The sequence below is a fragment of the Micromys minutus genome (genome assembly GCF_963924665.1).
Source record: "Micromys minutus genome assembly, chromosome: 30".
NCBI classification, from domain to species: Eukaryota; Metazoa; Chordata; class Mammalia; order Rodentia; family Muridae; genus Micromys; species Micromys minutus.
In genome coordinates, this window is record NC_137965.1 from 24,198,394 (window position 1) to 24,320,289 (window position 121,896).

At 41.4% G+C, this 121,896-nt stretch overlaps 2 protein-coding genes across 2 annotated transcripts; both read right to left on the reverse strand.

The window, feature by feature from the left end:
- Window positions 1-43,522: 43,522 nt before the first annotated feature.
- Window positions 43,523-115,231, reverse strand: LOC308439829 (sperm motility kinase Y-like; the record flags this gene model as incomplete). The annotated part of the gene is made up of 4 exons (XM_080941742.1): window positions 43,523-45,075; window positions 109,859-109,980; window positions 113,703-113,824; window positions 115,070-115,231. The coding sequence occupies 4 exons, from the start codon at window positions 115,229-115,231 to the stop codon at window positions 43,523-43,525; spliced, it is 1,959 nt and encodes a 652-aa protein (XP_080797868.1).
- Window positions 115,232-117,837: 2,606 nt separating this feature from the next.
- LOC308439831 (sperm motility kinase Y-like) lies at window positions 117,838-119,370 on the reverse strand (the record flags this gene model as incomplete). The annotated part of the gene is made up of 1 exon (XM_080941744.1): window positions 117,838-119,370. The coding sequence occupies one exon, from the start codon at window positions 119,368-119,370 to the stop codon at window positions 117,838-117,840; it is 1,533 nt and encodes a 510-aa protein (XP_080797870.1).
- Between the last annotated feature and the right edge of the window lie 2,526 nt (window positions 119,371-121,896).

Consider the following 121,896-nt stretch of genomic DNA (forward strand, 5'->3'; position numbering starts at 1 on the left):
TCTCTTTCTTTAGATTGGGTAAAATTTCCTCTTTGAGTGTGTTAAAAATAGTTTTCGGTCCTTGGAATTATGATTCTTTATCTTTTTCTATTCATATTATTCTCATGTTTGGTCTTTTAAAACATCATATCTTAGATTAGCTAGGTGTTTTTTGCCAGGAAGTTTTCAGCTTTAACATTTTCTTTGACTAATGTAGCAATTTCCTTTATGATATCTTTCATGCCTGAGATTCTCTCTTCCATTTCTTGCCTTCTGTTGGTGACCTGTAGATTCCTCTTCTTTTCCTTGTTTTTTCTGTCCATGATTCACCCAGGCTTTTTTTTTAAGTGCTTAGATGACCACTTTCAGATGTCGAGCAATTTTTTTTTCCTTTTCCAGTTAATTGTATTATCCTTAATTTCATAAAGAATGTATGTTTTTCCTCTTGAAAGGCCTATATCATTTTTATAAGATTGGATTTAAGGCCATTTTACTCTGATTTGTTTGTGTTAAGGTACATAGTCCTTGCTGTAGTAGACAGCTGTGCTCTGGAATTGATGTGTTTCCCTGGTTTATATGGATCATGTATGTAAAACTGGCTTTTAGTCGTCTTTTTTCCCCTGGCTTTACCTGATGTAGCAGATACTGGGAGCACTCAGGGAAAACCTCATTTTTCATGGTGAATCTGGTCTCTTCTGGGAAGCCTTGGGCTGGACAATGATACTTAGGAGGAAGTGCAATTTTCCCAGCAGTGGGGTGAGTCCCGAGCACAGGGCTGGTCATGTATTTGGAGTGTGGTCATGGTAGATGGAGAGGTTGCAGGACAATAGAGGAGGGGCAGGGCTATAGATACCCCTAGTTTCAGAGGACTTGGGGGGTTCAGGGGAATGTGGGCTTAGAGTGTGTATAAACTGCATGCTTCCAGATCAGCTGGTCTGATGAACATGGGCAGATGGATGGGCATAATTTCTTCCTCTATATATTCTTCCAAACATTTCATTACTCATTTAATTGTAGAGGGGACGTGGATTTGCATCCCTCTTGAGAATAACAAACAGATTTAAGACCTCTGATGGTGAACTTAAGGTGAGTTCTTAGGCAATTAATATCCCCTGACAGCTTTTGAAAATCATATTAAGTAAGTAAATTATCTATAAATTTCCTTTGCCACAATCTGACTAGGATATAACTAATAAACCAATTAAGTTGATCTTCTTTTCTTTTTTGAGCAAACATCATTACCTCAGATTACAAAGCTCATTTTAAAAGCAAAAACTCCTAGTAAATCTCAGTCAGAGGCATCACCTAACAATGTATCCACAAAAATAAACACTGAGAGATGCAAAGTCCCAACTTCCTGCACTGAAGTAAAAGCAAATAAATTTCTGACACAATCCAGGACCATCAGCCATTCCCTGAGCAAAACTTTCCCAACACATCCATTGCCTCAAGGGCTCTTCCAAATCACACAGACACACCAAATGCAAACCCATTACAATCACAAACATGCAAAAAAATAGTATAAAAACAATCTTTTAAATCTATGGTAATTCAATGGAATGGCAGCTGAATCAGGTGACCAGGCTGCAATGTCCTCATAAGTTCCACAGCCTCATCAACCCTTTGCAAAGCTGCAGCAATCTACATCTGCTTGATTTTTTATAATTACAAATATGTGAGTTAAAATCCTGAGCCTGTGATCAAACTGCAAACTGTAGCCAATAAAATACCAGCAGTTTAACCACAATCTTCAAGTTTCCCTTGCAATGCCAGAGCACAACCACAACTTTAGAAAGCAAAATTTAACCTCCAAGCAACAATACAGTCTTTTCAAAACAACACCAAGTGCATCGTCTTCATGCTATGAAGTTTCGCTGCAAATTCTTCTATTTGAATGCATGATGAGGCAGCTTTTAATAACTCATTATTTTATATTGTATCTCTTAAGTATGTTTTCTAGAACAAGAATTAAATAAGATATTTTAATTTTGAGGTATCTATAAAAACCAGTTTCCATAGATTGCCTCATAACACATGTTGTCCAGAATCATTCCACACAGTTACTAGTTTTCAACAAGCTTTTTGTTACCAGTGTTATAAATTTTAAATCATACCTAATTGCTTATAAACCAATAATCTGCAACCAAGACATTCAGAGCATATTTATACAATTCAAAACAGTCAAACACAAACATGAAGGGACCACACGTCTTATATATTTTAACCAGATAAAATTCTTACCTTTTCTAGCTATAATTTCAAGAGAGAAGCACCTTGTCACCTGCTGAGCTCAATAAACAAAGTCAGAGATTTTTCTGGGAGAAACATTGAACAGCTCTAAGCTGAGCAGCTTTGGCACATATACAGACCATAGCAAGTCTCCAGGTGAGTTAGACTCCTAACTTCAAGTACTTTTAAATTTTTTTAAAAATTTTTATCCTTTTCTATATGAGTTAAACTAAATCAAGGGGTGGATGGCAAACATATAAACAAACTGACACACATGGACAGATTGGCCCACCAATTGACAAACAATACACAAGAGAAAGAAGAGAGTTTGACATGTCAAAGGGACCGTATATCCTTCCTAAGAGACTCAGAACCAGAACTAGATATGTCTCCAGTGGGAACCAGAGAGTCAGGACATCTCCTGACCATCTCCTGCCCCTAGGAGATCTTTGGAACAGTTTTGGTTCATTTTCTTCTCTGTGGCCATACCATTACCCAGATAGACCAATATAGACAGCGAGAAATGCTTGCCTCAAAACCATTCTCTCTCTCTCTCTCTCTCTCTCTCTCTCTCTCTCTCTCTCTCTCTCTCACATCTAGGGACTAAACTATCTATAATTTGGGAACACAGACTTAAAAACCCCTATGAGAATTGTCTTTGCTTCTCTAAATTCTTGGCACAACACATGCACACAAACATTTTACCTCTTTTTACCCTTTTTGCTTAAGCACAATCACTAGTTGATCCACCGGTTATGGCTCCCCTTTCTAATACACCCTATTTTCCTTATGTCCTGGCTAGCCTCTTCTGAGGGGTGACGCTTCAGGATGTACCTTCTTTCCTCAATCTTTGTGGGACCTACACTTGACAGTGCCTGCACCATCACCAGTATTCCAAATTGGGTGAAGGCCTGAGAGTTTGAAAAGAATGACATGACTCAGGTCATCCATGTTAACAGGATGCCATTTTACTCTCTGAATCCAGATCTCACGATATCAGCTACAATGGCAGTAGGCAAATTCTCTACCTGCTCTGTGGAAGAGACACCCCCTGGGTTGAAACTGTAAACTCCAGCAGTGTAAACAGGAACAGAAGTGTGAATCATCAGCATGAGATAGGGACCATCTAAACTTCAAAAGAGGACATGTTGTTTTTCCAATGTCTAGGCATGTAAGCAGGCAGTTTGGCTAACCCTTGTGGGGAGGGTGGGCATTGCTCCCAACACCTAGGGAATCAGGATCAGATTGAGATGAGCTTTGTTATGGCTTCCTTATTATCCTTATTCATGAGTGTGGTCACTAGGACCATTATTCACAATTTGGGGTCTTCCCTGGAATCTACCTTTTATAGAGTAGTTGGCTTTGTTAACACATCCACTGTGTAGATTCCAGGAAAGGAAGATGTTCCCTTGGGTCCTTAAATGCAGGACCTCTGTCCTCATTTTTCACTGTTCACATCCCCATCTCGGTGACCCATCCCTGCCTTCATTCCACCAGTGTTGGGTCAAGCCTGCCCAGGATCACTCACATGACACCTTCCTGTGCATTGTCCTGTGGTATGAGCATATTACTGCCTTCACTTTCACCAACCCTGCTCTTCTGTAGGAGGAAGATGTTTCAAAGGAATAAAGGAACCAAATGGAGATCATGAAGAGTTTCCTCTTGGTCATGAAACACAATCACTTGTGCAGGAGAGGGAGTGTCAGGTTGAAGCAAGTCTGTCTTTTTTAAGTTTCTTTGAAGAAAAGAGATTTTGAGCTAATTGAATCCTCTGAAACTAAGTTATCATTTATAGGAATAAGGAACTGAGCACATAGGTCAATCATGCCTGGCTTTGTGACAAAGTTCCTGAAAATGTTGCCCAGGTTTCCTCAGATCCTTTTGGTGACAGCATACTTCCTGTGTGTTTGCACCTTTATGTTCAGGGAATGCATGATCGGCATTAGAGAGTGAAGGGCTTCAATGTTCTCTCTTTATCTCTTCTCTCTTAGGATGTGGCACAGTGGATCTGGATAGAGTTCCCATTGTTCATGGAAACTGGCATTTACCACACAAAGAGACCTGTGCTTCCTAACTGAAGAAATGTGAGCTCTTTTTTCTGCCTATGTGACAATATCCCAGGAGGCAATCAGGTATACTGTGTTTCACCATTTCTTGTAGTGAAGTTGTCACACCAAAGGAACTGAGAAAAAGCTGGGAAGCAGTATGCCCCCAAAAAGACTGTACAAGAATGGTGAGGTTGGGGTTCTTTCAGGAAGGTGTGGGTAATCAAACTGAACAAAGAACAAGCTGGGGGCGTCCTATGCCCATGCTGCTGTGTTTGAACTGAATGTTTGCTGGTGTTTCTCATACAAGGAAATGAGAATTCTAGGCAGAGGGAAAGTAAGGCCAAAAGTTCTAGGCTACCACATAGGTAGGCAGAGTGTTCTAAAAATCTATGTAGAGTGTAGCTTGTGGCACTGACAGGGAGTATGCAGGCTTCAGCTGAAGGGTCTGGTCAGAACACCAGGCTCAGATGTTTGTTGAACCTCTTATTCAGATGTTCAAGCTATCGTTGGGATTATATGGCTATGACCATATGTCTTAGAATTTAAAGTAGAATTTTTATATCATATTAACTTGAGATCTACAGGAAAAACAGGAAATGAAAGGCTAGGGTTGAATAGTGACTGAATAGTGACTTGTCAGTGTGTCAAAGTGACAAGGGAGCAACTCTGCTGACTGAAGACCATGAAGGTGCTATGATGAGTTTTGTCACAAACAGAAGATGAACTCATGCTTGAATATCGTTTTAGCATTTAATTCCCAAATAAATCAGGTAAGGCATGAAACCATTATTTTTTATGTTTAACATTTTATGTGAACAAATCTAATTAGAGTGGGGCTAAATTTAGATCAAACAACTTTTGCAGAAGGTTAATGTGCTGATGAACATTGTTCCTTCACCCTAAACAGGTGGCAGCTCTGTATTTTCTTGAAGAATCCTTTTAGCTGAGGGTCAGTGTCTTTAATTCTGTTTGTGATTTGTGAAATGTGCATTTAATGATTAAGGGTAGATACTGGAACTGCATTGCTAGAAATGGGACCTGGGGATTTGTGTCTTAGGGAGCAGGTGTGGTGACCCAGTATTTATAGCTTCCATGGTGTGTGGAGTAAGGGGGTAGCACCCACCCACATCCAGGTTAATCAGAATCTTCATTGCCTTTGTGGAAAAGCCTCTGGTCTCCAATGATGGAGTCTCCATTTTAATTTAACCAGTTTATGGATACTTTTGTAAACTTTTATCTGTCAGTAAAAACATGGATTGGACCACCCAGTCACAAAGTCACTAAACTCTTTTTAAAAAACCTTCCTGCAGATTAGGTTCATGGGGATTTTCTAGAGAAACTGAATTAATCTCAGGCATATGAAGTTCTTGTCAGTTTTCCCTCAAGTAGTACAAATTGGGGATTCTATTCACTGGAGAAATTAGCACTTTATTTTGGGAGTTATAGTTCAGAATAACCTGAGGGCAAATGTGTATCAACTGCTCATGTCTGGATCTAGTGGAACATGTCTAATGGGACACTTATCACTGGTAAGGTGCCATTACATAGTGAGGCATACGTTTCTACTGGGACATGTTAAAGTAAACACTTCTATCTAGTAGGATACATATCTGATCAATCACACTCATGTAGAGGACCAGATATACCCAAGGGCACATCTTTAATTAATGGGTATGCTTTTTTTATCATCTATGTATGTGTCTAAAAGATAACCCTTTTCCACTGGGATAATTGTTATTAGTGAATAGATATCCAGAACGTGGCAGGCCTTCACTCTGTTTTCCAGTCTATTCCAGAATATACCTCGTAGATCAGATGGCCTTGATCGTTTGGTAATAGTAATTTTTCAGTCAACTAGGTGCTTATGTAAAAGGTATGAACCATTACAGACATGTTTGGACATTTGCTTAATATATTTTTTGTTTCCTAATAAATACTACCCATTCCTTAGTTTTCAGTTTCTTTCTAGAATTTTTTTGTTGAATGCCATAATTCTAGTGAACATCATGCAAATGTGTGTCCCCCTCTTAGTAGTAGACCCAACATTGCCGGAATCCTCTGGACCCAGAGAAGGTAGTAGTCAAGTGCAGAGAATAGGACTGTGACGTTGGCTTTAAATCTGAGGATCTCAGGCGTGTGTAGTTCTCTAACTGTACTGAAATGCGAAGACAACTTCCAAAGTGTCCTGAAAGGTAAAGGGTCTCTGAGGGTAAAAGGCTTCTTTCTAGCTTAGGCTATTGACACCTGTAACATAACAGCAGGGGATGAAGTGCTGTGGCTTTTCGTGTGCTGGAATTTCTGGGCTGATTTTCAGCATGCTAGTTGGAAGTCAAAGCAAAAAGGAGACTCATAGAAAAGTGATTATAATGTTTATTAGTATGTTGTTAAAAGTTTCCTATGAAAGCTATCTAAGGAAAAGAGCAGAAAGATCATAAGGAGTCAGGGGAAGAGGCAAAAAAGTTCTAGCAAGAAAAAATTATGCTCTTTTTTCTTTGTCTTCAGTACTTACACATCATTTAGAACACAGGACCAGATGTTAGAAAGCTCATCACAAACTTACAGAAAAATTAAATCATAAATTGCAATAGAAAAGTAAGAATTTGGTCTGCAGCTCTTGTGATTGATGGTCACTTGTACTAGGACTTGTAACCCATAAAGAATTTATGAATCCATAGTCCTCTAGTCTCGGCCTGAGGGAGCTCTTGTTTTTATGGTGTGATACAGTCTAAGAGAAGGTATGGGGACAGCAAGACTACTCTGTAGAGTGGGGTATACATCAGTCATAATGAGTCCATTCTGGGAAAAACATAATTCAGAAGATGGAGAAGACTTGGGGTAGATGAGAAATTATTATGAACTTAGAGAAGGTAGAAAAAAATATGGACAGAATGGAATGGAGATACAAGGGCAACCTGCACAAAAAATTCTTCTTATTACAAAGTACTAAGGTACCTGAAGTGTTTCTGCTGCTTATTCTATAGAGATTCTTTGTACTACATTTCTGTAAGAGACAGTTCTCCCACAGACCCCATTTCATTCTTCATGGAAAGCAGCAAACAGCTTCATGTAGGTATTTCTAAATATCTTGTTCCATCTGTTATGGCTTCTGCCCCTACTTGACCAGTATTGGCCTCACCTTACACAGAGCAAGAGTAGGTTGTCTTCTGTGTTCTCAGTTCTGCTGCTCTTCTCTGTTAGGGTGCCTGTTGAGTAACTGCAGGAGACACTCCTGGAAAGTATGTATGCTTTGTCCAGTGTGAGCCATCTGGAGTGGAATGAAGATAAGGCCAGTCCCTGTAGCTCTTCTTCCTCCTCTACAACTAGCATAATGAACATAGTCAGAGAGTAGATTATTGGAGTATGACAATTTGCATTTCCTTTGGTGGGCTGGCTTCCTCTCTTCCTCAGTCATAGAGAAAATGGAGCAGTAGCTGCTGAAGTAGCAGCAGCAGCAGCAGCAGCAGAAACAACAGCAAAGATATAGAATTGAGCCATAACTGGACTCAGTGGCTTAGCCTGGGTTGTGCAGCCATGTGCCTGGAGAACCTGCCATTGCAGAAAGAAGTAGATTGCCATGCTCCGTTAAATTTTATAAGATGTTAAGAATATTTTGAATCTTGTCTTGGAACACAATATACTGCATTTCATCCATTATTCCAGGGTCTGACTTGAAAGGAATCACTGTGAAGCCTTTCCATCCTTCCTTGAACCAGTCTGTATTAACACATCTGTGAGTTTGGCCTATATCTGAGGTTGACTGTCATTAAGACACTAAGAAGACCTCCTGTTCTTCTGGCATCTCACCATGGGCAGAACACACAAAACAGAACCTGTCTTCTCAGCTCTTGAATGACAACAGTGTCAAGTATGATATTTATGAATATCATGAAACATAAGACAACTCCTGTTGTCTATTTGTGGTTCTGTGGACAACCAGAAGTTTTGCCAAGGAAAAGTTCAGGGGCAAATAACCGTAAACAGCACAGTTCAGATTGAGCATTTGCCCTGGTTTGAAGTGGCTCCTAAACCAAAATTTATGATTTTGACTTTTACAGTCTTATCAACCAAAGTATTTTCTGTTTTCAGGTTCTAAGACTATTATGTCCTCATAACAGTAGATTATAACTGCTATTATTTACATAAATGTTTCTTAGGTTTTTTCCTAGTCTAGGGAGCCATACTTTCAGATGTATTTGTAAAGCTGTTGTTTCTCAACCAATGTTCCAAACCTATGCTCTTGTTATGGTCTCAATTACTTGGAAGAACAAGATGATGTTTTGGTGGTCAACCATCATCATTATCCCTGCCATGGTCATTACTGTCTGGCAATATTCCTTCTCCATTAAAAGTACTTTAATGGTCATTTAAGAAGGACCTTTTCTGCCCCAGCACCTGCAGTGTCCCAACTCCACTCAGTAAGAATCTCTGCTGTTAAGCCACCTCCTCTTTCTCAGGACCACCAATTGTTGCACCTCTACTGGTATATCATGTCCATTTATGCTGGACTTCCACTGAGGAAAAGGAGAGTAGGTTGTCTTTTCAGTGCTGATTGCTGCTGCTCTTCTCTCTTAGGCTGCTTTTTGACTAAATGCAAGAGACACTTCTCACAAGTATGTATGTTTTAGCTTGTGTGGGTGATACCTGGAATGTCCTGAAAAGGAGACCACTTACAGTGGATCTTTTGCCTTCTCTGTGACTAGTTTTATGGACATAGACAGACACAAGACAATTAGATGTTGGCCAGTCCAATGTCCTACAATGATCTGTCTCTCAATACTCTTCTGTTATAGAGGGAAAAGTATCATCATTATCAAGGGTAAAGAATGAAACCATAACTGGTCTTTGTTGCCAATTATGGCCTGAGTAGCTCTTCACCTAGATAGCATGGTAGCCTGCTTTTACAGTAAGCTCCTGTGGGCAATGATATGGTTATATTTTCTTTGAAGTAATGAATCTTTTCTTTTGTTTTATATTCAGTTGTATAGAATCTTTTCCATCTTTGTTTATGTACTCAATCTATTGCACCACTTCTTAAATTTTAGGGTGTTGCCTGAGAGGTATCAGTTCTAAACAAACTTGGGAACTCCTTTCAATCTTTCCTGAACTAGGTTTGCATTCTCATATCTGTGACTCTCAACCTATACATGGGGTTGATTCTCATTCAGATGTTACGCAGGTACTGCAGCTTTTGTGAAACACAATAGGGGGCAGAATGCACACTTGCCACAACCTGTATTCACAGCTCATGTGTGACAAAAGGAGACACATGGGACCTTTCAAATTACCATAAAATATCAGACTGCTGAGGACTCTAAGTGTTGGCTCTGACGAGTTCTTGGACACCATGAGTGTAAGCACTACAATGCAGTTCAGCAGTAGCCCTGGTTCAAGTTTTGTTCTAAGGCCAAGTTGATGATTTTGACTTGTCCATTCTAATCCAATACAATGTTGTCATTTATTAGGTTTTATGACTATTGTGTGCCTGTGACAGTAACTCATGGCTGCTATTATTTGTATAAAGTTTTCTAGAGCTTGTCCTAGTATAGGAGGCTATTTTTTCAAATTTATTTGTAAAGCATTTGATCAAGCCAGCTTTTTGTGTTATCTGCTTGATTTGGTCTCAGTTACTTTGTGAAGGAACATGATGCTGGGTGGTCAACCATCATCATTATTACTGCCATGGTCATTATGGCTGACACCATTCCTTCTCCATTACAAGTTTATTGATGTCCTTTGTAGCAGGACTTCCACTATCACAGCACCTACATTGGACTCTCGAACTGAGCCTGTGGTACGCAGTTATGTCCCTGGAGAGACTGCCATTGCAGTAAAAATTAGGATGTCTATGTATATATATATATATATATATATATATATATATATATAAATTAAACTGTTTTTAAAAAGCAGGTCTTGGAACCCTTATATTTCATCACTTTTATTGTTGCATGGTCTGGCTTGAATGAATTCAGGTTCTCATAGTGATTTGGTAACCCAGTCCCATGTTTCATGTAACAGGGTAGCATCTTCATATCTGTGACTATCAGTCTATATCTTGGGTTGACTCTCATTAACAGGCTAAGCAGGTACTGCAGCTCTCCTGAAACCACACAGTTGGCAGGATACACACCTGCCAAAATCTATATTCTCTGCTCCTGTATGACAAAAAGAGACACATGGGACCTTTCCTAATACCATAAAAGATCAGACTACTAAAGACTTTAAGTACTGCCTAGAATGAGTTTAAAAACACCATGAGTGTATGCACTACAGTGCAGTTCACCATTAGCCCTGGTTAAAGTTTTGTTCTAAGGCCAAAGTTGATGATTTTGACTTTCCCATTATAACCCAATATAATAATATTGGTTTTAATGTCCTGTGAGTATTGTGTGCCCATGACAGTAGCTCATGGCTGCTATTATTTGCTAAAAGTTTCCCAGGCCTTGTCCTACTAGAGGAGGCCATGCTTTCACATGTATTTGTAAAGCAGTTGATCCCCAACCAGGCCCTTGAGCTATCCTCTTGTTTATATCTCAGTTACTTGCAGAAGGAACATGATGTTGGGTTTGTCAACCATTATCATTATTACTGTCATGGTCATATGGCTGACACCTTTCCTCCTCCATTACAAGTATTTTGATGGCCATGGTAGCAGGACATCCACTGTCCCAGAACCTGCATTGGACTCTCAAGACGAGCCAGGGGTATGCGGATATGCTCTTCAAGAGACTACCATTGAAATAAGAATTAAGATGCCAGGGTCTAATATATTTTCATTTATTAAAGTGTATTTAATAACTAGGTCTTGGAACTCATATATTGCATAAATTCCACAATTGCAGGGTCTGGGCTGAGGGAGATTAGTTTCTCATAGTGATTTGGGAACCCTGTCCAGTCTTCCTTTATTCAGGGTGGCTCCATCACTTCTGTCACTGTCGTCTTATATTGGGGTTGATTCACATGAAAAGGCTAATCAGGACTTTCAGCTCTTCTGACACACCGCAGTTGACCAAATACACCTGCCACAACCTGTCTTCTCAGCTCTTGTATGACGGCAGCGTTAAACCTTAACTGTCTGTCTAACTTCAGATAAATGAGTATTCCTAAGGCACATATGTGGTTCTATGGACCAACATAAGTTTGCTAAGAAGAGTTCAGGGGCAGCAGGACGATAAACAGTACAGTGCAGGTTCAGCATTCGCTCTGATTCAACTCAGTTACTAAGGCCAAAGTTGATGATTTTTACTTTTCCATTGTTAGCAACATAATATTACCTTGTTTTCTTTCTGTGTACTGTGTGTGCCCATGGTAGGAGCTCATGGCTGCTGTTATTGGCAAGATGTTACTTTAAAAAAATCATACTCTAAGTAACCATAGTCTCACTGTAGTTGTACACTTGTTGCACTCAACCACCTCCATGACAAGGTAGCCTCTTGTTGGCACTAAATACTTGGAGAAGCTAAACAGTGTTGGCTTTGTTGACCATAATCATGATCCCTATCTTAGTCTTTATTTGATGACCAATCGCTGCTGCTTTTCAAGCCCAAGGAAGGCCAATATAGCATTACCTCTGCTGTCCTAGCGCCTGTACTGTCCCACCATCTTCACTGTCACAGGACTTTCACTGTGGTAAGATATTCAGTGTCAGTCAACTTCACTGTCTCAAATCCCCAAACTGCAAGAACTCTGCTAGCACTGGAAGTTCTCTGTCCTTGGGTTTTCACAGTTGAAACACTTCAGTGGTTACAAGGACCTCTACTGTCCTAGGTTCTTCCTTGTCTCAGCAACTTTACAGTTAAATGACTCCCTTTTGAAGGACTGCCATTGTCTCATTACCTCCACTGTTTCAGGACCACCAGTCTTTCAGGTCTTCCAGTCTCTTAGCAATTGCAACTTTCAGGACCTCTCCTAGTATAGGATGTTCACTGTGGTGGATTTTTACAACAATAGCACTATAACTGTTGGAAGAAACTCTATTGGGCCAGGACTCCAGAGTCTGAACATCTCCACTATCAGAGGACCTCCAGTATTAAAAGACCTCTACTGTCTCAGAAACTCCATTGGGCTGGACTCATGATATCCATTGTAGCTGAACTTACTTTCTTGCAGCACTTCAAGTTTTTCAGGACCTTTAATGTTTCAGGACATCCTCTCTCTCAGCAACTAGCTTTTGCAAAACCTTCACTGACACTGAATGTTCACAGTCCCTTGACCTACACTGTCAGTGCAAAAGCACTGTCTGGGGACCTCTACTGTTTCAGGACCTCAACTGTTGAAGCATTTCATTGTTATAAGACATTTACTGTCACAGGACTCCAATGTCTCATGACCTTCTCTCTCAGAGGACCTTCACTGTAGAAGCACAGCCACTATCACCAATCTCCAGAGTTTCTGGACATTCACTTCTGAAGGACCTGTAGTGTTGAAGCACCTCCAGTTTTGCAGGACCTCAAATATCCCAGGACCATAACTGACGCATGATCTCCACTGTCCCATATCATTTACTCTCCCAGCATGCCCATCTACAGAAACTGCATTGTTGGAGTTCAGTGTTAGAGCAGGTACACTCTTTCATAACATCAACTCTTACAAACCTCCAATATCACAGAACCCCCCCTGTCATAAGCCCTCCATTTTCAAAGGACATGTACTTTGTCAACATGTGGACTTTTGTCAGACCTCTGCATGTACAAGACCTCCATTGTTTCATCCCTTCCATTGTCTCATCACATCCACTATCACAGAAATGCCAGTTTTGCAGAACCTCAACTGTTGCAGGAATTCCACTGTCCAATATAGCCAGTAATCAGGACCTCAGCTGTCCAAGTTGTCCACTGTTGAACTCATTTCCACTCTTCAGATTTTCTAAAGTTTTAAGATCTACCCATTTCCAGTAGCTGTACTATAACATTTTCAAAGGCATTTCTGGTTTTTGGATTTGATGAATAATGGAATGTTATGTTACTTTTAAAACAAAAATTGTCTACAACTCTAATGAACGATTGCTAGCATCATCAGATCAGCGACTGTTGTCCTATATCTGGGGTTGACTGTCATTAAGATGATAGCCATGACATCCAGCTGTTCTGACACCTCTCAGGGAACAGGATATGTACCTGCCACAACCTGTCTTCTATGCTCTTTTTGAAGACACAGTCAAAACAAAAAGTTCTGACTACCATAAAATATAAGTCTAATCTAAGTTCCTTATGTGGTTCTTTGAACCATTATATGTTTTACCTGGAATAGTGGAGGGGCAACAAGAGGATAGGCTGCACAGTTCTGGTTCGGTATTGTTTGGTTCATCTTGGATAATAAGGTCAAAGTTGATTTTGTCTCTTCTGAGGTTATAGAGTTCAGGTAAAAAGAAGAGGTCAGCAAGGCAAATTTGTATAGTGGAGTACACATTAGTCATCTTGAATTTCTGCTGGGTAGATTAGTAATCCAGAATGAAGAGAAGTATTGTGATGAAGAAAGATCAAAGTATATTTACAGAAAGGAAGATGGTAACAATTTTGGGGAAATGGAAACCAAAAACAGAGGAGTAAGCACCGCAGTGCTGGTATTTCATTTCCACTAGTTCAGGTTGAGTGAAAGTCACAGTCCATGATTTTGACTTTTTCATTCTTGTCGAACCAGATATTAGCTGCTTTCAGGTTTCTGTAAACTATTCTTTTCCCATGACATCAGCTGACTATTTGCTATTATTTTCTTAAATATTTCTCTGTGTTTGTTCTCCACAAGTTATCCACACTTTCTGATGTATTTGTATAACTGTTGACTACTACCTGATCTGGAACAAGGCTTAATCTTGCCTCAGACTCAGTTACTTGGAGAAGTGAGATGATGGGAAGGGGGTCAACCATCACCATTATACCTGCCCCGTTCATTTCTGATGGCGCCATTGCTTCTTCCTTACAAGCAGTGTGATGACCTGTTAGCAGGACATCCCCTGTTGAAGAAGGCTACTGTCCATGCACCTCCACTGACACAGACCTCCACTGTTGTAGAACATCCTGTGTTGCAGCAAGTACTCAGATCCTCCAATTTGCATGAGTTCTTGTCACAGCATGTCTATTGTTGCTGGACTTTCACTGTCACAGTAATTAACTGTCACGAGGACTTCTTGTGTCAGAGGACTTCTTGTGTCAGGACCTCCAGAGTCACAGGACCTCACCTGTAGCAGGACCTTTAAATTCCAGGATCTCAAATGGCACTGGCTGTTCACTGTTTCAGAACCTTAAATGTCATAAAGACTTCGACATTTACAGTACCTCCATGGCTGCAGGACATCCACTGCCTCAGAAACTAGACTTTGCCAGATCTCTACTGGCCCAGTATGTCTACTGTGTAAAGACCTCCAATGTCTCAGACCCTTAATAGTTGCAGGAATGTCTCTGTTATCTCAACTTCACTGTTGCGGCATCTCCTCTGATGAAGGATCTCTATTGTCGAAGGATCACAAATGTTGGAGCAACTAAACTTCCTCAGGACATCAATTGCTGCAGGACCACCAGTGTTTCAGTACCCCCACTGTCCCATCACCTTCACAGTTCCAGTGTGTCTTTTGTCGCAGGACCTCCAAAGATTTGCAGGATCACCAAAGTTGGAGCAACTTAAATTCCATAGGCTGTTAATATTTGCAGGAACTCCAACATAAAAGGAACTACACAGTCATAGGACCTACTTTTTCATAGTACCTCTTTTTGAAAGACCATTACTGCGTAAGCACCTCCATTATCGCAGGACCTTCAGTGTCTCTGGACATCCAGTATTGTGGATTTATAGTTACAGGACTTACACTGTTGCAGCACCTCCACAGTTGTGGGACGTCCACTGTCATAGGAACTTCTGTGTCCCAGGACCTCTATTTTTCCATTATCCAGCACCTCCCTTGTTTAAGGACCTCCAGTGTTGCAGCATCTCCACTTTGCAGAATGTCTATCATTGCCGAATGTCCAGTGTCACAGGACCTCCACACTGGCAGGACCTCAAATTCCCAGCACCTATGCTTTCAGAGGACATCCATTGTTACAGAACATGGTCTTTTGCCACAACACTAATGTTTCAGGACCTCCACAATCATACCACTTAGAATGTTATAGAACCACCATTGTTGCAGATCCTCTACTGTCTCAGCAACCCTACTTTCACCAGAATGTCACTGTTGCAGAACCTTTTCACTGTCATAGAACCTCCACTGTCTTAGGACCTCCACTGTCACAGGAACTCCACTGTCACAGTACTTTCCTTGTCATAGGAACTCCACTGTCACAGGACCTCCACTGTCACAGGACCTCCACTGTCACAGGTTTTCCACTGTAACAGGACCGCCACTGTCATAGGACCTCCACTGTCATAGGACCTCCACTATCATAGGACCTTCACTGCAACAAGACCTCAACTGTCATACGACCTTTACTGCCACAGGACCTCCACTGTTTCCTGACATTCATTTGCTCAGCAACTAGAATTTTGCAAAACCTCAACCGGCACAGAGTTTGCTATTGCATATTTTCTACTGTTGCAGGACCTCCACTGTTCAAGCCCCTCTAGAATCGAAGGACCTACACTGTCTGGAGAAAATCACTGTTTCAAGACATCCATTGTTGCAGCATCTTCATTTTCACTGGGCCTGCACACCCAGACTTACTTCTACTGTCTCAGGTTCTCCACTATTGCAGAATCTCCACTGTATTACAACCTCAAATGACACAAGAGTTCAACCTTCTTAGTCTTTAACTGTCCCAGGACTTTCATTGTCACAGGACCTACACTATTGCAGAAACTCAAATGTCTGAGCAACATTTTTGTCTCAGGACCTCAACTGTTGCAGGACCTTCAATGTTGCAGGATTGCATCTGTACCTACAGAGTCCCAAATCCTTCACAATCCCAGCACCTCTACTGTTGCAGTACTTACACAGCTATGGGAACTCTCATGTTGCAGAACCTTAACTGTCACAGTACCTACAGAACCCAATACTTTCTCTGTCCCAACACCTTCAGTGTCACAGGACCTTATGCATGAACTTCAATGTTGGTGCAATTGCACTACCTCAGGACATCACCTGTTTCAGGACAACCAATGCTGCAGGACATTCAATATGGCAGGTGTTACAGTGACTCAGCACCTCCAATTTCATAGGATTGTCACTCTTGCAGAGTACCCACTGTCCCGGGACTTCCACAATGGCAGAATTTCCACATTCCAAGCACCTCCAATATCACATAACCTCTATATTCAAGACCCTCAATACTTGCAGGACATCCACTCTTCCATTGTTGCTGGAAATGTACTGTCCCAGCCTTATCTCCACTGTCTCAGGACATCCACAAATGCAGGATCTCTAATGTTGCTGGACCTCCAATGTCGCTGGACCTCTGCTATCTCAGTGCCTACACTGTGGAAGAATATCCCCCGTGGCAGCAATGTCAGTTTCTCAAGGGCATTGATGGTTATGAATTTTGAGGCATAATGCAAAGTGGTGATACTTTTGAAAAGAAGAATTTGTTCTAAAGCTCATGGGATTGATGGCCGCATGTTTTAGGACAGGTAAACCCTGGAAAATTGAATGACCCTATAGCACTTTCGACCTGAATTGCTTGAGCTGTTGTTTTTTGGGGTTATAAGTCATTGTGAATCAATGGGGCCAGCAAGCAACTCTGCAGAGTGGGATACACATCAACCACATTGAGTAATTGCTGGGAAGTGGACAAAGAAAGTAAGGCTATAACAATTGTAAGGAAAAATAAATCAGCAACAAAGGAGGAACCAGAACAGTGAACTGGGTTGGACAAAACACAAATGTGCCTGGGCTGTGCCTCCTGCTTGTTCTCCTGACACTCTACCTATGCCTCATTTCTGCAGAGAGACTGCACTCTGCCCCAAGCAATGTTGCTTTCTGGATGGAAAGCAGCAACACAGGTTCATTAAGGCATTTCCTAACTTCTTGGACCATTCCTTATAAGCTCTGGGCTGACTGCTGCTGGAAACACTCTTGTCCTCTCTGAGGAATAAAGGATAGTAGGTTGTCTCCTGTGTTCTCAAGCTGCTTCCCTTCTCCCTGAATTTACTTGTCAGTGGGTGCAAGAGACACTGATGGGAAGTATGTATGTGTGTCATGTGTAGGTGTCACATGGTTGGCCGGAAAAGAAGGCATTTCCCCATAGCTCTTGTGCCTCCTTTATGATGAACATTGTGGACATGGGCAGAAATTAGATCAATGGAGGATGACAAGTCAATGTGTCCAGGGTGGGCTGGCTTCTGCTTATCTTCAGCTCTAGATGCAAAGCTTCAGCATCATGTAGGGTAGGGAATTGACCTATGTCTGGACTCAATGGGAGAGCCTTGGTTCTTCAGCCATGCACCTGGAGAGCCTGCCCTTGCAGTACACAGTGGGATGCCATGGTCTGGTTATACTTTTTCTGAAGTAAAGAATCTTATGTAGTAAAGAATCTTTCATATCTGGTATTGAAATACAGTATATTGCATTGCTTCCACAACTGCCTGATTTGACGTGGGATGTATATGTTCTTTATTGGAAGATGGAAAAAATTTTATGAATTTTAATTCAGGGTTGTATCATCATATCTATGACTCTTGGCCTTTTTCTAGAGGGTGACTGTCATTATGAGTCTATGCACGTCCTCCAGTGTTTTAGACATCCCACAAGTGCAGGATACTCTCCTGACACAATCTGTTTCCTCAGCTCTTTTATGACTATTGAGTCAAATGAGGAATTCTGACTATCATCCAATATAAGACTACTCCTACAGTCTAGATGACATTTTTTGGACTATCATAAAGTTTGCCTAGGTAGACTTGAAGGACACAAAATAGTAAGCACCGCAGTGCCACTTTAGCATTTGCCCTAGTGTAATAACTGTACTAAGACCAAAGTCCAGGACTTTGACTTTTCCATTCTTGGGAAACAAAATACTAACTGGTTTCAGGTTTCTATGACCTATTCTTACTCATGGCAGTAGCTCATGGCTACTATTATTTACATAAATCTTTCCCAGGCCTAGTCCTACTCTAGCGAGCCATACATTCAGATGTATGTCTAAAGCTGTTGACCTTCCACTAGCTCCTTGATGGGGTATATGTTGGCTCGGTCTCAATTACATGGATAAGTGAGATGATATTGGGGTGGTCAACTTTATCATTATCTCTACCATGGTTATTATGGGCTGTTACCAATTCTTCTGTAATACACAGGCTTTGATGGTCACTAGAGCAGGTCATTTATTGTCTATTCAATTTCACTATTCAGAAACCTCTACTTTTGCAGAATCTCAATTGTAGTACCTTGTCTGTCATGTTAACTCTATATTTTAAGGACTTCCAAATTTCAGGACATATACTGGCAAACCACATTGACTTTCATCAAACTTCCCTGTTGTAGCAACTCAAAAGTTAAAGGAACTCCTCTGGCACTGGTTATCTAGAGTCTCAAAACAGCAACTCTCGCGACTTTCAATGATGGAGGACCACAACTTTTGCAGGACATCAATTCTATCAGCAAGTAGAATTGGACAGGACCTCAAGTTGCACAGAAAGTCCACTGTTTCAGGGCCTCCACTGTCTCACGAACTCCACTGTGTCAAGACATCCACTATTGCAGCCACAGGACCTCTTACCTTGAAAAACCTACACTGTTGAAACACCACTAGTATTTCTGGAACTCCAGGGTTTCAGGACCTCCAAGGTCACAAGGCCTCAACTGACATCAGACTAGCATCATCCAGTTACCTTCATGGACCTAGCACTTCAACTGTCATAGGACCTACACTTTTGTATTAACTTCAATGTTGGATCAAATGCACTGTTTCAGAATCTAAACTGTTGATAGACCTACATACAGTGTTAGGACCACAACTTTCACAGTACCTACACAACCCCTTCAGTGTCCAAGGTTTTCCAGTGTCATAGAACCTACACCGTTGTAGGAACTCCAAAGTTGGAGCAACTTTACTGCCTCCTGAAATCAGCTGTTGAGAACATCAGTTGTTGCAGGACATCCACTATGACAAGTTTTCCAATGTCTCAGTACCTCCACTTTCACAGAAATTCTACTGTTACAGAACCTCCACTTGCTCAGGACATCTACAGACACTGGACCTCCTCTTTGTAAGGATATCCACTGTTGTAAGACATTCAAGTGTTTGGTAGCAGAATTGTTGCAGGCATTTCCTAATATCTTGGTCCATCCCTTTAACTTCTTGACTTGCCCATAGTGGGGACAGTTTTCTCCTCTCCTTAGGAATAGAGGGATTGTAGGTTGTCTTCTGTGTTCTCATTACTGTTGCACCTCTTCCTGAAGGTGCTTCTCAGTAATTGCAGGAGACACACCCAGGAAGTTTGTGTGTTTTTCCTGTGTAAGTGTCACATGAAGTTGCCTGAAAAGAATGCCATTCCACAAGGCCCTTGTGCCTTCTCTATGATGAGCATTATGGATATAGGCAGAAACTAGACTATTGGAGGATGACAAGTCCAACCTCCTTGGGGTGGGCTTGCTTCCATTCTTCTTTTTTTCTTGATGAAATGCTCCAGCATCATATATGGCAGAAAATGTAGCCATAACTGGACTCAGTGGCCAGGCCTGGGTTGTGCAGCCTTATATCTGAAGAACCTTCCCTTGAAATAAGCACTTGGATGCCTTGGTCTGATTATATTTTCTTTGATGTAATGAATATTTCCTATGCTGTGCTTCGAACCCAATATATTGCATTGCTTCCACAATTGCAGGGTCTCTCCTGAGATGGATCATTTTCTCATAGGCATGAGGGAACACCTTTCTTGAATCAAGGGTGTATCATTTTATCTTTGACACTCAGCTTATATTTGGTGGTTGGCTGTCAATCAGAGTCTATGCTGGTTCTCCAGTTATTCAGAAACCACAAAGGATGCAGGATACTCACCTGTCACAATGTGTCCTCTCAGCTCTTGTATAAGTATTGAATCAAATGAGAAATTCTGACTAGAACTAAATATATCACTACTCTTGAAGTCAAAATATCATTTTTTACATTATCATAAAGTTTGTTTAGGTAGAGTTTAAGGTACCAAAAGTGTAAGCACCACAGTGACTGCTGTACATTTGCCTCTTTTAACTTGGGGACTAAGGCCAAAGTCCAGGACTTTGCCTTTTCCATTCTTTTTAAACAATGTACTACCCAAGTTCAATTTTACTCTGAACTATTTTATGCTTATGGCAGTAACTAGTGACTGCTATTATTTGCACATATGTATATTGCCCATTCTAGTCCAAGCCTAGGTAGCCACACTTTCAGATGTATTTGTTTAGATGTTTACCTCCCTCCAGTTCCCTGAAGAGGTATACTGCTGTTTAGGTCTCAAATACTGTAAAAGTGAAATGATGTTGGAGCAGTCACCCATAATCATTTTCTCTGTTGTGGTCATCACTAGGTGGTTTCTTGCTTCTCTATTACAAGGACTTTGATGGCCACTGTAGCAGAACATCTACTTTCCCAGCACCTGCACTTTCCCTACACCTCCACTGTTCTAGGACATCGACTGTGGTAGGAAGTTTAGTGTCAGGGTAACTGCACTGTCTCAGGTCCTCCAAATGTCAGGACCTCTATTCGTATAAGATGTCTCCTTTTGCTGGACTTCCAATGTTGCTGCAACCAAAAGTTAAAGGACCTCCACTGTTGTAGGATATACAATGTCTCAACACAGCCACTTTCATGGGACATTCAGTGATGTAGGTCTTCCACTGTAACAGGACATCGATTCTATCAGCCAGTAGAATTGGGTAGGACCTCAATTTTCTCAGAAAGTTCACTGTTTCAGGATGTCCAATGTCACTGTAAACCCACTGTCTCAGGACTTCCACAGTTGCAGCACATCCAATTTTCAAGAATGTTCTTTTTTAAGGACTTCCCTTGTCAAAGAGCTTCCTGTATTACAGGACTTCGACTCTCCTTAAACCTATGATCCCACAGGATTTCCATTGTCTCAGGACCACCACTCTCAAAACAATCTACCCTGTCGAAGCACCGTCACCAGCTCAGGACCTCCAGTGTCTCAAGAAAATCACTGAAGAAGGACCACAAATTTTCAGCACCTTCATTTTCACAGGGTCTCCACCCTCCCAGGCTCATCTCCACTGTCTCTGGAGCTCCTCTATAATTTTAAGGCCTCCATCATCACAGGACCTTCATTAACACAGGACCTGAACGATCTAAGAACCTCTAGTTTCTCAGGTTGCACAGTTCTCAGTGTTGCACATCTCCAATATTATGCACCTCTGTTTTTGCCTCTATGCTCTGCTCATTTCCTATATCTCAGGCCCTCTATAATTTAGGTCCTCTATTTCTACAGGACCTCAAATGATGTAAGATCTCAACTGGCCAATAACCTTCACTGTTTCAACAACTCCAGCGTTGCAGGACACACACTGTTGCAGCAACTCCAATCTTTGAGCAACTGCCCTGTTTCAGAATTGCAACTGTCAAAGTTCCAATATAATCTTATAAATTTCACTGTCACAGCCTCTCCACAGTCACAGATCCTACATTGTGGCAGGACATACAATTTTTCATCAACGGTATTGATTCAGGATGGCAACTGTTTCAGGACTTCCAATGTTATAGGATCACAATAGTCATTGCAAATACACTGTCCCATAACCTTCACTCTTTCAGCAACTTCAATGTCACATGACCTACAGTGTTGCAGGATCTCCAATGTCTGCATTTCTGCACTGTCTCAGGCCCAGCTGTTGCAAGACCTCCAGTGTTGCAGGTCTTCCACTGGCACAGTACCTCCAGTGTCACAGGATATGCACTCTCTCTGCAACTAGGTTTGGAAGGACCTCTACTGGGACAGGATCTACATTGTTGCAAATCCTCCTTTGTCTCAGAACCTCCACTATCTCAGGGATGGCACTGTTGCAGAACCTCCACTGTCATAGGACCTCAACTGATGCAGGACCTCTTCAGTCAAAGCACCTTCACTACAGCAGGATCTCCACAGTCTGAGGCCATCCACTGTTGCAGGACATCTACTATTGCAGCACCTACATTATTGCAGGACATCAATGTCCCAGCCTCATTTCCAGTGTCTCAGTACATCCACTATCACAAGATTCCCAATATTGCTGCGCCTCTAATGTCCTTGTACCTCAACCGTCTCAGTGCATCAGCTGTTGCAGGATCTGCACTGATGCAGCAACTCCAGTGTTACTTTTTGAAAGCATTGCTTGTTATTTGTTTTGAGTGTGAATTGAATGTGACGTGACTTTGCAAACATAAGAATTATTTCTGCAACTCTCATAACTGATGACCACAGGTTTTAGGACAGGTTGCCACTGAAAGATTCCATAAGCCTGTAGCGGTCTATGCCTTACCTTGTGAGAATTGATTTTTGGGGGAAGATACAATCTATATGAAGAGATGTGGTCAGCAACTCAACAATACAGAGTGGGGTACACATCAGTCATTTTATTCACTTCTGGGAAGAGGAAAGAATGCCAAAGTAGGAGAAAATTTGGGGCAGATTAATTATATTTATAAATAATTTACAGAAAGTAAGACTGTAACATTTTGGGAACATGGAGACTAGAAACAGAAGTGGGACCAGCACAATGGAATCAGGGTTGGACAAAGCACTAAAGAACCCTGGCTGTGTCTGCTGCTTTTTCATATGGAAGGTGACCCTATGACCCATTTCTGGGAGGAGTCTCTATTTTGCTTCAGAAATGTTAATTTAGGTACAAAGCATGACCGCAGCTTTATCAGGGCACTTCATAATTTTTTATTGCATCCTTTCAAACCTCTGGGCTACTTGCTGCTGAGGACAGTCTTGTCCTCTCCTGAGGAACTGAGCGATAGTAGGTTATCTTCTGTGTTCTCATTGCAGTTACATGTCTTCCTGAAGCTGCTTGTCAGTGAATTCAGGAGAACGTACTTGCAAATAAGAGCATTTTTCCTGTGTAGGTGTCACAAGAGTGGCCTGAAGAGGAGTCCAGTCGCCCTGGCTCTGTTCCTTCTCTATGACAAGCGTTATGAACATAGGCAGAAAGTAGACCATTGAAGGATGTTGAGTCAATGGATCCTAGGGTGGGCTTGCTTCCATTTTTTTTCAATTCTAGGTGGAATGCACCAGTATCATATAGGTAGGAATGTAGCTTAACTGGACTCAGTATCTGAGCCTGTGTTGTTCATCTATGCCTCTGTAGACCCCGCCCCTGTAGTAAGCAATAGGATGCCATGACTGGCTATACTTTCTTTGATGTAATGAAACTATAATATATTGAGCTCAGAACCCAATATTTTCCATTGCTTTAACAATTGCACGGTCTTGCCTGAATGGTATCATTCCCTCATAGGGATTTGCATAATCTTCCAGTCTTCTTTTAACCATGGGTGCATCTTCACCTCTGTGACTGTCATCCTTTATCTTGGATTGACTCTTGTTATGAGTCTAAGCAGGTCTTCCAGGTTTCCTGACACTCCATGGGGTGCAGAATGTTCATCTGTCACAATCTGTCTTCTCAGGTCTTGTATGACTATCGAGTCAAATGAGAAATTCTGATTATTATCAAAAATAAATCTACTCCTAAGGTCCAGATGTCCTTCTTTGGACTATCATAAAGTTTGCCTAGGTAGACTTCAAGGGCACCAAATACTAAGCACCACATTGCCACTTAAGCATTTGTCCTAGTGTAACATGGGTACTAAGGCCAAAGTCCAGAACTTTGACTTTTCCATTTTTGTCAAACAAAGTATTATCTGGTTTCAGGTTTCTGTGACCTACTCTTTCTCATGACAGTACTTGATTGTCGCTATTATTTGCATAAATCTTTCCCAGGCCTAGTCCTACTTACTCGAAGTAGCCACCATTTTTGATGTATTTGTAAAGCTGTTGACTTTTCACCAGTACCATGATAAAGAATAGTGTTGTTTTACGCTCAGTTACTTGGCAAGTGAGATGATGTTGTTGTGGTCACTGCTCATCATTATTACTGTCCTGGTCATTAGTGGTTTGTATTGTTGTTTCTCCATTACAAAGACTTTAATATCCACTCTAGTGGGACATTCACTATCTCAGCACCTGCACTGTCCCCACACCTCCACTGCTGTAAGACCTCAACTGCTGCAGGACATTCACTGTCATGGTAACTCCACTCTCTCTGGACCTTCAAATATCTTGATTTCTAGTGTCACAAAATGTCCACTTTTGCTGGACTTCTGCTGTTGCAGCAACTTAAATGTTAAAGGACCTCCACTGTCATAGGATATCCAGTGTTTTAACACAGTCAGTCTTTTAGAACCTACATTGTTGTAGGACTTCCATGCTTGCAGGACATCCATTCTATCAGCAACTAGCCTTTTTCAGGACCTCAAGTTGCACAGAATCCACTGTTGGAGGACCCCCACTGTCACTGTAACTATACTGTTTCATGACATGCACTCTTGCAGGTCTTCTAGTGTGAAAGTATGTTCACTTCTTCTGGACCACCATTATCATAGGACCTTCTGTGTCACAGGACCTCTGTTTTCCCAGCAGCCATGCAGACACAGGTCCTCTATTGTCACAGTACATCCACTCTCAAAAAGTATACATTTTCCAAGTACTTTCTCTATCTAAGGACCTCCACTGTCTCAGAACATTCACTTATGCCAGACCTCCAATGGTGTAGCCCCTTCGCTTTTGCAGGACATTCACTTTTCCAGGACCTTTTAACTTCTCCACTGTCTCAGGACCTCCAGTATAATTGTAGGACCTCAAATGTCATAGGACCTGAACTGCTGCAGGACCTCCAATGTCAGAGCAAATTCACTGTGTCAGGACCTCAACTCTTGCAGGGTCTCCAATGTTCCAGGATAATAATGGGATCAGTACCAACACAATCCCATAAACTTTAGTGTCCCAGCCCCTCCCGGACTTACACTGTTGCAGTAACTCCAGTGTCAGAGCAACTGCACTGCCTCAGCACATCAACTGCTTCAGGACATTTAATGGTTGAGCAACTGCACTACCTTAGGACCACAAGTTTGCAGGATATTCACAGTCTCAGGGCATCCACTCCTTCAGTAACTAGATTTTCACAGGGCCTCTACATGTACAGGACCTCCACTGTTGCAGGACCTCCACTGTTGCAGGACTTCCACTGTTGCAGGACCTCCACTGTTGCAGGTCCTTCACTAATGCAGGACCTCCACTGTTGCAGGAACTTTACTATTGCATAGCCTCCACTGTCTAACCACCTCCACAATTGCAGGGCCTCTACTGCTGTAGGATTTCCACTTTGTCAGTGTCTCCCCTGTTCCAGAACCTACAGTATCATAGAAATTGCACTCTTTCAGCAACTCTATTCTCACTTTTTCAATGATATTGTTGGTTATTAGTTTTATGGTTTAATTAAACTTAATGTTACATTTGAAAATGTAAAAATTTGTTCTGCAGCACTTGTAATTAATGGCCACATATCCTAAGACTGGTAACCCCTGGATGATTCCATGAGACCATAGCCCTCAATTGCTTATACATTGGAAAATATTGGTTTTTGGTGGCGATACAATACATGTGAATGATTGGGGTCACCAAGAAAATTCTTTAGAGTGTGGTACACATAACTATATTGAGTCTCTGCTGGATTGAGAGGTTGAAAACAAAGAGAAGTCTGGGGGTGGAGGAAGAATAATTATGCTTTTAAAGAAGGTACAAAGGTATCAACTTTGGGAAATAGATACTAGAGACAGAACAGAAACCAGCACAGAAAAACCTGGGTACACCAAGCACAAATATACCTGGGATGTGTCTCCTTCTTATCTGGATGCTGTTTCTTTTCCTCATTTCTGTGATGGGACTCTGTTCTGCCACAGGCCACTTTTCTTTCTTGATGGAAAGTAGCAACAGAGCTTCATCATGACATTTATTTATTTATTTATTTATTTATTTTTGGAAGAAAATTTTAATTTTTTTAAACAACTTTATTTTACAAAACAAAGATAAATGTACAGATTTTAAACATTTTTTGCTTAAAATTATACATTTTTTGTCAGTACTTTTTTAGATTTTAACATAATTTTTATATAAAACTCTATGAATATATTTTTTAGTCAGTACTTGATTTTTTTCAAGGTTTGGTTGTATGCCTTGAAAACTTAATAGTTACAATGAGCTAAAGTACATGTAAAACAAAATGTAACATGGAAATTGTTAAAGTTTTCTTGTTTTGTAAATATTTTTTTTTGTTTTGTTTTGTTTTCTTTATTTCTTGGACTTCATACAGTCTGTGAGTTGTTTCTGGGGGAGTGCAAGCCTCTGGGGTTAGCATCCCACTATCAGTGACTGCATATTATGTCTGTTCTTTTGTGACTGGGTTATCTCACTCAGGATGATATTCTCTAGATGCAGCCATTTTCTTAAGAATTTGGTTAAGTCATTGTTTCTGGTGGCTGAGTAGTATTCCATTGTGTATATGTACCACAATTTTTGTATCCATTCATCTTCTGAAGGACATCTGGGTTCCTTCCAGCTTCTGGCTGTTATAAATAGAGCCGCTATGAACATTGTGGTGCATATATCTTTGTTGTGTATTAAAGTGTCTCTGGGGTATATGCCCAGAAGTGGAATAGCTGGGTCTTCAGGTAGTATTATGTCCAATTTTCTGAGGTATCACCAGTCTAATTTCCAGAGTGGTTGTATTAGTTTGCAACCCCACCAACAGTGGAGAAGTGTTCCTCTTTCTCCGCAGCCTCGCCAGCATCTGCTGTCATCTGAGTTTTGGATCTTGGCCAATCTGACTGGTGTGAGGTGGAATCTCAGGGTTGTTTTGATTTGCATTTCCCTGATGGCTAAGGATGTCGAGCACTTCCTCAGATGTTTCTCGGCGATTCGGTGTTCCTCAACTGAAAATGTTTTGTTTAGCTCTGTACCCCATTTTTTAATAGGGTTATTTGATTCTCTGGTGTCTAGCTTTTTGAGTTCCTTGTACACCTTGGATATTAGGCCTCTATCTGATGTGGTGTTGGTAAAGATCTTTTCCCATTCTGTTGGTTGCCGTTTTGTTTTCTTGACGATGTCCTTAGCCTTACAGAAACTTTGCAATCTCATTAAGTCCCATTTGTTAATCTTTGACCTTAGAGCTTGAGCCATTGGTGTTTTGTTCAGGAAATTTTCTCCTGTGCCTATGTGTTCTAAGGTTTTCCCTACTTTCTCATCTAATAGTTTCAGTGTATCTGGTTTAATGTGGAGATCTTTGATCCACTTACACTTGAGCTTTCTACAAGGAGATAAGAACAGGTCTATTTTCATTCTTTTGCATGCTGAGTGCCAGTTGGACCAGCACCATTTGTTGAATAGGCTGTCCTTTTTCCATTGAATGTTTACTGCTCCTTTGTCAAAAATCAGGTGACCATATACATGAGGGCTCATTTCTGGATCTTCTATTCTATTCCATTGATCCACATGCCTATTTCTGTACCAGTACCATGCAGTTTTCAGCACAATTGCCTTGTAATATAGCTTGAGGTCAGGGATAGTGATTCCCGCAGATGTTTTTTTGTTGTTGAGGATGGATTTTGCTATTCTAGGTCTTTTGTTGTTCCATATGAAATTGCACATTGATCTTTCCAATTCCATGAAGAACTGGGTTGGAATTTTGATGGGGATTGCATTGAATCTGTTGATTGCTTTTGGTAGGATGGCCATTTTTAAGATGTTGATTTTTTTCCAATCCATGAGCATGGGAGATCTTTCCATTTTCTGAGATCCTCCTCAATTTCTTTCTTTAGAGGTTTGAAGTTCTTGTCATACAGGTCCTTCACTTGCTTAGTTAGAGTCACACCAAGGTATTTCATAGTTTTTGTGACAATTGTGAAGGGTACCTTTTCCCTAATTTCTTTCTCCACATGTTTGTCCTTTGAGTATAGGAAGGCTACTGATTTGTTTGAGTTAATTTTGTATCCAGCTACTTGGCTGAACTTGTTTATCAGCTGTAGGAGTTCTCTGGTGGAATTTTTGGGGTCACTCAAGTACAGCACCTGACTCATTGTGAGGGTGTTCATAGGCTGCTGATTTCATAAAGAAGCCTATTGGACCAAGATTGAGAGTAGTAAGACTCTGGGTACAAACAAGAGCTTAGAAAAAACATTGAGATCATTTCCATTTAGTGAAGTAACGGTAGGTTCCCAACTAGGGTCTCTATGATCTGCAAGTGATAAGATTTCGACTAGTCACTAAATTTTTTCTTGTGGAGCAGATTGAAATATATTCATAATACAATTTATTCTTTCACTCACAGGAGTGTCTCTGCTGTTTCATTTGATAAATCTTTCTTGGCAGGTTTGTATTCTAGGAAGCCAGAGTCCAACACTATATATGAACACAGGCATGTTTTTTCCCCCAGCACTCTGTAATGTACCCTCTCCCTCTATTAACAGGGAAGAAATTTGTTCTTGTGGTTAGAATTTGATTTTTATCCTATAAGCAAAATATGGTACTTGTATCATTTGGATCTAACTGTGTAGAGTACTGATGACTAAGACAAAGGCCAATAGCCTGTGTCATTCTGGAGACTTCTGGACCCTCTTTGTCCAACTGCTGTGAGATTATCCCCCATGCCTGCCCTGCACTTTCATTTACACAGGTCGTCTAGGGAGGGCATCATAAATCATGAAGAGATCCTGTGTTCTGACTCCTTTACTTTCATCATCCCTGTTACAGGTAGAACTTACCATTCTAACCTGCAGGTTTACATAAGTTGTTTCTTAATCCTGACATTTGATTATCCCATATATTTCTCTTTCCCATGTCCTCACCCTGCCCCTGCTTAACCCTTTAACACATTCATAGCAGATAAGTCCTACAATCCACTGCAGTTACCTTTTACACTGCATTGCAGTTTAGTAAGTTTCGGAGTGGCTTTTTCCTACCATCTTCCTTTGGGTTGATTCCTCCCTGTCCCCATTGCCTACAGACGTCCAGTCCTCTACTTTATTTGCCTGTGATTTTTGATGGCACTGCCAGATATCCAAGTTGTGGTTTTGTGGCTGCCATTAAGTGTTTACAATACCAAGTGGCCTCACAGTTGAGAGCCCAGGGCTGGTAAGATACTTGTGTATGTTACCCAGGAGACGGCTGTGGAGACAAACTGGAAAACCTCCATCCTTCATCTTAGGGTCAAAGAGCTTCCGATCCCAGCTCGGCAATGTCTGAAGATATGCAGACAAATGCCACAGCCACATATTTTTCTCTACAGTTAACGTATCCTAATACAATATTATTCTGTTTTCAAATTTATATGTGTGTATAGTATATGTATAATATATGATGTGCACTCTTTTAATTTTTGTTTTTATAAATATGTATTTATATATAACATAACCATTTATTTTATAACATATATACTTTTATTATACATTCCTATACTTTATATATACATAAAAGACAGGTTGTATGTCAATGAACTGTATCATGCTGCATACCTGATCACTGTCTAACTGTCTCTACTTCCTACAGAAGGAGAGAAATAGAGCCAGTTTCAACACTGAACACCATAAACTGAAATGTTAAGTAATGGATGGAAATATGGATAGTTTGCATATAAAATTACTTCTTCCTGATTATTTCTTTAAATAATTTTCCTCAAAATTATGATGCTAACATTATTATATGATGCAGTATTTCATAATTATTAAAATAACTAATTTAATTGTTGATACAAAAGTATATATCCTCAGTTTTGCTACCTTTAGTAATATCAAAGTAAGGCTTTATGCACACGAAAGTATAGTTTAACATGGCCCCAGGTGATCTAAGGCTGTTGGGTTGTTATGTTATAAACTCTAAGAAGAATATTGATGATCCTGAAAGTATATATGACACCTAAGTTTTTTTCAAATATTAGATTTCCATCATACACTAATGTAATTGTGTTGGGATCTTCATTTAGAAAGTATAAATGGCAGTACAGTACTGCTTGATACAGAAGTTATTTTTTGTTTTTAAATTTGACCATTTCATTTAAAAAGAGCATAGAGAAGGCAGATGCTGTGTTCTGCAGTACCACAGCTGATTTTCTGTCTTTTTTCTCTAACACTTGCATCCCTCTGGTGGTTCAAACTGGAGGACAAGCTGCTGGTGAGCAACTCCTCAGTGTGGATGGATGAAGACTGGCTGGATTTTCTCAGGAAAGGTATGACTAATCGGTTATTTTAAAGCTTAAAGTACTTGGTTAGTCTTATTGCATTGAACGGATACTTTCCATTTACTTTTGAAGTTTGGATTAAAAATGGAATTGTGTTAAAGCTCTTTGTGCTCACTCAGCTTTACCTACAATCCTTGTTCTTAGACACATGAGTTTCATTTTCTGATTACTCTTAAGTATGTGTTTTAGCACAGAGAAATTCTTTATGTAATTATACAAACATGTGCACATTAACTTAGAGATGTAGAATCTTTAAATATATTTTAATATTGATCATATAATAGAGAATATATTCACATGATTTTACAATAGATTTTCCAAGAGAATGTAGACAGGACATAATCTTTGTAAAATCCAGGCTTATTTCTCCAAACTGCTACCAGAATAAGGAGCCCAAACACAAGTGATCTGAAGACAGACTGTCCTGGGCCAGTGAGTTTTCAGATTATTTTTTTCAACAACTTTATTTTAAAAGACAAAGATAAAAGAACAAATTTTAAGCATTTTTGCATAAAAGTATACGAGTACATTTTTGTCAGTGCTTGGCTTTTTTTTCCCCAAAGGTTGGATAGTGTGCAGTAAGGTCTTAGAGTTATGAGCAAAAAGTACATGTAAAACAGGATATAACCCGGAACTAGTCAAAATTTTTTGGTGTGTAAGGATTGAGGATAATCCCCCTTTTTTTTTCTTGAACTTCACACAGTCTGTGAGTTGTTTCTGGGGTGTTCAGAGCTTTCTGAAATTAGTATCCCATTATCAGTGACTGCATATTATGTCTGTTCTTTTGTGACTGGGTTAACTCAGTCAGGATGATATTGTCTAGATGCGACTATTTTCTTAAGAATTTCATTAGGTCATTGTTTCTGATAGCTGAGTAGTACTCCATTGTGTAAATGTACCACAATTTTTGTATCAATTCATCTTCTGAAGGGCATCTGGGTTCTTTCCAGCTTCTGGCTATTATAAATAGAGCTGCTATAAACCTTGTGGTGCATGCGTCTTTGTTGTATATTGGAGTGTCTCTGAGGGTATATGCCCAGAAGTGGAATAGCTTGATCTTCAGGTAGTACTATGTCCAATTTTCTGAGGAATCGCCAGACTGAATTTCAGAGTGGTTGTACCAGTTTATAACCCCACCAACAGTGGAGAAGTGTTCCTCTTTCTCCGCAGCCTCGCCAGCATCTGCTGTCATCTGAGTTTTGGATCTTGGCCATTCTGACTGATGTGAGGTGGAATCTCAGGGTTACTTTGATTTGCATTTCCCTGATGTCTAATGATGTTGAACACTTCCTTTATGTTTCTCAGTCATTTGATATTCCTCAATTGAGAATGTTTTATCTCTGTACCCCATTTTTTAATAGGGTTGTTTGATTCTCTGATGTCTAGCTTTTTGAGTTATTTGTATACCTTGGATATTATGCCTCTATCTGATGTGGGGTTATTAAAGACCTTTTCCCACTCTGTTGGCTGCCGTTTTATTTTCTTGACATTGTCCTTAGCCTTACAGAAAATTTGAAATATCATTAAGTCCCATTTGTCAATCTTTGACCTTAGAGTACGAGCCATTGTTGTGTTCAGGAAATTTTCTTCTGTGCCTATGTGTTCTAAGGTTTTCCCTAGTTTTAATCAAATTTTTCAGTTTACCTGGTTTAATGTGGAGATCTTTGATCCACTTGCACTTGAGCTTTGTACAAGGAGATAAGAAAGTGTCTATTTTCATTCTTCTGCATCCTGAGTGCCATTTGGCCTAACACCTTTTGTTGAATAGGCTGTCCTTTTTCCATTGAATGTTTACAGCTCCTTTGTCAAAAATCAGGTGACCATATATGTGGGGGCTCATTTCTGGATCTTCTATCCTATTCCATTGATTCATGTGCCTATTTCTGTACCAGTACCATGTTTTTTTTTTTATCATAATTGCCTTGTAATACAGTTTGAGGTCAGGGATGGTGATTCCCCAAAAAGTTTTCTTGTTGTTGAGTATGAATTTCGCTATTCTAGGTCTTTTATTATTCCACATGAAATTGCACATTGCTATTTCCAACTCAATGAAGAATTAGGTTGGAATTTGGATGGGGATTGCATTGAATCTGTAGATTGCTTTTGGTAAGATGGTCATTTTTAAAATGTTGATCCTTCTAATCAATGAGCATGGGAGTTCTTCCCATTTTTCTGAGATCTTTCTCAATTTCTTTTTATAAAGGTTTGGAGTTGTTGTCATACAGGTCATTCCCTTGCTTAGTTAGAGTCACACCAAAGTATTTCATAGTTTTTGTGGCTATTGTGAAGGTATCTTTTCCCTAATTTCTTTCTTTACATGTATGTTTTTTGAATATAGGAAGTCTACTGATTTGTTTGAGTTAATTATATACACAGCCACTTCGCAGAACTTGTTTATCAGCTGTAGAAGTTCTCTGGTTGAATTTGTGGGGTCCTTAAATACAGTATCATGTCATCTGCAAATAGTGATGTTTTAATTGCTTCCTTTCCAATTTGTATCCGTTTGATTACCTTTTGCTGTCTTATTGCTCCAGCCAGGACTTTCAGTACTATTTTGAATAGGTAGGGGGAGAGTGGGCAGCTTTGTCGAGTCCCTAATTTTAGTGGAATTGCTTCAAGTTTTTCACTATTAAGTTTGAATTTGGCTGTTGGTTTGCTGTATATTGCTTTTATGATGTTTAGGTATGAGCCTAGGTTCCTGTTCTTTCAAAGACTTTTAACATGAAGGGGTGTTGAATTTTGTCAAATGCTTTCTCAGCATCTAGTCAGATGACCATGTGGTTTTGTTCAGTTTGTTTATATGGTGGATAACATGGATGGATTTCCGTATATTAAACCATCCCTGCATCCCAGGGTTGAACCCTACTTGATCATGCTGATTGATCATTTTAATGTGTTCTTGGATTTTCTTTGCAAGGATTTTGATGAGTATTTTTGCATCAATTTTCATAAGTGAGATTGGTCTGAAGGTCTCTTTCCTTGTGGGGTCTTTGCGTGGTTCAGGAATGAGGGTTATTGTAGCCTCAAAAAATAATATAAGTCGTATTCTGATTCTATCTTGTGGATAGTTTAGAGAGTATTGGTATTATGTCATCAATAAATGTCTGTTAAAATTCTACACTGAACCCATCTGGCCCTGGGCTTTTTTTGGTTGGGAGTCTTTTGATGACTGCTTCTATTTCTTTAGGTGTTATGGGATTATTAAGATGGTTTACCTCATCCTGGTTTAACTTTAGTATCTTGTATCTGTCTTGGAATGTATTTATTTCCTCCAGATTTTCCAGCTTTGTTGAGTATAGGCTTTTGTAGTAGGATCTGATGATTTCTTGAATTTCCTCAGTTTCAGTCGTTATTTTTTCACTTTCCTTTCTGATTTTGTTAATTTGGATACTCTCTCTTTGCCCTCTAGTTAGTCTGGCTAAGGGTTTATCAATCTTGTTAATTTTCTCAAAGAACCAGCTCTTCGTTTTGTTGACTCTTTGGATGGTTCTTTTTGTTCCTATTTGGTCTATTTCTGCCCTAAGTTTGATTATTTCTACCAATCTACTCCTCTTGGGTGTATCTGCTTCCTTTTGTTCTAGAGCTTTTAATTGTGCTGTCAGGTTGCTAGTGTATGCTCTCTCCAGTTTCTTTTTGGAAGCACTCAGAGCTATGAGTTTTCCTCTCAGTACTGCTTTCATTGCGTCCCATAGGTTTAGGTTTGTCATGTTTTTATTTTCATTGAGTTGTAGAAAGTAGGTAATGAATGAGTTTCAGGTGAGGAGAGAGGAAGACTAAACTGTGGAAAGGCCTGGCTAATGAGATCATTACAGCCTGGGATGCTGACAGCCTGGGATGCTGACAGCCTGGTGGATGTTAATACAATTTTATTAGTGAGAGAAGTGCTTTGTATAAATTACTTTAAAAATAGTTAATTTATTCTTTACTTTGAGAGACCAATTGATCCAGTTGCATATGTAGCATAAAATAGCAGTGTCTGGCATCAATGTGAGAAGAGGCTTTTGTGCCAGTGAGGGCATGTTGTCCCAATGCAGGGGAATGACAAAGCAATGAGAATGAAGAGAGGGGGTTGACAGAAGGGTGTGCACCTTTGTAAAGGCAACTGGAAAGGAGAGGAGTGATGAGAACTGGTCGGGGTAAATGGATAACATCACAAAAGTAAATAGAGTATCTAGTAAAAATAAAAGAAATGTTGATATAAAACTTTTTTTGTGGTGGCATGTACCCTTAATGCCAGTACTAAAAATGCAGAAGAATGCAGATTTCTATGAGATTGAGTCATTCTGGCCTATGTAGCTGTGAGTATCTATTGTTATCCTTGATTTTACTTTGTTTAGCTTGCTTGCTTGTCTTATCCAGTACTAACCTGGTTTTCTTTTGTTCTGATTGCTTGTTTTTTGATTTTTAACCTTGTCAAAGAATGTACATGAAAATTTCTCTATTATAGTAAAATAATTATGAAATATAAGAATTTTAGTTGCATTTTTTTCAAGCCCATCAACTCTTAGAACCAATGAAGGCGAGGGAACAAATGAATGTTTTGGTTTCAGAACCAGGTTATTGTGGCTCAGGTAAACACAGACCAAAGAGGAAATGTTTTGAGAGTTATAACAATTCAGCTCAAAATGGCTCTACACAGAGTCTTTAGATGCCTTTTACAGAGTATAGTGAGCCAAAAAAGCCACCTGGTGAGGAGAGGCTGATGAAAGACAGAGAAGTCCACTACTCTAGTCACAATAAGGCAAGAAAGTGTCATTTTTTAAGTTACCCTTACAGTACCCGGAGCCATGAGGCACGTTGTACATTGATCTCTTGGCTAGCTACAATTTTCATAGATGCATCATCATAGTCTGAAATTTAAATTTTATTTGTAACACCCTTGACTCTGTGGACATTATAGTTAAAAATGCATTGTTAATGACTCGGAAAAGGTTGTCAAGTTGCCAACTTAATGGAATCAATTTGACACTTAAAGGAGTTACTAACAAAACAGTGAGGGTGGAGAGGTTTGAATAGAGATCTAAAATTCCAAAAGGCTTCACGTATTTACTCTCATGTCCCTACCACAGAAGTCAGCTTGGTCCTGTTTTGGAGAAAGTACTCATCTGGGCTATGGTAGCAGGAGACTTGTAGTAGTGCAGAAATCTGGCTTCTGGTGCATCTTTGCCTCTGGCTTTAACTTGATATTCTGCCAGCAGTGTGATGATGGATATGATGTAGCTCCTGTTTTAAAGGAGTGTTGTCATGTGTAATTTACTCCTTATTTAATGTGAAAGGTTTTTTTTTTGATTGTTCCCAAGAGATAAATCACCTAGGGCCTTGGGCAATAGTCCATAGCTCTCCCTTGAGAGGATCTGCAAGGTCATAACAAATACAGAGGCAGATGCTCACAGCCAACCATTGAACTGAGAACCTGCTCCACAATGGAGGAATTAGAGAAAGAAATACAGGAGCTAAAGAGGTTTGCAACCCCCAAAATAACAGTACCAACACTAGAGTTCCCAGGGACTAAACCACTATCCAATGAGTAGAAAAGGACAGATCCATGGCTCCACCTGCACATGTAGCACAGGATGGCCTTGTTGAGCTTCAGTGGAAAGAGAAGTGGTTTGTCTGCCAAAGCTTGATGCCCCAGTGTAGGGAAATGTAAGTCCGAGAGGAATGAGGAGGGAGAATGAGATAAAGGTTTTATGAAGGAACAAACTGGAAACGGAATTGGGGATAAGATTTGAAATGTAAGTTAAATGTACCCAATAAAAATAAAATAAAATAAAAAAATAGAAAGACTGGAGACAGGGTGAATTTCTGCTCCTCTGTTTCTCTAGGTCCAGATAGGCCATGACTATAGCCACGAGGAAGTAGCCAGTACAGGATCTGTGTAAAGATTCATGTGTTAACTTAGGACTGTCACCATCAATTTATCCTCACTGAATGTCAGTCACTGACCAAAGGGTAACTAAGGCAGAGCTTGGGTCTCTAACATGTTTCCTTATGTGCAGAGATCTGCTATGTGCACAATGCAACACATTTCAGATTATGGCTGTCTTCCAGTTCTTCTCTCAGTGTATGGCAGAAGTGTGACCTCCACATCAGCAGGAAAACAAACAGCATTCAAAGGTTGGTCTGCGAACAGATTGGTACATGTTCCTGATCCTTGACTAGGTGACAGGAGCTTACATAACCAACAACTAGCCCTAATGTGCTCTAAACCAGACAGAGCATAAAGCTAAACGAGTAAGCCTGTCAGGTGTCTTCCTGCATGGATGTGAAAAGTCATGGCAGTTCACAAAGCCCTCTGGCTAGAGCTGGGCCACCTGGGGGCTCCATACTTCCAATCTGTGCCTTCCCTGTCCCTGGAGCTACATCACAGGAATCGAAGATTGAGGTCTTCAGAAAAGCAGTCATTCTGGGAATTTGAGAGAGGGGAACAGATTTCAGAGAGGAGTCACAGATGCTGGTTTTGGGGGACATTTGCTTTAATGGCAAAATAGCTCTGATTTAAAATCCTGGTCCAGAGAGTGGAGAAGTGTGTTTTGAAAGTAATACAACCTGTGTCTCCTATGTAGACAAGGGAGGTGTGGGACAATGTGACATGAGAATTTCCCCCTCCTGATGCCTGTAGGAGTGAGGATGAATGTGGCAGTTGGTAGATGTTGATTAACAACTAGTTAGTAAGTGATGAGCAGCCAGATTATGGAAAGATGACAAATGACAGGCCCGTTGTTCTGTAGTTTACACATTTCAGTTATTACACAGCTAATAAGCTGTTCATTAAGTGTATCTGATATGATCTCAATAATCAAAACAGTTTCAACAGGCAGTCAAAATATAACAAGAACAGTTAGACAGTTGGAGCTCCTTCTGTGGGGACTTCTGCATCAGTGTGTCCTCACGCTAGAACCCTCACACCTACAGGGCTGGTGCTCAACAGCCTGAGGGGAGGGAGGAGGGGGAGGTAGATTGTATGTATGCTGCTCTACATCCCTCCACACCTCCATGTGCAGTGGGCTGTCACCTTGTAAACCAGCATGCCCAGGACCTAGAAGTCAAATTCTAGGCTCAGTGTCTTTAACACTGGACTCATCTTCTCTCTTCTCATCCCCTCCCCCTAACATTACATGGAGTTCCTAAAGGCTCGGCTTTTCAGAGTGGTCATGTGCCTCCAGTGGCCCCCAGGTTGGGTCCTCTTGTAAAAGATAGAGGTTTTACTATTGAGCATCTGGCCCCTCTGCCCACTGACATTCACAGCCTACTCAAGGAGGGCCCTTTTACTCTGTCTTAGTGCCCAAGACCATGGCACGCACCCTGCTACAGGCCGGGTGTTGGAAACCCAGAGACCTGGATGATAATGGTCTCAACCTCAGAGAATACCATTGCAACAAAATGCAGTCAGCAGCCCTTGGGTATTGTGTATTTCTGCATTCTGGTTTCTGTGTAAAGGTCTGAATCTTTGGCCTACCCTATCCTGAGCATCTGTTGACTACAGGAATAGATCCATGTGGTGGAGCTGTGCAGAGATTAGCAGGAAGGAGAATCTGTAGTTCTGCAGGTGTAGACACTAAGTGTAGCTCAGGACAGAGACTTGGAGGCTAGGCAAAGAGTGTAGGTGGAGAACACATGGAGGGTGAGGAAGTGAGGAGCAAAAAGAGCCAATAGCCCACAGCCTTCTTCCTGGTGGCCAGATTCAGCATCACTATGCTGCTTGTGGCTTTCAGTAGACAAAACTTGCCAGGGACTTGGTGACATAATTGAGAAAGTCACCCGTTGATGGCACCAAAGACCCACAGATTAGTGTTCCATCTTCAACCTTATTTTGAGACTTGGAATCTTCATGAATGGTCTTAAGGTGGTACACATTTAGAATGAAAGAAGTAGCAGGACAGATGCTGGCTGAGGACTTTCTTAGAATAAACAAAGAAAAGATTAAATACCACCAAGCCCCAGCTTGTTATGTGGGCCACCGATAATCTCTTAGATTTTGAAACTGATATGTAAGATATGGAGACTTTATTGTGTGTGTGTGTGTGTGTGTGTGTGTGTGTGTGTGTGTGTGTGTGTGTGTGTGTGTGTGTTGTGTCATGATCCTGTGTGTCCCCAATACCCTATGTTCTGGCTTAGGGGGACTGACACATTGACCTAATATCATGATGGATACAGGTAGTTATCCAGTCCAGAATGGAGTGAGGGTTGTCATGTTGGTGGAAGCTTGCTACCCTAAGTGAGCCATAACACATTCAGCTGGTGATCATCTCTCACATCCCTGAGCTAAGGACACACCCATCACAGGTGCTGGGATGGATCCCATCAGCCCTGAGCCCCAAGTGCCACTGATCTCCACAGTGTTGCTTGTATTGAATTAAAAGTGAGAAGATGCATGTGACACATGACACTCAGCATGTTTTCAAGACTTCAACAATGTCAGCATACAATAGGAGGCCCGAAGCTTCATTTCCATTGGTGCTGCAATGGGGTTCCTGTCTGTATTGTGCCTCATGGCCTTTGGGCAGCCACCTGTATGAGGCTCCACGTCAGAGACATTCATAAAGCTAAGGCACTCCTATCAGAAATGGAATGTGGAGCAGGGTTTTGGCTTCAAATAACCAAGTACAGAAGTCAAACATTCTTTGTAATCACAATTCTCTTATGGCATGTCATACAAATACCCATGAGTGCCTGCACACCCCATCCAGTGGTTCTCATTTCCTAGTGAGCACCAGGGCCTAACAGCAGGCTTTTGGGCACTAGTTACAATGAGAGGCAAGAACTGACTTATACAATGCTGGACAAAGGCTGTTGGTGCTGAAATGCTATAAAGCAAATGTCAAGCCTGGCTGGCACAGTAAGATATGCTGTATAGTTCCTTCCTACACCAGAGCATCCTGCAGGATTGCATGTTCCCCAGGCCATAACAGGAAGAGCTATTCTCCTATGGAAAGAAGGAGCTAACTCATTGAGCAACCAGTAGCTTCCACCAGTGTTTGGTCTCAGGTCTTGCTGGGTGAGCAGACAAACATTGTCCAGGCAGAAGACATGCTGGTCATCTCTGTGGTCGTTCTCTGCCTCCCCAACCTGCAGAGAAACACAGAAGTTTGGAGGTAGTTGTCAACCTGTCTTTAATGCTTTTTGTGCTCTTACAGTCCCAGAACTTTCACCTCTACCCAGACCATTCCAATTTTGACATAGGAGATCTGCCATGGCCCTGATGAGCCATCCTGTTGGTATGCTCTGTCTTAGCTCTCAATCTCCTCTTCCTGCAAGGTTGCCTAATGGTTTTTCTTCCAACCATCCCAGCATGAATCAGTAGTTTCTCTCCCTACCTTAGGCTGTCTGATAATCATGATATTTTAGTTCTTTTCCTGGCTGGGCTGTGGACTTCTAGCGGATGAGATTTATTTTACTTCTTGGAAGCCTCCTGTCCATGGCAAAGGAACTCTTTGTGCCCCCAGCGTCGTGAGGGATTCCAGGCAGTCCAGAAACTTTACCCATTTTTGTCTTTGGCACTTTTGTCTTTGAATGTGGTCCCTACACACAAAGTTGGAAACACCTGAGAGTTTAATGACATCCACCTTTCATATCAGGAAACTTGGCTACAGACCATGTGGTTCCCTTCAGCTGAGAGGAGCCTCCAAATTGATGTGGAAACTAAGGCTTTTCAGCCATGAGGGACTTTATTATTCACACTGAGAACCCTACACATCAGGTAGGAGACTCCACACAGGGAATGTTTTTTGATAAATTCTTCAGAGAAGTACCTTTAGATGAGAACATTAAGGGTAGGCATTTTCTCCTCTATTAAATGAGGTGAGTGAACTATGGTCCTGGACTAGTCTGTGACAGCCTCTAATGCTCTGTCCTCCCAATTTCTAAATGATCTCAGTGAGTCCAGCATCATTCTTACTGGTCAATCAGCCTTCAGGTTTGGTATGAGGATGTTCAGGAACATATTCCATACTGTCCTCTGTATAGGTTTCACAGGGCCACTTTGGTGCCTTTAGTGGTGGGAACTCAAGTTTCTTAGGTGTCCAGGGGCTCTAGTAGCAGCCCTTTAGAACAAGATAGAGGAAAAGAAAGGTGGAAATAATGTACTGCAGTTCTGCACGATTACCACTGGAGGGCTCTACACTGCTCAGAACCTGTTGTGCCTCTTAGTGACCATTGAATATACCAGAGAATTACTGCTGAACCCAGTGTTCCCCAGACCTGGCTGTACCTTCAGGGCTACCTGTAGAGGATTATAAGGGGACTTAAGGACCCAATTTGGAAAACTTAGGTGGGCAGCGTGTAGGAGCCACAAGGATTCAATTGAGAACTTACCTGGGATGAGACCCATGGCCCAGCATCCTGATAAGCGTGACCCACAATCCTGTGCAGGTTCCTGGGTGGCTGCTGAAAAGAGGTGGAGGAGAATGTGTAGGATGTGAGAGGCGAGGAATCAGGTAAACAGGAGTACTGTGTAAACTCACTTCTGTGGGCCATCCTGTTCTAGGGTCTTTCCTGCAGTGAATCTGAAATAGGAACCGAAGCCCCCTCCTCATAGGACTGTCTGAGCTGAAGTCATCTTGGGGTCTGAACTGTCAGCATGAAAGACTGGAACTGTCTGTGACATACACCAGAGCACAGTGGCCCAGATAAGCCCATCTCACTAGTGATGCCACCTTATCCCATGATTGGCTCCAGTCAGGGTTAGCAGAGGATTGTAAATGCTGAGCTCTCCCCTACTCCTGCACACCTAGAATGGTGCCTTCTCTGTGCACATCTATACTGAGTGTAAGGTGCAGCCAGAGGTCACACTCGTGTGATTGCACATCTGACTATCTGCTGTACTGTGCACTCCATAGAGTCTGGACTCAACTTCAGTTGCCCAAGGCAGCTGCTTTTTACCTGGACAAGAGTATGAGAATGAGGCCACACACAGTGTTAGGGACACATTGCTTGCCCTTGAGTGTCCTTCAGTGTATCGAGAGTGAGCATTCCAGCCTGCACCCAGGAACTCAGATTAGCCTTGGCCAGGTCAGGCTCTTCAGTCCCTCCTATAGCTCACCTGCACTGTAGTTCCATGTGTCCTGGCTGCTGCAGCTGCTCCTGGAACTACTGGATGTCTTCCCACAGAACCTCACAGGGCCCATCCACAGCCATCTCCCAATCTGTCTGCTGGGAGTGAGGCTAGATGCTCACTGTGTGGGGGCTGCCTTGGCTTTTGGAGCAGAGTGAGAAGCAGTGGAGGTGTTTTCTGCTGGTCTTATTGTCCTCTTTGCCTACAGCATTTCTGCTGGGGGGATCCAGGTCCAGCTCTTGTGATCCCTGATATAAACAAAGACAGTAGATGCTCCAAACACCATGAGTACAGGGAAGCCCATGACTAAGGGGTAACCTAGCAACACAGGATCCTCTGGAAACCAGGGAAGTCAGTATTTAAGGTCTCCACACTCATGCAGTATGAAAGTCATGGAATATTTCATGCCCTGGCAAAGGAGATGAGACCCTGAATCCCATGAAATGGTCCTTCAGACCCATTACATCATCAGCTTTGAGAAGGTGTTCCTCATTAAGAACATGCCATACTGCTTGCCTCTGTCATGTAGCTTTAACTTCCAGGCATGAACTCCCTCAGGAACACTGATGTGTCTTCTCTGAGTGTTAATATTCCATTAAATCATTTCACAGTCAGTTTTCAGCATGGTATCTGGCTGCAAAAGTAGTCATTCAGCCATTCTTAAAGGCGGAGGGAAGTCAGGGCATTAGGTGCCTCTTGTTCTCCTTCTTCTCCTCCTACTTCTTCTCTTCTTCTTCCTCCTCCCCCTTCTTTTTCCTCATCCTCTTCTTCCTCCTCTTCTCTTCCTCCTTCTTTTTCTCTTCTTCTTCCTCCTCCTCCTGCTCCTCCTCTTGTTCCTTCTCCTCCCCCTTTTTCTCTTCTTTCTCCTCTTCCTTATCTTCCTCATCCTTATCTTCCTCTTCCTCTGTTTTTTCCTTCTCATTCTCTTCCTCCTCTTCCTCATTCTCCTCCTTTTCCTGATCCTTCTCCTCCTCCTCCTCCCCTTCTTCTTCCTCCTCCTCCTTCTCTTATTCCTCTTCCTCCTCCTTTTGTTCCTTTTCTTCTCCTTTTCCTTCTCTACTCCATCTTCCTCCTCCTCTTCCTCTTCTTTCTCCTCTTCAACCTCCTTTCCTTCTCCTGTTTCAGCTCCTCCTCTTCCCTCTTCTCATCCTGCTGATGCTGGTGGTGTTAGTGGTGCTGGTACTACTGCTACTGTTTCTCTTGTAGCTTCTATTGTCTTTTCCAGCAACATTTGTCTGAAATCACCTGATGGTTATACTCAGGAATGACAGAATTTCCAGATGACACTGTGAAGGAGACAAGACAATTTATTCTAGGCAAAAGAAATAATGAGGTAGGATTCTTCAAAAAACATGTGTGGCTTTGAGTTCCTTACTATATTTTGACTTTTTTTTTTTTTTTTTTTTACTTTCCAGTTGAGATCTTGGAAAGGAATTATTTAGAAAAGCATTCTATCTAAATCTATGCATTAGTAGGTCTTAGAACAAAAGCATAATATGATGCAAAAAAAAAACCCTATGCATGAATACAGGAGCCTGGACATCATCAAAAAGCTGCAAACTATTCAATGGCAATCCTGGTTATTAGCTTTGGGGCATACTAGAATGTGATACTACATTTGAAACTTTTAAGAATCTGTTCTGCAGCCCTTCTGATTGATAGACACATGTGCTTGGGCCAGTAATGCCTGGAAGAATCCATGAGCCCATGGCCCTCTAGTCCTCATTCTGTGGGAGCTATTAGCCTTAGTGGGAGATGGAGGAAGAGGGTCCGCAAGACAGTTTTATAGAGTGGGTTACAAATTTCTCATCTTGTGTCCCTCTTGGGAAGAGGAGAAATTCAGTAGAGAGAGAATACTTGGGGTGTGGAAGAATAGTAAATTTCTTTGAGAAGATAGAAAGGTAGGAATTGTGGGGATAATGGAAATCAGAGACAGAGGAGGGAATGGCACAGAGCAAAGTAGGAAGGATAAAGCTCAAAGGTACCTGGGCTCTGCCTGCTGCCCATTCTCTCCACTCCCTCTGTAGCTCATTCCTGGGAGGAGACTCTGCTCTGTCCCAGGCGAGGTTCCCTTCGTTTTGGTAAACAGCAGAACAACTTCCTGATGGCCTTTCCTATCTGTTTGGCCCTGGCCTTAAAGCCTCTGGGGCGGCCCCTGCTGGGGATGGGCTTATCCTCTGCTGAGTTAGTGTGGGTGAGATTTTCCTCAGGGTTTTTACTGCCACAGCTCTTGTCACTGAGCCTGCTTTTGGAGTTGATACAAGGAACACTCAGGGCACGTTCCTGGCCTTGGTCCTGTGTGGTTGTCTTTTTGAGTGGCCCGTGGAGAAGATGACCATGCACGGAGGATATTCTGCCCCCTCTTGTACTTGTCTTCTGGCCATAGGCACACAGTTGAGCTTGGGTGGATGAGAAGAGCCGTGTGTTAAGGACTGGCAAGCTTTCGGACCTTTTCAGTCCTAATTTGAAATTAGCATTGTCCTCAAGGGAAGGGAATGGTGCTGTAACAGGATTTACTTGCTGAGCCCGGGTTGGACAGCCATAGCCCTGGAGAGCCTGTGCTTGCAGAAAATAATAGGCTGCCATGGTTTCATTGTATTTGCGATTTATTATGGAGTTGTTAATATCTTGGGCCTGGAAGCCTATACATTTCATCACCTGTAATATTTCTGGCTGTGGACAGAGGGAAGGCAGTTCCACAGATGGTTGTGGGAAGGCTTTCCAGTTCTCTGTCAGCCAGGGGTGTTTCATCACCTCTGTGATGGTTGGCCTGTACCTAGGGTTCGGTGTCAACAACAGGCTGATTAGGTCATCAAGTTCTATTGAAACCCCCCAGGGGGCAGGATAGACACCAGACACCACCTGTCTTTGCAACTCATGGGTATCAATTGAGTCAAATGGCAACCTCCCAACAACCATTAAAAATAAATCCACACCTAGAGTCCATATGTCACTTTTTGCCCCATCATAACGATGGCCAAGGAATATTTCAGGGGAGATAAAGGCATAAGCACCACAGTGCTTGTCGAGCATTTGGCCAGGTTGTATAACTGTACTCAGGCCAAAGTCTATTATTTTCACTTTGCCGTTCTTATCGATCATGATGTTGTCTGGCTTCAGGTCCCTATGGACTATACCATGTTCATGGCAGTAACTCACTGCTGCTACTATCTGTTTAAATATATCACGGGCCTCGTCCTCCTCTATGTGGCCACGCTCTTTGATGTACTGATATAGCTCTTCCCCTTCTGCCAATTCCATGACCAGGTATAATCTTTGTTTTGTTTCGATCACTTGTATGAGGGAAATGATGTTGGGGTGATCTATCTTCCTCATGATATTGGCCTCTGTCATGGCTGGCTGGAACCACTGTAGGTTCTTCACAATAACTTTGATGGCTACGGGGGTGCCTGTTAGCCGGTGGTGGGCCAGGACGACCTTGCCGCAGCTCCCTTTCCCGATGGTCCTCAAGACTTTGTATTGGGAGTGAAAATGTTCCTCCTCAGCGATAATGGGCTCGGGGTTTGGGGCTGGGAACTCCTCCTCACTAGGTGTAGGCATTGTATCACACCTAATGCTCCCTAAAAATAACATAAAAAGAACAGCATCAAAATCATGAAAAAGATGTAGGAAAACAGAAGCTAAAGGTACTACAGTGCTACCTAAAAATATGTGCTTGAAATAAAAGTAAGTGAAAGCTAGAAAAATACAACAAAATGATGAAAAACATATGGCAGAAAAAGAAAGTTAAAAATCTTAACTAAAACCCTACTAAATATACAAACCAAAGTAGAAATTCACGACCATATAAATACTAAATATAGATGATGTATCTAAAACTATAGTTGCAAACTGTGTGATTGGGAGGGCCACAGCTGCTCAGTTCTGTGTGTGGTTGGATGCTGACTGAAGAAAAAGCCATATGAAAGAAATGAGAGGGGAAAGAATTAGCATAAGACAAAACAAACAGAAAATTCTACCCCTTTAGGAAAAATGCTATTTACTTGTCATCCCCAGAGCAAAATATTGAAAATTAAAATTAAACAACCATAAACAGTACTATACTTAAATATCATGACTATTAAACAGTACACCACGGACAAAAAGACAAAGTGTCACAAAGAGCAAACGTGTATAAATATATATGATAACTTACAGTCAATAAATGTAGAAAGCAGGACAATGTCAAAGAGGAACCAAAATACATTGGAAATGGAGATAGACCGAAACAGCCCAATATGCAAAAGCAAATCATCAAAACAATAAAATACTACCGGAGAAAATAAAAATAAGCACAACAAAAAGACCAAATAAAGCTTAAGGTAAAACAGCACCAACAAGAAAACGAGCAACCAGTGGCCTGGAAAACATATAGTTCTTTTTCTTGATCTCATGGCAAAATCAATCAAAGAATTAATAGCCAGCCATCAAACAGGCCTTTAATCTGAGATTATGGGGTTGGTGTATTACTTTTCTGGAAGCCACTGGAGGCCAGCTGCAGGCCAATGTGAGAACCTGTCTTGAAATAAGGATGATGCCTACCTTAGGAAGAGCAGCCAGGAGTTTCTGGATCCTAAGATCACTTGCACTGAGGTGCCGCTGATACAGATAAATAGGGCAAAGGGGATGGGCCAGCGCCTTTAGGCACCCAGGCACACACACACACAAAGGCAAGTACACACACACACACAAGCACACACACACACACACACACACACACACACACTTACACACAAAGGCAAGCACACACACACACAAGCACACACACACACAAACTCTTACACACACCCAGATTCACACTACACACAATTACATAGGAACTGGCACACACAAACAAATCTTCAAACACACACTGCACTCACACACAGGAACAGGTATACACACACACACTAACAAACACACACACAGAAACTGGAATACACACACTCACACTCAAGAAAATCTGTAAACACACACACTTCTACACACAATGATTCATACACATTTACACAGCACAAGTAGAAAGCAATAAGACCACAAACAGCTCAATAGATACAACAAAACCGCAGAGAGCACCACTCCTCACCACCTCTCAACGCACTCAAAGAAATCCAGGCCTGGCCACAGCTTAACACCTGTAGGCTGGGCCGCCTCACAATCCCTCCTCATGAGGTCACAATGGACCTGTTCTGACATCACTGGGAAGGACTCCAAGGCTCTGGCTCTGCTGGGCTATGGAGACTAACATTAGGCTTGTACAGATCAAAGCCTGTGGGATGTTTTGCTGTACTCAGTTCTTCAGTTTGAGTGTTTGCTGTGCCCCCTGATTTAAAGTCCTCATGTCTACACTCAGTGTGACAGCATTCCTCTGAATTCTCACTCATTGGCCTCAAATTGATGCTACCACTTAACTTTAAGACAAAGCTGTGTTTCTAAGCTGACACATCAAGGAAGACACTGTTCTTATAATTCCTCAGAAAGGCTCTAGGTTCTCATGAAACCCCTGAGACAGGGCTGCAGGAATGTGCAGAGCACTTGTCTCCCAAGGGTGAGGCTTGAATTTGAAGCCCCAGAATCTATATCCAAGTTGGATGCAGCAGCAAAGTCCATCAGCTCAGACTTCCTAAGGTGGAGGTTGAATGTGAGGTGAAATTTCATGGTTTCATCGATTTGCATTTCCCTGATGACTAGGGAGGTTGAGCATTTCTTTAGGTGCTTCTCTGCCATTCCTTATTCCTCAGTTGAGAATTCTTTGTTTAGCTCTGTACCCCATTTTAAAAATAGGATTATTTAATTCTCTAGAGTTTAACATCTTGAGTTCTTTGTATATATTGGATACTAGCCCTTAGTAAAGTTCTTTTCCCAATCTGTTGGTTGTTGTTTTGTCCTTTTGACAATGCCCTTTGCTTTAACAGAATTTTGGAATTTCATGAGGTCCCATTTGTTCATTCTTGATCTTAGAGCATTTCAGGAAAATTTCCCCTGTGCCTATATGTTCTAAGTTCTTCCTGGCTTTCTCTTCTGATTGTTTCATTGTAACTGGTTTTATATGGAGATCTTTGATCCACTTGCACTTGAGCTTTGTACAAGGAGATAAGAATGGATCTAATTGCATTCTTCTGCATGCTGACTGCCAGTTGAACCAGCACCATTTTTTTTTTTTTTTTTTGAAAATGGTATCTTTATTCCACTGGCTGGTTTTAGCTCCTTTGTCAAAGATGAAGTAACCATAGGTGTGTGGGTTCATGGATTTTTTTTCTCCATCTTCAGTTCTATTTCATAGATCTACCTTTCTATCTCTGAACCAATACCGTACAGTTTTTCATTTTTTTTGACTATTTCTTTGTAATACAGCTTGAGGTCAGGGGTCAGGATTCCCCTTAACGTTCTTTTATGTTGAGAATAGTTTTTGGTATTCTAGGTATTTTGTTATTTCAAATAAATTTGCAAATTGTTCTTTCTAACTCAATGAAGAATTGAGTTGGAATTTTGATGGGGTTTGCATTGAATCTGTACATTGCTTTTTGTAAGATCGCCATTTTTACAATGTTGTTCCTTCCATTCATAAGCATGGAAGATATTACCATCTTCTGAGGTCTTCAATTTCTTTCTTCAGAGACTTGAAGTTCTTGTTTTAGAGATCCTTCACTTGCTTGGTTGGGGTCACCCCAAGACGTGTTATATTATTAGCATCAATTTAAAAAGTGATGTTACTCTAGTTTATTTGTCAGTCCATTTATTCTTTGCGTGAAAGACAACTACTTATTTTATTAGTTAATTTTTGTATTCATCCACTTTTCTGAAGGGGTTTTTCAAATGTAGGTGTTCTCAGGTAGAATTTTTTTTTGGGGTCAATTTGGTATACCATCATATCAAGCTCAGATAGTGATATCTTTACTTCCCCCTTCCTAATTTGAATCCCTTTGATCTGCTTATGTTGTCTAATTTCTGTGTCTAGAATTTCCAGTACTATATTGAATAGGCAGGGTGAGAGTGAGCAGCCTTTTCCTGTCCGTGATTTTAGTGAGATTCCTTCAAGCTTCTCTTTATTTAGCGTGTGTGTGTGTTCACAGTTACAGATTTAGTCATTTTACATTCCACTGCTCTTGTAACACTGAGTTACATTAATCAGTGCTGGTCTGACTTTTAGTATTAGATTAGACAAGGTTTATGGAAATACCTTATTTTTAAACAACCTCCATAGTTAAACTAGCTTAGTTGGAGTTGCCTGTTTACTGAAATTGAAATCACTGGCTTTGTTATTTTCTTTCTCCCTTTTTAGTGTGGGTAGGTACCACTAGGCATATAAACACATCTGTGTACATAGGTTTCTACAGAGGCCTGAGATTGACAGGAATTATGCTAAATTACTCAACCTCACTCATTGAATGAGGGTCTCTGGATGACTATGCTGGCTTCCTTGTCTTCCTAGTGTTTATGTCATATCTGGTTAAGCACTGAGCCATCTCTTGTTCCCTTATTCATTTCTGAAACTCAACGTCAAGGAAATAGTTGGTCCCTTTTGTACATGAAATTATTTGTTGGATTATTACTTTTTTAATGTTTTTTAAGTTGTAATCATAACTCTTTGTCCCAGGTTGTTTTTAGGCCTATGCCACTGTCTCTGCTTTTTTGTTTTAACTTATTTCTAGTTGTCTGAGCTCAGATTGGATGTTAAAGGTGTGGTCAGACCACAACTTAGCTGTAGTTTTCTAGGCCACAGTACATAAATTGACTCAATAATGCACAACAATGAACAAGTCCCACTGAATCCTTACAATCCTAATTAAAGTTTACTTAGACTACTTACTTGTATTTTGATGCATAATCTTTTGTCTTATCATTTTGTGGAGCCAACATGCAGACTTAACTAGAAATTCTGGATCACCTGAAAACCTGAGATTTATAGAGTGTCAGCTCTTTTTTTCCAAGGAAATGATGTGTCTGACAAAGTGAAAGCTTCTGGTAACTTGACTGAGCTTGAGAATGAACTGAACAACAATGGAGGAGAAAGAGGAAACCTGTACTCAGGCATGTCTGCCATTGGCAGTGGATTTGTGTGTGTGTGTGTGTGTGTGTGTGTGTGTGTGTGTATGTGTGTGTGTATGTGTGTGTGTGTGTGTGTGTATGTGTGTGTGTGTGTGTGTGTGTGTATGTGTGTGTGTGTGTGTGTGTGTTTCTGTGTGTGTGTGTGTGTTTGTTTGTGTAGGTGCCTGAAGAGGAAGGAACAATTCTATGTCTAAGGGACATTTAATTTTTGTTTCTGAATGGTTACAAATTAGAGACATTCCATTTTAAGAAAATTTGTTTTACTTTACCAAGAAATATCCTGTCAAGTCCTTAGTGATCTGACTCATGTGAAGTTACCCCTTTTTGTTAGCCTTTTTGGGGGAGTCTTGGATCCATAGGGTAAAATGAAGGGCTGTAAAGATGGCAGGGTGGTTCCTCTATGCCATCTTCTCCCATTGTCATTCCAAGGCTAATAGGCCAAGAAATTATCTTTCCCTTCTTTTTCTGAACTCCATTTGGCTACCAGACAGTGACAGCTGAGCAGTTCAAAGCAGTACTGAGTCATAGTGGACCCTGTCTGCAGGAGACAGGGCTCTCAGCGCAGGCCAAATGCTGCCTTTTCATTCTATCATATTTGCATGAGGTGGTTAGATGGCATTTCTCATGTAATGTGCACAACACATCATTCTTGACAAATAAATGTGAGCCTCCTGATCAATTCTAAATGCTTGACATTGAATATCAAATTAATAAATCAAATTTGAAAATTCTCATGAAGGTTCTGAGGATTTAATCCTAGGTATTTTATTTTTATAAAAAGCAAATTATCATTAGAATAATCACTGGTGGAAATTAAAGATGACAGTTTGCTAGAAATTTACCTAGTATTTCAGAGGCTCCAATGGTCTGGAGCTCTCTAATTACACAGCATTCATGTAGGTATGAGCAAAGACATCTGAGAAAATTGAGGACTTATGGGTGGCAGACAATCATAGCTGTCTCAGAAACTGTAAGTTTAGTAAAGAGAGTTTAGATACACTGTCAGAAAAGAAAGGAATGCTTTCCTGTGCCTACTGTAACTTAAATCCTATAAGATCACTTCTGGCAGTGGAGTCTGCATCTCTTTCCCAGAATAGTAGAGTTATTTAATTTTAATTCCTGAATTTTGTACTGCTCTTCCTCAGCTGAGTTGTGCGAGACAGACCTCAGTTTACTTATTTATTGTGAAAGCTGACTTTATGATTTCAAGCACATTTTCTTTTTGAGAATCCCCTAATTTGGGTCCAGATGATCTTTCTGTATATGTTTGTGCATCAGGAAAATATGCACACTTCCTAATAAACAGAGTCATTCCCAACCCCAGTAACACATTTTAATATGAGCTATATGCTAAATTGTTGAGATGCAAGCATAAATATTTTTATGTTTATCCAGTTTCCTAAGTGAAAGTGAGTCTTTGCCGTTTCTTTTGTAAGAGAATAGAAGGGCCCTGAGAGTTGAAGGATGTGCACACTTGTCTTGCCTAGGAAGTACATTCTCCTTGTGTGTGGAGCACACTGGCAGCCTTTGGGCGACATGATCATACCTCCCAAAGAAGAGCAGGTTCCTGCTGTGGCTAGTACAGTGTCCAGAGACACTGGAGGTCCTGTGATAATGGAGGTGCTTAGGTAGTAAAGGTCTTTCAAGAGTGAAGGACCTGTGACAGGGGTGGTCCTAAAGCAGTAGAGGTTCTGCAACATAGGAGATGCTTTAACAATGACGATGATGGGACAGTGGAGGTCCTGCAACTATTGAGGTGCTGAGACATTGGAGGTCCTTAGACAGTGGACATACACAGTAGGAATCTGGCAAAATCTAGTTTCTGAGACAGTTGATTTTCTGCAGCTGTGAAGGTAGTGTAAGTATGGAAGTCTTTCTGACTTTTGAGGATCTAAAACAGTGAAGGACCAGCAACTGTGGACCACCAGTGCTATTTGAGATCCTGGAATTTAAAGTTCCAGATACAGGGGAGGTCTTGTGACTCTGGAGGTCCTAAGACACAGGAAGTGCTGAGATACTCAATGTCCTCTGACAGAGGAGGTCCTTATGAAAGTTAATTACTGTGACAGTGGAAGTCCAGCAACAATAGTCAAACTGTGACTAGAGATCATGAAAATTGGAGAATCTGAGACAGGGAAGTTGCTGCAACACAGGAGGTTCTACAACAGTGGAGGTCCTGTGTCAGTGTAAGAGAATGAACAGTAGCCTTCTTCAACAGGAGATGTCCTGCTAAAAGGTCCTCACACTGCTTGTAAAGAAGAAGCAATGGTGCCATCAGAAATGAAGGGGCAGGCATAATGTTGATGGTCGACCTCCCTTTCATCATCTCACTTTTGCAAGTAACTGAGTCTGAGACAAGATTATGCCTTGTTACAGAGCTGGTAGGAGTCAACAGTTATACAAATACATCTGAAAGTGTGCATAACTTGTGGAGAACAAACACAGAGAGATATTTAGGAAAATAATAGCAAATAATCAGCTGCTGTCATGGGAACAGAATAGTTTACTGAAACTTGAAAGCAGATAATATGGGTTGGACAAGAGGGTAAAAGTACAAGTCATAGACTTTGACCTTTGAACTCAAATGAAACTTGATCAAATGAGGAACCAGCACTGTGGTGCTTACTTTTTAGGTGCCCTTGTATTCTACCTAGACAAATTTTATGATAGTTCAGAGAATGACTTAGAAATAGTCTGATATTTCATGGTAGTCGGAAAGGTCTCATTTCATTCTACAGTCATACAAAACTGAGAAGACAGGTTTTGGCAGGTTTGTATCCTGCTCTTGAGGGGTGTCAGAAGAGTTAGAACACCTGATTACCCATTAGAAGTCAACCACATATATACAGTGACAGTCACAGTTTTGATAATGAAACCGAAGTTCAAGGAAGACAGGATGGTGTTCCAAAATCCCTATGAGGAACTGATACTGCTCATGCTAAACTCTGGAATTGTGTAAGGAATGTAATGTATTGAGTTTCAAGAGCAGAATATGAAAGATTCTATACATAAAAGAAAATATAGTCAGACCATGGCATCCAACTTTTCCATCAGGCAGAGTATAGACTGAGCTGCACACAATAGGTTCAATCAGTGAGGCCAGTAATGCATCCATTCCACAGTCTTGATGGTTCTGCTGCATTTCTAGAATTGAGAAGCAGTAGAAGGCAGCCCACCTTAGGTACATTGGAGTCATCCTCCCCCAATGGCCTAGTTTTTTCCTATGTCCATAATAGTAGTCATAGAGAAGACAGAAAAGCCACTGGGCACAGCCTTTGTTTCAGGCCACTCTAGATGACACCTACACAGGACAAAGCATACATACATGCAAGGAGTGTCTTCCTACATTCACTCAACAAGCAGCCTCAGGGAGAAGAGCAGCATCAAGGAAAACACAGAAGACAACCTATTTCCCTCTGTGCCTCAGCAGGGGGTAAAATTGACCCTCGAAGGGCCTGGTCAGAGGCTATAAGGGATGGAGTACGAAATTAGAAAATGCCCTAATGAAGCTGTGTTACTTCTTTTCTCAAAGAAAGAAATACCATCTGGGCACAACTGAGTCTCTACCCAGAAATGAGGCAGAGTGAGAACGTCCAATGAATAAGCAACAATCAAGGCCTAGGTACATTTGTGCTTTGTTCTACACAAGTTGTTCTGGGGTGGTTCCTCCTTTGTCTCTGGTTTCCATGTTCTCTAAAATTGTCATTTTCTTAATTTTCTGTAAATACAGTATGACTCTTCCTCTGTTGCAATTTTTATCTCCATTGTGGATTACAACTCTACCTGGCAGAATTTCAATATGACTGATGTGTACCCCACTCTCTAGGGTTGTCTTGCTGACCCCATATCTTTACCTGAACTGTATCACCCCAGAAAGACAACAGCTTCCACAAGGTAAGGACCAGAGGGTTATTTGCTCATGGATATTTTGTAGTGACTACAGGTCCTAGCACATGTGACTATCAATTACAAGAGATGCAGAAAAAGTATTAGGGTTTCAAAAGGAACATCATATTTCATTAAGTCTCAAAACTAATAACCACCATTGCCTTAAAAAGAAATCAGGGGATTTGCTGCAACAGTGCGGATTCTGATAGAGTAATCCTGCAAACACAGGGGAACTGAGATATTGAAGGTTCTGTGACATTCATTATTCTCCAGCATTGCTGGTACTGAAATAATGGGGGTCCTGAGACAGTGAAAATGAAGCTGAAAAAGTGGAAGTCCTGTGAAAATGCAGGTGATTCAAGAGTGGATGTTCTAGAGCAGTTGAAGTCTTGGACAGTAGAGGTCCTGTGCCAGTGGAGGAGCTTGGAAACTGCTTTACAAATACACATAGAAGTTTGGCTACCTAAAGTTGGAAAAAGCAGGGAAATGTCTTGCAAATAGCAGCAGCTATGATCTACTGCATGGACACAGAATAGTTCACATGTACCAGAAACCATGTAATATTATGCTGTATAAGAATGGAAAGGACAAAATCATCAACTTTGACCTTAGTACCCAAGTTCAACCAGGACAATGCTGAACCAGCTCTGTGGTGATAAAACTCTTCATGCTCCTGACCTCTTCATAGGAAAAACATATAATGGTCCAAAGAACCACATATGGATCTTAGAGTAGATTTATATTTTATGGTAATTAAAAAGTTTTGATTTGACTCTGTCTTCAAAGAAGAGCTGAGAATACAAGTGGTGGCTGGTATGTATCCTGCTCACTGTGAGGTCTCAGAAGACCTGGAAGTCCTGGTTAGCCTCTTAATGACATTCTACCCCAGATACAGGACAACAGTCATAGATCTGATGCTGATGCTGCTAGCAGTCAATCATAGGAGCTGCAGAAAATTTTTTATGTTTTCAAAGTAACATTCCATTCCACTTAACCTCCAATCTAATAACCACCAATGCCTTTGAAAAAGTTACAGAAGAGTTGCTGCAACAGTGCAGACACTGGAGCATTGCAGGTACTGCAACATTAAAGGTCTTCAGACAATGAAGATGAGACTAGAAAAGTGAAATTCCTGCATCAATGCAGGTGCTGCAAGAATGCATGTCCTGCAGCAGTGGACATACTTGGACAGTTGAGGTCCTGATTACTGGCTATACTTGGACAGTGGAATTCCTGCAACAGTTGAGCCTCTGCAAAACTGGCATTCCTGTGATTCTGGATGTAATGAGACAATGGAAGGCCTGCAACAATGAAGGTCCTGTGTCAGTAGAGGTCCTGCAAAAGTCTACTTGTTGTCAGATTGAATGTCCCTTGGCAGTGGAGGACTTAAGGCAGTGGAGGTTTTGAGACATTGGACGTCTGTAACAGGTGAGTCCATGAAAGAGTGCACTTGCTCCAATATTACAGCTCTCCCAACATTGCAGGTCCTGTGTGACCTGGCTTGCTGGGCGAGTAAACGATATAGGACAGTGGAGATCCTGTGTCAGTTATGGACCTAGAACATTTAAAGTTCTGCAATATTGGAGGTCCTGAGACAGTGGAGAAGAGCCCAGGACATTTGAAGTCCTGCAAAAATGGAGATGCTTGAATACTTCAGGTTCATAAACAGTGAATGTCCTGAGACACTAGAGATCCTGCAATAATGGATGTGTTTGTTTAGGGAAGGTCCTTGAGAATGTTGTTCCTGCGACATTGGAGTCCTGTGACAGTGACTGTCCTGTAACAATTAACATCTTTCAACAGTGGTGGTCCTGGAAAAGTGGAGGTCCCCAAAGAGTGGTTTTGAACTGACAGTGCAGGTCAAGTGAAAATAAACATTTTGAATCTGTAGAGGCCTTGCAAAAGTCTTGTTGCTGAGAGAGTGGATGTCCTGAAACATTTAATGTCCTGAAACACTTGAGGTGCTGCAACAATGAAAGTCCAGCTATAGTGGATATCCTGAGCCAGTAGTGGTCTAGCACACGGAGTTGCTGAGCCACTGGAGGCCCTGTGAAACTGGAGGTGCCGAGATACATAAGTTCCTAACCCAGTTGTGTTCCCTGTAACAGTTGCGGTGCTGCAATAGTAGAAGTTCAGTGACAGTTGACATACTGTGCCAGGAGAGGTCTTGCAAGGTGCAGTTTCTGAGAGAGTGAAAGTCCTTCAAGAGTAGCAGTCCTAAGATAGTGGAGGTCCTGAAACAATGGAGGTGCTGAGACACTGGAAGTCCTTCAAATGTGGAAGTCCTTATAACTGTAGAGGTATCGGGACATGAGACCTCTGAGACTAGAGGTCCTTGTAACCGCTGAGGTATTACGACAGTGAAAATCCAGGGACAGGTGACTTTCTGTGCCAGTAAAGGTATTGCAATTAGGGGATTTGAAACAGTGGAGATGACTGACACTTAAGATCCCACCACAGTGAAAGTCCTGTGACATTGGAGATGGTGGGACAGTACAGGCCCTAGAACAGTAGAGATAATGCTTCATTGGCTGTCAAAGTGCTTGTGAAGAAGCAGCAGTGTGCCAGCTAATAAGACAAAGACCGGGACCATGATGATGGTTGACCATGCCAACCCCATTTTGCATCTCCAAACAATTGAGTTCCAACAAGAGGCTGGAGCAGGTAGAGTGCAACAGTTTTACACCTCCATCAAAAGTGTGGCTACCGAGAGCAGGACAAGGACAGGGAAACATCTTGCAAATAAGAGGAACCATGAGCTACTGTAATGGGCGCAGAATACTCACAGGACCTTAAAACCGATAATGTTACATTGGAGTAGAATAGAAAAGTCAAAATCATCAAATTTGGCCTTAGAACAAAACTTGAACCAACTCCAGATACACACTTACAAAAGCAGTTACAAAGGCAGTATTCAAATTCCCTAACTGTGGGTGGAGGTGTCACCCCCTGGGGTGAAGTCTATATCCTAAGGTAGCTAAAAGCAGGAACAGGAACAGGTGTGCAGTAGGATTGTGACTGGGCATTAGTATTACAGAGGAAGGTGTGTTTTTCCAAAGCCTAGGTATGTGAGTGGGCAGTTCAGGTAATCCTTAGCTGATATGATGTGGGATAACTCTCAACACAAGCCCTGTGTAGAACTGAAAACTCTCAGTCAACACCATGCAATTATGGAAGCAATGTAATATATTGGGTTGCAAGCCAAGATAAAAAAGATTCTTTACATAAAAAATTTAACCAAAACATGGCCCACAGCTGCTTACTGCAAAAGCAGGCTATCCATGTGAATGTTTGCTTAGCCCATGCTTATCTAGTGAGTCCAGTGAAGGCTTCACACCTTACCCTTCATGAGGATTATGCTTTCTCTCTATGACTGAAGAGGATTGAATGTCAGCTGATTGTAGTCACATTAGACTGAACAAAGTCCAATGGTCTAGTGTCTGCCTATGTCCATGAGGCTAGTCACAGAGGAGGCAGAAGAGCCACTGTGACTGGCCTTCTCTTTATGCCACTCCAGATGTCAGCCACACTGGGCAAAGCATAATATTGGCAGGAGTACCTCCTTCCTTCAGTCGAAAAGCAGCCTCAGAGAGAAGAGCAGCAGCAATGAGAAGAGAGAAGCCAACCTACTCTCCCTCACTGCTTTAGTAGAAGTCTAGCTTAAGTGGACATGATGTACCAGTAGAGGTCCAGCAGTTGGTGGTTTTGAGACAGAGGAGGTGGCTTAACAGCAGATGTTTTTCCTGAGTGAATTTAAGACAGTGCAGTTGCCGGAACAGAGAGGTCCTGCTACAATGGCCATCAATGTATTTGTAATGGAGAAGAAATGGTACCAGAAGGTAATGAACATGGCAGAGATGATGTTGATGGTTGACCAACCAAACATCATCTTGTTCTTCCAAGTAATTGAGACCATAACAAGAGCATAGATTTGGAACTTAGGTTGAGAAACAACTGCTTTACAAATACATCTGAAAGTATGGCTCCCTAGGGTAGGACTATACCTAAGTAATACTTATGCAAATAATAGTAGTCATGAGCTACTGTCATGGGCACAGAATAGTCACACATCCTGAAAAGAGAAAATACTATGTTTGATAAGAATATAAATTTCAAAATCATCAACTTTGACCTTAGGACCCACCTCGAACCAGGGCAAATGTTGCCTTTGATCTTTTCCTAAGCAAAAGTTACTGGTGGTCCATAGAACCACATATAGACCTTAGGAGTAGTCTTATGTTTTGTGCTAGTCATAAATATCATATTTAACTCTGTTGTCATTCAAAAGCTGAGAATACATGTTGTGCCATGTTTATCCTTCCCATTGTGAGATGGCATTAGAGTGGGAGGTCTCCTTAGCCACTTAATTAGAATCAACCCCAGATATAAGCCAATAGTCACAGATGTGATGATACAACATGGTTTAAATAAGAATGGTAAGTGTTCACACCGATATATTTCAAGTCAGACCCTGAAATTGTGGAAGCAATTCTGGGTTCCAAGCCAAGATACAAAATATTCTTTATATCAAAGAAATCTTAACAGATCATGACATTGTACTTCTTGCTGCAATGGCAAATTCTCCAGGCACATGGCTGCACAACCCAGGCTAAGCCACTGCGTCCAGTTCTGGCTCAGTTCTATCTCTTCAATGCTGCTGCTGCTGCTACTACTGTTACTTTTTCTCTATGACTGAAGATGAGAAGAATCAGCCCGCCAAAGGCAATGAAACTCGTCATCCTCCAACAGTCTAGTTTCTGCCTATGTCCATAATGCTAGTCATAGAGGAGGCAGAAGAGCCACTGGGACTGGCCTCCTCTTCAGGCCCCTCCAGATGGCCCTCACTGCACAAAGCATACATAGTTGTCAGGAGTGTCTCCTGAATTCAACAAGGAGCCTCAGAGAGAAGGGCAGAAGCATTGAGAACACAGAGGACAACCTACATTTCCTCTTGTCTAAGGAGAGGGTAAAACTGACCAAGTAGGGGTAGGCAGAAGCCATAACAGATGGACCAAGATATTAGGAAATGCCCTGATGAACCTGTCTTGCTGCTTCTCATTAAGATTGAAATGAGGCCTGTGGGAGAACAGAGTCTCTCCCCAGAAATGTAGCAAACAGAGATCTCCATAGAATAACAGCAGACACAGCCCAGGTACCTTTGTACTTTGTCCTACTCAGATTGCTTTGTGCTGGTTCCACCTGGATCTCCTTTCTATTTCCCATAATTTTTTTCTTCTTACTTTCTCTAAGCACTATATTATTAATTATCCATCCCAAGCCTTCTTCCTCTTTGGGATTTCTCCTCTGCCCAGCAGGGACTCTTTATGACTATGTGTACTCCACTCTACAGAGTTGTCTTGCTGTTCCCATACCTTCTCTTGGACTGTATCTCCCTGGAAAGGCAACAGCTCCCACAAGTTGAGTACTAGAGGGTTAAGGATTCATAGATTATTTCCATGGGCTACCAGTCCTCGCTCACATGTCCATCAATCACAAGAGCTACAGAGTCAATTCTTATGTTTTCAAAATAACATCACATTCTCTTGAGCTTCAAAAATGATAACCGACAATGTTGTTGAAAAACTGATAGTGGCGTTGCTGCAACAGTTCAGATCCTGGGACAGTGTGGGTTCTGTAACAAAGGATAAACTGAGAGAGTGGAGGTACTTCCACATTGGATGTCCCGCATCACTGAATATCCTACAATTTCGGAGGTCCTGAGACAGTGAAGATGCTGCTTGGACAGTTGATTTCTTGCAATACTGGAGGTCCTGCAACATTAGAGGTCATCCAACAATGTATTTCCTGAATCACTGGAGATCTTGTTATATTGTATGTGCTTGGGCAGGGAGTGAGGGTCCTTTAAGGCTGGAGGTTGTACAACAGTGGAAGTCCTGGCACAGCAAAGATACTAGGATAGTGGTAGTCTTGCAACAGAGGAGGTCCTGTGTAAATGAACATCCTGCACGAGTGGACATCCTTCAAAACTGGTGGTCCTTTGACATTGGTGAACTTGCAATGGTGGAATTCCTGAGACAGTGGATTTGCACTCATAGTGTAGGTCTGGCAACAGTGTATATTCTGTGTCAGTAGATGTCAAGCAAAGGTCTAATTGGTGAGAGAGAGGGTGCCCTGAGACAGTTGAGGTCCTGTAACAGTGGGAGTCTAACTGTAGTACATACCCTGTGCTAGTAGAGGTCCAGAAAATTTGACTTAATGAGACAGTGGAGGTCCTGCAATATTAGAGGTTCTGCAAAAGTTCAGGTCCTTAAACTATACAACTACTCCAACATTGGACTTCCTGCAACAATGTTAAGTCCTGTGAGAGGTGAGATGCTGGAACAGTGAAAGTTATGGGACAGTAGAGGTTCTATGACACTGGAGGTCAGGACACAGTGAAGATGCTGAGACACTGGAAGTCGGGTGGCAGTAGAGGTCCTTGTAACAGTTGAGGTGCTGTGAGAGTGGAAGACCAGCAACAGTGGATGTCCTGTGTTAGTAGAGTTTCTGAAAATTGTAGCTGCTGAGACAGTGGCGGTCCTGCTATAGTGCAGGTCGTATGTCAGTGAAGGTTGTGATAGTGGAGGGTCTGAGACACTGGAGGGCTTTGTAACAGTTGAAGTGCAGTAAAAGTGGATGTCCTGGGTCAGGAATTCATGTGCCAGTAAAGGTCTTGTTTTTGGAGGATTTAATACAGTGGAATTGTCTGACAACAGTGGTCCTACTATAGTGGAGGTCCTGTGAGTGTGGAGTTGTTGGGACAGAATGGTGCGGGGGGCAGTGGATTGCCTGCTACACTGGCCAAAAAATTGCTTGAAAAAAAAAAAAAGCAATGAGGCAGCCAGACATGACCACAGCAAATATAATGATGAGGTTCGACCACTAGAGCATCATCCTGCTTCTCCAAGTAATGGAGTGTGAGACAAGGCTCTGCCTTTTTATGGAGCTGGTTAAAGGTTAACAACTTTACAAATACTCCTGAAAGTCTGGCCACCTAGAGGAGCACAAGGTCAGGTAAATATTTAAATAAATATTAGCAGCCTTGCTCTACTGGGATGGGCACAGCATAGCTCACAGGGCCCTGATACCGTAATATTGTGATGGACAAGTTTGGAAAAGTCAAAGTCATCAAATTTGGCCTTAGTACCAAGTTAATCAAGGGCTAAAGCTGAACCAGCAATATGGTTTCTAACAACTTAAGGGCCTTAAGAGGATGATTATATTTCATGGTAGAAAGAAAAGTCCCATTTGATTCTTTTTATAAACAACAGCTGAGAAGACAGGTTGTGACCAGAGTGTACCCTGCCCACAGTGGGGTGTTAGAACAGACAGTGGACCTGATAGCCTCTTAATGATAGTCAACACCAGTTATACCCTGACATTTACAGAGGTGATGATGTACGCCTGAATCCGGAAGACTGGAAGTGATTCCCAAATCCAAATAAGGAACTGATCCCCCCATGCCAGATGCTGCATTTGTGAAAGCAATTGAATATCTTGTGTTTTGAGACCAAGATATTGATCATTACATCAAAGAATATATAACCATCTCATGGCATTATATTGCTTAGGGCAAGGGCAGGCTTTCCAGTTGCATGGTTGCATAACCAAAGCTAAGTGGCTTTAGTTATAACTTGATTCCTGCCCATTGCTGATGTCACTGTTTACCCTCTAGGACAAAATAGGAGTGGAAGACATGAGCTCACACTGTGCACATTGGACTCGTCATCTTCCAATGGTTTAGTGTCTTTCTGTGGACATAAATCTAGCCAAAGAGAAGACAGTAGAGCCAAAGGACCTCACCTTCTTCACATCAGGCTGCTCCGGACAACACCCACACTCAGCAAAGCATACGTACATGACAGGAGTGTCCCCAGTAGTCACTCAACAAACAGCCTCACAGAGAAGAACAGCAGCAATGAGAACACAGAAGACAACCTACTATCCCTCTTTTTCTCTTGAGAAGACACTACTGTCTAAGAGCAGCAGCCAGCTCAGGCTTTATAGGATGAACCATGAAGTTGGGAAACACCCTGATGAAGAACTTTTGCTACTTGCCATATAGCAGGGGACAGGCAGGGCAACAATTCCAGCACCAATGGCAATGAAGCATTGTTAGTCTCATAGTATACTAAGATGGTTGCCAAATTCCATTTCTGATAGGAGTGCCTTAGCTTTATGAATGTCTCAGACCTGGAGCCTCATACAGGTGGCTTCCCAAAGACTATGTGGCACAATACAGCCAGGGAACCCATTGCAGCACCAATGGGGATGAAGCTTCTGACCTCTCATTGTATGCTGACATTGCTGGAGTCTTGAAAACATGCTGAGGAAGACATTGGTCATGTGTCACAGGCATCTTCTCATTTTTCACTCAATACCAACAACACTGTGGAGATCAGTGGCACTTGGGGCCCAGGGCTGATGGGATCCATCCCAGCACCTGTGATGGGTGTGTCCTTAGCTCAGGGATGTGAGAGATGATCACCAGCTGAATGTGTTATGGCTCACTTAGGGTAGCAGGTTTCCTGACAGCCCTGGCTCACTCCATTCTGGAATGGCTAACTGACTGTATCCATCGCGTTATAAAAGCATTGATGTCTACACCTATGGTACTGAAGATTCTCCATCCTGCTAAGCTGGGCATAGCTCTACTGCACTAAGCCCTTCCAGTAGATGAAAGCAGATGCTCAATGTAGGGCAGGCTAGTGGTTCAGATCTCTAGGCAGAAACCAGAATTCAAAGAAACAAAATACCCAAGGGCTGTTGACAGCCCTGTGTTCCAATGTTATTCCCTGGGGCTGGAACCTTTGTCATCCAGGTCTCTTGGTTTCCAAGACCTGGTCCATAGGCAAGGTGGGTGGGTGTGAACAGGTCCTATCACAGTACCACATAGATAAAGAAGGCACCCTTTGGTAGGCCGTGAATGTCAGTGGGCATGGGCCAGCTGCTCACTAGCAAAACCTCTGTCTTTTACAAGAGGACCCAACATGGGGGTCACAGGAGGCAGTGTGACTCCTTTGATACAGCTGAGCCTCACCAAAGGCCACGCAAATTTAGGGGGAGGGGATGGGAAGGGAGGAAATGAGTCTAGTGTTAAGGACATTTACCCAGGGATTGGAAGTTTAGGGCATGGTCTTGCTGGTCCATAAGGTGACAGCCCACTGCTCATGGAGGTGTGGAGGGATCAGAGCAGCAGAGCTTTAATCCACATTTCCTCTCACTCTACTCAGGCTGTTGAGCACCTGCTCTGTGGGTGTGAGGGCTGTGGGTGTGAGGACACACTGATGCAGAAGTCCTCACAGAAGGAACAGCAAGTGTCTACCGGTTCTATATTGCTTATATGTGACTGCCTGTTGAAATTATTTTGATGTATGAAAATATATCAGATCCACTTTCTGAAGAACCAATTATTTGTGTAACCAGTATAATGTAGGAACTGCAGAATCAATGGGCCTCTCATCTCTTATTTTTCCACGATCTGGCTGCTTCTTATCACCTACAGACTGACTTACTGGTTGTTTGTCTATCCACATCTACCATCTGCCACTTCCACCCAGGCTGCAGCATAATCCAGGAGGGGGCAGAGATCCCAAGTTACATTGTCACATATCTCCCCTAGTTGACACATGGGACACAGAGAGAGGGCCAGGTGACTGCCATCAGGTCTCAGGACCTTCCTACAGATGGCTGAGCTCCCAGAACAGTCTCACAAGATTTATTTCACCTTATCACAGTGAGCCTGCCACACATTCCCACTGGCTATCTGGGGAGAGACCTCTAGGAACACTCAGAGAACAGATAGTGTGGTGCACTCTGGGATTGGGTCCTTTCCAGATCTAATCTCATACCTGAGACCGTAGAGATAGAACCAAGTCATTGTCATCAGAACCCACTGCCTGCCCATAAAGAGCCTAACACACAGGTGAAATATCCCTCTTGAGCCCACGGGCCATCAGACCAACCGGATTGATGAGAGCCAGTCAGAGACAACAAGATCACCTATAATCATAGATAACAACATAGCAAGAGAAAAGTTCAAGAACCTAATTAATTGAAACCAAGACAACTTGGCAACTTCAGAACCCAGCTCTCCAACCACAGCAAGTAGTCCATTTCCCAACACACCAGAAAAATAAGATTGAGACTTAAAATTATATTTCATGATGATCATGGTGGTCTTTGAGGAGCACATGAATAACTAACTCTATTAAACAATTACAGGAGATTCAGGAGAACACACATAAACAAGTAGAAGGCCTTAAAGAGGAAACAAACATCCCTGGAAGAATTACAGGAAAACACAATCAAACAGGTGAAGGAATTAAAAATGTAAATAGAAACAAAGAAATCACAAAAGAGTCAGCCCTGGAGATAGAAAATCTAAGCAAGAAACCAGGTGTCATAGATGCAAGGATCACAAGCAGACTCCAAGATATGGAAGAGAGTATCTCAGGGGAAGAAGACAACATAGAAAACATTGACACAATAGTCAGAGAAAATCCAAAAACCAAAAAGCTCCTAACCCAAAACATTCAGGATATCTAGGAAACAATGAGAAGACCAAACCTAAACATAATAGGTATAGAACCGGGGGAAGACTCCAAAGTAAAAGGCACAGAAAATATCTTTAGCAAAATCATAGAAGAATATTTCTCTACCCATAAAATTGAAATGACCATTTCCTGTGCTTCTTTAAGTGTGTTATTTATTCGCTTCTTAAGGAACTTCATCAGTATGTTGACGTATTATTTTAAGTCTAAATCTTGTCTTTCTGGTGAGTTTGGATATCCACTATTTGCTGTGGTAGGAGAATTGGGTTCTGATATTGCCAGATTGTCTTGGATTCTTGCACTTTCCTCTTGCCATCTTTTTATAAGTGATGCTAAGTTATCTTGTTGTCTCTGATTGGAGCTTGTTTCTCCTGTGTGTCTGTGGACTACTGGTCTCTAGAGAGAGAATGCTATTGGGTGTTTGGCTCTCTGGAGAGGCTGTGAGTTCTGCTAGCAGTGCCCAGTCCTGATACTACTGGAGCCTTGAGCCAGAAGTGTCTGTTCCCAGGCAACACCTACACCTGCACCCTGAGCATTCTGGGTGGTCTCACTCAGGATAGTCAATGAAGAGTGAGTGTGGACTCACTCCTGGTATCAGGACTGAGAGACCTCATGGGGCTCTTCCAGGTATGCAGCAATATGCAGGCTGGCCAGCCTCCAGTCCTGAGGAAACTGGTCTGGCTCTGGCTTTGGACTAGAAGTGTTTGTTCCCAGGCAGCACCTCTACCTGGGCCAGTCCCAGGATAGTCAGTGGAGAGGGAGTGTGGACTCATCCCTGGGCCCAGGAATAAGAACTCTCTAGTGGATCTGTGTGTGTGTATATTTATAGTTAGACATTTGGTCATCTTAGATATCCTCTGCTCTTGTAACACTGAATTACATTAATCAGTGCTGGTCTGATTCTCAGTATTAGATTGGAGACGGTTTGTGGAAATGCCTTAGTTTATACTACTTTCATAGTTAAACTTACTTACATGCAAAGAGTTGCCTGTTTACTAAAATTTAACTCACTGGCTTTTGTATTTTCATTCTCCCCTTTTAGTGTGGGTAGGTACCACTAGGCATATAAACACATCTGTGTACATAGGTTTATACAGAGGCCTGAGATTGACAGGGATTATGCTAAATTACTCAACATCATTCATTGAATGAGGGTCTCTGGATGACTATGCTGGCTGCTTTGTCTTCCTAGTCTTTATGTCATCTCTGCTTAAGCACTGAACCATCTCTTGTTCCCATATTCATTTCTGAAAGTCAATGTCAAGGGAATACTTGGTCCCTTTTGTACATGAAATTATTTGTTGGTTTATTACTTTTTTAATGTTTTTAAAGTTGTAATCATAACTATTTCAGAATGATCTAATTCATGTGAAGTTACCTGTTTTGCTAACCTTTTGGGGAGGGTCTTGTACTCATAGGGCAAAATGAAAGGCTGTAAAGATGGCAGAGTGATTCCTCTATGCCATCGTGTCTCATTGTCATTCTAGGGAATAAGCCAAAAAATTATCTTTCTCTTTATTCTCTGAACTCCTTTTAGCTACCAGACAGTGACAGCTGCGCAGTTCAGAGCAGTACTGAATCATTGTGGACCCTGTCTTTAGGAGACAGGGCTCACAGCCTAGGGCAAATAATGCCTTTTTATTCTATCATATCTGCATAAGGCAGATAGAGGAAATTTCTTATATGGAAGGCACAACTCATCATTCTTGAGAAATGTGAGTCTCTTGATTAATTTTAAATGTTTGATTGAATATCAAATTAATAAATCATTTTTGAAAATTGTCAAGTAAAGTTTGAGGATTTTATACTAGAGATGTTATTTTTATATACAGCCAATCATCATTATACTACTCACCATTGGAAATTAAAATGACAGTTATATCAGAAAGTTCCATAATATTTCAGAGGTTCCAAAGGATCTAGAGCCCTGTAATTACATAGCATTTATGTAGTTTGGAGCAATGACTTCTGAGAAGGTTGGGAGCTTATGGGTTTCACTCAAACATAGCTTTCCCAGAAATTGTTAATTTAGTAGGATTTAGATTCACTGTTGGTAAATAAGGAATCTGTTCCCGTGTGTCCTGTGACCACAGTGGCATAGGAACACTTGTCGCAGTGGAGTCTGCATCTCTTTCCCAGCATAGTAGAGTTACTTAATTTTAATTTCTGAATGTTGCCCTGTTCTTCCCCAGCTGAGTTGTGGGACACAGACCTCAGTTTGCTTATTTAGTGTGAAAGCTGACTTTATGATTTCAAGCACATTTTCTGTTTGAGAATCCCCTAATGTGGGTCCAGATGATCTTTCTGTACCATACTCTTCTCTTACAAATCTGTACATCAAGAAAATATGCACACTTTCAAATAAACAGAGTCATTTCCAACCCTAGTAACACATTTTAATATGAACTGTATGATAAATTGTTGAAATACAAGCATAAACATTTTTATGTTTATCCAGGTTCCTAAGTGAAAGTGAGTCTTTGCTATTTCTTTTGTAAGAATAGAATGACTCTGAGAGTTGAAGGATGTGCACACTTGTCTTGCCTAGGAAGTGCATTCTCCTTGTGTCTGGAGCACACTGGCAGCCTTTGGGTGACATGATCATACCTCCCAAAGAAGAGCAGGTACCTGCTGAGGCTAGTACATGTGAAGACAGATGCACTCAAGAACCTGCCAACATGTGAAAACCCTGCATGTGTGTTCGTGAGACCCGTAGTGATGTAGACATTGCCATCCCTGGACTGTGAAGTCAGATGTGAATAGGTGTGGCAAGAGCACTTGGAATAGTGTGCAATACTGTGGGGGAAACACCCAAAACTGCTGTTCTTTTTCATTTCTGCTGTATTCCGTTGCAGCCTTTTTTAAATAAAGGTTGTATCTATTTAAGAATATTTTCTATTGTTTTCAAAGTGCTGACAAAGTTTGAATGTGTAATGCCATCATGAGTGTTTCCTATTTCTATTTGTCACTGAAAGAATGAATCATTCCTTCCTTTGTCTATTGGTTGTTTTCTCCCTGTGGGAAAGTCCTCTTTGATCAGGTAACCAGCTTAAGACTAAGGTAACATTTATACTAGGGTCCCTTGTGAGGGCTTGATCACCTCTGTGTTCATTCAGCATCCCAAATGACTTCTGGGACCATGTCTGCTTTCAGTGCCCCATCTTGGTCCCTGGATTATCAAACCCCACTTACTGATAGTACATTGTATAAAGGGTGACCTGGTCATACATGTTTCAAGTGTAAGAACCAAGGCATTTTGATGTAATGAAGGTATGTTTTACTATCATGACACAAGGCACACTGACCATTTTCAGAGCTGGAAGGGTCAGTGGGATGCTGTTCCCTTCACCCTCATGCCTACTGTGCTTTTGCAGGGGGCAGGGCAGCATCCAGATTTCAGGGCTTGGTGAAATGCAATGAAGGAGTTGGGAGTTGCTAGTCAAAAGGTACAAAGTTTCAGATGAACAGGGGATGACTCTGAATAATGTTATATAAACAAGTATTGCACTAAGTGTCTTATAAAATTCAAAGGAATTTTAATGAAGGAAAGTCATGTTTGAGAGTTAAAGAAACTTGTTGGGAACTTTTTTGTAATAATCAGAAGTTATGTATTAGCATTTGTGTTTTTCCATATTTTAATTTGTTGTGGTTTTTAGCTCTATAGAGGCATCCTTTCGAAACCAAGACTTGGTGCTGACCCAGGACCATATCTATTCCTCTGCACCCCTCCCTGTTAGTGAGATTGTGGCTCTAGCCTACTGTGTGCTCTGGTCTGTTTACAACTTCAATTTCTCACAAATCCTACACAGAACTTCCTCTGTGTATTCCCAAGTAATAAAATGATTTCACACACAAATACTTATGGATTTGTATCTATGTGATACAATTAGAGTGTCGGGTAATTGTGTTTGTATATGAAAGTTTTCAATCTGTTTATTCAGAGTACTGGGAGGTAAGTGCCAGTATTGAGATTGTCTTAAGGTTTACACCCAGTACTGCCCTTTCTCACCCAGTGAACCCAGGCAATCCCATACAGGGCCGGTTTGGGGACCAGAAGACAGAAGCTGACCACAGGTGTGTATAACTATTAGCAGTTAGAGAGATGAACACGGGACCTTTGGGGGTTGATTGAAGGACCCTACAAGATATTATCGGTATGGCAGGCTCTCTTGAGATGGTAGAGGGGAAGAGGAAGGGCCTCCACCATGAGAAGACAGGATCCTGTGTGGGCTGAGAAAGAGATGCCTCCAGGTGAGCTGGGTATTCAAGGCCACAGTAAGGTCACTGTATTCTACAATGACTGTGGAGACTCCGTTGTTCTTGATAAGGCAGGAGCAAGGTCCCACGTTCCATGAGCCGGTAAGATAGACTGGAAAAGCTGCTTGTTGGTAGGCAAAGTACGCATGCTTAGAAGTGTCCAATCAAAGACACCCCCACCCAGGATTAGCCACGCCCTTAAACCGTTACTGAGGGGATTTTCAGAACAGGTTTGGCAGTATCAGCATCAAAATGTGGTGAGTGTGAAGAAATACCCGGAGTCTGAAAAATGGCCCCTTCTGCTCTCAGGAATGTGGGGAACTAGGAAAACGGGCTCAGCTTCTTTGCACTGAGTTGTGAGTCTTACCCTGAGCTCCCTTGGGATGGAAACACACTTGTTCAGCTTTGTTTTCAGGATCTGCCGGAGACTGAACTGTTTTCTCGCAGCTGCCCTTGAGCTTCATGGTCCTTTGACCAAGGCTGCAGCTGAGGGAGCAGTGTCCTGTGAGACTTGGTAGTTCTGAAGAGCAGTGATTCTCCTCACAGGCGTGTGCTCTTCCCGGGCTGGCTTCTCTTCCACTGTTAGTCCATTCTCTTCTGCAGGGTACAGCAGACACCTCTCACCACAGTTACTGGGTTTAAAAAAGTGCAAACTGAGGTGATCAGAAAATGTTTCACAAACACCCCCGCAGACTGCCACAGTCCAGGGGGAATGCAGCACAGTTCACATGAAGACATTTTCTGTTTGGTTGGATGTTCAGCAGGCTGTTCATCTTCCTAACAGACTCCTCTGGGGTAGCAGACCCTCCCTGACTCTCTTGATTTTTACATTCCTTCTATTTTTCTTTTGATGTGAAGGGCTCTTTTCTTTCAGGTTCCCAATTCTTGCAGGCATTGGGGACCCCACAGGCACACAGTCACTTGTGTCCTAAAACTGGTGTATGTGGGGGAGAGCAACATGTTTCATTATTCTAACCCATAACTGACCCACTCAGTGGGAATATGAAATAAAAATAAAGCAGAAAAATCAGGGTACGGGGCAGAGGCATGGGGGCAGAGCATCAGAGTAGGAAGGATCCAGAGCTCAGGGAAGCAAGTATGGAAATACAGCAGCAGGAGTAAAGGGGTTGCCTGTGCATGGGGTTTAGGGATCAGTTCTGTCAGGAGCCCAGGAAGAAGCTGAATGTGGCAGTGTTTCAGTTTTACTACTGTCCTCTCTCTGTAGTACCACCCCTGAAGAAGTGACACTAGCTGTTTAAGAGGTACGTAGTTCCTAGAGCATTAGTCAAATCAAAGACTTTTTCTCTGACAGATCCCAGTGTGCTGGAGACCCCTAGACTCTGAAGCCCTAGGGGATGAAAAGGGCATCCACTGTTTTTTTTGTTTTTTTTTTTGTTTTGGTTTTTTTTTTTTTTTTTTTTTTTTTTGTGCCATGCTCACCCTGAGTGAGGATATATGTACCTCCTACTTCTTTTGGAGTAGAGAGAGTAAACATTGGTGCTACTCTGGATAGCCTGTCTGAATGAAGAAGGCTGTGTTCACTCTCTGGCTCAAGAGATTTAATCTTACAAGTGCTACAATTTCACCCCCTAAGGAAACATAAAAGCAGTAACCTGAAATACAGTCTTTGTACTTCTGAATTTGAAACAGGCTATAACCCATCTCTGTTCTTTCTTAAGCTCCTCAGATATCTCAGTTTTGTCCAAAGACAGGCCTTGTGGTAGTTCTGGGGACCCAATACTGACCTGTGACTAGGTGTGTCCCGCTCATGGGTTGGGGAAGTACTGGATGACTATTCTGGGGCCCTTGTATCCACGTAGTAAATCAGGTTTCACAGACCATGAACATAACTCATGATGCAGTACCCATTGCAAGAGCTGCTCAGCTGAAATCATGCAATTCAGGAGGGACTAAAGGCTGGTGACATACAACATAATGCTAATCTTTCTAAGATTCTGAGATTTTCAAGAAATACCTATAAAGCTAGAGAAACTGAGTGTATCCTGAGTGGTATGGAGAGAAAGAACTTGACATCTGTGGTCCCCTTACCATAAGACATAGAATTCAAGGCAGTAAATAGTTTTGGGATGTTTGTATTTTTTTATTAAAATTCAGCCTTTTCTTTTATATTCATCTTTGAAAAATTATTAATTTTTTACATACATTTGTGTTTTACATGTATGTGCATCTGTGTGGTGGTGTCAGATTCCCTAGGAAGTTTGTTGTTTATGGAAAAGTCCATTTAAAACACAAAGAACAACGATGAAATGCAACATCATCAGTATCCCTGTGGGCCCCCTCAGTATTCCCCTGTGAATGTAGCTGCTCTTGAGGCTGAGAGAAACATTTTTGTTAATGCATGTCATGCATTGAGCTACAGCTCTGATGACTCATGTCCTATGGCTACCAGAGTACCTGCACCCAGCCATGTCACCAGGCAAGCTTGCTGAGGAAGATGCAATTAGACACATCTAAACTGTGTGGCATGTGCACAAAGAATATGGTCTCCCTAAAATTCCACATTATAACAACAGGACAGAGTGAAGGAGAGAAATGCCATAGGGTAGGACTCCAGTTACACAGTGGTCTCCATGTGGCATTGTAAGGCATGACTGGGAAGTGTGTTGAGGACATCTGAAGACTTGGAAAAGCAGAAATGCTTTCCTATGTCCAGAGCTTACATGAAAACTAGGACAGATGAAAGCTTCTTACCCAAGGCTGACCCAACCTACTGAGAAGACCACCCTTATGTGTGGCTTTTATCTCCAGATGTCAGGAGGAATGGGAGATCACATCATTCTCATTGGTTTTGTCTTTTTGTTGTTTAAGCATCAGCTTAGCTGTGACTTTATATTGTGTAGTGTTCCTCTGTTTTTATTTTGTGGGATAATCTTAAATGTATAGCTGTTAGGTCTTCTGGGAAAGTCTGGTAGAATTCTGCACCAAAACCACCTGCCCCTGACCTAGTTTTGGTTGGGAGACTTCTAATTACTACTCCTGTTTCCATAGGGGTTTTTGTAGGGATTATGAGACTGTTTAGATGGTTTATCTGATTCTGATCTAATTTTTGTACATGGTGAAAGACCACTTAAGGGAGACCCTCACTCAAATCTCAGGAGAGTCGCACACCCAGCGAGGCACCGAGACCAGATTGCTGCAATCGCACAAGGAAGTTTATTGAAAGTGAAACAGAGTGAGATCTCAGGCCAGCATGCTGGGGTCGAGACTTATACACCACGCAGGGGTAGAGGAGTTTGACCCCGGCCTGAACTTGTAACGGGCTTATAAAGGCAAACACCACAAAAGAGGGGGAGGACAGGGGGAATGAGGAAATTCAAAGGGGACAATGAGGAAATTCAAAGGGGAAGAATCATACATTTTTTTATCAGTACACCTGGGGCACACATAGGGCGTTGAAACATTCCACAGAGGTCATCTGGACCTTCTGTGGTTTTTTGGGAACTCAAATCTCAAGAAACTTCCGGGAGCAATTACCTGCAGAGGAGAGGGCCCTAGGGCAAGGAATCAGTGTCCTTTGACAACTTTTTACTCTTCAGTGGTATCTATCTTGAAAGTCAGCAATTCCATCTAGATTTTCCAGTTTTGTTGAGTACTGACTTTTGTTGTAGGATCTCATGATTTTTAAAAATTTCCTCACTTTCAATTGTTATGTCTTTCTTTTAATTCTTGATTTGCTTAAATTGTTCTTGTTGTTTATTTAGCTTTATTTTGAAATAACTGAGATATATGTACAGATCTTTTAAAGAATTTTTGCATAAAACTATATGAATATATATTGTCAGTAATTGAATTTTTTAAAGGTTTGATAGTATGCATTGAAATCTTACTAGTTACAATGAACATAAAGTACATGTAAAACAAAACATAATATGGAAATAGTCAAAGCTTTTTTTGGTGTATAAAGATTAAACAGTGATTTTTAATTACCAATTATTGCCACAAGGCTATATTCTTATCTCTTGAGTTATTGATGATTTAATATCTAGGTGTACTCCAATCTGAGAGGGTGCTATACACTTATTTTTTTTCCTAAGAAGGACTGAGGCTTCCTCTTTTTGGCCTTTCTGTTTCAGAGGTGATTTCTATCTCTATTTCTAAGATATATATTTTTGCATACAGAAGAATAATGGATTCTGTTTATGTATCAATTCTGTTGGCCTGTTTCTTTATATTGAGAAAATCATTCTGTTCATTTTGAGAGATATTAATGACCACTGACTGTTAATTCTTGTTATTTTCATATGGTTAGTGTATATGTGTGTGTTTGTGTGTGTGTGTGTGTGTGTGTGTGTGTGTTATTACATTTGTGATATGGAATTACTTATTTCCTGTGTTTTATTTGGTTTAGTTGTCCTTGGTTTTAAGTTTTCCATCTTGTATTTTCTGTAAGGGTTGTATTTGTAGATAGATATAGTTCAAATTTGGTTTTTTTTCTTGAAATATCTCAGTTACTCAATCTATGATGATTGAGAGATTTTTTGTTTGATTGGTGGGGGCTGCCTAGACATTATGGGAAAAGGCTGAAGTGAAAAAACAGCATTGAACAAGAGTCAAAGACTGATGATCTCTTTAATTATAATCTTATTATTTTGTGCTGATAAGGGCTGGTCTCTTTCTTCCAGGCTAAAGGACCTCTTGGTGGCCAGGTAAGCACCTTGGAACTTGTTAAGTCTTTGTGAACCAGAGAGACAAAAAGAAAAAAATATTCTTTTATACAAGCAAAATTCACACGCATACCCACTCACACACACACACACCCTGTATGGGTCTAAATGACTGTCTCATCAACTTTACATGTGTTCATGCATACTTCCAAACATACTAAAATACCTGAACACATATATGTATGCATACATATAAACATGTAGATAACAATACAGACACAGACACAAAGCACAAACACACACACCCACACCCCCACACACTGTTCTGACTGTTTGCATCATCAACTTTAGAAGTGTGTATGCATACTTCTGTACATATACTCAAATACCGTCACATATATATGCATACATACATGTAGTCAGACATATAACATACAAAATATACATGTTTGATAGATGGCATTGATATCTCTACACCAAAGTTTTTTGTCCTCCTCGAAGCCTTCATATACCTTTTTAAAACAAAAGTACTTTATAAAATTACCTCATAGTAAGATGTTACACAACTGGGGAGTTATAGTGGGATGTTGACACTGAGTTCAGACCAGTGGTTTGTCTGTAATCTCAGTATAATCTGAAAACAGCAATTTTCCATGGCTTTGCTGTCTCACTGTGCTCACCTGTGGCCTCGTCCTGGGACCTGACCTAGAATAGATGTTTGTCTGGATCACAAATTTATCCCAAGTCTGTTTACCTTTTTAGTGTAATTGTGACAGCTCATTGCATTCCTTCTTATGCAGCCTTTATTACTATTCAATGAGTGGGGAACATATTCTATCCTTGGTTCTAATCTCATTACGTTTATTTGGAAAAAAACCTTTTGTCTAGAATTATTTAAATAAAATCAGGAACTTCACAAAATCATTACATCAACTAAACACCACTAATTCACGAACGTTCATCTTCTTTGCTCAAAAAGTTGGGCTGATGTCCAGGAATCATTAGGCTATGCAACAGTGACAGGAAAGTCATAAAGGCAGCTAGATGTAACCCTGTGACAAAGTTTCTTGGGACCTTGCCTCTCACAATTCGTGTATCATAAGCCACGCAAAAGAGTGGAAAACCTGCTAGCTTCTACTTCTCCTAGATGGCTCCTGACAAGGGTAAAATATTCTAGGTTGGCATCTGTGGTTTTTAGAGGGTGCATGACATCTGTCCATGTCCTTCTAGATTTAATGTCTTTGTTGAGAATTTGGGTGTAATTCTGGTAGATCTGTCTTTGTGTTCTACTTAACCTGTTAGGCTTACATCTTTTAATACTTTTTCTTTTTGATACAGTTAGAGTTTAGATTATTATGTGGGGTATTTGATTCTTATGTGATTATTATGTCGCAGGAGGGTTTTATTTTCTGGTCTAATCTATTTTGTATTCTGTAAGCTTCTTGTATGTTCATAGGTATCTCTTTCTTTAGATTGGGTAAAATTTCCTCTTTGAGTGTGTTAAAAATAGTTTTCGGTCCTTGGAATTATGATTCTTTATCTTTTTCTATTCATATTATTCTCATGTTTGGTCTTTTAAAACATCATATCTTAGATTAGCTAGGTGTTTTTTGCCAGGAAGTTTTCAGCTTTAACATTTTCTTTGACTAATGTAGCAATTTCCTTTATGATATCTTTCATGCCTGAGATTCTCTCTTCCATTTCTTGCCTTCTGTTGGTGACCTGTAGATTCCTCTTCTTTTCCTTGTTTTTTCTGTCCATGATTCACCCAGGCTTTTTTTTTAAGTGCTTAGATGACCACTTTCAGATGTCGAGCAATTTTTTTTTCCTTTTCCAGTTAATTGTATTATCCTTAATTTCATAAAGAATGTATGTTTTTCCTCTTGAAAGGCCTATATCATTTTTATAAGATTGGATTTAAGGCCATTTTACTCTGATTTGTTTGTGTTAAGGTACATAGTCCTTGCTGTAGTAGACAGCTGTGCTCTGGAATTGATGTGTTTCCCTGGTTTATATGGATCATGTATGTAAAACTGGCTTTTAGTCGTCTTTTTTCCCCTGGCTTTACCTGATGTAGCAGATACTGGGAGCACTCAGGGAAAACCTCATTTTTCATGGTGAATCTGGTCTCTTCTGGGAAGCCTTGGGCTGGACAATGATACTTAGGAGGAAGTGCAATTTTCCCAGCAGTGGGGTGAGTCCCGAGCACAGGGCTGGTCATGTATTTGGAGTGTGGTCATGGTAGATGGAGAGGTTGCAGGACAATAGAGGAGGGGCAGGGCTATAGATACCCCTAGTTTCAGAGGACTTGGGGGGTTCAGGGGAATGTGGGCTTAGAGTGTGTATAAACTGCATGCTTCCAGATCAGCTGGTCTGATGAACATGGGCAGATGGATGGGCATAATTTCTTCCTCTATATATTCTTCCAAACATTTCATTACTCATTTAATTGTAGAGGGGACGTGGATTTGCATCCCTCTTGAGAATAACAAACAGATTTAAGACCTCTGATGGTGAACTTAAGGTGAGTTCTTAGGCAATTAATATCCCCTGACAGCTTTTGAAAATCATATTAAGTAAGTAAATTATCTATAAATTTCCTTTGCCACAATCTGACTAGGATATAACTAATAAACCAATTAAGTTGATCTTCTTTTCTTTTTTGAGCAAACATCATTACCTCAGATTACAAAGCTCATTTTAAAAGCAAAAACTCCTAGTAAATCTCAGTCAGAGGCATCACCTAACAATGTATCCACAAAAATAAACACTGAGAGATGCAAAGTCCCAACTTCCTGCACTGAAGTAAAAGCAAATAAATTTCTGACACAATCCAGGACCATCAGCCATTCCCTGAGCAAAACTTTCCCAACACATCCATTGCCTCAAGGGCTCTTCCAAATCACACAGACACACCAAATGCAAACCCATTACAATCACAAACATGCAAAAAAATAGTATAAAAACAATCTTTTAAATCTATGGTAATTCAATGGAATGGCAGCTGAATCAGGTGACCAGGCTGCAATGTCCTCATAAGTTCCACAGCCTCATCAACCCTTTGCAAAGCTGCAGCAATCTACATCTGCTTGATTTTTTATAATTACAAATATGTGAGTTAAAATCCTGAGCCTGTGATCAAACTGCAAACTGTAGCCAATAAAATACCAGCAGTTTAACCACAATCTTCAAGTTTCCCTTGCAATGCCAGAGCACAACCACAACTTTAGAAAGCAAAATTTAACCTCCAAGCAACAATACAGTCTTTTCAAAACAACACCAAGTGCATCGTCTTCATGCTATGAAGTTTCGCTGCAAATTCTTCTATTTGAATGCATGATGAGGCAGCTTTTAATAACTCATTATTTTATATTGTATCTCTTAAGTATGTTTTCTAGAACAAGAATTAAATAAGATATTTTAATTTTGAGGTATCTATAAAAACCAGTTTCCATAGATTGCCTCATAACACATGTTGTCCAGAATCATTCCACACAGTTACTAGTTTTCAACAAGCTTTTTGTTACCAGTGTTATAAATTTTAAATCATACCTAATTGCTTATAAACCAATAATCTGCAACCAAGACATTCAGAGCATATTTATACAATTCAAAACAGTCAAACACAAACATGAAGGGACCACACGTCTTATATATTTTAACCAGATAAAATTCTTACCTTTTCTAGCTATAATTTCAAGAGAGAAGCACCTTGTCACCTGCTGAGCTCAATAAACAAAGTCAGAGATTTTTCTGGGAGAAACATTGAACAGCTCTAAGCTGAGCAGCTTTGGCACATATACAGACCATAGCAAGTCTCCAGGTGAGTTAGACTCCTAACTTCAAGTACTTTTAAATTTTTTTAAAAATTTTTATCCTTTTCTATATGAGTTAAACTAAATCAAGGGGTGGATGGCAAACATATAAACAAACTGACACACATGGACAGATTGGCCCACCAATTGACAAACAATACACAAGAGAAAGAAGAGAGTTTGACATGTCAAAGGGACCGTATATCCTTCCTAAGAGACTCAGAACCAGAACTAGATATGTCTCCAGTGGGAACCAGAGAGTCAGGACATCTCCTGACCATCTCCTGCCCCTAGGAGATCTTTGGAACAGTTTTGGTTCATTTTCTTCTCTGTGGCCATACCATTACCCAGATAGACCAATATAGACAGCGAGAAATGCTTGCCTCAAAACCATTCTCTCTCTCTCTCTCTCTCTCTCTCTCTCTCTCTCTCTCTCACATCTAGGGACTAAACTATCTATAATTTGGGAACACAGACTTAAAAACCCCTATGAGAATTGTCTTTGCTTCTCTAAATTCTTGGCACAACACATGCACACAAACATTTTACCTCTTTTTACCCTTTTTGCTTAAGCACAATCACTAGTTGATCCACCGGTTATGGCTCCCCTTTCTAATACACCCTATTTTCCTTATGTCCTGGCTAGCCTCTTCTGAGGGGTGACGCTTCAGGATGTACCTTCTTTCCTCAATCTTTGTGGGACCTACACTTGACAGTGCCTGCACCATCACCAGTATTCCAAATTGGGTGAAGGCCTGAGAGTTTGAAAAGAATGACATGACTCAGGTCATCCATGTTAACAGGATGCCATTTTACTCTCTGAATCCAGATCTCACGATATCAGCTACAATGGCAGTAGGCAAATTCTCTACCTGCTCTGTGGAAGAGACACCCCCTGGGTTGAAACTGTAAACTCCAGCAGTGTAAACAGGAACAGAAGTGTGAATCATCAGCATGAGATAGGGACCATCTAAACTTCAAAAGAGGACATGTTGTTTTTCCAATGTCTAGGCATGTAAGCAGGCAGTTTGGCTAACCCTTGTGGGGAGGGTGGGCATTGCTCCCAACACCTAGGGAATCAGGATCAGATTGAGATGAGCTTTGTTATGGCTTCCTTATTATCCTTATTCATGAGTGTGGTCACTAGGACCATTATTCACAATTTGGGGTCTTCCCTGGAATCTACCTTTTATAGAGTAGTTGGCTTTGTTAACACATCCACTGTGTAGATTCCAGGAAAGGAAGATGTTCCCTTGGGTCCTTAAATGCAGGACCTCTGTCCTCATTTTTCACTGTTCACATCCCCATCTCGGTGACCCATCCCTGCCTTCATTCCACCAGTGTTGGGTCAAGCCTGCCCAGGATCACTCACATGACACCTTCCTGTGCATTGTCCTGTGGTATGAGCATATTACTGCCTTCACTTTCACCAACCCTGCTCTTCTGTAGGAGGAAGATGTTTCAAAGGAATAAAGGAACCAAATGGAGATCATGAAGAGTTTCCTCTTGGTCATGAAACACAATCACTTGTGCAGGAGAGGGAGTGTCAGGTTGAAGCAAGTCTGTGTCTTTTTTAAGTTTCTTTGAAGAAAAGAGATTTTGAGCTAATTGAATCCTCTGAAACTAAGTTATCATTTATAGGAATAAGGAACTGAGCACATAGGTCAATCATGCCTGGCTTTGTGACAAAGTTCCTGAAAATGTTGCCCAGGTTTCCTCAGATCCTTTTGGTGACAGCATACTTCCTGTGTGTTTGCACCTTTATGTTCAGGGAATGCATGATCGGCATTAGAGAGTGAAGGGCTTCAATGTTCTCTCTTTATCTCTTCTCTCTTAGGATGTGGCACAGTGGATCTGGATAGAGTTCCCATTGTTCATGGAAACTGGCATTTACCACACAAAGAGACCTGTGCTTCCTAACTGAAGAAATGTGAGCTCTTTTTTCTGCCTATGTGACAATATCCCAGGAGGCAATCAGGTATACTGTGTTTCACCATTTCTTGTAGTGAAGTTGTCACACCAAAGGAACTGAGAAAAAGCTGGGAAGCAGTATGCCCCCAAAAAGACTGTACAAGAATGGTGAGGTTGGGGTTCTTTCAGGAAGGTGTGGGTAATCAAACTGAACAAAGAACAAGCTGGGGGCGTCCTATGCCCATGCTGCTGTGTTTGAACTGAATGTTTGCTGGTGTTTCTCATACAAGGAAATGAGAATTCTAGGCAGAGGGAAAGTAAGGCCAAAAGTTCTAGGCTACCACATAGGTAGGCAGAGTGTTCTAAAAATCTATGTAGAGTGTAGCTTGTGGCACTGACAGGGAGTATGCAGGCTTCAGCTGAAGGGTCTGGTCAGAACACCAGGCTCAGATGTTTGTTGAACCTCTTATTCAGATGTTCAAGCTATCGTTGGGATTATATGGCTATGACCATATGTCTTAGAATTTAAAGTAGAATTTTTATATCATATTAACTTGAGATCTACAGGAAAAACAGGAAATGAAAGGCTAGGGTTGAATAGTGACTGAATAGTGACTTGTCAGTGTGTCAAAGTGACAAGGGAGCAACTCTGCTGACTGAAGACCATGAAGGTGCTATGATGAGTTTTGTCACAAACAGAAGATGAACTCATGCTTGAATATCGTTTTAGCATTTAATTCCCAAATAAATCAGGTAAGGCATGAAACCATTATTTTTTATGTTTAACATTTTATGTGAACAAATCTAATTAGAGTGGGGCTAAATTTAGATCAAACAACTTTTGCAGAAGGTTAATGTGCTGATGAACATTGTTCCTTCACCCTAAACAGGTGGCAGCTCTGTATTTTCTTGAAGAATCCTTTTAGCTGAGGGTCAGTGTCTTTAATTCTGTTTGTGATTTGTGAAATGTGCATTTAATGATTAAGGGTAGATACTGGAACTGCATTGCTAGAAATGGGACCTGGGGATTTGTGTCTTAGGGAGCAGGTGTGGTGACCCAGTATTTATAGCTTCCATGGTGTGTGGAGTAAGGGGGTAGCACCCACCCACATCCAGGTTAATCAGAATCTTCATTGCCTTTGTGGAAAAGCCTCTGGTCTCCAATGATGGAGTCTCCATTTTAATTTAACCAGTTTATGGATACTTTTGTAAACTTTTATCTGTCAGTAAAAACATGGATTGGACCACCCAGTCACAAAGTCACTAAACTCTTTTTAAAAAACCTTCCTGCAGATTAGGTTCATGGGGATTTTCTAGAGAAACTGAATTAATCTCAGGCATATGAAGTTCTTGTCAGTTTTCCCTCAAGTAGTACAAATTGGGGATTCTATTCACTGGAGAAATTAGCACTTTATTTTGGGAGTTATAGTTCAGAATAACCTGAGGGCAAATGTGTATCAACTGCTCATGTCTGGATCTAGTGGAACATGTCTAATGGGACACTTATCACTGGTAAGGTGCCATTACATAGTGAGGCATACGTTTCTACTGGGACATGTTAAAGTAAACACTTCTATCTAGTAGGATACATATCTGATCAATCACACTCATGTAGAGGACCAGATATACCCAAGGGCACATCTTTAATTAATGGGTATGCTTTTTTTATCATCTATGTATGTGTCTAAAAGATAACCCTTTTCCACTGGGATAATTGTTATTAGTGAATAGATATCCAGAACGTGGCAGGCCTTCACTCTGTTTTCCAGTCTATTCCAGAATATACCTCGTAGATCAGATGGCCTTGATCGTTTGGTAATAGTAATTTTTCAGTCAACTAGGTGCTTATGTAAAAGGTATGAACCATTACAGACATGTTTGGACATTTGCTTAATATATTTTTTGTTTCCTAATAAATACTACCCATTCCTTAGTTTTCAGTTTCTTTCTAGAATTTTTTTGTTGAATGCCATAATTCTAGTGAACATCATGCAAATGTGTGTCCCCCTCTTAGTAGTAGACCCAACATTGCCGGAATCCTCTGGACCCAGAGAAGGTAGTAGTCAAGTGCAGAGAATAGGACTGTGACGTTGGCTTTAAATCTGAGGATCTCAGGCGTGTGTAGTTCTCTAACTGTACTGAAATGCGAAGACAACTTCCAAAGTGTCCTGAAAGGTAAAGGGTCTCTGAGGGTAAAAGGCTTCTTTCTAGCTTAGGCTATTGACACCTGTAACATAACAGCAGGGGATGAAGTGCTGTGGCTTTTCGTGTGCTGGAATTTCTGGGCTGATTTTCAGCATGCTAGTTGGAAGTCAAAGCAAAAAGGAGACTCATAGAAAAGTGATTATAATGTTTATTAGTATGTTGTTAAAAGTTTCCTATGAAAGCTATCTAAGGAAAAGAGCAGAAAGATCATAAGGAGTCAGGGGAAGAGGCAAAAAAGTTCTAGCAAGAAAAAATTATGCTCTTTTTTCTTTGTCTTCAGTACTTACACATCATTTAGAACACAGGACCAGATGTTAGAAAGCTCATCACAAACTTACAGAAAAATTAAATCATAAATTGCAATAGAAAAGTAAGAATTTGGTCTGCAGCTTTTGTGATTGATGGTCACTTGTACTAGGACTTGTAACCCATAAAGAATTTATGAATCCATAGTCCTCTAGTCTCGGCCTGAGGGAGCTCTTGTTTTTATGGTGTGATACAGTCTAAGAGAAGGTATGGGGACAGCAAGACTACTCTGTAGAGTGGGGTATACATCAGTCATAATGAGTCCATTCTGGGAAAAACATAATTCAGAAGATGGAGAAGACTTGGGGTAGATGAGAAATTATTATGAACTTAGAGAAGGTAGAAAAAAATATGGACAGAATGGAATGGAGATACAAGGGCAACCTGCACAAAAAATTCTTCTTATTACAAAGTACTAAGGTACCTGAAGTGTTTCTGCTGCTTATTCTATAGAGATTCTTTGTACTACATTTCTGTAAGAGACAGTTCTCCCACAGACCCCATTTCATTCTTCATGGAAAGCAGCAAACAGCTTCATGTAGGTATTTCTAAATATCTTGTTCCATCTGTTATGGCTTCTGCCCCTACTTGACCAGTATTGGCCTCACCTTACACAGAGCAAGAGTAGGTTGTCTTCTGTGTTCTCAGTTCTGCTGCTCTTCTCTGTTAGGGTGCCTGTTGAGTAACTGCAGGAGACACTCCTGGAAAGTATGTATGCTTTGTCCAGTGTGAGCCATCTGGAGTGGAATGAAGATAAGGCCAGTCCCTGTAGCTCTTCTTCCTCCTCTACAACTAGCATAATGAACATAGTCAGAGAGTAGATTATTGGAGTATGACAATTTGCATTTCCTTTGGTGGGCTGGCTTCCTCTCTTCCTCAGTCATAGAGAAAATGGAGCAGTAGCTGCTGAAGTAGCAGCAGCAGCAGCAGCAGCAGAAACAACAGCAAAGATATAGAATTGAGCCATAACTGGACTCAGTGGCTTAGCCTGGGTTGTGCAGCCATGTGCCTGGAGAACCTGCCATTGCAGAAAGAAGTAGATTGCCATGCTCCGTTAAATTTTATAAGATGTTAAGAATATTTTGAATCTTGTCTTGGAACACAATATACTGCATTTCATCCATTATTCCAGGGTCTGACTTGAAAGGAATCACTGTGAAGCCTTTCCATCCTTCCTTGAACCAGTCTGTATTAACACATCTGTGAGTTTGGCCTATATCTGAGGTTGACTGTCATTAAGACACTAAGAAGACCTCCTGTTCTTCTGGCATCTCACCATGGGCAGAACACACAAAACAGAACCTGTCTTCTCAGCTCTTGAATGACAACAGTGTCAAGTATGATATTTATGAATATCATGAAACATAAGACAACTCCTGTTGTCTATTTGTGGTTCTGTGGACAACCAGAAGTTTTGCCAAGGAAAAGTTCAGGGGCAAATAACCGTAAACAGCACAGTTCAGATTGAGCATTTGCCCTGGTTTGAAGTGGCTCCTAAACCAAAATTTATGATTTTGACTTTTACAGTCTTATCAACCAAAGTATTTTCTGTTTTCAGGTTCTAAGACTATTATGTCCTCATAACAGTAGATTATAACTGCTATTATTTACATAAATGTTTCTTAGGTTTTTTCCTAGTCTAGGGAGCCATACTTTCAGATGTATTTGTAAAGCTGTTGTTTCTCAACCAATGTTCCAAACCTATGCTCTTGTTATGGTCTCAATTACTTGGAAGAACAAGATGATGTTTTGGTGGTCAACCATCATCATTATCCCTGCCATGGTCATTACTGTCTGGCAATATTCCTTCTCCATTAAAAGTACTTTAATGGTCATTTAAGAAGGACCTTTTCTGCCCCAGCACCTGCAGTGTCCCAACTCCACTCAGTAAGAATCTCTGCTGTTAAGCCACCTCCTCTTTCTCAGGACCACCAATTGTTGCACCTCTACTGGTATATCATGTCCATTTATGCTGGACTTCCACTGAGGAAAAGGAGAGTAGGTTGTCTTTTCAGTGCTGATTGCTGCTGCTCTTCTCTCTTAGGCTGCTTTTTGACTAAATGCAAGAGACACTTCTCACAAGTATGTATGTTTTAGCTTGTGTGGGTGATACCTGGAATGTCCTGAAAAGGAGACCACTTACAGTGGATCTTTTGCCTTCTCTGTGACTAGTTTTATGGACATAGACAGACACAAGACAATTAGATGTTGGCCAGTCCAATGTCCTACAATGATCTGTCTCTCAATACTCTTCTGTTATAGAGGGAAAAGTATCATCATTATCAAGGGTAAAGAATGAAACCATAACTGGTCTTTGTTGCCAATTATGGCCTGAGTAGCTCTTCACCTAGATAGCATGGTAGCCTGCTTTTACAGTAAGCTCCTGTGGGCAATGATATGGTTATATTTTCTTTGAAGTAATGAATCTTTTCTTTTGTTTTATATTCAGTTGTATAGAATCTTTTCCATCTTTGTTTATGTACTCAATCTATTGCACCACTTCTTAAATTTTAGGGTGTTGCCTGAGAGGTATCAGTTCTAAACAAACTTGGGAACTCCTTTCAATCTTTCCTGAACTAGGTTTGCATTCTCATATCTGTGACTCTCAACCTATACATGGGGTTGATTCTCATTCAGATGTTACGCAGGTACTGCAGCTTTTGTGAAACACAATAGGGGGCAGAATGCACACTTGCCACAACCTGTATTCACAGCTCATGTGTGACAAAAGGAGACACATGGGACCTTTCAAATTACCATAAAATATCAGACTGCTGAGGACTCTAAGTGTTGGCTCTGACGAGTTCTTGGACACCATGAGTGTAAGCACTACAATGCAGTTCAGCAGTAGCCCTGGTTCAAGTTTTGTTCTAAGGCCAAGTTGATGATTTTGACTTGTCCATTCTAATCCAATACAATGTTGTCATTTATTAGGTTTTATGACTATTGTGTGCCTGTGACAGTAACTCATGGCTGCTATTATTTGTATAAAGTTTTCTAGAGCTTGTCTTAGTATAGGAGGCTATTTTTTCAAATTTATTTGTAAAGCATTTGATCAAGCCAGCTTTTTGTGTTATCTGCTTGATTTGGTCTCAGTTACTTTGTGAAGGAACATGATGCTGGGTGGTCAACCATCATCATTATTACTGCCATGGTCATTATGGCTGACACCATTCCTTCTCCATTACAAGTTTATTGATGTCCTTTGTAGCAGGACTTCCACTATCACAGCACCTACATTGGACTCTCGAACTGAGCCTGTGGTACGCAGTTATGTCCCTGGAGAGACTGCCATTGCAGTAAAAATTAGGATGTCTATGTATATATATATATATATATATATATATATATATATATATATATATATATATATATAAATTAAACTGTTTTTAAAAAGCAGGTCTTGGAACCCTTATATTTCATCACTTTTATTGTTGCATGGTCTGGCTTGAATGAATTCAGGTTCTCATAGTGATTTGGTAACCCAGTCCCATGTTTCATGTAACAGGGTAGCATCTTCATATCTGTGACTATCAGTCTATATCTTGGGTTGACTCTCATTAACAGGCTAAGCAGGTACTGCAGCTCTCCTGAAACCACACAGTTGGCAGGATACACACCTGCCAAAATCTATATTCTCTGCTCCTGTATGACAAAAAGAGACACATGGGACCTTTCCTAATACCATAAAAGATCAGACTACTAAAGACTTTAAGTACTGCCTAGAATGAGTTTAAAAACACCATGAGTGTATGCACTACAGTGCAGTTCACCATTAGCCCTGGTTAAAGTTTTGTTCTAAGGCCAAAGTTGATGATTTTGACTTTCCCATTATAACCCAATATAATAATATTGGTTTTAATGTCCTGTGAGTATTGTGTGCCCATGACAGTAGCTCATGGCTGCTATTATTTGCTAAAAGTTTCCCAGGCCTTGTCCTACTAGAGGAGGCCATGCTTTCACATGTATTTGTAAAGCAGTTGATCCCCAACCAGGCCCTTGAGCTATCCTCTTGTTTATATCTCAGTTACTTGCAGAAGGAACATGATGTTGGGTTTGTCAACCATTATCATTATTACTGTCATGGTCATATGGCTGACACCTTTCCTCCTCCATTACAAGTATTTTGATGGCCATGGTAGCAGGACATCCACTGTCCCAGAACCTGCATTGGACTCTCAAGACGAGCCAGGGGTATGCGGATATGCTCTTCAAGAGACTACCATTGAAATAAGAATTAAGATGCCAGGGTCTAATATATTTTCATTTATTAAAGTGTATTTAATAACTAGGTCTTGGAACTCATATATTGCATAAATTCCACAATTGCAGGGTCTGGGCTGAGGGAGATCAGTTTCTCATAGTGATTTGGGAACCCTGTCCAGTCTTCCTTTATTCAGGGTGGCTCCATCACTTCTGTCACTGTCGTCTTATATTGGGGTTGATTCACATGAAAAGGCTAATCAGGACTTTCAGCTCTTCTGACACACCGCAGTTGACCAAATACACCTGCCACAACCTGTCTTCTCAGCTCTTGTATGACGGCAGCGTTAAACCTTAACTGTCTGTCTAACTTCAGATAAATGAGTATTCCTAAGGCACATATGTGGTTCTATGGACCAACATAAGTTTGCTAAGAAGAGTTCAGGGGCAGCAGGACGATAAACAGTACAGTGCAGGTTCAGCATTCGCTCTGATTCAACTCAGTTACTAAGGCCAAAGTTGATGATTTTTACTTTTCCATTGTTAGCAACATAATATTACCTTGTTTTCTTTCTGTGTACTGTGTGTGCCCATGGTAGGAGCTCATGGCTGCTGTTATTGGCAAGATGTTACTTTAAAAAAATCATACTCTAAGTAACCATAGTCTCACTGTAGTTGTACACTTGTTGCACTCAACCACCTCCATGACAAGGTAGCCTCTTGTTGGCACTAAATACTTGGAGAAGCTAAACAGTGTTGGCTTTGTTGACCATAATCATGATCCCTATCTTAGTCTTTATTTGATGACCAATCGCTGCTGCTTTTCAAGCCCAAGGAAGGCCAATATAGCATTACCTCTGCTGTCCTAGCGCCTGTACTGTCCCACCATCTTCACTGTCACAGGACTTTCACTGTGGTAAGATATTCAGTGTCAGTCAACTTCACTGTCTCAAATCCCCAAACTGCAAGAACTCTGCTAGCACTGGAAGTTCTCTGTCCTTGGGTTTTCACAGTTGAAACACTTCAGTGGTTACAAGGACCTCTACTGTCCTAGGTTCTTCCTTGTCTCAGCAACTTTACAGTTAAATGACTCCCTTTTGAAGGACTGCCATTGTCTCATTACCTCCACTGTTTCAGGACCACCAGTCTTTCAGGTCTTCCAGTCTCTTAGCAATTGCAACTTTCAGGACCTCTCCTAGTATAGGATGTTCACTGTGGTGGATTTTTACAACAATAGCACTATAACTGTTGGAAGAAACTCTATTGGGCCAGGACTCCAGAGTCTGAACATCTCCACTATCAGAGGACCTCCAGTATTAAAAGACCTCTACTGTCTCAGAAACTCCATTGGGCTGGACTCATGATATCCATTGTAGCTGAACTTACTTTCTTGCAGCACTTCAAGTTTTTCAGGACCTTTAATGTTTCAGGACATCCTCTCTCTCAGCAACTAGCTTTTGCAAAACCTTCACTGACACTGAATGTTCACAGTCCCTTGACCTACACTGTCAGTGCAAAAGCACTGTCTGGGGACCTCTACTGTTTCAGGACCTCAACTGTTGAAGCATTTCATTGTTATAAGACATTTACTGTCACAGGACTCCAATGTCTCATGACCTTCTCTCTCAGAGGACCTTCACTGTAGAAGCACAGCCACTATCACCAATCTCCAGAGTTTCTGGACATTCACTTCTGAAGGACCTGTAGTGTTGAAGCACCTCCAGTTTTGCAGGACCTCAAATATCCCAGGACCATAACTGACGCATGATCTCCACTGTCCCATATCATTTACTCTCCCAGCATGCCCATCTACAGAAACTGCATTGTTGGAGTTCAGTGTTAGAGCAGGTACACTCTTTCATAACATCAACTCTTACAAACCTCCAATATCACAGAACCCCCCCTGTCATAAGCCCTCCATTTTCAAAGGACATGTACTTTGTCAACATGTGGACTTTTGTCAGACCTCTGCATGTACAAGACCTCCATTGTTTCATCCCTTCCATTGTCTCATCACATCCACTATCACAGAAATGCCAGTTTTGCAGAACCTCAACTGTTGCAGGAATTCCACTGTCCAATATAGCCAGTAATCAGGACCTCAACTGTCCAAGTTGTCCACTGTTGAACTCATTTCCACTCTTCAGATTTTCTAAAGTTTTAAGATCTACCCATTTCCAGTAACTGTACTATAACATTTTCAAAGGCATTTCTGGTTTTTGGATTTGATGAATAATGGAATGTTATGTTACTTTTAAAACAAAAATTGTCTACAACTCTAATGAACGATTGCTAGCATCATCAGATCAGCGACTGTTGTCCTATATCTGGGGTTGACTGTCATTAAGATGATAGCCATGACATCCAGCTGTTCTGACACCTCTCAGGGAACAGGATATGTACCTGCCACAACCTGTCTTCTATGCTCTTTTTGAAGACACAGTCAAAACAAAAAGTTCTGACTACCATAAAATATAAGTCTAATCTAAGTTCCTTATGTGGTTCTTTGAACCATTATATGTTTTACCTGGAATAGTGGAGGGGCAACAAGAGGATAGGCTGCACAGTTCTGGTTCGGTATTGTTTGGTTCATCTTGGATAATAAGGTCAAAGTTGATTTTGTCTCTTCTGAGGTTATAGAGTTCAGGTAAAAAGAAGAGGTCAGCAAGGCAAATTTGTATAGTGGAGTACACATTAGTCATCTTGAATTTCTGCTGGGTAGATTAGTAATCCAGAATGAAGAGAAGTATTGTGATGAAGAAAGATCAAAGTATATTTACAGAAAGGAAGATGGTAACAATTTTGGGGAAATGGAAACCAAAAACAGAGGAGTAAGCACCGCAGTGCTGGTATTTCATTTCCACTAGTTCAGGTTGAGTGAAAGTCACAGTCCATGATTTTGACTTTTTCATTCTTGTCGAACCAGATATTAGCTGCTTTCAGGTTTCTGTAAACTATTCTTTTCCCATGACATCAGCTGACTATTTGCTATTATTTTCTTAAATATTTCTCTGTGTTTGTTCTCCACAAGTTATCCACACTTTCTGATGTATTTGTATAACTGTTGACTACTACCTGATCTGGAACAAGGCTTAATCTTGCCTCAGACTCAGTTACTTGGAGAAGTGAGATGATGGGAAGGGGGTCAACCATCACCATTATACCTGCCCCGTTCATTTCTGATGGCGCCATTGCTTCTTCCTTACAAGCAGTGTGATGACCTGTTAGCAGGACATCCCCTGTTGAAGAAGGCTACTGTCCATGCACCTCCACTGACACAGACCTCCACTGTTGTAGAACATCCTGTGTTGCAGCAAGTACTCAGATCCTCCAATTTGCATGAGTTCTTGTCACAGCATGTCTATTGTTGCTGGACTTTCACTGTCACAGTAATTAACTGTCACGAGGACTTCTTGTGTCAGAGGACTTCTTGTGTCAGGACCTCCAGAGTCACAGGACCTCACCTGTAGCAGGACCTTTAAATTCCAGGATCTCAAATGGCACTGGCTGTTCACTGTTTCAGAACCTTAAATGTCATAAAGACTTCGACATTTACAGTACCTCCATGGCTGCAGGACATCCACTGCCTCAGAAACTAGACTTTGCCAGATCTCTACTGGCCCAGTATGTCTACTGTGTAAAGACCTCCAATGTCTCAGACCCTTAATAGTTGCAGGAATGTCTCTGTTATCTCAACTTCACTGTTGCGGCATCTCCTCTGATGAAGGATCTCTATTGTCGAAGGATCACAAATGTTGGAGCAACTAAACTTCCTCAGGACATCAATTGCTGCAGGACCACCAGTGTTTCAGTACCCCCACTGTCCCATCACCTTCACAGTTCCAGTGTGTCTTTTGTCGCAGGACCTCCAAAGATTTGCAGGATCACCAAAGTTGGAGCAACTTAAATTCCATAGGCTGTTAATATTTGCAGGAACTCCAACATAAAAGGAACTACACAGTCATAGGACCTACTTTTTCATAGTACCTCTTTTTGAAAGACCATTACTGCGTAAGCACCTCCATTATCGCAGGACCTTCAGTGTCTCTGGACATCCAGTATTGTGGATTTATAGTTACAGGACTTACACTGTTGCAGCACCTCCACAGTTGTGGGACGTCCACTGTCATAGGAACTTCTGTGTCCCAGGACCTCTATTTTTCCATTATCCAGCACCTCCCTTGTTTAAGGACCTCCAGTGTTGCAGCATCTCCACTTTGCAGAATGTCTATCATTGCCGAATGTCCAGTGTCACAGGACCTCCACACTGGCAGGACCTCAAATTCCCAGCACCTATGCTTTCAGAGGACATCCATTGTTACAGAACATGGTCTTTTGCCACAACACTAATGTTTCAGGACCTCCACAATCATACCACTTAGAATGTTATAGAACCACCATTGTTGCAGATCCTCTACTGTCTCAGCAACCCTACTTTCACCAGAATGTCACTGTTGCAGAACCTTTTCACTGTCATAGAACCTCCACTGTCTTAGGACCTCCACTGTCACAGGAACTCCACTGTCACAGTACTTTCCTTGTCATAGGAACTCCACTGTCACAGGACCTCCACTGTCACAGGACCTCCACTGTCACAGGTTTTCCACTGTAACAGGACCGCCACTGTCATAGGACCTCCACTGTCATAGGACCTCCACTATCATAGGACCTTCACTGCAACAAGACCTCAACTGTCATACGACCTTTACTGCCACAGGACCTCCACTGTTTCCTGACATTCATTTGCTCAGCAACTAGAATTTTGCAAAACCTCAACCGGCACAGAGTTTGCTATTGCATATTTTCTACTGTTGCAGGACCTCCACTGTTCAAGCCCCTCTAGAATCGAAGGACCTACACTGTCTGGAGAAAATCACTGTTTCAAGACATCCATTGTTGCAGCATCTTCATTTTCACTGGGCCTGCACACCCAGACTTACTTCTACTGTCTCAGGTTCTCCACTATTGCAGAATCTCCACTGTATTACAACCTCAAATGACACAAGAGTTCAACCTTCTTAGTCTTTAACTGTCCCAGGACTTTCATTGTCACAGGACCTACACTATTGCAGAAACTCAAATGTCTGAGCAACATTTTTGTCTCAGGACCTCAACTGTTGCAGGACCTTCAATGTTGCAGGATTGCATCTGTACCTACAGAGTCCCAAATCCTTCACAATCCCAGCACCTCTACTGTTGCAGTACTTACACAGCTATGGGAACTCTCATGTTGCAGAACCTTAACTGTCACAGTACCTACAGAACCCAATACTTTCTCTGTCCCAACACCTTCAGTGTCACAGGACCTTATGCATGAACTTCAATGTTGGTGCAATTGCACTACCTCAGGACATCACCTGTTTCAGGACAACCAATGCTGCAGGACATTCAATATGGCAGGTGTTACAGTGACTCAGCACCTCCAATTTCATAGGATTGTCACTCTTGCAGAGTACCCACTGTCCCGGGACTTCCACAATGGCAGAATTTCCACATTCCAAGCACCTCCAATATCACATAACCTCTATATTCAAGACCCTCAATACTTGCAGGACATCCACTCTTCCATTGTTGCTGGAAATGTACTGTCCCAGCCTTATCTCCACTGTCTCAGGACATCCACAAATGCAGGATCTCTAATGTTGCTGGACCTCCAATGTCGCTGGACCTCTGCTATCTCAGTGCCTACACTGTGGAAGAATATCCCCCGTGGCAGCAATGTCAGTTTCTCAAGGGCATTGATGGTTATGAATTTTGAGGCATAATGCAAAGTGGTGATACTTTTGAAAAGAAGAATTTGTTCTAAAGCTCATGGGATTGATGGCCGCATGTTTTAGGACAGGTAAACCCTGGAAAATTGAATGACCCTATAGCACTTTCGACCTGAATTGCTTGAGCTGTTGTTTTTTGGGGTTATAAGTCATTGTGAATCAATGGGGCCAGCAAGCAACTCTGCAGAGTGGGATACACATCAACCACATTGAGTAATTGCTGGGAAGTGGACAAAGAAAGTAAGGCTATAACAATTGTAAGGAAAAATAAATCAGCAACAAAGGAGGAACCAGAACAGTGAACTGGGTTGGACAAAACACAAATGTGCCTGGGCTGTGCCTCCTGCTTGTTCTCCTGACACTCTACCTATGCCTCATTTCTGCAGAGAGACTGCACTCTGCCCCAAGCAATGTTGCTTTCTGGATGGAAAGCAGCAACACAGGTTCATTAAGGCATTTCCTAACTTCTTGGACCATTCCTTATAAGCTCTGGGCTGACTGCTGCTGGAAACACTCTTGTCCTCTCTGAGGAATAAAGGATAGTAGGTTGTCTCCTGTGTTCTCAAGCTGCTTCCCTTCTCCCTGAATTTACTTGTCAGTGGGTGCAAGAGACACTGATGGGAAGTATGTATGTGTGTCATGTGTAGGTGTCACATGGTTGGCCGGAAAAGAAGGCATTTCCCCATAGCTCTTGTGCCTCCTTTATGATGAACATTGTGGACATGGGCAGAAATTAGATCAATGGAGGATGACAAGTCAATGTGTCCAGGGTGGGCTGGCTTCTGCTTATCTTCAGCTCTAGATGCAAAGCTTCAGCATCATGTAGGGTAGGGAATTGACCTATGTCTGGACTCAATGGGAGAGCCTTGGTTCTTCAGCCATGCACCTGGAGAGCCTGCCCTTGCAGTACACAGTGGGATGCCATGGTCTGGTTATACTTTTTCTGAAGTAAAGAATCTTATGTAGTAAAGAATCTTTCATATCTGGTATTGAAATACAGTATATTGCATTGCTTCCACAACTGCCTGATTTGACGTGGGATGTATATGTTCTTTATTGGAAGATGGAAAAAATTTTATGAATTTTAATTCAGGGTTGTATCATCATATCTATGACTCTTGGCCTTTTTCTAGAGGGTGACTGTCATTATGAGTCTATGCACGTCCTCCAGTGTTTTAGACATCCCACAAGTGCAGGATACTCTCCTGACACAATCTGTTTCCTCAGCTCTTTTATGACTATTGAGTCAAATGAGGAATTCTGACTATCATCCAATATAAGACTACTCCTACAGTCTAGATGACATTTTTTGGACTATCATAAAGTTTGCCTAGGTAGACTTGAAGGACACAAAATAGTAAGCACCGCAGTGCCACTTTAGCATTTGCCCTAGTGTAATAACTGTACTAAGACCAAAGTCCAGGACTTTGACTTTTCCATTCTTGGGAAACAAAATACTAACTGGTTTCAGGTTTCTATGACCTATTCTTACTCATGGCAGTAGCTCATGGCTACTATTATTTACATAAATCTTTCCCAGGCCTAGTCCTACTCTAGCGAGCCATACATTCAGATGTATGTCTAAAGCTGTTGACCTTCCACTAGCTCCTTGATGGGGTATATGTTTGCTCGGTCTCAATTACATGGATAAGTGAGATGATATTGGGGTGGTCAACTTTATCATTATCTCTACCATGGTTATTATGGGCTGTTACCAATTCTTCTGTAATACACAGGCTTTGATGGTCACTAGAGCAGGTCATTTATTGTCTATTCAATTTCACTATTCAGAAACCTCTACTTTTGCAGAATCTCAATTGTAGTACCTTGTCTGTCATGTTAACTCTATATTTTAAGGACTTCCAAATTTCAGGACATATACTGGCAAACCACATTGACTTTCATCAAACTTCCCTGTTGTAGCAACTCAAAAGTTAAAGGAACTCCTCTGGCACTGGTTATCTAGAGTCTCAAAACAGCAACTCTCGCGACTTTCAATGATGGAGGACCACAACTTTTGCAGGACATCAATTCTATCAGCAAGTAGAATTGGACAGGACCTCAAGTTGCACAGAAAGTCCACTGTTTCAGGGCCTCCACTGTCTCACGAACTCCACTGTGTCAAGACATCCACTATTGCAGCCACAGGACCTCTTACCTTGAAAAACCTACACTGTTGAAACACCACTAGTATTTCTGGAACTCCAGGGTTTCAGGACCTCCAAGGTCACAAGGCCTCAACTGACATCAGACTAGCATCATCCAGTTACCTTCATGGACCTAGCACTTCAACTGTCATAGGACCTACACTTTTGTATTAACTTCAATGTTGGATCAAATGCACTGTTTCAGAATCTAAACTGTTGATAGACCTACATACAGTGTTAGGACCACAACTTTCACAGTACCTACACAACCCCTTCAGTGTCCAAGGTTTTCCAGTGTCATAGAACCTACACCGTTGTAGGAACTCCAAAGTTGGAGCAACTTTACTGCCTCCTGAAATCAGCTGTTGAGAACATCAGTTGTTGCAGGACATCCACTATGACAAGTTTTCCAATGTCTCAGTACCTCCACTTTCACAGAAATTCTACTGTTACAGAACCTCCACTTGCTCAGGACATCTACAGACACTGGACCTCCTCTTTGTAAGGATATCCACTGTTGTAAGACATTCAAGTGTTTGGTAGCAGAATTGTTGCAGGCATTTCCTAATATCTTGGTCCATCCCTTTAACTTCTTGACTTGCCCATAGTGGGGACAGTTTTCTCCTCTCCTTAGGAATAGAGGGATTGTAGGTTGTCTTCTGTGTTCTCATTACTGTTGCACCTCTTCCTGAAGGTGCTTCTCAGTAATTGCAGGAGACACACCCAGGAAGTTTGTGTGTTTTTCCTGTGTAAGTGTCACATGAAGTTGCCTGAAAAGAATGCCATTCCACAAGGCCCTTGTGCCTTCTCTATGATGAGCATTATGGATATAGGCAGAAACTAGACTATTGGAGGATGACAAGTCCAACCTCCTTGGGGTGGGCTTGCTTCCATTCTTCTTTTTTTCTTGATGAAATGCTCCAGCATCATATATGGCAGAAAATGTAGCCATAACTGGACTCAGTGGCCAGGCCTGGGTTGTGCAGCCTTATATCTGAAGAACCTTCCCTTGAAATAAGCACTTGGATGCCTTGGTCTGATTATATTTTCTTTGATGTAATGAATATTTCCTATGCTGTGCTTCGAACCCAATATATTGCATTGCTTCCACAATTGCAGGGTCTCTCCTGAGATGGATCATTTTCTCATAGGCATGAGGGAACACCTTTCTTGAATCAAGGGTGTATCATTTTATCTTTGACACTCAGCCTATATTTGGTGGTTGGCTGTCAATCAGAGTCTATGCTGGTTCTCCAGTTATTCAGAAACCACAAAGGATGCAGGATACTCACCTGTCACAATGTGTCCTCTCAGCTCTTGTATAAGTATTGAATCAAATGAGAAATTCTGACTAGAACTAAATATATCACTACTCTTGAAGTCAAAATATCATTTTTTACATTATCATAAAGTTTGTTTAGGTAGAGTTTAAGGTACCAAAAGTGTAAGCACCACAGTGACTGCTGTACATTTGCCTCTTTTAACTTGGGGACTAAGGCCAAAGTCCAGGACTTTGCCTTTTCCATTCTTTTTAAACAATGTACTACCCAAGTTCAATTTTACTCTGAACTATTTTATGCTTATGGCAGTAACTAGTGACTGCTATTATTTGCACATATGTATATTGCCCATTCTAGTCCAAGCCTAGGTAGCCACACTTTCAGATGTATTTGTTTAGATGTTTACCTCCCTCCAGTTCCCTGAAGAGGTATACTGCTGTTTAGGTCTCAAATACTGTAAAAGTGAAATGATGTTGGAGCAGTCACCCATAATCATTTTCTCTGTTGTGGTCATCACTAGGTGGTTTCTTGCTTCTCTATTACAAGGACTTTGATGGCCACTGTAGCAGAACATCTACTTTCCCAGCACCTGCACTTTCCCTACACCTCCACTGTTCTAGGACATCGACTGTGGTAGGAAGTTTAGTGTCAGGGTAACTGCACTGTCTCAGGTCCTCCAAATGTCAGGACCTCTATTCGTATAAGATGTCTCCTTTTGCTGGACTTCCAATGTTGCTGCAACCAAAAGTTAAAGGACCTCCACTGTTGTAGGATATACAATGTCTCAACACAGCCACTTTCATGGGACATTCAGTGATGTAGGTCTTCCACTGTAACAGGACATCGATTCTATCAGCCAGTAGAATTGGGTAGGACCTCAATTTTCTCAGAAAGTTCACTGTTTCAGGATGTCCAATGTCACTGTAAACCCACTGTCTCAGGACTTCCACAGTTGCAGCACATCCAATTTTCAAGAATGTTCTTTTTTAAGGACTTCCCTTGTCAAAGAGCTTCCTGTATTACAGGACTTCGACTCTCCTTAAACCTATGATCCCACAGGATTTCCATTGTCTCAGGACCACCACTCTCAAAACAATCTACCCTGTCGAAGCACCGTCACCAGCTCAGGACCTCCAGTGTCTCAAGAAAATCACTGAAGAAGGACCACAAATTTTCAGCACCTTCATTTTCACAGGGTCTCCACCCTCCCAGGCTCATCTCCACTGTCTCTGGAGCTCCTCTATAATTTTAAGGCCTCCATCATCACAGGACCTTCATTAACACAGGACCTGAACGATCTAAGAACCTCTAGTTTCTCAGGTTGCACAGTTCTCAGTGTTGCACATCTCCAATATTATGCACCTCTGTTTTTGCCTCTATGCTCTGCTCATTTCCTATATCTCAGGCCCTCTATAATTTAGGTCCTCTATTTCTACAGGACCTCAAATGATGTAAGATCTCAACTGGCCAATAACCTTCACTGTTTCAACAACTCCAGCATTGCAGGACACACACTGTTGCAGCAACTCCAATCTTTGAGCAACTGCCCTGTTTCAGAATTGCAACTGTCAAAGTTCCAATATAATCTTATAAATTTCACTGTCACAGCCTCTCCACAGTCACAGATCCTACATTGTGGCAGGACATACAATTTTTCATCAACGGTATTGATTCAGGATGGCAACTGTTTCAGGACTTCCAATGTTATAGGATCACAATAGTCATTGCAAATACACTGTCCCATAACCTTCACTCTTTCAGCAACTTCAATGTCACATGACCTACAGTGTTGCAGGATCTCCAATGTCTGCATTTCTGCACTGTCTCAGGCCCAGCTGTTGCAAGACCTCCAGTGTTGCAGGTCTTCCACTGGCACAGTACCTCCAGTGTCACAGGATATGCACTCTCTCTGCAACTAGGTTTGGAAGGACCTCTACTGGGACAGGATCTACATTGTTGCAAATCCTCCTTTGTCTCAGAACCTCCACTATCTCAGGGATGGCACTGTTGCAGAACCTCCACTGTCATAGGACCTCAACTGATGCAGGACCTCTTCAGTCAAAGCACCTTCACTACAGCAGGATCTCCACAGTCTGAGGCCATCCACTGTTGCAGGACATCTACTATTGCAGCACCTACATTATTGCAGGACATCAATGTCCCAGCCTCATTTCCAGTGTCTCAGTACATCCACTATCACAAGATTCCCAATATTGCTGCGCCTCTAATGTCCTTGTACCTCAACCGTCTCAGTGCATCAGCTGTTGCAGGATCTGCACTGATGCAGCAACTCCAGTGTTACTTTTTGAAAGCATTGCTTGTTATTTGTTTTGAGTGTGAATTGAATGTGACGTGACTTTGCAAACATAAGAATTATTTCTGCAACTCTCATAACTGATGACCACAGGTTTTAGGACAGGTTGCCACTGAAAGATTCCATAAGCCTGTAGCGGTCTATGCCTTACCTTGTGAGAATTGATTTTTGGGGGAAGATACAATCTATATGAAGAGATGTGGTCAGCAACTCAACAATACAGAGTGGGGTACACATCAGTCATTTTATTCACTTCTGGGAAGAGGAAAGAATGCCAAAGTAGGAGAAAATTTGGGGCAGATTAATTATATTTATAAATAATTTACAGAAAGTAAGACTGTAACATTTTGGGAACATGGAGACTAGAAACAGAAGTGGGACCAGCACAATGGAATCAGGGTTGGACAAAGCACTAAAGAACCCTGGCTGTGTCTGCTGCTTTTTCATATGGAAGGTGACCCTATGACCCATTTCTGGGAGGAGTCTCTATTTTGCTTCAGAAATGTTAATTTAGGTACAAAGCATGACCGCAGCTTTATCAGGGCACTTCATAATTTTTTATTGCATCCTTTCAAACCTCTGGGCTACTTGCTGCTGAGGACAGTCTTGTCCTCTCCTGAGGAACTGAGCGATAGTAGGTTATCTTCTGTGTTCTCATTGCAGTTACATGTCTTCCTGAAGCTGCTTGTCAGTGAATTCAGGAGAACGTACTTGCAAATAAGAGCATTTTTCCTGTGTAGGTGTCACAAGAGTGGCCTGAAGAGGAGTCCAGTCGCCCTGGCTCTGTTCCTTCTCTATGACAAGCGTTATGAACATAGGCAGAAAGTAGACCATTGAAGGATGTTGAGTCAATGGATCCTAGGGTGGGCTTGCTTCCATTTTTTTTCAATTCTAGGTGGAATGCACCAGTATCATATAGGTAGGAATGTAGCTTAACTGGACTCAGTATCTGAGCCTGTGTTGTTCATCTATGCCTCTGTAGACCCCGCCCCTGTAGTAAGCAATAGGATGCCATGACTGGCTATACTTTCTTTGATGTAATGAAACTATAATATATTGAGCTCAGAACCCAATATTTTCCATTGCTTTAACAATTGCACGGTCTTGCCTGAATGGTATCATTCCCTCATAGGGATTTGCATAATCTTCCAGTCTTCTTTTAACCATGGGTGCATCTTCACCTCTGTGACTGTCATCCTTTATCTTGGATTGACTCTTGTTATGAGTCTAAGCAGGTCTTCCAGGTTTCCTGACACTCCATGGGGTGCAGAATGTTCATCTGTCACAATCTGTCTTCTCAGGTCTTGTATGACTATCGAGTCAAATGAGAAATTCTGATTATTATCAAAAATAAATCTACTCCTAAGGTCCAGATGTCCTTCTTTGGACTATCATAAAGTTTGCCTAGGTAGACTTCAAGGGCACCAAATACTAAGCACCACATTGCCACTTAAGCATTTGTCCTAGTGTAACATGGGTACTAAGGCCAAAGTCCAGAACTTTGACTTTTCCATTTTTGTCAAACAAAGTATTATCTGGTTTCAGGTTTCTGTGACCTACTCTTTCTCATGACAGTACTTGATTGTCGCTATTATTTGCATAAATCTTTCCCAGGCCTAGTCCTACTTACTCGAAGTAGCCACCATTTTTGATGTATTTGTAAAGCTGTTGACTTTTCACCAGTACCATGATAAAGAATAGTGTTGTTTTACGCTCAGTTACTTGGCAAGTGAGATGATGTTGTTGTGGTCACTGCTCATCATTATTACTGTCCTGGTCATTAGTGGTTTGTATTGTTGTTTCTCCATTACAAAGACTTTAATATCCACTCTAGTGGGACATTCACTATCTCAGCACCTGCACTGTCCCCACACCTCCACTGCTGTAAGACCTCAACTGCTGCAGGACATTCACTGTCATGGTAACTCCACTCTCTCTGGACCTTCAAATATCTTGATTTCTAGTGTCACAAAATGTCCACTTTTGCTGGACTTCTGCTGTTGCAGCAACTTAAATGTTAAAGGACCTCCACTGTCATAGGATATCCAGTGTTTTAACACAGTCAGTCTTTTAGAACCTACATTGTTGTAGGACTTCCATGCTTGCAGGACATCCATTCTATCAGCAACTAGCCTTTTTCAGGACCTCAAGTTGCACAGAATCCACTGTTGGAGGACCCCCACTGTCACTGTAACTATACTGTTTCATGACATGCACTCTTGCAGGTCTTCTAGTGTGAAAGTATGTTCACTTCTTCTGGACCACCATTATCATAGGACCTTCTGTGTCACAGGACCTCTGTTTTCCCAGCAGCCATGCAGACACAGGTCCTCTATTGTCACAGTACATCCACTCTCAAAAAGTATACATTTTCCAAGTACTTTCTCTATCTAAGGACCTCCACTGTCTCAGAACATTCACTTATGCCAGACCTCCAATGGTGTAGCCCCTTCGCTTTTGCAGGACATTCACTTTTCCAGGACCTTTTAACTTCTCCACTGTCTCAGGACCTCCAGTATAATTGTAGGACCTCAAATGTCATAGGACCTGAACTGCTGCAGGACCTCCAATGTCAGAGCAAATTCACTGTGTCAGGACCTCAACTCTTGCAGGGTCTCCAATGTTCCAGGATAATAATGGGATCAGTACCAACACAATCCCATAAACTTTAGTGTCCCAGCCCCTCCCGGACTTACACTGTTGCAGTAACTCCAGTGTCAGAGCAACTGCACTGCCTCAGCACATCAACTGCTTCAGGACATTTAATGGTTGAGCAACTGCACTACCTTAGGACCACAAGTTTGCAGGATATTCACAGTCTCAGGGCATCCACTCCTTCAGTAACTAGATTTTCACAGGGCCTCTACATGTACAGGACCTCCACTGTTGCAGGACCTCCACTGTTGCAGGACTTCCACTGTTGCAGGACCTCCACTGTTGCAGGTCCTTCACTAATGCAGGACCTCCACTGTTGCAGGAACTTTACTATTGCATAGCCTCCACTGTCTAACCACCTCCACAATTGCAGGGCCTCTACTGCTGTAGGATTTCCACTTTGTCAGTGTCTCCCCTGTTCCAGAACCTACAGTATCATAGAAATTGCACTCTTTCAGCAACTCTATTCTCACTTTTTCAATGATATTGTTGGTTATTAGTTTTATGGTTTAATTAAACTTAATGTTACATTTGAAAATGTAAAAATTTGTTCTGCAGCACTTGTAATTAATGGCCACATATCCTAAGACTGGTAACCCCTGGATGATTCCATGAGACCATAGCCCTCAATTGCTTATACATTGGAAAATATTGGTTTTTGGTGGCGATACAATACATGTGAATGATTGGGGTCACCAAGAAAATTCTTTAGAGTGTGGTACACATAACTATATTGAGTCTCTGCTGGATTGAGAGGTTGAAAACAAAGAGAAGTCTGGGGGTGGAGGAAGAATAATTATGCTTTTAAAGAAGGTACAAAGGTATCAACTTTGGGAAATAGATACTAGAGACAGAACAGAAACCAGCACAGAAAAACCTGGGTACACCAAGCACAAATATACCTGGGATGTGTCTCCTTCTTATCTGGATGCTGTTTCTTTTCCTCATTTCTGTGATGGGACTCTGTTCTGCCACAGGCCACTTTTCTTTCTTGATGGAAAGTAGCAACAGAGCTTCATCATGACATTTATTTATTTATTTATTTATTTATTTTTGGAAGAAAATTTTAATTTTTTTAAACAACTTTATTTTACAAAACAAAGATAAATGTACAGATTTTAAACATTTTTTGCTTAAAATTATACATTTTTTGTCAGTACTTTTTTAGATTTTAACATAATTTTTATATAAAACTCTATGAATATATTTTTTAGTCAGTACTTGATTTTTTTCAAGGTTTGGTTGTATGCCTTGAAAACTTAATAGTTACAATGAGCTAAAGTACATGTAAAACAAAATGTAACATGGAAATTGTTAAAGTTTTCTTGTTTTGTAAATATTTTTTTTTGTTTTGTTTTGTTTTCTTTATTTCTTGGACTTCATACAGTCTGTGAGTTGTTTCTGGGGGAGTGCAAGCCTCTGGGGTTAGCATCCCACTATCAGTGACTGCATATTATGTCTGTTCTTTTGTGACTGGGTTATCTCACTCAGGATGATATTCTCTAGATGCAGCCATTTTCTTAAGAATTTGGTTAAGTCATTGTTTCTGGTGGCTGAGTAGTATTCCATTGTGTATATGTACCACAATTTTTGTATCCATTCATCTTCTGAAGGACATCTGGGTTCCTTCCAGCTTCTGGCTGTTATAAATAGAGCCGCTATGAACATTGTGGTGCATATATCTTTGTTGTGTATTAAAGTGTCTCTGGGGTATATGCCCAGAAGTGGAATAGCTGGGTCTTCAGGTAGTATTATGTCCAATTTTCTGAGGTATCACCAGTCTAATTTCCAGAGTGGTTGTATTAGTTTGCAACCCCACCAACAGTGGAGAAGTGTTCCTCTTTCTCCGCAGCCTCGCCAGCATCTGCTGTCATCTGAGTTTTGGATCTTGGCCAATCTGACTGGTGTGAGGTGGAATCTCAGGGTTGTTTTGATTTGCATTTCCCTGATGGCTAAGGATGTCGAGCACTTCCTCAGATGTTTCTCGGCGATTCGGTGTTCCTCAACTGAAAATGTTTTGTTTAGCTCTGTACCCCATTTTTTAATAGGGTTATTTGATTCTCTGGTGTCTAGCTTTTTGAGTTCCTTGTACACCTTGGATATTAGGCCTCTATCTGATGTGGTGTTGGTAAAGATCTTTTCCCATTCTGTTGGTTGCCGTTTTGTTTTCTTGACGATGTCCTTAGCCTTACAGAAACTTTGCAATCTCATTAAGTCCCATTTGTTAATCTTTGACCTTAGAGCTTGAGCCATTGGTGTTTTGTTCAGGAAATTTTCTCCTGTGCCTATGTGTTCTAAGGTTTTCCCTACTTTCTCATCTAATAGTTTCAGTGTATCTGGTTTAATGTGGAGATCTTTGATCCACTTACACTTGAGCTTTCTACAAGGAGATAAGAACAGGTCTATTTTCATTCTTTTGCATGCTGAGTGCCAGTTGGACCAGCACCATTTGTTGAATAGGCTGTCCTTTTTCCATTGAATGTTTACTGCTCCTTTGTCAAAAATCAGGTGACCATATACATGAGGGCTCATTTCTGGATCTTCTATTCTATTCCATTGATCCACATGCCTATTTCTGTACCAGTACCATGCAGTTTTCAGCACAATTGCCTTGTAATATAGCTTGAGGTCAGGGATAGTGATTCCCGCAGATGTTTTTTTGTTGTTGAGGATGGATTTTGCTATTCTAGGTCTTTTGTTGTTCCATATGAAATTGCACATTGATCTTTCCAATTCCATGAAGAACTGGGTTGGAATTTTGATGGGGATTGCATTGAATCTGTTGATTGCTTTTGGTAGGATGGCCATTTTTAAGATGTTGATTTTTTTCCAATCCATGAGCATGGGAGATCTTTCCATTTTCTGAGATCCTCCTCAATTTCTTTCTTTAGAGGTTTGAAGTTCTTGTCATACAGGTCCTTCACTTGCTTAGTTAGAGTCACACCAAGGTATTTCATAGTTTTTGTGACAATTGTGAAGGGTACCTTTTCCCTAATTTCTTTCTCCACATGTTTGTCCTTTGAGTATAGGAAGGCTACTGATTTGTTTGAGTTAATTTTGTATCCAGCTACTTGGCTGAACTTGTTTATCAGCTGTAGGAGTTCTCTGGTGGAATTTTTGGGGTCACTCAAGTACAGCACCTGACTCATTGTGAGGGTGTTCATAGGCTGCTGATTTCATAAAGAAGCCTATTGGACCAAGATTGAGAGTAGTAAGACTCTGGGTACAAACAAGAGCTTAGAAAAAACATTGAGATCATTTCCATTTAGTGAAGTAACGGTAGGTTCCCAACTAGGGTCTCTATGATCTGCAAGTGATAAGATTTCGACTAGTCACTAAATTTTTTCTTGTGGAGCAGATTGAAATATATTCATAATACAATTTATTCTTTCACTCACAGGAGTGTCTCTGCTGTTTCATTTGATAAATCTTTCTTGGCAGGTTTGTATTCTAGGAAGCCAGAGTCCAACACTATATATGAACACAGGCATGTTTTTTCCCCCAGCACTCTGTAATGTACCCTCTCCCTCTATTAACAGGGAAGAAATTTGTTCTTGTGGTTAGAATTTGATTTTTATCCTATAAGCAAAATATGGTACTTGTATCATTTGGATCTAACTGTGTAGAGTACTGATGACTAAGACAAAGGCCAATAGCCTGTGTCATTCTGGAGACTTCTGGACCCTCTTTGTCCAACTGCTGTGAGATTATCCCCCATGCCTGCCCTGCACTTTCATTTACACAGGTCGTCTAGGGAGGGCATCATAAATCATGAAGAGATCCTGTGTTCTGACTCCTTTACTTTCATCATCCCTGTTACAGGTAGAACTTACCATTCTAACCTGCAGGTTTACATAAGTTGTTTCTTAATCCTGACATTTGATTATCCCATATATTTCTCTTTCCCATGTCCTCACCCTGCCCCTGCTTAACCCTTTAACACATTCATAGCAGATAAGTCCTACAATCCACTGCAGTTACCTTTTACACTGCATTGCAGTTTAGTAAGTTTCGGAGTGGCTTTTTCCTACCATCTTCCTTTGGGTTGATTCCTCCCTGTCCCCATTGCCTACAGACGTCCAGTCCTCTACTTTATTTGCCTGTGATTTTTGATGGCACTGCCAGATATCCAAGTTGTGGTTTTGTGGCTGCCATTAAGTGTTTACAATACCAAGTGGCCTCACAGTTGAGAGCCCAGGGCTGGTAAGATACTTGTGTATGTTACCCAGGAGACGGCTGTGGAGACAAACTGGAAAACCTCCATCCTTCATCTTAGGGTCAAAGAGCTTCCGATCCCAGCTCGGCAATGTCTGAAGATATGCAGACAAATGCCACAGCCACATATTTTTCTCTACAGTTAACGTATCCTAATACAATATTATTCTGTTTTCAAATTTATATGTGTGTATAGTATATGTATAATATATGATGTGCACTCTTTTAATTTTTGTTTTTATAAATATGTATTTATATATAACATAACCATTTATTTTATAACATATATACTTTTATTATACATTCCTATACTTTATATATACATAAAAGACAGGTTGTATGTCAATGAACTGTATCATGCTGCATACCTGATCACTGTCTAACTGTCTCTACTTCCTACAGAAGGAGAGAAATAGAGCCAGTTTCAACACTGAACACCATAAACTGAAATGTTAAGTAATGGATGGAAATATGGATAGTTTGCATATAAAATTACTTCTTCCTGATTATTTCTTTAAATAATTTTCCTCAAAATTATGATGCTAACATTATTATATGATGCAGTATTTCATAATTATTAAAATAACTAATTTAATTGTTGATACAAAAGTATATATCCTCAGTTTTGCTACCTTTAGTAATATCAAAGTAAGGCTTTATGCACACGAAAGTATAGTTTAACATGGCCCCAGGTGATCTAAGGCTGTTGGGTTGTTATGTTATAAACTCTAAGAAGAATATTGATGATCCTGAAAGTATATATGACACCTAAGTTTTTTTCAAATATTAGATTTCCATCATACACTAATGTAATTGTGTTGGGATCTTCATTTAGAAAGTATAAATGGCAGTACAGTACTGCTTGATACAGAAGTTATTTTTTGTTTTTAAATTTGACCATTTCATTTAAAAAGAGCATAGAGAAGGCAGATGCTGTGTTCTGCAGTACCACAGCTGATTTTCTGTCTTTTTTCTCTAACACTTGCATCCCTCTGGTGGTTCAAACTGGAGGACAAGCTGCTGGTGAGCAACTCCTCAGTGTGGATGGATGAAGACTGGCTGGATTTTCTCAGGAAAGGTATGACTAATCGGTTATTTTAAAGCTTAAAGTACTTGGTTAGTCTTATTGCATTGAACGGATACTTTCCATTTACTTTTGAAGTTTGGATTAAAAATGGAATTGTGTTAAAGCTCTTTGTGCTCACTCAGCTTTACCTACAATCCTTGTTCTTAGACACATGAGTTTCATTTTCTGATTACTCTTAAGTATGTGTTTTAGCACAGAGAAATTCTTTATGTAATTATACAAACATGTGCACATTAACTTAGAGATGTAGAATCTTTAAATATATTTTAATATTGATCATATAATAGAGAATATATTCACATGATTTTACAATAGATTTTCCAAGAGAATGTAGACAGGACATAATCTTTGTAAAATCCAGGCTTATTTCTCCAAACTGCTACCAGAATAAGGAGCCCAAACACAAGTGATCTGAAGACAGACTGTCCTGGGCCAGTGAGTTTTCAGATTATTTTTTTCAACAACTTTATTTTAAAAGACAAAGATAAAAGAACAAATTTTAAGCATTTTTGCATAAAAGTATACGAGTACATTTTTGTCAGTGCTTGGCTTTTTTTTCCCCAAAGGTTGGATAGTGTGCAGTAAGGTCTTAGAGTTATGAGCAAAAAGTACATGTAAAACAGGATATAACCCGGAACTAGTCAAAATTTTTTGGTGTGTAAGGATTGAGGATAATCCCCCTTTTTTTTTCTTGAACTTCACACAGTCTGTGAGTTGTTTCTGGGGTGTTCAGAGCTTTCTGAAATTAGTATCCCATTATCAGTGACTGCATATTATGTCTGTTCTTTTGTGACTGGGTTAACTCAGTCAGGATGATATTGTCTAGATGCGACTATTTTCTTAAGAATTTCATTAGGTCATTGTTTCTGATAGCTGAGTAGTACTCCATTGTGTAAATGTACCACAATTTTTGTATCAATTCATCTTCTGAAGGGCATCTGGGTTCTTTCCAGCTTCTGGCTATTATAAATAGAGCTGCTATAAACCTTGTGGTGCATGCGTCTTTGTTGTATATTGGAGTGTCTCTGAGGGTATATGCCCAGAAGTGGAATAGCTTGATCTTCAGGTAGTACTATGTCCAATTTTCTGAGGAATCGCCAGACTGAATTTCAGAGTGGTTGTACCAGTTTATAACCCCACCAACAGTGGAGAAGTGTTCCTCTTTCTCCGCAGCCTCGCCAGCATCTGCTGTCATCTGAGTTTTGGATCTTGGCCATTCTGACTGATGTGAGGTGGAATCTCAGGGTTACTTTGATTTGCATTTCCCTGATGTCTAATGATGTTGAACACTTCCTTTATGTTTCTCAGTCATTTGATATTCCTCAATTGAGAATGTTTTATCTCTGTACCCCATTTTTTAATAGGGTTGTTTGATTCTCTGATGTCTAGCTTTTTGAGTTATTTGTATACCTTGGATATTATGCCTCTATCTGATGTGGGGTTATTAAAGACCTTTTCCCACTCTGTTGGCTGCCGTTTTATTTTCTTGACATTGTCCTTAGCCTTACAGAAAATTTGAAATATCATTAAGTCCCATTTGTCAATCTTTGACCTTAGAGTACGAGCCATTGTTGTGTTCAGGAAATTTTCTTCTGTGCCTATGTGTTCTAAGGTTTTCCCTAGTTTTAATCAAATTTTTCAGTTTACCTGGTTTAATGTGGAGATCTTTGATCCACTTGCACTTGAGCTTTGTACAAGGAGATAAGAAAGTGTCTATTTTCATTCTTCTGCATCCTGAGTGCCATTTGGCCTAACACCTTTTGTTGAATAGGCTGTCCTTTTTCCATTGAATGTTTACAGCTCCTTTGTCAAAAATCAGGTGACCATATATGTGGGGGCTCATTTCTGGATCTTCTATCCTATTCCATTGATTCATGTGCCTATTTCTGTACCAGTACCATGTTTTTTTTTTTATCATAATTGCCTTGTAATACAGTTTGAGGTCAGGGATGGTGATTCCCCAAAAAGTTTTCTTGTTGTTGAGTATGAATTTCGCTATTCTAGGTCTTTTATTATTCCACATGAAATTGCACATTGCTATTTCCAACTCAATGAAGAATTAGGTTGGAATTTGGATGGGGATTGCATTGAATCTGTAGATTGCTTTTGGTAAGATGGTCATTTTTAAAATGTTGATCCTTCTAATCAATGAGCATGGGAGTTCTTCCCATTTTTCTGAGATCTTTCTCAATTTCTTTTTATAAAGGTTTGGAGTTGTTGTCATACAGGTCATTCCCTTGCTTAGTTAGAGTCACACCAAAGTATTTCATAGTTTTTGTGGCTATTGTGAAGGTATCTTTTCCCTAATTTCTTTCTTTACATGTATGTTTTTTGAATATAGGAAGTCTACTGATTTGTTTGAGTTAATTATATACACAGCCACTTCGCAGAACTTGTTTATCAGCTGTAGAAGTTCTCTGGTTGAATTTGTGGGGTCCTTAAATACAGTATCATGTCATCTGCAAATAGTGATGTTTTAATTGCTTCCTTTCCAATTTGTATCCGTTTGATTACCTTTTGCTGTCTTATTGCTCCAGCCAGGACTTTCAGTACTATTTTGAATAGGTAGGGGGAGAGTGGGCAGCTTTGTCGAGTCCCTAATTTTAGTGGAATTGCTTCAAGTTTTTCACTATTAAGTTTGAATTTGGCTGTTGGTTTGCTGTATATTGCTTTTATGATGTTTAGGTATGAGCCTAGGTTCCTGTTCTTTCAAAGACTTTTAACATGAAGGGGTGTTGAATTTTGTCAAATGCTTTCTCAGCATCTAGTCAGATGACCATGTGGTTTTGTTCAGTTTGTTTATATGGTGGATAACATGGATGGATTTCCGTATATTAAACCATCCCTGCATCCCAGGGTTGAACCCTACTTGATCATGCTGATTGATCATTTTAATGTGTTCTTGGATTTTCTTTGCAAGGATTTTGATGAGTATTTTTGCATCAATTTTCATAAGTGAGATTGGTCTGAAGGTCTCTTTCCTTGTGGGGTCTTTGCGTGGTTCAGGAATGAGGGTTATTGTAGCCTCAAAAAATAATATAAGTCGTATTCTGATTCTATCTTGTGGATAGTTTAGAGAGTATTGGTATTATGTCATCAATAAATGTCTGTTAAAATTCTACACTGAACCCATCTGGCCCTGGGCTTTTTTTGGTTGGGAGTCTTTTGATGACTGCTTCTATTTCTTTAGGTGTTATGGGATTATTAAGATGGTTTACCTCATCCTGGTTTAACTTTAGTATCTTGTATCTGTCTTGGAATGTATTTATTTCCTCCAGATTTTCCAGCTTTGTTGAGTATAGGCTTTTGTAGTAGGATCTGATGATTTCTTGAATTTCCTCAGTTTCAGTCGTTATTTTTTCACTTTCCTTTCTGATTTTGTTAATTTGGATACTCTCTCTTTGCCCTCTAGTTAGTCTGGCTAAGGGTTTATCAATCTTGTTAATTTTCTCAAAGAACCAGCTCTTCGTTTTGTTGACTCTTTGGATGGTTCTTTTTGTTCCTATTTGGTCTATTTCTGCCCTAAGTTTGATTATTTCTACCAATCTACTCCTCTTGGGTGTATCTGCTTCCTTTTGTTCTAGAGCTTTTAATTGTGCTGTCAGGTTGCTAGTGTATGCTCTCTCCAGTTTCTTTTTGGAAGCACTCAGAGCTATGAGTTTTCCTCTCAGTACTGCTTTCATTGCGTCCCATAGGTTTAGGTTTGTCATGTTTTTATTTTCATTGAGTTGTAGAAAGTAGGTAATGAATGAGTTTCAGGTGAGGAGAGAGGAAGACTAAACTGTGGAAAGGCCTGGCTAATGAGATCATTACAGCCTGGGATGCTGACAGCCTGGGATGCTGACAGCCTGGTGGATGTTAATACAATTTTATTAGTGAGAGAAGTGCTTTGTATAAATTACTTTAAAAATAGTTAATTTATTCTTTACTTTGAGAGACCAATTGATCCAGTTGCATATGTAGCATAAAATAGCAGTGTCTGGCATCAATGTGAGAAGAGGCTTTTGTGCCAGTGAGGGCATGTTGTCCCAATGCAGGGGAATGACAAAGCAATGAGAATGAAGAGAGGGGGTTGACAGAAGGGTGTGCACCTTTGTAAAGGCAACTGGAAAGGAGAGGAGTGATGAGAACTGGTCGGGGTAAATGGATAACATCACAAAAGTAAATAGAGTATCTAGTAAAAATAAAAGAAATGTTGATATAAAACTTTTTTTGTGGTGGCATGTACCCTTAATGCCAGTACTAAAAATGCAGAAGAATGCAGATTTCTATGAGATTGAGTCATTCTGGCCTATGTAGCTGTGAGTATCTATTGTTATCCTTGATTTTACTTTGTTTAGCTTGCTTGCTTGTCTTATCCAGTACTAACCTGGTTTTCTTTTGTTCTGATTGCTTGTTTTTTGATTTTTAACCTTGTCAAAGAATGTACATGAAAATTTCTCTATTATAGTAAAATAATTATGAAATATAAGAATTTTAGTTGCATTTTTTTCAAGCCCATCAACTCTTAGAACCAATGAAGGCGAGGGAACAAATGAATGTTTTGGTTTCAGAACCAGGTTATTGTGGCTCAGGTAAACACAGACCAAAGAGGAAATGTTTTGAGAGTTATAACAATTCAGCTCAAAATGGCTCTACACAGAGTCTTTAGATGCCTTTTACAGAGTATAGTGAGCCAAAAAAGCCACCTGGTGAGGAGAGGCTGATGAAAGACAGAGAAGTCCACTACTCTAGTCACAATAAGGCAAGAAAGTGTCATTTTTTAAGTTACCCTTACAGTACCCGGAGCCATGAGGCACGTTGTACATTGATCTCTTGGCTAGCTACAATTTTCATAGATGCATCATCATAGTCTGAAATTTAAATTTTATTTGTAACACCCTTGACTCTGTGGACATTATAGTTAAAAATGCATTGTTAATGACTCGGAAAAGGTTGTCAAGTTGCCAACTTAATGGAATCAATTTGACACTTAAAGGAGTTACTAACAAAACAGTGAGGGTGGAGAGGTTTGAATAGAGATCTAAAATTCCAAAAGGCTTCACGTATTTACTCTCATGTCCCTACCACAGAAGTCAGCTTGGTCCTGTTTTGGAGAAAGTACTCATCTGGGCTATGGTAGCAGGAGACTTGTAGTAGTGCAGAAATCTGGCTTCTGGTGCATCTTTGCCTCTGGCTTTAACTTGATATTCTGCCAGCAGTGTGATGATGGATATGATGTAGCTCCTGTTTTAAAGGAGTGTTGTCATGTGTAATTTACTCCTTATTTAATGTGAAAGGTTTTTTTTTTGATTGTTCCCAAGAGATAAATCACCTAGGGCCTTGGGCAATAGTCCATAGCTCTCCCTTGAGAGGATCTGCAAGGTCATAACAAATACAGAGGCAGATGCTCACAGCCAACCATTGAACTGAGAACCTGCTCCACAATGGAGGAATTAGAGAAAGAAATACAGGAGCTAAAGAGGTTTGCAACCCCCAAAATAACAGTACCAACACTAGAGTTCCCAGGGACTAAACCACTATCCAATGAGTAGAAAAGGACAGATCCATGGCTCCACCTGCACATGTAGCACAGGATGGCCTTGTTGAGCTTCAGTGGAAAGAGAAGTGGTTTGTCTGCCAAAGCTTGATGCCCCAGTGTAGGGAAATGTAAGTCCGAGAGGAATGAGGAGGGAGAATGAGATAAAGGTTTTATGAAGGAACAAACTGGAAACGGAATTGGGGATAAGATTTGAAATGTAAGTTAAATGTACCCAATAAAAATAAAATAAAATAAAAAAATAGAAAGACTGGAGACAGGGTGAATTTCTGCTCCTCTGTTTCTCTAGGTCCAGATAGGCCATGACTATAGCCACGAGGAAGTAGCCAGTACAGGATCTGTGTAAAGATTCATGTGTTAACTTAGGACTGTCACCATCAATTTATCCTCACTGAATGTCAGTCACTGACCAAAGGGTAACTAAGGCAGAGCTTGGGTCTCTAACATGTTTCCTTATGTGCAGAGATCTGCTATGTGCACAATGCAACACATTTCAGATTATGGCTGTCTTCCAGTTCTTCTCTCAGTGTATGGCAGAAGTGTGACCTCCACATCAGCAGGAAAACAAACAGCATTCAAAGGTTGGTCTGCGAACAGATTGGTACATGTTCCTGATCCTTGACTAGGTGACAGGAGCTTACATAACCAACAACTAGCCCTAATGTGCTCTAAACCAGACAGAGCATAAAGCTAAACGAGTAAGCCTGTCAGGTGTCTTCCTGCATGGATGTGAAAAGTCATGGCAGTTCACAAAGCCCTCTGGCTAGAGCTGGGCCACCTGGGGGCTCCATACTTCCAATCTGTGCCTTCCCTGTCCCTGGAGCTACATCACAGGAATCGAAGATTGAGGTCTTCAGAAAAGCAGTCATTCTGGGAATTTGAGAGAGGGGAACAGATTTCAGAGAGGAGTCACAGATGCTGGTTTTGGGGGACATTTGCTTTAATGGCAAAATAGCTCTGATTTAAAATCCTGGTCCAGAGAGTGGAGAAGTGTGTTTTGAAAGTAATACAACCTGTGTCTCCTATGTAGACAAGGGAGGTGTGGGACAATGTGACATGAGAATTTCCCCCTCCTGATGCCTGTAGGAGTGAGGATGAATGTGGCAGTTGGTAGATGTTGATTAACAACTAGTTAGTAAGTGATGAGCAGCCAGATTATGGAAAGATGACAAATGACAGGCCCGTTGTTCTGTAGTTTACACATTTCAGTTATTACACAGCTAATAAGCTGTTCATTAAGTGTATCTGATATGATCTCAATAATCAAAACAGTTTCAACAGGCAGTCAAAATATAACAAGAACAGTTAGACAGTTGGAGCTCCTTCTGTGGGGACTTCTGCATCAGTGTGTCCTCACGCTAGAACCCTCACACCTACAGGGCTGGTGCTCAACAGCCTGAGGGGAGGGAGGAGGGGGAGGTAGATTGTATGTATGCTGCTCTACATCCCTCCACACCTCCATGTGCAGTGGGCTGTCACCTTGTAAACCAGCATGCCCAGGACCTAGAAGTCAAATTCTAGGCTCAGTGTCTTTAACACTGGACTCATCTTCTCTCTTCTCATCCCCTCCCCCTAACATTACATGGAGTTCCTAAAGGCTCGGCTTTTCAGAGTGGTCATGTGCCTCCAGTGGCCCCCAGGTTGGGTCCTCTTGTAAAAGATAGAGGTTTTACTATTGAGCATCTGGCCCCTCTGCCCACTGACATTCACAGCCTACTCAAGGAGGGCCCTTTTACTCTGTCTTAGTGCCCAAGACCATGGCACGCACCCTGCTACAGGCCGGGTGTTGGAAACCCAGAGACCTGGATGATAATGGTCTCAACCTCAGAGAATACCATTGCAACAAAATGCAGTCAGCAGCCCTTGGGTATTGTGTATTTCTGCATTCTGGTTTCTGTGTAAAGGTCTGAATCTTTGGCCTACCCTATCCTGAGCATCTGTTGACTACAGGAATAGATCCATGTGGTGGAGCTGTGCAGAGATTAGCAGGAAGGAGAATCTGTAGTTCTGCAGGTGTAGACACTAAGTGTAGCTCAGGACAGAGACTTGGAGGCTAGGCAAAGAGTGTAGGTGGAGAACACATGGAGGGTGAGGAAGTGAGGAGCAAAAAGAGCCAATAGCCCACAGCCTTCTTCCTGGTGGCCAGATTCAGCATCACTATGCTGCTTGTGGCTTTCAGTAGACAAAACTTGCCAGGGACTTGGTGACATAATTGAGAAAGTCACCCGTTGATGGCACCAAAGACCCACAGATTAGTGTTCCATCTTCAACCTTATTTTGAGACTTGGAATCTTCATGAATGGTCTTAAGGTGGTACACATTTAGAATGAAAGAAGTAGCAGGACAGATGCTGGCTGAGGACTTTCTTAGAATAAACAAAGAAAAGATTAAATACCACCAAGCCCCAGCTTGTTATGTGGGCCACCGATAATCTCTTAGATTTTGAAACTGATATGTAAGATATGGAGACTTTATTGTGTGTGTGTGTGTGTGTGTGTGTGTGTGTGTGTGTGTGTGTGTGTGTGTGTGTGTGTTGTGTCATGATCCTGTGTGTCCCCAATACCCTATGTTCTGGCTTAGGGGGACTGACACATTGACCTAATATCATGATGGATACAGGTAGTTATCCAGTCCAGAATGGAGTGAGGGTTGTCATGTTGGTGGAAGCTTGCTACCCTAAGTGAGCCATAACACATTCAGCTGGTGATCATCTCTCACATCCCTGAGCTAAGGACACACCCATCACAGGTGCTGGGATGGATCCCATCAGCCCTGAGCCCCAAGTGCCACTGATCTCCACAGTGTTGCTTGTATTGAATTAAAAGTGAGAAGATGCATGTGACACATGACACTCAGCATGTTTTCAAGACTTCAACAATGTCAGCATACAATAGGAGGCCCGAAGCTTCATTTCCATTGGTGCTGCAATGGGGTTCCTGTCTGTATTGTGCCTCATGGCCTTTGGGCAGCCACCTGTATGAGGCTCCACGTCAGAGACATTCATAAAGCTAAGGCACTCCTATCAGAAATGGAATGTGGAGCAGGGTTTTGGCTTCAAATAACCAAGTACAGAAGTCAAACATTCTTTGTAATCACAATTCTCTTATGGCATGTCATACAAATACCCATGAGTGCCTGCACACCCCATCCAGTGGTTCTCATTTCCTAGTGAGCACCAGGGCCTAACAGCAGGCTTTTGGGCACTAGTTACAATGAGAGGCAAGAACTGACTTATACAATGCTGGACAAAGGCTGTTGGTGCTGAAATGCTATAAAGCAAATGTCAAGCCTGGCTGGCACAGTAAGATATGCTGTATAGTTCCTTCCTACACCAGAGCATCCTGCAGGATTGCATGTTCCCCAGGCCATAACAGGAAGAGCTATTCTCCTATGGAAAGAAGGAGCTAACTCATTGAGCAACCAGTAGCTTCCACCAGTGTTTGGTCTCAGGTCTTGCTGGGTGAGCAGACAAACATTGTCCAGGCAGAAGACATGCTGGTCATCTCTGTGGTCGTTCTCTGCCTCCCCAACCTGCAGAGAAACACAGAAGTTTGGAGGTAGTTGTCAACCTGTCTTTAATGCTTTTTGTGCTCTTACAGTCCCAGAACTTTCACCTCTACCCAGACCATTCCAATTTTGACATAGGAGATCTGCCATGGCCCTGATGAGCCATCCTGTTGGTATGCTCTGTCTTAGCTCTCAATCTCCTCTTCCTGCAAGGTTGCCTAATGGTTTTTCTTCCAACCATCCCAGCATGAATCAGTAGTTTCTCTCCCTACCTTAGGCTGTCTGATAATCATGATATTTTAGTTCTTTTCCTGGCTGGGCTGTGGACTTCTAGCGGATGAGATTTATTTTACTTCTTGGAAGCCTCCTGTCCATGGCAAAGGAACTCTTTGTGCCCCCAGCGTCGTGAGGGATTCCAGGCAGTCCAGAAACTTTACCCATTTTTGTCTTTGGCACTTTTGTCTTTGAATGTGGTCCCTACACACAAAGTTGGAAACACCTGAGAGTTTAATGACATCCACCTTTCATATCAGGAAACTTGGCTACAGACCATGTGGTTCCCTTCAGCTGAGAGGAGCCTCCAAATTGATGTGGAAACTAAGGCTTTTCAGCCATGAGGGACTTTATTATTCACACTGAGAACCCTACACATCAGGTAGGAGACTCCACACAGGGAATGTTTTTTGATAAATTCTTCAGAGAAGTACCTTTAGATGAGAACATTAAGGGTAGGCATTTTCTCCTCTATTAAATGAGGTGAGTGAACTATGGTCCTGGACTAGTCTGTGACAGCCTCTAATGCTCTGTCCTCCCAATTTCTAAATGATCTCAGTGAGTCCAGCATCATTCTTACTGGTCAATCAGCCTTCAGGTTTGGTATGAGGATGTTCAGGAACATATTCCATACTGTCCTCTGTATAGGTTTCACAGGGCCACTTTGGTGCCTTTAGTGGTGGGAACTCAAGTTTCTTAGGTGTCCAGGGGCTCTAGTAGCAGCCCTTTAGAACAAGATAGAGGAAAAGAAAGGTGGAAATAATGTACTGCAGTTCTGCACGATTACCACTGGAGGGCTCTACACTGCTCAGAACCTGTTGTGCCTCTTAGTGACCATTGAATATACCAGAGAATTACTGCTGAACCCAGTGTTCCCCAGACCTGGCTGTACCTTCAGGGCTACCTGTAGAGGATTATAAGGGGACTTAAGGACCCAATTTGGAAAACTTAGGTGGGCAGCGTGTAGGAGCCACAAGGATTCAATTGAGAACTTACCTGGGATGAGACCCATGGCCCAGCATCCTGATAAGCGTGACCCACAATCCTGTGCAGGTTCCTGGGTGGCTGCTGAAAAGAGGTGGAGGAGAATGTGTAGGATGTGAGAGGCGAGGAATCAGGTAAACAGGAGTACTGTGTAAACTCACTTCTGTGGGCCATCCTGTTCTAGGGTCTTTCCTGCAGTGAATCTGAAATAGGAACCGAAGCCCCCTCCTCATAGGACTGTCTGAGCTGAAGTCATCTTGGGGTCTGAACTGTCAGCATGAAAGACTGGAACTGTCTGTGACATACACCAGAGCACAGTGGCCCAGATAAGCCCATCTCACTAGTGATGCCACCTTATCCCATGATTGGCTCCAGTCAGGGTTAGCAGAGGATTGTAAATGCTGAGCTCTCCCCTACTCCTGCACACCTAGAATGGTGCCTTCTCTGTGCACATCTATACTGAGTGTAAGGTGCAGCCAGAGGTCACACTCGTGTGATTGCACATCTGACTATCTGCTGTACTGTGCACTCCATAGAGTCTGGACTCAACTTCAGTTGCCCAAGGCAGCTGCTTTTTACCTGGACAAGAGTATGAGAATGAGGCCACACACAGTGTTAGGGACACATTGCTTGCCCTTGAGTGTCCTTCAGTGTATCGAGAGTGAGCATTCCAGCCTGCACCCAGGAACTCAGATTAGCCTTGGCCAGGTCAGGCTCTTCAGTCCCTCCTATAGCTCACCTGCACTGTAGTTCCATGTGTCCTGGCTGCTGCAGCTGCTCCTGGAACTACTGGATGTCTTCCCACAGAACCTCACAGGGCCCATCCACAGCCATCTCCCAATCTGTCTGCTGGGAGTGAGGCTAGATGCTCACTGTGTGGGGGCTGCCTTGGCTTTTGGAGCAGAGTGAGAAGCAGTGGAGGTGTTTTCTGCTGGTCTTATTGTCCTCTTTGCCTACAGCATTTCTGCTGGGGGGATCCAGGTCCAGCTCTTGTGATCCCTGATATAAACAAAGACAGTAGATGCTCCAAACACCATGAGTACAGGGAAGCCCATGACTAAGGGGTAACCTAGCAACACAGGATCCTCTGGAAACCAGGGAAGTCAGTATTTAAGGTCTCCACACTCATGCAGTATGAAAGTCATGGAATATTTCATGCCCTGGCAAAGGAGATGAGACCCTGAATCCCATGAAATGGTCCTTCAGACCCATTACATCATCAGCTTTGAGAAGGTGTTCCTCATTAAGAACATGCCATACTGCTTGCCTCTGTCATGTAGCTTTAACTTCCAGGCATGAACTCCCTCAGGAACACTGATGTGTCTTCTCTGAGTGTTAATATTCCATTAAATCATTTCACAGTCAGTTTTCAGCATGGTATCTGGCTGCAAAAGTAGTCATTCAGCCATTCTTAAAGGCGGAGGGAAGTCAGGGCATTAGGTGCCTCTTGTTCTCCTTCTTCTCCTCCTACTTCTTCTCTTCTTCTTCCTCCTCCCCCTTCTTTTTCCTCATCCTCTTCTTCCTCCTCTTCTCTTCCTCCTTCTTTTTCTCTTCTTCTTCCTCCTCCTCCTGCTCCTCCTCTTGTTCCTTCTCCTCCCCCTTTTTCTCTTCTTTCTCCTCTTCCTTATCTTCCTCATCCTTATCTTCCTCTTCCTCTGTTTTTTCCTTCTCATTCTCTTCCTCCTCTTCCTCATTCTCCTCCTTTTCCTGATCCTTCTCCTCCTCCTCCTCCCCTTCTTCTTCCTCCTCCTCCTTCTCTTATTCCTCTTCCTCCTCCTTTTGTTCCTTTTCTTCTCCTTTTCCTTCTCTACTTCATCTTCCTCCTCCTCTTCCTCTTCTTTCTCCTCTTCAACCTCCTTTCCTTCTCCTGTTTCAGCTCCTCCTCCTCCCTCTTCTCATCCTGCTGATGCTGGTGGTGTTAGTGGTGCTGGTACTACTGCTACTGTTTCTCTTGTAGCTTCTATTGTCTTTTCCAGCAACATTTGTCTGAAATCACCTGATGGTTATACTCAGGAATGACAGAATTTCCAGATGACACTGTGAAGGAGACAAGACAATTTATTCTAGGCAAAAGAAATAATGAGGTAGGATTCTTCAAAAAACATGTGTGGCTTTGAGTTCCTTACTATATTTTGACTTTTTTTTTTTTTTTTTTTTTTACTTTCCAGTTGAGATCTTGGAAAGGAATTATTTAGAAAAGCATTCTATCTAAATCTATGCATTAGTAGGTCTTAGAACAAAAGCATAATATGATGCAAAAAAAAACCCTATGCATGAATACAGGAGCCTGGACATCATCAAAAAGCTGCAAACTATTCAATGGCAATCCTGGTTATTAGCTTTGGGGCATACTAGAATGTGATACTACATTTGAAACTTTTAAGAATCTGTTCTGCAGCCCTTCTGATTGATAGACACATGTGCTTGGGCCAGTAATGCCTGGAAGAATCCATGAGCCCATGGCCCTCTAGTCCTCATTCTGTGGGAGCTATTAGCCTTAGTGGGAGATGGAGGAAGAGGGTCCGCAAGACAGTTTTATAGAGTGGGTTACAAATTTCTCATCTTGTGTCCCTCTTGGGAAGAGGAGAAATTCAGTAGAGAGAGAATACTTGGGGTGTGGAAGAATAGTAAATTTCTTTGAGAAGATAGAAAGGTAGGAATTGTGGGGATAATGGAAATCAGAGACAGAGGAGGGAATGGCACAGAGCAAAGTAGGAAGGATAAAGCTCAAAGGTACCTGGGCTCTGCCTGCTGCCCATTCTCTCCACTCCCTCTGTAGCTCATTCCTGGGAGGAGACTCTGCTCTGTCCCAGGCGAGGTTCCCTTCGTTTTGGTAAACAGCAGAACAACTTCCTGATGGCCTTTCCTATCTGTTTGGCCCTGGCCTTAAAGCCTCTGGGGCGGCCCCTGCTGGGGATGGGCTTATCCTCTGCTGAGTTAGTGTGGGTGAGATTTTCCTCAGGGTTTTTACTGCCACAGCTCTTGTCACTGAGCCTGCTTTTGGAGTTGATACAAGGAACACTCAGGGCACGTTCCTGGCCTTGGTCCTGTGTGGTTGTCTTTTTGAGTGGCCCGTGGAGAAGATGACCATGCACGGAGGATATTCTGCCCCCTCTTGTACTTGTCTTCTGGCCATAGGCACACAGTTGAGCTTGGGTGGATGAGAAGAGCCGTGTGTTAAGGACTGGCAAGCTTTCGGACCTTTTCAGTCCTAATTTGAAATTAGCATTGTCCTCAAGGGAAGGGAATGGTGCTGTAACAGGATTTACTTGCTGAGCCCGGGTTGGACAGCCATAGCCCTGGAGAGCCTGTGCTTGCAGAAAATAATAGGCTGCCATGGTTTCATTGTATTTGCGATTTATTATGGAGTTGTTAATATCTTGGGCCTGGAAGCCTATACATTTCATCACCTGTAATATTTCTGGCTGTGGACAGAGGGAAGGCAGTTCCACAGATGGTTGTGGGAAGGCTTTCCAGTTCTCTGTCAGCCAGGGGTGTTTCATCACCTCTGTGATGGTTGGCCTGTACCTAGGGTTCGGTGTCAACAACAGGCTGATTAGGTCATCAAGTTCTATTGAAACCCCCCAGGGGGCAGGATAGACACCAGACACCACCTGTCTTTGCAACTCATGGGTATCAATTGAGTCAAATGGCAACCTCCCAACAACCATTAAAAATAAATCCACACCTAGAGTCCATATGTCACTTTTTGCCCCATCATAACGATGGCCAAGGAATATTTCAGGGGAGATAAAGGCATAAGCACCACAGTGCTTGTCGAGCATTTGGCCAGGTTGTATAACTGTACTCAGGCCAAAGTCTATTATTTTCACTTTGCCGTTCTTATCGATCATGATGTTGTCTGGCTTCAGGTCCCTATGGACTATACCATGTTCATGGCAGTAACTCACTGCTGCTACTATCTGTTTAAATATATCACGGGCCTCGTCCTCCTCTATGTGGCCACGCTCTTTGATGTACTGATATAGCTCTTCCCCTTCTGCCAATTCCATGACCAGGTATAATCTTTGTTTTGTTTCGATCACTTGTATGAGGGAAATGATGTTGGGGTGATCTATCTTCCTCATGATATTGGCCTCTGTCATGGCTGGCTGGAACCACTGTAGGTTCTTCACAATAACTTTGATGGCTACGGGGGTGCCTGTTAGCCGGTGGTGGGCCAGGACGACCTTGCCGCAGCTCCCTTTCCCGATGGTCCTCAAGACTTTGTATTGGGAGTGAAAATGTTCCTCCTCAGCGATAATGGGCTCGGGGTTTGGGGCTGGGAACTCCTCCTCACTAGGTGTAGGCATTGTATCACACCTAATGCTCCCTAAAAATAACATAAAAAGAACAGCATCAAAATCATGAAAAAGATGTAGGAAAACAGAAGCTAAAGGTACTACAGTGCTACCTAAAAATATGTGCTTGAAATAAAAGTAAGTGAAAGCTAGAAAAATACAACAAAATGATGAAAAACATATGGCAGAAAAAGAAAGTTAAAAATCTTAACTAAAACCCTACTAAATATACAAACCAAAGTAGAAATTCACGACCATATAAATACTAAATATAGATGATGTATCTAAAACTATAGTTGCAAACTGTGTGATTGGGAGGGCCACAGCTGCTCAGTTCTGTGTGTGGTTGGATGCTGACTGAAGAAAAAGCCATATGAAAGAAATGAGAGGGGAAAGAATTAGCATAAGACAAAACAAACAGAAAATTCTACCCCTTTAGGAAAAATGCTATTTACTTGTCATCCCCAGAGCAAAATATTGAAAATTAAAATTAAACAACCATAAACAGTACTATACTTAAATATCATGACTATTAAACAGTACACCACGGACAAAAAGACAAAGTGTCACAAAGAGCAAACGTGTATAAATATATATGATAACTTACAGTCAATAAATGTAGAAAGCAGGACAATGTCAAAGAGGAACCAAAATACATTGGAAATGGAGATAGACCGAAACAGCCCAATATGCAAAAGCAAATCATCAAAACAATAAAATACTACCGGAGAAAATAAAAATAAGCACAACAAAAAGACCAAATAAAGCTTAAGGTAAAACAGCACCAACAAGAAAACGAGCAACCAGTGGCCTGGAAAACATATAGTTCTTTTTCTTGATCTCATGGCAAAATCAATCAAAGAATTAATAGCCAGCCATCAAACAGGCCTTTAATCTGAGATTATGGGGTTGGTGTATTACTTTTCTGGAAGCCACTGGAGGCCAGCTGCAGGCCAATGTGAGAACCTGTCTTGAAATAAGGATGATGCCTACCTTAGGAAGAGCAGCCAGGAGTTTCTGGATCCTAAGATCACTTGCACTGAGGTGCCGCTGATACAGATAAATAGGGCAAAGGGGATGGGCCAGCGCCTTTAGGCACCCAGGCACACACACACACAAAGGCAAGTACACACACACACACAAGCACACACACACACACACACACACACACACACACTTACACACAAAGGCAAGCACACACCCACACAAGCACACACTCACACACACAAACTCTTACACACACCCAGATTCACACTACACACAATTACATAGGAACTGGCACACACAAACAAATCTTCAAACACACACTGCACTCACACACAGGAACAGGTATACACACACACACTAACAAACACACACACAGAAACTGGAATACACACACTCACACTCAAGAAAATCTGTAAACACACACACTTCTACACACAATGATTCATACACATTTACACAGCACAAGTAGAAAGCAATAAGACCACAAACAGCTCAATAGATACAACAAAACCGCAGAGAGCACCACTCCTCACCACCTCTCAACGCACTCAAAGAAATCCAGGCCTGGCCACAGCTTAACACCTGTAGGCTGGGCCGCCTCATAATCCCTCCTCATGAGGTCACAATGGACCTGTTCTGACATCACTGGGAAGGACTCCAAGGCTCTGGCTCTGCTAGGCTATGGAGACTAACATTAGGCTTGTACAGATCAAAGCCTGTGGGATGTTTTGCTGTACTCAGTTCTTCAGTTTGAGTGTTTGCTGTGCCCCCTGATTTAAAGTCCTCATGTCTACACTCAGTGTGACAGCATTCCTCTGAATTCTCACTCATTGGCCTCAAATTGATGCTACCACTTAACTTTAAGACAAAGCTGTGTTTCTAAGCTGACACATCAAGGAAGACACTGTTCTTATAATTCCTCAGAAAGGCTCTAGGTTCTCATGAAACCCCTGAGACAGGGCTGCAGGAATGTGCAGAGCACTTGTCTCCCAAGGGTGAGGCTTGAATTTGAAGCCCCAGAATCTATATCCAAGTTGGATGCAGCAGCAAAGTCCATCAGCTCAGACTTCCTAAGGTGGAGGTTGAATGTGAGGTGAAATTTCATGGTTTCATCGATTTGCATTTCCCTGATGACTAGGGAGGTTGAGCATTTCTTTAGGTGCTTCTCTGCCATTCCTTATTCCTCAGTTGAGAATTCTTTGTTTAGCTCTGTACCCCATTTTAAAAATAGGATTATTTAATTCTCTAGAGTTTAACATCTTGAGTTCTTTGTATATATTGGATACTAGCCCTTAGTAAAGTTCTTTTCCCAATCTGTTGGTTGTTGTTTTGTCCTTTTGACAATGCCCTTTGCTTTAACAGAATTTTGGAATTTCATGAGGTCCCATTTGTTCATTCTTGATCTTAGAGCATTTCAGGAAAATTTCCCCTGTGCCTATATGTTCTAAGTTCTTCCTGGCTTTCTCTTCTGATTGTTTCATTGTAACTGGTTTTATATGGAGATCTTTGATCCACTTGCACTTGAGCTTTGTACAAGGAGATAAGAATGGA